We start from the raw sequence: 144,179 nt of genomic DNA, 5'->3' as shown, positions 1-144,179 counted from the left end.
ACTGTTAACCAGGAGTCATTGCCGCAGCTTCACTTGACCGACAGCTTACAGAGACTCGCTGACAGTGGTGCGCCCAATGATAACACTGGTCACAGGGAAGACACCATGTCATCTTTTCAGACGAGTCAAGGTTCTGCCTACTACAGCGCTATGGACGTATCCATGTCTCGTGCTCCTAGGGAACTTATGTTGACAAAATGCAGTCGTCACTCTCATAGAAGTCCAGCACTTGGCGTGATGGTGCGGTGTGCCAGTGGGTAGACACTACTATCAACTCTGGTTCTTATAATTCGTAATATTAAGAACAGTGGTTACATGCCAAAGTTGGTGACAATGCTCTGTTTTCTAGGTTCCCATGACGCTATCTTTCAACGATACACGAGGCAGGCTATTGCCCATGCAGTCCTGAAAAGCCTTGTTACAGAGAATGTTAGCCTGTTGTCCTGGTCAGCACGTTCTCCATAGTTATCACCCAATGAAATCATCTGGCCGTGAGGAATATTTCTCCTTGTCCGTCGGCTCGGAGTTCCTGCAGCGTCTGGTGAAATCCTATCACGGCAGCGGCCAGAGTCGACGAACTCTCAGAACCGTGCGTTGCGCGAGACACATCATGCGACGTACTTCTCCGCAGGCTTACACCCATAAGTTTGCTGGTGGACCTGGATAATTTCTATCCCTTGCTACACCTACGCTATAAAGCCAAATAAGGGTTGCCAGTCTCGCTTAGCACCCCGAGACACAATATTATTCCATGCCTTGAAGCCTTCCGACTGCCATCAAAAGCTCCCAAGTCCGATCACTGAGTTGGAGAACAAACACCACAATCACTGCACCGTCACCAATCAGTTTCCTCCATCTCTCCTGTAAACAACACAGGAACGCAATCTAAAGTTAAGGGGGGTAAGGTCATCCACAAGAACTCCACACTTATAATTTCCATTGGAGCAAATCTCAAGTTGTTTTCCTTTAGTAATCCTTGCTAAGTCGGCTGCTTCGTTCATTGCACAACGCCTCCAGCTAGCCAGTTGTTCTACACTCTGTTAGGTGGCCTCTTATTTAACATGCCGTGCATGCTCGCTAACATCAGCACCCTTCTTGAAAACCGGCAAGAGTTTAACACGTTTCCCGCGCGCGTGGAAAGGAGCGCACTACCAATCACATCTAGAAAACAACCTTACTGGTCCCTGGCTACGAACTTCCGAAACATGCCTCCAGACCAGCCCCAGAGAGATTCAACTCGTCTCCTGCAACCTACTAGGCCGCCAACAGACCAGAAGATCTTGCGAGGTTCCCACAGCTCACGACACTCTATTCACTATTGACATTTCGGCCAATTAGCCTCCAGAGCAGAAAGTAGACACTACAATTGGCAATTTCCTGTTCACGCTCGTAGTACTATTGTAAAGTGCTGCTGCTTGCTGACACTGTCGGTAGTTTACTTCCCAAAGGTCATCAGGAAACGCCAGCTATTCTGCTGGAAATACCCTCGCCCTGGCAGATCACCCAAACGGGTCAGGTCAGCACTCGACACCTGAATTAAGAAACTAGGGAATAGCCGTTGTCCCACAGACACTCAGGTATCCACTGTCAATCACAATAGCGATCGGCAGCGGCCCGAAAATCGTCCGTTAACACGTTGAATGGCGAAAGACTGGAACGACATAACTCACCTGCCACTACATGAACTCTGGAGTAGAGCTGGAACAGTACTATCTTAGTGAGACTCACTACTCAGTCAGGCTACTACAGCCATCGTTGCTGCCAGAAGTGGAAGACCTACCTACAAAATTTCTAGCTCTGTGTGCTTCTAAATCGCCTACAAATTCCTTCTATATTTTATACGCACAATAACTAAAATTTCATTATTTGCTATCGTTCCAGATATTGCAATTTATAATGACCGGCAGAGTAGTAATTTCTAAGAATTAGTCTTCGATCCATTGTTAATGTTAAGTGCAAATCATATATTTTACCCCGTCAATTGTATGTATAAACGGTTAAAGTCTTTGCAGATTTTAATATAGATTCTTGAAGAGGGCCAATGTATCAGGTGATTCAAAAAAAAATTTACAAACCGATATGGCACATCGGGCATACAACAAAGAACAGTAATGACAATGGAGCTGGGGGCTGCAATGGTCATCCGTGGCTACTACATTGCGTTGCAGTTATTTAGTCACAAACTACAAATGGACGCCAAGATTTGTCCAGATGCATCGAGACACGCCTGACATCGACGCTGGATTGAACGGCGCACACTCTCAGACACCTGGTGTATCCGAGGACACCCTCCAGCCACAACAATCGTACCCACCAGGTCCTCCGCAAATGTAACATGTGTGTCATACTCAAGATCCTTCAGATACCCCCACAGAAAAATATCGTTTGGGGGCAGATCGGGTGATAGTGACGGTTGTGCGACTTGCCCACCGCGACCAATCCAGAGGCCGGGAAAGGTTACCTCCAGATGTGCCCTCACTTTCTCCTGAAATGCGTGGGGCCTCTGTCGTGCTGAAATCGAATGCTATAACGAATAGGTACGGGAACATCATCACCATGCAACGTATCCGGTAGAACCTCACAAGAATAAGAGATACATGCAACCATCAAACCGGTTCGGGAGAATGTATTATCCCATTAAACAGTCTCCGTCGGTTTCAGCCCACACGTTAGGGGTACATTTGTGTTGTGAGGCAAGCGTATGTGTAGCACGTGGATTCACATCCGCTCATGTATGCACGTTGTGAGTTTTCATCACACCCTCGAGTGAGAACGCAGCCTCATCGGTGAAGAGGACACTCGGTGTGAAACTTTGTTCTCGTGAGCTTAGTGCCCTCTCGTGGCTGTTGCGTCCCCCGGTTCTATGTGGTTACTGATCATTATTGTATGCGCGATGTGTCACGTCAGTGAGCAAGTGTTCTTTTGAATCACCCTGTCTATGTGAAACCGGGGATGATTAATAACTTTTTCTGGGATTGTGCCGAGAAGACATAAAAAGAAGTGTATAGAGTAACTGTACCTTTTTGTAAATGTTGAACGCAGAATTTACTCCATTGAAAAAAAAAGTGGCGTGGATTCGAGGTAACGTAACATGCACTCCCGGAAGCATAAGGAAATATTTATATGGTAGAAGCTATACGACGTAAGTTAAATGTGAAAGAGTTTTCGTCACTAACATGAGAGAATTGTAGTCCGTATCGGCTCTACATTATAGAGACATGTGATAGTGATGGAACCTATGTTGATGGAGAGTGGGTAAAACACTTGCCTGACTCACCTCACTTATTAGTGCGATTGCGCGGGAATTAAGGTGCGGAACAGCTGCACTAGCAACAGGATCATTAATTTCCTCCACTTTTGTCGTCATTTGTTTCCTTTCGTTACGTTGCCTGGGTGATGCATTACCACTTTCACGTAACTGGTTGAAGAGGTTATTTTGCCGAGATGGTTCACGTCTATTGGGATATCTTGAACACACCGTACAAGAACGAGCTGCATTCTTCGTACACTCTCCATACACCATGAGCATATCGGCTCTTTCTGCATTGGTAAATTTCATCGTCCACTCCACTACGTACTGCTTGGACTGTCAAGTACTAACTGACAAGCAAGTCGCAGGGCAATGAAGGAACACACACTCACGCTGTATGTAAACATAACAACATCGTGTGTAGCAACTACGCAGGTTAAATGGCACAAAAAAGTGCCGGTGCAGAAACTTTTCAAAATACGATATCTCTTAAAAACAGTCATTGGGATCCTTCGACAAACACCACTGACATTCTAATTTACCTTACTTTTAGTTCTCGGGTCAGATTTTGCGAAAACGTAAGGGTTCGGTAATCCTGAAAACAAAGTTCTGACTTTTGTTCAATCTCTCACAATGATTTTCCACGTTTTGAAAAAGAATTTTTAGTTACACGTCCATTTAAACGCTTCAAGTGTAATCTGACACTGTCGTTTACTGAAAACAATAATTATACACATGTGCATTTATTCGTGTCAGGAGGAAACTATTATCCAGAAGATATTGACAATTGGTAAGGTATGTAAGACACCTATTGTGGAAGTAGGTCAGAAAAGCTTTCTGAAGTACAGAACTCAATAAAAAATGATTACTATTCATACAGCAACCGCGCCATGAATTATGACTTTTTTGAAACCCTGCCATTTATTTACAGTAATCTTGCACATAAAACCTATTACAAATAACATGCGCGTGCTTACGCAAGACCACCAACAATAAATCAGACCTTAAGGCAGATATCGATAGTTGACAATATGGCGGCAATCGTGGGGGAAACAAACCAGCGTGCTTGTGTTTCCATAACGCGTGTGTGTAACATTGTATACGTGACGTTCAAGAGAAGCGAAAGCATTTGTTACTAGCTGTTATTTATGCTATATGCTGTGAATGTCGTCAAAAGTGCTACGATAGTATTTATTTTCTATATTCTGTAGTAAGTTCGGCATAATTTAAAGTGTAAACTGTTCTTGCGATGGGTCGTAGCTGTTGTGTACCAGGATGCAAATCCAATAACAGCAAAACATACGATACCTCAACATTTAAGTTTCCCAAGGAAACAGCACTGAGGAACAAATTGATTAAACTAATTCATAGAGATAAGTTTGAAGTGAACGATAATGATGCTATTCCAACCATCTTTCCTAATCAACCTTCTTATCACACAGTGCCAGTTCCTAAACAAAGGAGGAATGCTGAAGATCGTGTTCAACAGCTACTGGAACGTGACGAATGTAGTTTTAGTAAGTGGTGCGAAAATGACAATATACTTGACTTTCAGCATTTTAAAAGCGAAGTGTGGAAAAGGAATGTTTGTACATTTACAATTTTAGTAAAGGATGACTACGTATCTTTCATTAAATTAAAGGATGATTCAGTCAGTGATGTGCCATTAGTTTCAGTGTGCTTCAAGATATCAAGTTCCTTGGAAGTAAAAGTGTTTCACAAAAATGTGTGTTTGTCTACAGAAACCTTAAAATGGATACTACAGTCTGGGGAGGAAGAGAACTTGAAATGTGACAAGTGGACGAAATTTGATAATCTGGTGAGTCACCTGAATGGTTTCACAGATAACTCTACTGGCACCATTGAAAAAATTATAATTTTAGTCAGTGTTCTCAAGCACTAAAAGCTGGTAGTGATTTTGACGCTGAAATAGCACCTAAAATAGAATTTGTTTTGGAGCAATTACAACTCGCAATAACAAAGCAAAGTAGATATTCTCCTGAGCTTTTGATATGGGCAGCAACCATTTGCTTTTCATTTCCTGGTACCTACCATCACTTGGGAAAAACAAATGTATTAACATTACCTCATCCTGTCTATTTAAGGCAGTTTCTATGCAAAATGGGTCCAAATAAACCTTGTATTGGTCCATCACAGGTAGCTTTTTTGAGGGAAAAAAATAAATTTCTTCAGGGAAGTGACAAGGTAATTTCAGTGATGCTAGATGAAGTTTATGGTAATTCCAAATTCTCTTATCAGGCAGGAAAGATACTTGGTGTTGTTGAGAATACTTCAGATACTACAACAGCAGGTACAATGCAGGTTTTCATGGCGTCATCTTTACATTCTGATTATAAAGAAGTGATAGCTCTCTTTCCTGTAAAAAATGTTAATTCTGATACTCTACTGAAAATTACAATTGTATTAAAGTTAATGCATGAGCTTCAGTATGATGTTATATGCCTGGTAACAGATAACCATAGCCCTAATAGAAAAATGTATCAGCTTATGTGTGGTGGCACTTTACAGCCGTGTATTACAAATCCAGTCGCTCCATCCTAATCTCTCTTTCTTCTGTTTGACAATGTGCACTTGCTTATGTGTATCATAAATAACTGGTTGAATGCAAAAAATGAATCCTTCATAATGCCAAATACTGAGGATACATTTGCTTTCATCAATACCTTTCTACACAGTGATGAAGGGAATGTTGCATGTGAATATACTGTCAATGAAGCAAAGTTTTCGGATTTGAGGAACCTGTTTCATTCTGAGAAAAATAAACTGTTGAAACTTGCCCCAAAGCTATTGAGAAAGGTAGTATATCCAACTTCTATTGAGAGACAGAATGTTACCCTTGCTCTCAGTGTTTTTGATTCTAAAAATGTGGCAGTACTAGAAATTTTGAAAAGTCAGGGGATTGAGATTTCTGATGGCACTATTCAGTTTTTGAAATTAATCGTTAAATGGTGGACAGTTTCTAATGTACAGCATCCCATGAAAGGCAAATACACATCAGATGATAATTCTAGCCCAATCACTGGACCTACTGACTCCAAACTTGTGTTTCTTTAAAATTTGAAAACATTTCTTGATATCTGGCATGCATTGCCTACTCATGGAAAATTAACCAATGAAACATACACTGCTTTCTCTCATACACTTCCAACAACAGTTCAGTTATGCAGATACATTTTTAACACTTACAACTGGTCCTATATTCTTACAGCAAAATTACAAACTGATGCTTTGGAAGCAAGATTTGGAGCTTATAGAAGGCTAAGTCGCTGCACATATAATGTTTCAGTTGAGCAAATCTTGGAATCTGAGAGGAAACTGAAAGTAATAAGTCTACTAAAGCTCAGATCTACTAAACATGGTGAATTTACATTAAATGATTTTGCAGCAAAAGTAAATTACAGCATAAAAAACCAAAAGTATGAAAATTTAGATAAATTAGAACCTGCTCTAGAGGAACTAGCAAACATTCCCATGATGGATGAAGACTTGAAAGTCTTGGTTTGTATTGCTAGTTACACCAGCAAAACAGTGCTTGAGAAGCTGCAAAAAGGTGGAAAATGTTCAGGCTGTGAAGAAATGTTGCAGACGCAGGATGAAATTTTGTTGCAGTGTGAAACCAAAGAACTCCTTTCCTATTTCAACCAACTGAATCGTGGGGGATTGAAGTGCCCTTCTTCTATAATGATTTCCTTGTGTTGTAATTTCAAGTTCTGATTAACAGCACATATGAACCAGAATTCCTAAAACTTGAAAATCAGAGAGATGAAGTACTTGCCTTAGGAACTGAATTGTGTGAAAATGCCGTTAGTAACCTCAGTGATGTGTGCAAATGTGGCATTCCTTTAAAGACAATAATCAAGAAAAGTATTAAAGTGCTTTCATATATTTTTATTAATAATTACACAAAACTGTTGAATGAAAAGTGTGTTTCAAAGGAAATTGCTCGAACACTAGTCAAACAAAAAAGAGGAACTCATGAAGACACTGTTGAATTAAAAGTGTGTTTCAAAGGAAATTGCTCGAACACTAGTCAAACAAAAAAGAGGAACTCATGAAGACATTGCAGCAAAAATAACAAAACGCAAAGTGGGCCAAGCTGAGCAGCAAATAAATCCAACAGGTACTCAAAATCAAACACTTCTAACATATTACATAATGACAGTGACTAGGTTTAACTGCATATTGTTTAATACAATTTTGTGCGTTAATTACACGCTTCATTTATTATTGCTATGTAGCTTCTATTGTGCACATTATTATTAGTGTCCAAATGTGCTATTCACATGTTTTGTAGTAGTTTTTTGGATTTGATTTGGGGTTGCATCTCATAATTTTACTTCGTCATAGTTCTTATTACGTAATGTGTGGCTTTAGTGACAACTTTTTATTTAAGTTTGAAGATAGAAAAATACATAACAATACATTTCTTACGCAATTTACAATCTACTTTCCATTTATGAAGTTTGTAAATTATTCGTATTAGGGTAGCGCTGAAATATTTGGCCTAAGATGGCCGCCATCTTGGTTTCTGTGTTGTGGTCTGATGTGTTGTAGCTGGTCTTGGCTTACGACAACAACTGATACGTGGTAGAATTAATCTGTCTGCTTTCCTCCACCTTGGAAGAGAACCTGCATTGTTAGGAGGTTTCCAAGAAATTTAGAAAGGAAATGAAAATTTTATGCCCATAAAAATGCTAATTTTCAATAATATGTGAACTAGATAACAGCATGAAAATCCAGGAAATTGCCCATAAGACTTCAGCAACAATTCAAAAGGAAACTAGAGGGGAAAATGGTGAGCAATGCAATTCCAGTTATATGTAAGACCAGTGAATGTGACGATCGAGGATAAGTCCAATTATTATTTTAAAAATATTTTCAATTGTTTTATTTATATTTTTTGACAGAGTCTTTGAGCTTTTTAAAAAGAGATTAGAATTTATGGCCTCGTCGACGTTACAGTCAAAGGAAATAGGACACTAGACCACAATAGGATGTGTGGAGCAGCGATTCTGAAGGACCATTCCGGCATTTCTTCCAACTACTTTAAGGAAAACGAAGGAAATCTAAATCATGATTGCTGGACGTCCCTGTTCCTCAAGAACATGCTTCTTGTGAGTTAGCTAATACAGTGCCTTGTTCGACTTCAGAGGAAAAGTAGGGGGGCCACTAGTTCTTTTAGTCACTGACGTAAGGGGATAGGGGCAAAGTTTAAGTTATCAATTGTTCCAGTTCCTCAGACTGATGTTTCTATTGTTATTTTCATAAACTTCCTTCTCAATGAAATGAAATCCTTGAGACCTTACACACCGGTAAAATCATTTTTATTTGGGTACAACAATACATATAAGTCAAAATAGTAGATGTTTCCTTTAAAATACAAAATGTCATTTACCGTTACTGTGGTTTAAATATTTCTTGGAAGGAATAAAAACAAATTACTTCGGTTTACCAATAATTTAACGCTAAAAAGGGAACACTGCTGGGCCGCTTCAGGCTATGTAAGGCGTCAGAGTTTGTGCTCGACAAGAACAGCGGGGAAGGAAAGAAACTTATGTACACTTTCGTTGGTACTTTCGACACTGTACCTTTCCAGAAACACTACGTTACACTTCACGTAAATACTCCTACACTAGTCTCACCACCTGTACAAACGATTTTGAAGTATTTTGTAAAGCTATCTACTGCAGCAGGAAGCAAACGGCACGAACTACCATAAGTTTTTCGTACAGTCTTTCGTGTGTTGTTACCACCTTAAAAAAAAGGGTTTTTGCCTGACAATTATTTACGACGCTGTGTAGCAATCTGGCGAAATTTGGAGAGCGAAGTTATAGCTGCGTATGAGAAAACGAGCAAGACAGCATGTACGGTGAGCCGAACGTGTCTTTCATCATTATCCTAAAATCATGCCTTCGGTATGGCCATAAAGACTCGCAGTAACTGTAATCGTTGTTTGGGAAAGCTAGCTTGAACCCTTTCATCATTCCAAATTGTGTGGCTGCACGGAAATCATCTGAAGGTCAGTATCACGAGGGAAGAGATGGCTGTTTGAGTTACTGCAGTGTAAGCATTTTAAATTAAATAAACGCGCAACGTAATTTTCATTTAGCCAGTATCAAGGCGATTGAATTATGTCCTTGAACGCTCTGAAAAGCTCCGGCAGTCTTGAAGTTTCACTTTTTCTCTTGCTATGAGGAACTGTATTGTTACAAAGGAACATTTGATCGCGATATTTCCGGTGATTTCTTCCTGGTTAGACACACAAGTATGAGTGAGATACTTATTGCTCTTGCTCTTGTAATCTTTCTGCTTTCAGTCTTGGTTCCCCATTTTCTGAGCAAAAATAACATATTTGAATGGGGTTAATTTTTCGTCAGTCGTAATGAAATATTGTTTTTACGGATGAGGAAAAATACATTAATTGCTTTGACATGTTTATCCCTTCATTTTTAAGCACATCTTCAGCGACGTACGTAATAATTATGATGATGTAGCTCCGTGCAGTATGTCAAAACGAATTGCCTAAATCTTACGTGACATGATAAGTTCAAAGCATAAAAAAAAATTTACTTATCTTTCAACATATTACTTGCTCCTGCATACATCTAGAGAAATGATTACGACGAAAAAATTCGAGAAAATACAGCTAACAAAGAAGTTTTCCGACAATTATTCTTCCCACGCACCATTCGCTAGTGGAACAGGGAAGGGGGGACCTGTTAGTTGTACCAGAAATACCCTCCGCCACGCACCGTCAGGTGGCTTGCGTAGTACTGGCGTGGATGTAGATTAAGAGATACTTAAGAAACATCTGTGAGACTGAATAGTTATATCGGTCATACAGAAAATGTACGAACTGTCAACCTCATCAATGGTTATCTTCTATAGCAACCGAAATTTGTAGTGTATTACAGACTGACGCAGTCACGAATTCATGACATTTGATGAAACTTATTCCCTCTACAGTATAATCTGTAATATTTCGTCCAATACTGAATAAAGATCATTCACGCCCTATCGTGTTAGTGTGGTGTCACCGCCAGACACCACACTTGCTAGGTGGTAGCTTTTAAATCGGCCGCGGTCCGCTAGTATACGTCGGACCTGCGTGTCGCCACTGTCAGTGATGGCAGACCGAGCGCCGCCACACGGCAGGTCTAGAGAGACGCACTCGCCCCAGTTGTACAGCCGACTTGCTAGCGAAGCTACATTGACAAATACGCTCTCATTTGCCGAGACGATAGTTAGCATAGCCTTCAGCTACGTCATTTGCTACGACATAGCAAGGCGCCATAGCATTTGATGATTATTATTGTGAAGCCTGTACAGTAACGAGAGATGTTCACCAATTGTGGATTAAAGTTAAGTATTCTACCAGTTACTCTTGTTTTGCTAGTCTTAATTCTCTGACCTGTTCCAGACCTCACGCCAGCCTGCGTGAGCTTAATCGCGTGCCTTTCGGCTTCCTCCAAACTCCGTGAATTGGCTCCTGCCAATTCACATCAGTTAGCTATTCATTTCTGTGTCAGTAAAGCCACTCTCTGGTTTCTCTTCGCTTATCGATGATGAATTTCGCATGCAGACTTGACCCCTAAGCTTCCTCTGCACACCCACCTTCTCTTCGGCCTTCGCCTAGACCGTTCGTTATCATTAGTATTTCCGTAAGTAATCTTCTTCCATCAGTTCGTTTAGGTATATGCTCAGACTAATAATACTTCACTTTGTTAAGAATCAGTATGACATCGCCTGCTTTTACTCATATCAATTTATTTGTTTTCCTGGCATTACTCTGAATACGCCTTTTTCTTTTTCATTGCTAGCAATTCTCAGTTTCTGTCTAATCTGAAGTAAAGGTTCAAATGGTTCAAATGGCTCTGAGCACTATGGGACTTAACATCAGTGGTCATCAGTCCCCTAGAACTTAGAACTACTTAAACCTAACTAACCTAAGGACATCACACACATCCATGCCCAAGGCAGGATTCGAACCTGCGACCGTAGCAGTCGCGCAGCTCCCGACTGAGCGCCTAGAACCGCGAGACCACCGCGGCCGGCTGAAGTAAAGGTCCACGTAGTTGGGATACAAACTAGAAAGATTTTGTTTTTTTTTTTCTTTTGTTGCATGTACGTTGTTGAGATCTATTGCGGCATGGGGTTATCATGTCACCGCATTTAGTATATTCCTAGCCGACAATCAGTCCATCTTTATAAGCCCGAAGCTCTGCCACATCTCTTGCGAAAATAATGATGATGCCATGAACATAACTGAAATAAAAGGAAAGTAATGAATGCAATTTATATGGCACGCAGTCTCTTCTTGACCACGGTAGTATCAAGTTCTCTTTCAGTTAATGATTTAAGATTTTTAATATGTTCGTATCATTTTAATCTCTGATGGTATATAAATCCGATTCATATGAATGCGAAAATAATGTATAATCTTTAAGTAATTCATTTAGCTTGATTAGTCTACGAAAAAGTAATTTTCAAACGTAGTTACTGTTATTTTGATCAGGTGACAACTTGTGCTGGAATAAATCTTTAAATTGTGAATGCCAAAGGTTCACCTATATACACTCCTGGAAATGGAAAAAAGAACACATTGAAACCGGTGTGTCAGACCCACCATACTTGCTCCGGACACTGCGAGAGGGCTGTACAAGCAATGATCACACGCACGGCACAGCGGACACACCAGGAACCGCGGTGTTGGCCGTCGAATGGCGCTAGCTGCGCAGCATTTGTGCACCGCCGCCGTCAGTGTCAGCCAGTTTGCCGTGGCATACGGAGCTCCATCGCAGTCTTTAACACTGGTAGCATGCCGCGACAGCGTGGACGTGAACCGTATGTGCAGTTGACGGACTTTGAGCGAGGGCGTATAGTGGGCATGCGGGAGGCCGGGTGGACGTACCGCCGAATTGCTCAACACGTGGGGCGTGAGGTCTCCACAGTACATCGATGTTGTCGCCAGTGGTCGGCGGAAGGTGCACGTGCCCGTCGACCTGGGACCGGACCGCAGCGACGCACGGATGCACGCCAAGACCGTAGGATCCTACGCAGTGCCGTAGGGGACCGCACCGCCACTTCCCAGCAAATTAGGGACACTGTTGCTCCTGGGGTATCGGCGAGGACCATTCGCAACCGTCTCCATGAAGCTGGGCTACGGTCCCGCACACCGTTAGGCCGTCTTCCGCTCACGCCCCAACATCGTGCAGCCCGCCTCCAGTGGTGTCGCGACAGGCGTGAATGGAGGGACGAAAGGAGACGTGTCGTCTTCAGCGATGAGAGTCGCTTCTGCCCTGGTGCCAATGATGGTCGTATGCGTGTTTGGCGCCGTGCAGGTGAGCGCCACAATCAGGACTGCATACGACCGAGGCACACAGGGCCCACACCCGGCATCATGGTGTGGGGAGCGATCTCCTACACTGTCCGTACACCACTGGTGATCGTCGAGGGGACACTGAATAGTGCACAGTACATCCAAACCGTCATCGAACCCATCGTTCTACCATTCCTAGACCGGCAAGGGAACTTGCTGTTCCAACAGGACAATGCACGTCCGCATGTATCCCGTGCCACCCAACGTGCTCTAGAAGGTGTAAGTCAACTACCCTGGCCAGCAAGATCTCCGGATCTGTCCCCCATTGAGTATGTTTGGGACTGGATGAAGCGTCGTCTCACGCGGTCTGCACGTCCAGCACGAACGCTGGTCCAACTGAGGCGCCAGGTGGAAATGGCATGGCAAGCCGTTCCACAGGACTACATCCAGCATCTCTACGATCGTCTCCATGGGAGAATAGCAGCCTGCATTGCTGCGAAAGGTGGATATACACTGTACTAGTGCCGACATTGTGCATGCTCTGTTGCCTGTGTCTATGTGCCTGTGGTTCTGTCAGTGTGATCATGTGATGTATCTGACCCCAGGAATGTGTCAATAAAGTTTCCCCTTCCTGGGACAATGAATTCACGGTGTTCTTATTTCAATTTCCAGGAGTGTACATCAGAAAAAGGTGTGATGGAGACGAGGCAGTGCAGGGTGAATTTTCAATCTAAACACGAGTAACAAGGACTCTTCTCAACAAAAATATATCACTATTGACTGTTAATCCTCATTGTTTATGAATATCCACTAACTTTCAAAATGGTTCAAATGGCTCTAAGCACTATGGGACTAAATCTGAGGTCATCAATCCACTAGACTTAGAGCTACTTAAACCTAAATAACCTAAAGACAGCACATACATCCATGCCCGAGGCAGGATTCGAACCTCCGACCATAGCAGCGGCGCGGTTCTGGACTGAAGCGCCTAGAACCGTTCAGTCACAGCGGACGGCCACTAACTTTCTGATTTGATACGTGGCACCATTCATAGCCATAAATACTTTATCGTCAGGAAACTGTAATGAATACAAACGTTGATGCTGTACTATCACCCTCAAACTCCTGCACTGACTTTTCCAGTAACCAAGACAGCTTCTAAGTACAACTTATACAGTGTTGGTGATACAGGGCGTCCTTGTCTTGATCCTTTACTTGTTTCAAAAGTTTCCGATATCTTACAACGAACCTTCACGACTGTTTCGCATTGGTGGTACATCTTTTCCACCCACTCTATCAATTCACCGTCTACTCCAACCTTTTCCAATGCTGTTCGTAATAACTTCCTTGGAACAAAATCTTAGCCCACTTCTAGATCAACAAATACTAAATGGAGATCTTAACTCACATGAAAAGAAATGTATTGGTCAGTTATATTTAGATATTTTACGTATGTGAAATGAAATAACACAAAACTAATTTTACACCTCACATCTTATTTACGTACATGTGCTTCAGTACCACAATACGGGGCTCCTAGATGAGAAAGAGAAACTTCGCAGCATATTTCTCTACGACACTTCATAACCGAATTTTAAGTTCGTATTTAAGGGTAATTTCGAATCTCTGTATCTCGGAAACGGATAAAGGTATGTAGATAATTTTCGAGGCTATTCAAGATCACGATCTTAGGAATACATCTCACAAATAACAGCCACTTTCTGTGCATAGCTGTCTCGGAATTTGCGGCTGGGTTTTCGTACCCAAGAAACAAGTTTTAATGGTGTTTCTCGGTAAGCGATAAAGATGTTTGAAAACAGGTAGATGGCTCCTCTATATAAATGTCTACAGAATATACCGTTAATATTGGAGAAATTTGCTGCTGTTATTTAATATTTAGATTCCGGCTCATATTGCATTTTATGTGTAGTAATAGGGTAACATTGAACCTCTGTATCTTGGAAACGGACAAAGATATCAAGTAAATTTTCACGGTTCTTTGACATCGGGATACTAGGAACATATCATAAAAATTTCAGCCATTTGCTGATCATAAGCAACTTATAATCCTCGGCAGGATTACAGTCCAACACTGGTGAATATATTGTTAAAAAAAAAGGACTTTTTGTGGGGTTTTCTGAGGAACCCCCCCTCCCTCCCGTCACCAGTCCATAAGGCCCATCAAGCCCACCGCAGGCACACCAGATGCAAAAAGAACATGAGATTTATACTTTGACCCTGTGCTGCTGAATAGTGACACTAAGACGATCCTACCTTTGGGTATACAAATGTTCCCTAATCCAAGGGCTATCAAAAACACTTGACCTTACCGTTTTGTCACCAATAGAACCCGAGGTACGAGTACCGGAAAATACTGTTTTCATGTGCGACGTTTTGGAACGTATTAGGTACGCATGATGTCACATGCATACGCTGCCGCTGCGTTTTCTGTCGGTATGTTAAGGCTACTGTAGGGTTTTTGATACAGGTTTCACAAATAGAGAGATACAGAGAATGTTTTTCAGGGAAGGTTTCTGCATATAATTTATTATCGCTACGCAAGACACGTTGTCCTGCCACATATAATTACTGCTACCCGCATGAAGCCAGGGTGTGTCTCTAGTAGCTGGTAATTTGGACAGCATTACTCGCCAGCGACTCCGACACTTTGACATAGAGTGAAGCAGCATGGAACATTCTGGTGTCTGTCATCCAAGCTCAGTCGACGCGATGCCCACTCTGGTTACAGCCACTGTTTCCGGCAACGATGGTCGCTGTATGTATTTATCTTCGTACTGAGTAGACCCATATCACTTACAAATGTAATGACACGTGGAGCTGTTGGTCCCCCCCATCGAACGGCTTCCCAGGTGGCGGATAGGGAAATGCTCACTGGATATGGTGGGTATCGGGAAAATAAAATACCCCGGGTGGACCTAAACTGGTGGCTGCTGCCTTCTGGCGTGATATTGGCTTATCAAGAGCAAACGGAAGAAAACCTTTAGAATGAATTACCTGGTCAACCATGTTGGGGATCGTGCATTGGGACACCTCCACATTCACATGAAAAAATTGAAATGCTAAAAAACCTAATAATATGCATCGAAGAAACTGGAATCTTGGACGATGAACTGGCGAAGAAGAAAGGAGAGTGATATTTGGATACTGGAATGTGCAAGGTATCGCCACAAAACTGAAAATATTACCAACAGAACTTGACAGACCCAAAACGAATGTTGTCGTACTCTCTGAGCCCAAGACGAAAGGCAAAGGAGAAGATGAACTTGGTAATTATGTACACATTTGGAGTGGTGTGTTCAAAGTGATAACAACCAAAGCAGAATTCTGCATTATCATAAAACAATCATGGAAAAAGAGAATTACAAATAGTAACTTTATTAATGAACGTATTATCCTGGTAGAAATGACTATTTGTCAGGGAGGTTGTAATTATTGGTGTATATGCACCCACGAATTATGCAAGAGACCAGGAGGAAGATACTTTCTGGACAATCCTTAGGGAGACCACAGAAAAAAATCGCTAGGAGGATGGGAATGACTATCATGGGGGACATGAACGGAAGAATAGGAATTAGAGAATCATGTCCGATAGCGGGAAAACCCGGAGACGTACAATATAATGACAATGGTGTACAATTTATTGAAATTTGTAAACAGTTTGATCTGAAAATAACCTACGTATTTTTTTTAACACCGGTAGTTTCAAGGCAGCAGATGTTAGATCTTGTGGAGGATCCTAGTGTGAATCAGACCATTAGATAGTAAAGATGGGGAGTTTTTGGCCATGGAAGAACGCAAATAATGATTCTAACGACATTAAAACGAATTGTGCTGAGAAAGCTCAAAATCTACACTCCGGTATCGACAGCCTACGGGATAAAAGTATACGAAGATTCTTTGCTGCCGGAATTGAAAGAACATTGGCAGAATCATTTCAAGGAAGAGCAGAGGAAATATATGAATACATAAAATCCAGTGTTATAAAAATAGCAACAGATGTGCTGTACAGAAGGGGAAACAACCACAGGCGTACAGCACAATGGTGGACGGAGGAAATAGTGGTGACAGTTAAAGAAAAGAGAAACGCATTCAACTAATATTTGAACGATAAATCGGAATTAACAAGAACAATCTACAAGGAAAAGAAGAATGAAGTGGCAAAAAATAAGGATAGTAAAGAATGAAGCAAGCGAAAGGACGTGTGCCAATGTCAATAGCAAACTAGGATTTGGGAGAGCGAAAGAAGCATGGTCAGTATTAAGAGGACTTCGACAAGGGACAAGAGCAACTGATAACAACAAAAGCATGTCAAGAAAATTTCCGAAAATTATTAAATTAGGATAGAGAAGAGTATCTGTAGGAAGGAACAGTGTAAGAAAAGGAACAGGAAGAGGAGGAGATCCGAATTTTAGAAAGCGAGGTGAGTAAGGTATTAAGGACAGGGAGACTGACAAATCATATGGACCAGACAGTATCAATCTGGAGTTCTTAAAATATGGTGGTGACAAAAATGTGAATCTAATAACACGGTTATTCAGTAAAATGTTACATGGAGATTCAGTACCCATGGAAATGAAGCTGGGCTATATCAATACCACATTTAAGAAAGGAAATCGCAGAAGCTTCTCGCACTATAGAGGAATTTGTGTTAACACATTAATTTGAATTTCTGTGAAAATAATTACAAATAAGCTGGTAATAAATTTTAAAACCGAGGAAGAACAATATGGTTTCACAGCTGATGGATCAAGCGAAGACCAAATTTTCACATTGCAACAGATCTTAGAAAAACGCAGGGAAAAATCAAAAAACCTAGTATTAATTTTCATAGGTTTAGAAAAAGCATATGATACAGTTCCGAGAAAACTACATTGCAGAGCATTACACATGCTGAACATAAAGGGCCCTCTAATTAAAATAATACAAGAAATATACAAAGATAAAACACGTCAAATGAAACCTGGTAGTATACTTCCACAGAAATTTAGAACAAGCAAGGTCTGTTACGTGGCTGTCCCATGTCATCAACATTATTTAAAATCTAAATAGACATAAGTCTTAAGACATCGTCTCGTAACTGCAATGCGATCTGGCTAGAAATTGAAGATGGAGTTTATTTACTCCATAAACTATTTGCTGATGATCGAGTAGTTATAGCACAAGACAGGGAGGATGCAAATTATATTCGTTGCCAGTTAGCAAAGGTATTACAGAAACTGGGAATTAAAGATTAATTATCAGGAAACACAATACTTCACCAATGATACGGATAACTTATACATAGAGGGAACGAAAATTAAGTAGGTCAATACTTTCTCTTATTTGGGATCCATTTTAGAGCTGAATGGAAAATCAGGGGGAGAAATTATTAAAAAATTAGCAGTGGAAGGAAGGTCATTGGGATGCTCCACTCAGTCTTATGGAGCAGAAATGTAATAAACCGAACCAAAAGAATTGTATGAAAATTGATTGTAGAGAGCATAGTAATGCATGGAGTGGAGACATGAGCTCCTATTCTAAAACAAAAGAAAAAAACTGTCAGCTGTAGAAAAAGACTTCTGGAGAAGATCAGCAAGAATTTATAGGAAAAAGAAAATTAGAAACGACGAAATAATAAAGAGAATGGAAGTAAGGGAAAGAATACATGATGTAATGGATAGAAGGAAGTTACAATGATACAGGCTTGTAAGAAGAATGGAGGAAACCGGAATACCGAAAATGATCCCGGCATGGGAACCGGAGGGATAAAAGAGAAAAGGTCACCCCATGACCACCTGACTCCAAAACGTATGATTAACAATGAGAAGACTTGGCGCAAAGGAAGAAGATATACAAGATCGAAACACCTGAAGGGATATCCTGAGGAGATAAATTAAGGGCTTTTGTAACAGATGTCATAATTTCGGGGCATTTGTTATGTTGGAGAAAAACCATTGTATAGAGGAAAATCTCAATAAATAAAAAATTCTGTTTATAATAACTAAAATTACGTTATTTGTTTACCACTCTGGAGTTGCATCCTGGAGTAGTGCAACATAAACAGAATAATGGAAAATGTACAACGGTGTTAGGCTGAAATCAAAGTTTTAAGTCCTTCGGAATTTCCATATCTAAGTCACATGTTGCTGCTTCGGCTGTTCGCGCTGCGCCATTCCAATGGCCGAATTACTTACTGCAATCGTCAGGGTAGGAACTCCTCCATCCACAATTGTCACAAACTGTTCTCGACAGCCGAAAATCTATGACCATATCACTAGATATTTTAAAGAAACGGACATTCGACTGTAAATCTGGAGGTGACATGACACCGTGACTGAGACCGAAAGACCTAATTTTGTCAAAGAAAAGTGATCTGAATTATCGGATTACTGTAAGACTATTTACAAAGAACTATTTCTTCCGAGTTCAGGAGGACTCTGACTTTGTTTGAGAGTTGATGTAAATTGAAAAGAGTGGAATCGTATTTTCTGTAGTGTGAACAGGTGATGATTACTGACGTTGCAGGTGTGTTGTAATTACAGGTCGTTACAGTCTGGCAAATAAAGTATGGCCATCTGTTTGTCACATAAATCAAAGCTCGTGAAGCAATATACAGTTCTCTAATGATGTTTCTTGTTTATTAAGTACACATGTTAGTGGGAGACAATCATTACGGTCCGCTAAACGATCTGGTGATGAAATGACGAAAACGATGAACGAAAACGTGTCCCTGACATTCAGGCACAAGGACTGGACCGCTCTCGAAAAACATGGGTTAAATTGGCTGTGTAATTTGCGGTCTGGTTAGTGAAGCTCGTTTTCTCCTAATTCAATCTGATATGACACGTGAGAAAGGAAGAAGGCAGACGCATGGCCTTCACCCCTTAACAGTTAACGGATGCGCGATGAGTTAGTGACGCACGCAGAACACAGACTGACGAGAGACAACGCTGACAACCGCACAGCTAAAGACCCTCATTTGACGACTTCCACTCGTAAGGGACTTTCACTGTCAATTCCAATAACAGTTTATTTATTTGTTTATTTATTTATTTACTTATTGACCCGTGGGATCAAATTAAGGAGAAGTCTCCATGGTCATGGAACGATTCAATACATGAAATTATAACACGATAGTAGAAACAGATAAAACGAAATATAAGAAACATATTCAGGCGACAAGTCGTAAGTTTAAATAAAGAAACTCAACAATGTAACACTGGAATTTGCTTCATTTTTTAGCTCTTCCAGGAGCTCCTCGACAGAATAGATGGAGTGAGCCGTGAGGAAACTCTTCAGTTTAGACTTAAAAGAGTTTGGGCTACTGCTATGATTTTTGAGTTCTTGTGGTAGCTTATTGAAACTGTATGCAGCAGAATACTTCACTCCTTTCTGCACGAGAGTCAAGGAAGTGCATGCCACATGCAGATTTGATATCTGCCTAATACTAACTGAGTGAAAGCTGCTAACTCTTGGGAATAAGCTAATATTGCTAACAACAAACGACATTAAAGAAAATATATACAGTGAGGGCAATGTCAGAATTCCCAGACAATTGAATAGGGGTCGACGAGAGGTCCTCAAACTTACACTACATATACCTCGAACAGCCCGTTTTGAGCCAAAAATACCCTTTTTGAATCAGAAGAATTAACCCAAAAGATAATACCACACGACATAAGCGTATGAAAATATGCGAAGTAGACTACTTTTCGTGTTGAACTGTCACTTATTTTAGATACTGTTCTAATGGTAAATAAAGCAGCATTTAGTTTCTGAACAATATCCTGAACATGGGCTTTCCACGACAGCTTACTATCCATCCGAACGCCTAGGAACCTGAACTGTTCCGTCTCGCTTATAATATGCCCATTCTGTCTGATCAAAATATCGGTTCTTGTTGAATTGTGAGTTAGAAACCGTAAAAACTGAGTCTTACTGTGATTTAGCAACAAACTATTTTCCACAAGCCTCGAACTTATTTCATGAACTACATTACTTGATACTGTTTCAATATTACACACAAGATCCCTCACTACCAAGGTGGTATCATCTGAAAACAGAAATATTTTTGAATCACCTGTGATACTAGAAGGCATATCATTTGTGTAAATAAGAAACAGCAGTTGCCCCAGCACCGACCCTTGGGGAACGCCCCACTTAACAGTGCCCCATTGGGACTGAACATCACTACCACTCTCAATATTGCGGAGAACTACCTTCTGCTTTCTGTTCTTAAAGTAAGAGGCGAACCAATTGTAAGCTACTCCTCTTACAACATTTTGTTCAGAACTGGGACTCGAACACGGAACCCTGAAGCTGTGATGATTGGGTGTGGGGCGTGATCAGAGAACTCATTCGGAAATAGCAATGCCCGCGATATGGAAGGTTCTAGGTATAGTTTTGATCTGTCAAGTAGCTTTCAAATAGTACACAAACTATTATACATTGAAAAATTCTTTCTGCAGACAATAATATCTCAAAAGAGGAACGGTGAACTGTGGATTGTATCTAAAGAGCAAAAATCATCTACGCCAATAAAAACCCTGATTTAGTGTCCTCCATATCAGTCCATAGGAGTAACTGGACGTCGTTAAGTGAAGGCTGTCGATCATTGCGTTGTTGGTGGTGATAGGTAATGCCTGAAATGTGGTATTCTCGGCTGACTTTTGACACTTTGAATTTCTTCACGATTTCCAAAATGAAATGTCCCATGTGTTTAGTTCCAGCTACCATTCCTCGTTCAGTGTCTGTTAATTCCCTTCGTACGGCCATAATCACGATGTAAATCTTTTCACATGAATCACTTGAGTAAAAATGACAGCTTCGCCGATGCACTGCCGTTTTATACCTTGTGTAAGTGATACTACCGCCATCTGTATATGTGCATATCGGCATCCCATGACCTTTGTCCCCTGAGTAAATAATATCGCGTTTCGTGCAAACTGTTAACGGCAGTATAGGAGTTCGTGAGCAGTTTATATTAGGGCCCATACTAAGAGTGTCACCTATATAGCAACTACAATACAAAACAAAAATACGTAATGTAAAGAAAATAAAAAACAAAAACAAAAGGCGAAAGAAGGAGGTTGCAAACTGTAAAACGTCTAAATCGCTGCATATTGTCGTACTCGGTGAGCAGTAAATGGAGGGCCATCATTATTTAAAGTGGAGTGATTAGGTTACTTTTTGTTCCTACTCATATAACACAGTGATCAGCGTGCTAGCTCGCGAGACGAGAAGGTGGGCCGCATCCGGAGAGGATCCGCGTGTTGGATTACGAGTCCATTCTCCTCAGTCACACCATAATATAAGAGATCCTTGCGATTTTGTTTTGAAGAGACTAATGAAGCAAATAATATAAATAATTCTGCACAATATTTACTGATTCTTCGACAACACTTTCTGATGTTTTAAAGAAAGTCAATCATCATTAAACCTCAAAGCTGAGGAGTTAAACTTGCTCTGACCATAATAAGGTATGAACATGGTGGAAGTCCTGCTACCTACAAATCTTGTCTGGAATAAAAATACAAAGAATTTTATTGATCCGTACTTTATTTCAAGCTGATGGAATGCATTATGAGCGCACTAGTAAAGATACATTTCTGGAATTTGACTGAGCTACTCCTCGGGCATGTCCGTAAGGAATAACAAGCCATTATTTTATTTTAATTTATTCATTAGTTACTGCAGAACACGTGACCAAAAACACACGACACAACTACATTTTTGTTTCATTAGCCACCATTTTAATATTTTTTTAAATTTAAAATAACTGCGCAATTAAGTGCTCGTGCCCACTATCCCATATATGAAGAAAATTGTTTGTTCTTTGATTTCAGGTAAGCTTTGCAGATTGCAGGACTTCCGTCATGGATACATTTCATTTTGGACACACAAACTTCAACGCTGTGGATTGGGCCTTAATGAACACCGAGTTTCTTTTTAAAAAATCAGAAAATGTTTTCCAAGACTCAAAGTAATGTGAAAAAACATTTAGGTTGATTGCTTCACTAGTTTTTTCCCCAAAAAATCGTGAAACCCGCTTATTTTACAGGCTGACTATGGATCCTTAAGAACCGTTGGCCTGGTACTCTGGGACGCCTGAATATGGTTTCTACTAAGTTTCCAGCACTCATTATGCTCCCTACCTCCTACGATACACAAACAATTGAAATACAAGAAATTATAGATCGTAGTACACGGTTTACAGATAGGTGGTGCACTTTAACGACTGGAAGAACATCTGCGGGGCGGAGAAAATAAAATGCCGCATCATGAAACGGCGGATAGCCACCATTTTAATATTTTTTTTAAATTTCAAAAAACTGCGCAATTAAGTGCTCGTGCCCACTATCCCATATATGAAGAAAATTGTTTGCTCTTTGATTTCAGGTAAGCTTTGCAGATTGCAGGGCTTCCGTCATGGATATATTTCATTTTGGACACACAAACTTCCACGCTGTGAATGGGGCCTTAATGAACACTGGTAATGAACATGGTATTAATACTGGTTAAGAGAAAAAAAGCCATTAACTTATATATGAAATGGAGGAGATGCTAGAAAACAGGCTATTCTACAACTGAATTTTTGAAACGTAGGACTTGAAATGAACGCTTGTGATGGGTTGATTCAGGAGTGCTATATTGATGAACTACGGATAAATATTTGTGGTTATCATTACTGAAACCAGAGGCGCGCTAACTGAAGAGTGGGCCCGTGTTCCTGGTGAGGGTGGGAGGTTTGGGGGGTGGGGAAAGGGGAGTGTGACGCCCAAGGCTGAGAGCACCATCGACCCATCGACACGTAGCCTATTTGTTAATCTGTATTCAAAGTTACTCTAGTACTAATTTTATTCTACATAAAAAAGGGCAGCAGGACACGTCAGTCATGTCCAAAGTGCTCAGTCAGGATTTCATCCATTTTGTGGGTCATAAAATTGAAAATGAAATTATTCAGTTATGGGGAAAAGAATCTTGAAAATATTATTGTTTTTTATTTGAAACAATACAAACATTTTTCTATTATTTTAGACCGCCTACTTGACTTCGGAGATGAACAGATTTCAATTTCAAATGTTAGATTGGTTTTCTTAATTTCTTCACAAATAAATATAAACCAAAGAATCATTTCATTGGGCTTTTTCCTACCACAGATACCACTGGTCGATAGTTAAGTATGTTTCTTTAAGTCTTACATCGAAATATCGCACTCATTTGCAAGTTAGGTCAGGCAAGGGCTGTGACAGTAGCGCGAATACGAGGGGGGAAAATACACATCAGCAAAAAATAATACTAGGCCATAACTGACGGGCGATTTACATCCGTAGTACTCCACGTTGTTTTAGTTCATTAATGACTGACGCCGCTAGACGTCCTCTCGATGTAACAGTTTTTTCCTGTGGTACAAGAAATGTACGTACACTAGGTGATGAAAAGTATCCGGACACCTGGCTGAAAATGACATACAAGTTCGTGGCGCCCTCCATCGGTAATGCTGGAATTCAATATGGTGTAGGCCCAACCTTAGCCTTTATGACTACTTCCACTCTCGCACGCATACGTTCAATCGGGTGCTGGAAGGTATCTTGGGGAATGGCAGCCCATTTTTCATGGGGTGCTGCACTGAGGAGAGGTATCGATGTCGGTCGGTGAGGCCTGGCACGAAGTCGGCGGTCCAAAACATCCCGAAGGTAATCTACAGGATTCAGGTCAGGACTCTATGCAGGCCAGTCCTTCACAGGAATTTTATTGTCGTATAACCACTCCGCCACAGGCCATACATTATGAATAAGTGTTCGATCGTGTTGAAAGATGCAATCGCCATCCTCGAATTGCTCTTCAACAGTTGGATGCAAGAAGGTGCTTAGAACATCTATGTACGCCTGTGCTGTGGTAGTGCCACGCAAAACAACAAGGGGTGCAAGCCCCCTCCATGAAAAACACGACTACACCGTAACACCACCGCCTCCGAATTTCACTGTTGGCACTACAAACGCTGGCAGATGAAGTTCACCATACATTCTCCTTACCCACACACCCACATCCGATCGCCACATTATGTGCCGTGATTCATCACTGTACACGACGTTTTTCCACTGTTCGTTCGTCCGTCATTCACGCTCCTTACACCAACCGAGACGTCGTTTGGCATTTACCGGCGTAATGTGTGGCTCATGAGCATGGTCGAGAGGACCATGAAATCCAAGTTTTCTCACCTCCCGCCTAACTGTCATAGTACTTGCAGTGGATCCTGATGCAGTTTGGAATTCCTGTGTGATGGTTTGGATAGATGTCAGACTATCACACATTATGAGCCTCTTCAACTGTCGGCGGTCCCTGTCAATCAACACACGAGGTCGGCCTGTACGCTTTTGTGCTGAATGTGCCCCTTCACGTTTTCACTTCAATATCACATCGAAAACGGTGTACCAAGGGATGTTTAGGAATGAAGAAATCTCGCGTAGAGACGTATGACAGAAGTGGCACCTGACCACGTTCGAAGTCCGTGAGTTCCGCGGAGCACCTCACACTGCTCTCTCACGATGTCTAATGACTACTGAGATCATTCATATGGAGTAACTTTCAGTAGGTGGCAGCACAACGCACCTAATATGAAAAACGTATGTTTTTGGGGGTGTCCGGATACTTTTGGTCATACAGTATATGTTTATTTTGTCGCGCCCAAGGAACGTGGGGGATACTTACCTTCGAAATTGTTTTGTCGTTTAGAGTCTACACCTCGACGGGAGAGCAGAGCTGAAGCGTCCGAGGTACTTGTATCACGTCTGCAAAAAAAAATGTGTTCAAATGTGTGTGAAATCTTATGGGACTTAACTGCTAAGCTCATCAGTCCCTAAGCTTTACACTACTTAACCTAAACTACCCTAAGGACAAACACGCACATCCATGCCCAAGGGAGGACTCGAACCTCCGCCGGGAACAGCCGCACAGTCCACGACTGCAGCTCCTGAGACAGCTCGGCTAATCACGCGCGGCTACGTCTGCAAAACTCTATACTGCATCATACAAACTGATGGGGATGGAGGCATTGAAACGAGAAAGAAAGTCAATCATTTAGCAGCAAAGTTGAAGTCTTTAGTATTAATGATCTCCATACTTAGGGTCTGTTTCGTAACACATACTGTCCGAAGCTTTACAAAAATTCAACGTTGTTCACATAGACACAGTCAAAATTGTATCTCAAGCTGTAGCCGATTTGTCGGAATTCGAACTCAATCTTTGTTCATCGAATGCTCAATACTGCAAAAGATGGGAGTGAAGGGTTTAATATGAGACAGAATTTTCCATACCGAACCGTCCCCGCCACAGGAGGACAAGATGTATGCTTAAGTTTAAGAGATCAGCTGATAATAGATCTTGAAACATATTTCCAAATAGATTTTAACTCCTCCTTGCTGGATATCACTATAACAAAAAGCGAAGAACGTTTCGAGCAGATAAATGAAAATCACAGAGCATTCTCTTGTCCACAAAATATATATATAGGAAAAAATCAAAGAAGAAACAAGCAAGCTCTGTTAAAATTTGTAATACAAATGGAAAAAAGGCTTAAATTCGGATGCTGATCGAAATGGTCTCTTTAACGAAATACAGCTTTTACCACTCTTCGTTGAAAACTGCAGAGCCCCGTTAGACATACCCAATTATTTATCTTCAAACAATTTTATTTCAGTATATTGCCTGTCACAGTAGCTCACTGAGAAACATCTTTTCTCTAAATTAAAAGTAATGTAAAGTAACCATAAGTCATCGTCGAGGGAATGTGAACTAATCAATTTATGTCTGATCAACTTTGAAGATACCATCTGCCTGGAACACTGGCCCCAATCCCCACTCCCACCCCCACCCCGACGTACAATGGACCTTCCAAAGGTCGGGTTGCTTGCTTACGTCAGCGATACATACAACCGTGAAACCACAATGGAGGGGTAGTGCACAGGCCACAGAAACCTTTGGTTCCTGAAGAGATGCAGCGATGTTTTCAATAGTTGCGGGTGCAACAGTCTGGATGACTAACTGATCTGGCCTCGTAACGTCAACCAACGTGACCTTGCCCTGTTGGCACTGCGAACGACTGAAAGCAAGCGGAAACCAAAAACGCTATATTTCTCGAGGACATGTAGCATTAACTCTAGGGCTTAACGATGGTGGCGTCCTCTTCGGTAAAATCTTCCATAAGTATCGACGTGAAATGGATAGTGTTTTGAAAATAGTCCATGAACATCAACAAAAGTAAAACAGGGATAATGGAATTTAGTCGAATTAAATCAGGCGACGCTGTGGGAATTGGGACACTGATAGTCGTAGATGACGTTCGTTATTTGGTCAGCAAAATTTCTAATAATGGCCGAAGTGTCGACAGGTGGTTGCATGAATAGCCTTTCTGAAGAAGACAATTCTGTTAACATCGAATGCAAATGTAAATGCTAGGAATATTTTCTGAAGATATTGGTCTGGTGTGTAGCCTTTTCATGAAAAAGAAACTTGGACGACAAACAGTTCAGACAACAAGAGAATAGAAGCTTTTGAAATCTGGTGCTATGGAAGTATACTGAAGATCAGATGGGTAGTTCGATAGAGATGATACATCCAGAGGCGCCATGAAATCGCCTGGCAAAGGGGACGTTTGTGGGGCAAAAATTTTAAAGAAATTCCAGGCCTGAATGTAGTAAGCAGATTCAAGTGGATGTAGGTTGCAGTGGTTATGAAAACGGGAGAAAGTGAGAAGTAGAACTGTAGACAGCCTACGGAGTTTAGGTACGTGAAATAAGTAAGTGACGGGCAACAAACTGTCATATATCGCATACTTGTGTAAGGGATGTGACATCTACATCTACATCTACACTGATACTCTGCAAATCACATTTAAGTGTCTGGTAGAGGGTTCATCGAACCACCTTCACAATTCTCTAGTATTCCAATGTAGTACAGCGCACGGAGAGAAAGCGCACCTATATCTTTCCGTCAGAGCACTGATATTCCTTATTTCGTCGTGGTGATCGTCTGTCCCTATGTGGGTCGGTGTCAATAAAATATTTTCGCATTCGGAGGAGAAAGTTGGTCATTGGAATTTCGTGAGAAGATTCCGTCGCAACGAAAAACGTCTTTCTTTTAATTATGTCCAGCCCAAATCCTGTACCATTTCTGTGACACTCTCTCCCATATTTCGTGATAATTCAAAAAGTGCTTCCCTTCTTTGAACTTTTTAGATGTACTTCGTCAATCCTATCTGGCAAGGATCCCACAACGCGCAGCAGTATTCTAAAAGAATGCGGACAGGCGTTGTGTAGCCGGTCTCCTCAGTAGATCTGTTACATTTTCTAAGTGTCCTGACAATAAAACGTAGTGTTTGGTTAGCCTTCCCCACAACATTTTCTATGTGTTACTTCCAATTTAACTGGTTCAAAATTGTAATACCTAAGTATTTAGTTGAATTTACAGCTTTTAGATTAGACTGAATTATCGTGTAACCGAAGTTTAACGAATTCCTTTTAGCACTCATGTGGATGACCTCACACTTTTCGTTATTTAGGGCCAACTACCAATTTTCGCCTCATTCAGATATCTATTCTAAGTAGTTTTGCAATTTGTTTTGATCTTCTGATGATTTTATTAGTCGATAAACGACAGCGTCATCTGCAAACAACCGAAGACGGCTGCTCAGATTGTCTCCCAAATCGTTTATATCGATAAGGAACAGCAAAGGGCCTATAACACTACCTTGGGGAATGCCAGATATCACTTCTGTTTTACTCGATGACTTTCCGTCAGTTACTACGAACTGTGACCTCTCAGATAGGAAATCACAAATCCAGTCACGTAACTGAGACGACATTCCATAAGCACGCAATTTCACTGCAAGCCGCTCGTGAGGTACAGTGTCAAAAGCCTTCCGGAAATGCAGACATACGGAATCGATCAGAAATCAGGAAACGTAATCAGAAAGGTTGTGATCTGGAAAAGCTGGAAAACTCGGTCCCTCCTATGGCTGTGCTGGTGTCTGCATGATGACAAATCGTAGTTATACAGGGAGGATCATAATTAATAGGGAAAACCGACACCGGTGAAACTGTTCCACAATATACGAAATAACGGTCTATTAAATGAAGGTCCGGAGACGAACCTTTTGCGGAATAACTGTGAAGTGTGATTACATGCAGCCATTGACTTCACTATGAAGATGTGTCTTACTGTACAGAAGATGAAATGTAAACTCTTCTATTAAGTCCCCATCTAAGTGGGCTCAAATTTCTCTCTTGGCCCATGTTGCAGAATGTGATACATGCATGATGGGCACATTTTCCTGCCGTTTTAAGACGACATCTTACGTTTCAACATCGAACAACATGTATAGGTGATGCAGAGCCTGTAACCCTCCCCCCCCCCACCCCCACCCCCCACCCTTAAGGTCACCTGCTCGTAATCCTCTGGATTTTTCTAGCTGGAGTCATTACAGAAAATGAAACTACAGTCTTCTCAAGACCTATGGGATTGTACAGGAGTGTTTAAAATTATCGGTAACTGGCTGTAGAGGAGAGTGTAGTATTGCATCCAAGTGAAGGGATGATATGTGAAAATAACTCGTTTAACAAGTACGGATGAACACTAAATTGCAACATTAACTTGCTGACGTAGTACTGTATATCTTGTTAAGGTGGGCCAAAGGAGAAAAAGACCAATTAGATGGAGACTCAATAGAAAAGTTTGCGGACCTGTCTTTACTGGAACTACTTTGCTTCTGTTATCGTATACTTTAATCTGTGAAAATTTTCGCTATTGATTATAATACTCCCTGAACAGTGGCTGAACAAAAATACACTCCTGGAAATTGAAATAAGAACACCGTGAATTCATTGTCCCAGGAAGGGGAAACTTTATTGACACATTCCTGGGGTCAGATACATCACATGATCACACTGACAGAACCACAGGCACATAGACACAGGCAACAGAGCATGCACAATGTCGGCACTAGTACAGTGTATATCCACCTTTCGCAGCAATGCAGGCTGCTATTCTCCCATGGAGACGATCGCAGAGATGCTGGATGTAGTCCTGTGGAACGGCTTGCCATGCCATTTCCACCTGGCGCCTCAGTTGGACCAGCGTTCGTGCTGGACGTGCAGACCGCGTGAGACGACGCTTCATCCAGTCCCAAACATGCTCAATGGGGGACAGATCCGGAGATCTTGCTGGCCAAGGTAGTTGACTTACACCTTCTAGAGCACGTTGGGTGGCACGGGATACATGCGGACGTGCATTGTCCTGTTGGAACAGCAAGTTCCCTTGCCGGTCTAGGAATGGTAGAACGATGGGTTCGATGACGGTTTCGATGTACCGTGCACTATTCAGTGTCCCCTCGACGATCACCAGTGGTGTACGGCCAGTGTAGGAGATCGCTCCCCACACCATGATGCCGGGTATTGGCCCTGTGTGCCTCGGTCGTATGCAGTCCTGATTGTGGCGCTCACCTGCACGGCGCCAAACACGCATACGACCATCATTGGCACCAAGGCAGAAGCGACTCTCATCGCTGAAGACGACACGTCTCCATTCGTCCCTCCATTCACGCCTGTCGCGACACCACTGGAGGTGGGCTGCACGATGTTGGGGCGTGAGCGGAAGACGGCCTAACGGTGTGCGGGACCGTAGCCCAGCTTCATGGAGACGGTTGCGAATGGTCCTCGCCGATACCCCAGGAGCAACAGTGTCCCTAATTTGCTGGGAAGTGGCGGTGCGGTCCCCTACGGCACTGCGTAGGATCCTACGGTCTTGGCGTGCATCCGTGCGTCGCTGCGGTCTGGTCCCAGGTCGACGGGCACGTGCACCTTCCGCCGACCACTGGCGACGACATCGATGTACTGTGGAGACCTCACGCCCCACGTGTTGAGCAATTCGGCGGTACGTCCACCCGGCCTCCCGCATGCCCACTATACGCCCTCGCTCAAAGTCCGTCAACTGCACATACGGTTCACGTCCACGCTGTCGCGGCATGCTACCAGTGTTAAAGACTGCGATGGAGCTCCGTATGCCACGGAAAACTGGCTGACACTGACGGCGGCGGCGCACAAATGCTGCGCAGCTAGCGCCATTCGACGGCCAACACCGCGGTTCCTGGTGTGTCCGCTGTACCGTGCGTGTGATCATTGCTTGTACAGCCCTCTCGCAGTGTCCGGAGCAAGTATGGTGGGTCTGACACACCGGTGACAATGTGTTCTTTTTTCCGTTTCCAGGAGTGTATGAAAATGCCAAAGTCACAACACGTTACCATGCCTAAGACCGTGTAATAAAACTATTGTCATTCAATACAGCTTCCAGTCGTCTAGGAATGGATAAATACAGGTATTGTGTGGTTTTATTCCTGCAATGTAGTGACAAGTTCGGGTAATGATGGACGCATGTGGATAGCTATTACGCATCCTTCTCTCCAAAGTAGACCACAAAGCTTCAATAATACCGTGATCTGGTGATCGTGGTGGCGAGTGGAGATGTGATAAATCATTTTCGTCCTCACAAAACGAGTCTTGGACAATGCGAATCGGTATGAACTGGGGCCTTATCGTCCTTGAGCACAGCATCACCAATAGGGAACAAACATTGTACCAGTCAACAAAACCGGCCACATAATCCTTCGCAACAGTGCGACCTTGCAGCGTACCCTTGGAGTCCATGGAATACCACGACATGGTTGCCCGAACATCAACGAAACCCCATAATTATTCACTGTTGGGAAAGAAACTCGGTCGGAAGTTGGAAACAGCGCGCGACAAGACTCATACAATCAAATAACTTTCTTCCATTGCTCTACAGTCCGTGTTTTCTAACTTAGGCGCCAAGTTTCCCCGTTACGGGCAGTTGCAACACTGATGAGTGGGTTTGGAATTCCAGTTCGCCCGGCAATTCCCTGCTTACGGAGCTCCTTTCAACTCCTTTTGTTGATGACAGGATTCACGAGTGTGACATTCAGTCCTACAATGACTTTAGCATCTGCTGTCCCCTTATTTTTTGTCACAATCGCCTTCAACAACTGTCCGTAACACACACCTTCGTCCGCGTTGTGGCATAGCGGATGATGTCTTTCAGCTTTCGCTGTATGTGGTGTAAATCTTCGATTTCGGCTACCTTGGTAAGGGAAGTGCCTTTATACGAACAACAACACTTTGGCCACTTTGCTCCGATATAATCCACTCGAAACTGCACAGAACAATGTGTTGACCACAACGAGATTTAAAACATATTAAGGACACTCCAGAGGTGCCGTTCGTGGTCAGTCACGACAGCAGGCTTATCTATTACCTGCATTTCTGTGTAAACAATCATTTTTAGCGATATTTTCCTATTTTAGTGTTCTTGTGCATATACAGGTCGTGCTTATTTTTGTGATCATGTGGAGAGTATTAAACTGCTGTGGCCCATCCAGTTCCACGATTGAGAAAAGTCACACTCCTAAGAATCCTAGCTGATCAAGAGACTACTTTCGTGGCAGAAGAAATTAACTTGTCGCAGAAAACAGTTTACTATAAATCTGACGAAAGGATGCACACAAGGCTCTGTTTGTGGTCCTGGTTTTTACGTCGTCGCCGTTGACCCACTGCTTGGAAAGCTAGGAGCTATGTGAGGAGCTATATGATGCAGTGCATTTGCAGGAAACCTTTACGCTGAGCGTGCGTAGGGTGATCATAAAGTTTGAATTAACACATAGAACAGAGTAAGTCCGTAATTAATTTTTTTTTACATTCCACGATGTTATTCAATCTGTATATTGAGCAAGTAGTAAAGGAAACAAAAGAAAAATTCGGAGTAGGTATTAAAATTCATGGAGAAGAAATAAAAACTTTGAGGTTCGCCGATGAGATCGTAATTCTGTCAGAGACAGCAAAGGACTTGCAAGAGCAGTTGAACGGAATGGATAGTGTCTTGAAAGGAAGATATGAGGTGAACATCAACAAAAGCAAAACGAGGATAATGGAATGTAGTCGAATTAAGTCGGGTGATGCTGAGGGAATTAGATTAGGTAATGAGACACTTAAAGTAGTAAAGGAGTTTTGCTATTTGGGGAGCAAAATAACTGATGATGGTCGAAGTAGAGAGTATATAAAATGTAGACTGGTAATGGCAAGGAAAGCGTTTCTGAAGAAGAGAAATTTGTTAACATCGAGTATAGATTTAAGCGTCAGGAAGTCGTTTCTGAAAGTATTTGTATGGAGTGTAGCCATGTATGGAAGTGAAACATGGACGATAAATATTTTAGACAAGAAGAGAATAGAAGCTTTCGAAATGTGGTGTTACAGAAGACTGCTAAAGATTAAATGGGTAGATCACATAACTAATGAGGAGGTATTGAATAGAATTGGGGAGGAGAGGAGTTTGTGGCACAACTTGACAAGAAGAAGGGACCGGTTGGTAGGACTTGTATTGAGGCATCAAGGGATCACATATTTGGCATTGGAGGGCAACGTGGAGGGTAAAAATCGTAGAGGCAGGCCAAGAGATGAATACACTAAGCAGATTCAGAAGGATGTAGGTTGCAATAGGTACTGGGAGATGAAGCTTGCACAGGATAGGGTAGTGTGGAGAGCTGCATCAAACCATTCTCAGGACAGAAGACCACACTAACAACAACATTTAAATGCCTATAATCCCGGTACACACCGAAAACCCGCGCTTCAGTATCGCAGCACTCCTTTATATGAGCCAAAACGACATGAAATCTCCATTTCATCAATGAACTGCTACGGTACTTTCCCACGGGAATTCCAGTGCGTGCCAGGACATGAGACATGTACCTGTGAAAAAATTTTAAAAAAATCAGTTACGTTACTATATGACTAGCCTCGTACTGCGGGAGATTCAACAAGAAACTAGAAAGCAACTGCAATTAAGTGTGATGTACACTGCAATAAACCGCAGAGAAAAGTGTGTAGTTCACCGCCCGCAACACATCGTACATTTAAATGAGATGTCAATTAGAGCTGTAGGAATCTGTTCCGGCACCCCTAGAACGCATTTCTTTGGTATCGAAGCTAGGAACGCCAACCCGAATTCCCTGTTGGTCTAAGGGTCCGATAGCAGCTGTACTGGACGTGTGGGAAGAGTGTCTTCGGAAGCTAGACTCGCGCACTGCCTGCGCCGCGCTCGCACAACGGGAACTGTTGTAAGGTCAGTGGGTGAAGAAGGCGCCCCCGCAACCGCGAGGAAACGGAACAAGCGGGATGAAAGCGAGAGCGCAGAGCGTGGTTGCTCTCACGTCACCAGCAGCAGCGGGACAGACCGAGAGGCGTAGAGAAGAACGCAGGTAGAGGGGAGGCCGGCAACGGGACGCAGCTGCGTTGCGTCACGGCGTCGCGTGCTCCACCCTCCCACCCCACCATCGCGCACTCCCCCGCCCATCTCTGCAGCCGCCGCATCCTCGCCGCTTCGCGACTCCACTGCCACTGGGCGCCGATCTTCCTCAGTCCGTCTATCCTCCTCGCCTCGCCTTCCTCCTCCTCCTCCTCCTTCATCGTTACTCCTCCCCAACCCCCACCCCCGGACTGGTGTTGGGCGTGAAGGAAAAGGGGCGAGCGCGCATGTGGGCCCTCGAGAGCAGCGGAAGGATTTTCGGCTGCCGCAGGGACCACCCCGGCAGAGTATATAAGACACCGCGGAGACGCCGGCGAGTCACCAGTTGTGTGTGAAATTGTGTTGGGAGAGGTAGACGGGCAGCTCAACGTAACGTGGCGATGAATCTGCTCAAGGTGTGTTTTTATGTATGCTGTCTGGTGGTGGATCTTGTGATGCGCAGTGTAACGATTGATTATCCGACCCAAATATTAGACGTATTTCTGGAGCAGTTCACTGTTTGGTGCATGACTGCGTTTTCCATTTGGTGTTATCTCTATTGGACATCCTCGCGTAAAAATTTTTGAGAAGTTACCGAGCACACTCAACCCTGAAACGTTTGAGGTGTAATGCATGGACTTCATATAACTGAATTTCTTCCGCTAGTAAACTTACAACAACATTTCATTTTCTCTGGTGATTCTTTTGGTAATTATCAAGCTTATAACGGATTTAACACTTGTGTTACATTCTTAATGGATTAGGATTGCATTTCATTATATCAGCATGTTTCTTAAAAAAATTTAATTGCCTTGATCGCAGTAATACATTAATTTACAATTTGTTGATTACTATTCTGGGTTGCTACATCATCATCTTCAGATCAGTGTTACTGAGATTCAGTATCTATATACTTGCAGGCTACAAAGCCATCATCAGTAATGTTCTGTAACTTACATGTTAATAGAAACTGACTCTCTGGTAAGACTCTGAAAGTGGTTGTCTAGCAACAGAAACTAGTAAACAAAAATTTCCAAATTAATATAATTAAGACAATTAAAATTTTTGAAGAAATATATCAAATGCATTATCTCCATCACCTGACGATGTCAAGTCTTACAAAGATTTCCACGTGTTAAATAAAAGAGGTTCCTTGGCAATTAAGTAAGGTACCAAATCGGCTTTGGCGTCTGATGCATCGTCACAACGAATGTGTGATGATTAACAGCAAAAGTAGGTTCACTGTTCATTTCCCGGGTTCTAAAGTAAACTATATTACAACTAAGAATACAGGAGGGAAGATAAGATTCTTAAGTCGTCTAATAATCGAATAACTTTTTAGTTTCAAAATGTATTCCGTTCTTTTCAAATGTGAGACACTTGGCAGAACATATCATTTAAACACTTAAGCGTACATTGATTCTTAATTATAGCAATAAAAGATGCAAGACAGGATCTTGTCAAAAATGCTATATCGCACATTTTAGTTTCAGGCCAGACTACTACTGCTCATTGCTCGTTAACTCAACCGCTAAGACTACTAACCAATACTATTAAAACCATTAATATTGATTGGTACTGTCTTTATTATGGGTGTCCTTGAATATCCATAATTTATAAACATTCATGAAGAATCCTACATTGCAGCATAGATGTGTGTAACATAATTTATGACTCCAGTTACGGATTACATATTGTGTCAACAATCAATAGCCCGAATGTGACTCCGGACACTGGAAGTTCCATGTACAAAGTACTATGAACTTACTTGTTTCTGTAAAGTATACTCAGAATAAGTTATGACGTTATAACTTCAGTAATGACGTTAGGACTTTTACGTTCCAACCAATAGCTGTCGCTTTTGTGAGAAAAAGCTGATGATGCTGATAATGACAGTATCAACAATGAACTTATTTCTGCAAACTGAACTCCTATGCTTCAGAAGTCTTCCAAACAATTAGATATTGTATTATAATGAGTGAAAGATGTTCCAGTCTGAGGAATTAACCGTTTCCATATATGAATGAAGAAACGGAGCAAAAAGTATTTTGGTGTCATTTTTGCCAAAAGAAGCTACATGAGTAAATTTAAGGCCACTTTTTAATACATGTTAGCGAGACAGAAGCGGGCGAACTGGTATAGTACATTCAGATGACATCTTTCTCTTCTTCTCTTATGTACAAAGTTGGAATGAAAGGTAATTTAACTGTGACTGTTTTTTTCAGCACGAAAAGAGACTACTCCATTTAGGGTAGGGTAATTAAGACGAAGCATGCATAGAGATAAACCACAGAAAACATTCTTCAAGTGTCTTGAATGAATCACAGTAAAGAAGGAAAGACGCATGTTAGTAATTTCTTTGGTTACTGTTCGGCTCAAATCCATAGAAGGTACTGCGGGTTCCCGACTATGACAAAAATTAGCTATAATGAGCCAGCTGCTTAAAAATTAATTCATTCTCAGGGACATATCCAGTACCGAACAAATTTTGGCAGCATCGCATTCAAGTCAACACCTCGGCGTTTTGAAAGAGTATTAGAATAGATGAAAAATGAGGAAACCAATAAACATTTACTGAGATATACCTGCCAATTAAAAATTTCTGATATATATTTTGATGACATATTGTCTACAAAACTGCGAGAACGTTTCGTATACGCTCAGCAAACTTCAGAGAGACGCTACAAGAGAGGCATTGCGCACCACGGAGAGGTTTACTATCAAAGTTCCGAGAGGGAGCCTATCAAGAACAGTTGGGCAACGTATTATTTCGTCTCAAAAAGCTCTCGTAAAATAAGCACAACGAAATTGTTACATAAATTAGAAGTTATATGGAGACTTATCAATAGTCATTCACCCACGCACCATAACGAATGAAGCAGAAAATGGAGAGAAGTGATAGGGGTCAAGAAAGTACCCTCCAACTTACGCCCTAAGCTCGTGATATATAGATTAAGAGTATATACGTGAAGCTCTACGGTCGTTATTCGAATAAGATCTGACGCCGAACCGAACGAGGTGATGTAGTGGTAAGACTGAGTGAGAGTTCGAGTACACCGAGAGTGAAATCTCCGACCGACTATCCAGATTTAGGTTTATCTTGGGTTTTCTAAATCAGAAAATGCCAGGATGGTTCCTTTGAAGGACACCAATGATTTACTTCCTCAATCCAATCTTAATGAACTCCTCGCGGGTAGGACATTTAAGTCTAGTATTGAGCCTTTCTGTCACCTCTCTATGTAACAAAACCGGCTGATGCGATTGATATCCTAATGACGTGGATTTCGAAGTAATAATTTTGAAATTTACATGGTTATCATTTCTTTTCAATGTGCGCAGTCCTTAGCTCTTTTCTCGGTTAGCGTTCACGATCCGATTACCTTATATCGATCAACTGAATATATTTAGTGCTAAAATCAGTTCCAGAAGCAACTGACTACTTTTCAGACAAGAGGTCAGAATAAAGATTCATCGAATTAATTAGAGAGGAAGCACAAACTAAATTATACAACTGTGGGGCAACGAACTGAGTGTTGCCTTTTCGTGACAACCATCCCGTTATTCGTTTAAGCCAACCAGGGGACCACGGCCAGCATGTTATCTGACGTCTTCTCCTCCAGAACACGGATCGAATGTCATAATGACAGTGTCACCGTTCTTGGATACCTTATAGCGGATCTTTCACAAGCAAGAGAAGAACAGTTACATAAACAAGCAATTGGGCGCATAATTCCAACGGACTGTCTTCACACATCACATTTCGCGCACGTACCTGTTGTGCGGTTGAAGGCTTCGCGCCGCTTTCTGCTGATGTAGTCTCATTAGTCAAAATGAAAACGAACGCCTCAGGTGGAGGTCATCAGCCGCGTACTTGTTTTCTCTCACTATTAATATGAAGGCTCAAGGCTCTTCCTGGCTCCTAATCATAGTCTGCCAATGTGCAGTACGTCATCCTGCTTCTTGCAGCGTCACCATTTTGTATGACGTAGGAATCTATCCAAGGGGGCGAGCAGTTATCACAGTGGGCAATTCTGACACTCGGTGCTCTAGGCCAGTTGTAATACCTCTTAGGAAAGGGCACCACAGATCCTTGAGCAACCTCTGCCTCGAGTGGTGATATTTTTATTTACAGAAAAGAATCCAATAAAAAATTATAAAATTACGAATTTTTTGCTAGACTTTACACTGATAATTCTATTCATCAGACAGCAGCTTTGACATTTATTTCTTATGATGACATACTTGCAAAATGGAGTTCAGACGACATGTCTATTGTGCACCACTGAATGACGACCATGAAACGAGAAAGAGTGGAAACAATGAATATTTATGATTTGGAAAACTAGCATCAAAATGAGGGTAAAGCTGTTACACCGTCTAAGACTTTCTGTATTTGTCAGACCAGTACAGGAAAGGAGTACATAGTGGGAACATTACGGAATACAACAAAATAATAATAAACAGCACAGATTAATGACAATGTTCGGTAAAGTATGAACACAGAGATGAAGAATTTTCTACTGAATTAGTGAAACTGAAAGTCGACGATAAAACAGTCTAAAAAGTGTTCACTGAAAAGAATATCTATGTCGATAGGAGTTACATTTAGTTATCTATTTAAAAATACAAATCAGCTGAAAGAAGTATAAAAGTAGAATTTTAGTATCAATTCATCTCTTCTGCAAAAACCTTTCCTTATCGCAAATACTGGAATGACTAACTGAGTAGGGAAGGAAGGAAACCTCAGAAATGGTCAGCAACCCAGCCTGAGTGCGAGGAAAAGACGGGGATTTGACGTCAGCTCTACATGACATACTGTCCCCTTTCACTCGGAACATTTCTGTATGCACTATTCAGAGAGCTCGCTTTAACACAAACGCACCAGTTAAGCTGGTTATGTGCGCATTAATGTTAACAGAAGAAGCAATAAAAATCTAGTTGGATCTGCACAATGTTCTTCTTCAAATCCTTAAACTCGTACTACTTCCTAACAGCGCTGAAACAGCTGGCTTGAATCTCGATATCAGAATGAATTCGTAGTTCAGAATATGAAAATTCAGTTCGCGAAGCATTTACACTCATTAGATTGATAGTGAGGTCTCCATTAACGACAGAAATTTCATTATCGGAATATCCAATGCGTAACCATAAATGAAAAACCATACACAAGAGAGACCGTTAAGTAAATGCATATAATCATTCCTCTGGTGTATTAAAATGAGCTGCAGGTTCTAAACACAGTAACGAATGCACAAGTATTGTTTTCTGCGATTCCTTTGGCAACCCTTAGGATATTCTGTGGCAGTTTCTGTATTAACTATGCATTATGGCGTTGATATATCGATAGTTTACGACAAAAAACTAGATAATTAGAAATTCTGTATTAACATCAGAAATACAGACGTTAGCTTCGCTCTTTTGCATGTCAATAATAAGATGAGTCGTAACGCTATATGCTCTCCCCCACCCCGCCCCCTTCTGAGTTTTGAGTCCTCCCTCGGGCACGGATGTGTGTGTTGTCCTTAGCGTAAGTTAGTTAGATTAAGTAGTGTGTAACTCTAAGGGCCGATGACCTCAGCAGTTTGATCCCATAGTCCTTAACACAAATTTCCAATTTCCGTAAGGTTATAGAACGTCCTAAGCTAGTAAAGTATACAAATAAACTCTGGTACATCTTTAACTCCCAAGACCGATAAAGTGGAAGGACATGGATTTTTCTCTTTTTCTCTTTAGGTAAGAGAGTCTATCATGGTCTCCTTTATGGAACTACAAGTGCAGACGGCTCACCTGTTCTTAATTTGGTTTCCTGCCGTTCTCGAATCACTTCAAGCGAAATCCAGGATGGATTCTTTTCAGTAATGGACTACTCCCACTGCGGCCCTTGTCCGACTAATATTAGGGTCTGCCTAATGATCTCAGTACAATCATAGCGTTAATTCACTTTTGCAGTGAAACTGAAACCTAGTGGAGACAGTTAAGGGTTATCTATCAGGCTACAGGGATGTGCCATACTGTTCGAAGTATCTCCTCCTTCCCCCCACCCCCCCCACCCCCCCACCACTCGTCTCGCATTCTAAGTTAACACCTCAGACATAATACTACACTCGATTCTTACCAGTCACTCGTCTTCAAATAACTGTACATCAAGTGGTCTCTTGGACAACAACATCAACGATGGTGATGATTGTGATAAGGTTCTATGCTACTATAGATCTCAAACAATTTACATTGACGACTTTATTTCTCAAATGTGTCATCAGCCGGTTTAGCGAACACCCTAGGTTACTTACAATCGTTAAATGCTCAACTGTAATGGTCAGGCTAGTACCCAGTGTACTTCGTCCACCACTATCGTTTCCCCACTTGTAGCTCCATTCACGAGAGTGGGGCGCAGAAAAAACCTATTGCTCTAAAATCTCTAAGTCTACAGTTCGGGACATTTCACAAGGTATACGAGTATGTGGGAGGAGGTAATGCGTTTCATGACTGTTATTTGAACGTACGAACGATGAATTTCAACAGAAAACCTATACGCGATGCACAACGCATTCCTTGTAACATCTGCCACTGCAGTTGGATGAATACTCTCATACTTACAAAATGAAACCGTGACAAAATGTGCAGTGCCTCTTTCGATCATCTGCATTTCCTCTATAAATTCTATATGGAAAATATCCCAGACTATAGTTAATCATCGGCTGAAAGTGAATTTTGTAAGAAACATATTAAGTGAATGAATTACATTTCATTAACATTCTTCATTTGAATCTGTCTATGGCATCCACATTTACTATAGTTAGTTATAGTCGTTTCACTATAAATCTCTTCACACATTAACTATTTATTGACTGCAACTTTTCACACTCACTGATTGCCAGTCGTGTAATTAATCATTAGTACATCCTTCCAAGAATTTATGCGTAGTAAGTTAGTGTTCATACTGTAAGTTGACTGCTAATCTCTGCACCCAGCGTCAGTCCTTATCAAGGTGACAAGCATTTGTGAATAATTTTCTGTAGCTGCTATTTCCTTACGTATGACATCATCCGCGAGTCGCTTCGTGGATCTTCCGACTTGATCAGCCAAATCTTTTACATTTGCAGTGAACAATAATGGTCCTTTAGAGGATACCGAGGTATCTCACATCTGTCGATTGCACCACGTTTAGTTCTATTTACTAAGACATCCTGAGTCCGTCATAGGGCCAGTCCAGTACTGCGTAAGTTTTATTTTGTTCACTAGACGGCTGTATCACATGCTTTGGGAAGGTAAGGAGCGCAGAATCAGCATGGGCGCCGCCATCTGAGGTCTTCATGTTGTCTTGGGAGCACATAGTGAAATGTAGTCGAAATAAGTCGGGTGATGCTGAAGGAATTAGTTTAGGAAACGAGACACTTAAAGCAGTAAATGAGTTTTGCTATTTGGGGAGCAAAATAACTGATGATGGTCGAAGTAGAGAGGATATAAAATGTAGACTGGCAATGGCAAGGAAAGCGTTTCTGAAGAAGAGAAATTTGTTAACATCGAGTATAGATTTAAGTGTCAGGAAGTCATTTCTGAAATTATTTGTATGGAGTGTAGCCATGTATGCAAGTGAAACATGGACGATAAATAGTTAGGACAAGAAGGGAATAGAAGCTTTCGAAATGTGGTACTACAGAAGAATGCTGAAGATTAGATGGGTAGATCACATAACTAATGAGGAGGTACTGAATAGGATTGGGGAGAAGAGGAGTTTGTGGCACAACTTGACTAGAAGAAGGGAGCGGTCGGTAGGACATATTCTGAGGCATCAAGGGATCACAAAGTTAGCATTGGAGGGCAGCGTGGAGGTTAAAAACCGTAGAGGAAGACCAAGAGATGAATACACTAAGCAGATTCAGAAGGATGTAGGTAGCAGGAAGTACTGGGAGATGAAGAACCTTGCACAGGATAGAGTAGCATGGAGAGCTTCATCAAACCAGTCTCAGGACTGAAGACAACAACAACAACATCTCTCAAGACGTGATTTAAATATGAAATGTAATACTTAAGTTCAACGGACTAAATAACTTCGGAAGTTTTTTACAGAGGACGTGATAGGAGTGACGAATTGTAATTAGAAATGGACTTAGCTAAGCGATGCTTATTTTCCTTCGCCGAGACAAGAGACAGGGGAGGAATACTGTTATGTATAATATGGGGCTGCAACGAGATCCCTCTTACTTATTCTTTTTGACGATATGTTGGTCGTTTGACGGTGAAGTGCGATCTCCACTGACAGTAGAAGAGATCTTGTCTTTCCCCAGCTGCAAAGTCATTACGCAAGACAATTTCGCCCCTGAGGCAGAAATTGAAGCGGCCTCAGTCGGGATGTAGGGCGCTTTCGCCCGTGAGGAACAGTTATCCCGGTCTCGGCCTGGCACAGGTTTCCGCCTCAATAGCACTCAGTCATGCCCTTTCATTTTCCATTTCTCTCACAGTACCGACTGCAACCTGGTGTCGACATTCGAAGAGCTTTTGCTCTTAGAGTTCACAACGAGCCACACTTGAACTACTATATTTGCCTTTCAGTTGAAAATATGTTTACCTTTAATTTGTCTAACATCTTAATGGGGAAGGTCGACGTCTGGAAGCAAGAAATTAATGCAAGAAGAGTAGTCCAAACCAGGGATTTTTCGGCACAGTATGTATTGGACCATATATGCAATTTTCAATACATACGTAGCCTTAATTTTTACTACAGCAAATGTACGAGATGCCTTCTGCATTACGTCACGAAATAGGCAATGCAACTATTATATTAGAAGGAGTCTGTAAGTAGTACATCGGCCTTTAGTCTCCACCAACACTAAGCAATGTGGAATCCATCCATTCGTCCTGAGTAATACATAAATCTTTTATGGCATTTTATGGCACTTTCTAGCTCATTGCTTACTTGCATACGTACTTTCCTGTTTAGTATCAGCGCGCCATCAACATTTTATCATTGGCGTGTTCGCAAACTGGTCCCATTGCGGCAAGCATCCCGAGCGTGTATACAAAAGCAGATAAAGAATATGCTTCGTAAATATTATAGCACGTTTTACCTTTGAACGATTGTTCACGAGAAATGTCCACCTGATTGTGATCCACTTGGAACTATCTCGCAGTGGGGAAAAGTATCCGTCAAAGAGTTGTCAGAGAGGATGGAAGTTGCAGTATCCCATCTCCAGCAGAGTAAAAAAAAAAAATCGTTCAAATGGCTCTGAGCACTATGGGACTTAACTACTGAGGTCATCAGTCCCCTAGAACTTAGAACTACTTAAACCTAACTAACCTAAAGACATCACACACATCCATGCCCGAGGCAGGATTCGAACCTGCGACCGTAGCGGTCGCGCGGTTCCAGACTGTAGCGCCTAGAAGCGCTTGGCCACCTCGGCCGGCCCAACAGAGTAACAGCCGAAACTCACAGAACTGACGCATCTCGTACTGCAGTTGATAGAGTTTTGAAATTTATAGGAACACTCTCACATATAGGTGTAGCGTATTATAGCAAATACAGTCTTGTCCCTCATCACAAGAAAAGTTTTTCAGATAGGAACCAAAACCTTAATCCTCAGTGGCTTTGATGGCAAGTAAGACAGATAATTCCTATCCAAAATTTACGCAAATAGGGAAGAAGTGCAGAAGTTGTTTTATCAAAATCATATGCACTAGGCCGTCAAGGAACTAAGTATTGCATTATAATATGCGATACCTCACAGACTGAGCTACTCACTGCTGCGCCAAACAACGTGTCGTGAAACTATCGCAGATACGTAATTTTTTCTGATGTCGAAGTTTAAATACATTTTAATCGTGCGAAATACATTTTTCTAAGGAACGTTGCATCTAAGAAAAGGATAAAAGATTGAAGACACTGATTATGTCGACGCTAACATACAAATAATGACACATGGATGAGGAGCTCCGAGAAGAGTCCAGCAGGAGATTCGATATGTCTTCGTTTTAGGAAGCGTTCCGAAAATTGTCAGCGTCCCGAAAATTGTCTCAATTCACCTCGGAAAACCAGTACAATAGGAATAAAGATGGGCGAAGAATATTTTGTAACAACACACCTCACTATAACAACAGCAGTGACGGACCATAACAAGTAACCGAAATTCTTATTAGCGGCTGCTAGTGATTCCTGCAAGAAAGGTTTATAGTCTCGTGTAACGATAGATTCACCCAAAATTACTATACGGAAGTCTTGTGCCTTGGCATTTGGTGAACAGGTGAAGGCGCAGTGAGAACGTGCCTAAAACCAGGTAAAGGATTTTGAACTGTAATGAAGCTACGCACTAACGAAATCAAACACCATTTACATTGACGAAAACGCTACAATTAGTTTGCGTATCGTAAGTAATATGACATCATCGTCTTCTTCCTTCAAAAACGCAGTTTTCAGAATCATCCTAAAATGATATTTCATGCACGCTATATTCGGGGGACATTTACTTTCACAGTAACCCACCATTTCACTGAATTTTGGAAATTTTTATCTCATTCCCTTTTTCCGAACAGTTGCGAAAAAACGTCCAACCATAGAATACAAACAAGCAATCCATTTCAGTGTATCTCAGAAAACAAAAGAAGCGAAGTAACATTTCTGTAGGCTTTAAGGGAGAAGCATTTTACAGACAATTTCAATATGTTTCTGCATTTGAATGAGTGTCGATACATCGCAAGAAATCCTCAACAACTGCAGAAACTTGAAGTTCTGCACACATTTCTGTGTTTCTGTATACGATACAGCAAGTAGCTGCACTGAGTGCTTCACATTTCAGCAGCTCAAGACGCTCTATCTGAACTATATGAGGCAAATAAAATTGCATTTTTTTTAGTTTTAATCGTGTAAAATTACAGCCAAAGATATATTTACCGATGTAAAATATTCATTCTCGATAAAAATGGTGAAGTCGACAAGTATTATTCATTTGTGTGAATATCTGTGACACTGATTACATAATGACCAATATTACAGATTAGCACGAAAATTGTAATGAGCAGGAAACATATAACGTGCCCAGTAATGCACTATTAAATTTCATTTAAATGTTAGACGGTACATTGTACCGTAATGCTGATGAACAATTATTTATGTAGTGATATTTACGTAATGTATAAATTAATGCTTCCAAACATTTTAAACGAAGCTTTATTTAGATGACGACTTGTTTTAGGCTACGAGGAACTTTAGTGCTGAATTTTTACATTCCGTCCTAATCAGGCACTTATACTGCACTGTTAAAGTTTTGCATCATTAGGCGTCACAGTATCATTAGTCAGTTAATCAGCGGCGTAAAACAGAAAACTTTTCGCTAATACCAGAAATTCCCGAATATTTCCTGCCAAGCTGTAGTGCGACACGATTCAAAATACATAACTTTCAAAACAGTGAGATGGAGAGCACTAGTTTTTTTATATCTGAAACACACGCCTTGTCGTATCCTCAACAACTTGTCACACAACATCTCGTCAATTCAAATCGCAGAAATGTAGCAGCATCCATAGTATTTCAACAACTTCACTAGTTTTCAAAATATGACGACACTTTTTTACACCATTAAATATAGCTAGTGATCTGTGTGTGGGTGACGACTGCTGTGAAGAGAGGTTTTAAAGACCAAAGGAATCAAAACCAGAAAAGGAGTATAAAGATGTGTGTCACAGGAAGTCAAGCGCAGCAGTAGTCGAGACGCATCCTCGTGAAGCGTTGCGTGCTGCCGAGAAGTAAAAGACACAAAGGACGGCTTCGACAGAGGCTGTGGAGCGCAGTCCTAGTTCCGCTGTGAGAATAACAAGGTCGCAGCGACACACACACAGCAGCTGCAGCGGCCACCGTGCTAGAACGGACCGCACACTCCCGCCGGAAGCCGGCCGGGTACTAACTAATCTAAAAGCCGAGCTAACTGGAGCAGCGGCCGCGACACCAGCGCCAGAGGTGGGCGTGGCTACGGGCGGCGGGTTCAGCAGCCTTCTGCCTGCTCTCGTTTCGCGCCAGGAGCAGATCAAGGCCGCCAGCCAGCTGGCGAGCACGAGAGTGTACACAGCGTTGTTAGTTCATTCTCCTCCGCTGCGAAGGCCAACGACCCCTGGAGAATCAATCCACTTAGGAGAAACCAACGATGCTGTAGCGAACTCTTCGCACTGTTGATGTCGACTCCATCAGGAATCTCGTTCACTACCTGGTTTGTGTGTTAGAGTTGATAGGAAAAGGGATGAAGGAGAGAGGTAAACATATTAAAGGACACTGATCCGGAAACGACCAGCTCAAATGTTGCAAGCGAAAATCGTTCTGATATGACTGACAGTGGAACACACGTGCAAGGACTGTTGTAGGTAGCTTTCAGAGGTGGTAGTATGGACCAATAAAAGGTAACATGACCGGTAAACATGGGTTCTAAAACACGTACCTTAAAAGCTAGGAGCACTTGATCAGTAGAAGATATCTCTTTCACAGTACCAAAGATGAACAAGTGCTCATAGCTTTTCACGTGTGCATTTTAGAGGTTATATTCACTAGACTTTTTTTCTTGTTTCGGTCAACACTGCCGCTTCTGAAAGTTGCCTACCCTTCAACCATAGCAACAACGGTACCGATACATGTAGAATCACCCTGTATATCTACAGTAAAAGGAAACATAGGTTATTTGTACATTTTAAAAGTACAGATACAGTAAAAAGAATTGCGAAGTAACGTCTTTTATAGATTCATCTTGTTGATACTCATGACATTCATTTAAGAATATTACTGGTGTCTTACCCTCAACATTATTTATTTTAGATGGAATTCATACTCATAACGAAACTGATTAAAACTTCCCAAACATATGTTACCAACGTCCGCGTTTTCCTTCCTATCACACCAAATATGGACACGAGGGATGTCCTGTCTTAGAAAGTCGGCGCTATCTCTACTAAATTAGGTTGAAATTTCTGTATGCCCTCCAGAGTTATGCTTTTCCTTTCTTTCCTCCCACCCTCATCATTAGGTATTTTAGGAGTATCTTGACACCACAGTATACAGGGCGAGTCAAAAGTCCTTGAACACCTTCATAAGATGCGAGATTAAAAGGATGATTAAAATGTGATGATGGGAACATAGGTTTCATGTGGGGTCGCAACTTTTGGAGTGAATGTCATTCATGGCCGCCATCTTGAAATCCGCCATTTTGGATTCAAGTCATTTTTTTTAATGGGAAGGGGGCTGTATGACACACCAAATAACACTCGCCTGAGCTCTGAATTTGGTGGTGCAATTTGTTTTTGTCTATTTTGTACAGTTTAGAGGTTATTAATGTTCAAAGTTGGAAAATTACCTTCATACCGACTGCTACAACACATGTTCCACGTGTTGTCCATCCCGTGTAATGTACAACTGTAGTCGCCGCAACCACTCTGACTGCACACGGAAGAGAGTGTCTCCTGCAATTTGGTCACAGGCGTGTTGTATACGTTCCTCCAGGTGTCTCAAATCACAGATGCTCTCAGCATACACTATCTGCTCAAGATGTCCCCATAGACAAAAATCAAGGGGCGTTAAGTTAGGGGATCTGGGCGGCCACTCCACGGGACCACGGCGACCAATCCACTTCCCTCCCACATGTTCGTCCAACCATTCACGGACACCAAGAGACGCAAGAGTCGGTATCAAGGTAACTTTGAATATTAATAATTTCTTAACTGTACAAGATAAACAAAAACAAATTACACCACTCATTTCCAGAGCTCAGGCGAGTGTTATTTGATGTGTCATACACCCCACTTCCCATTTTTTTTTAAATTACTTGAATCCAAAATGGCGGATTTCAAGATGGAGGCCATGATTGACATTCAGTCCAATAGTTGTGGCCCCACGTGAAACCTATGTTCCCATCATCACATTTAAATTCTCCTATAATCTTCCAACTTTTGAAGGTGTCCAAGGACTTTTGACTCGCCCTGTATTTTCATTTAGTAAATCATACGTGAAGCAAATTTGGTAAAAATTACGCAGAGCGTTCCAAAGCTATGCTTAATGTTCCACCCCTTCCTAGGGTCAACATCACTCCAGAGATCCAGAGGATTAAATGACATTGGGACTATCATCCCAACAACCTCGAGTTATAGTGGAGATTAGTACAGTTCAACTATTTTTCCATGCCATGCTTTCACGCTTTCAACCGACTACTGAGAATGTAGCAGTATCTTATCAGCTCAGCTCCGGCATTCTGGCCTTAGACGGGGCAATGGAGACAGACCGACGGTCATGTCAACCTCAGCCAATGACGTCATTAGGATGTGGTATGGAAGGCCGTGCAGTCCGCAAACCGCTCTTCCAGCGTTACACACTGTACAGACCTTGGAGGCGATACTACTCGGTCAAGTAGATCCTCAGTTGGCATCTCGAGGTTCAGTTGCCCCTGTTCTGGTCCTCCCACAAGGAAAATCCTTAGCAGTAGTGCAATTAATCCTGGGTCCTCCGTATGGCAGTCAGCCACTCTGGGCACTCTGCTACTGAGATAGAAGTGTGTTATCCTAGCAATATAGTCAGATAACAGGTCATATCTAAGTCACATGCTGGAATGTTTTGTTGTAGTCAATTCCGTTAATATTTTTCAATAAGCATTCCCTTCTTGCAGCACCAAACTATTGAAAGCACCTTATTGTAACTTTTGAACACATTATGGGAGTGACAATGATCAACGTGTTACAAATATTCACTATTAAAAACAGTCTTGATCACAAATTATTAAGTATGGTGACCGGTTCTGGTCTGGTACTGATTCTCTAGCAGAAGGAATTTCTTACTCATTGGTCTGAAGATGACCACAGCAGTGGTCGAAACCGGTCACCATACTAAATAGTTTGTGATCAAGACTGTTTTTAATAGTAAACCTTATTGTAAGACTGTAAAATATGAACAAGCAAACACACTTTAAAGGACGTTAGCATTATGGGTTTGCTTTGAGAGCGGTTGAGCTGTGGAAAGGTGACAATGTCATCATGTAAGTCATAGGTAAACCAACGCCACCGATAACATACAGAATCGGAGCAGCCGTGCATATGTTAGTAATGTAGGTTGATAAGGAATGGTCTCTATGGGTCATGACTCGGTAAGCGACATGATGGTCAGTTTCGCTAGTAGCGGTTAGAACATTGAGGATGTGGGTACTGAACAAAGGTTTAGTGGCGAAATCCTGAAAAATTGTCAATTACCAAGAAAATAATTAGCTGCTTCAATAATATTTGCATATAGTTTCTACCAACAGCCTTACTTCTTACGTAACAGCACAAGAGGAAAACAGCACTGTCCCCTCAAACATGCATTTCTTCTTGTGTGCATTCTAGTAAACAACATAATTACGTTAACTCACCGTGGATTGGATTGTTTGGGGTAAGAGACCAAACAGCGAGGTCATCGGTCTCGTCGGATTAGGGAAGGACGGGGAAGGAAGTAGGCCGTGCTCTTTCAAAGGAATCATCCCGGCATTTGCCTAGAGCGATTTAGGGAAATCACGGAAAACCTAAATCAGGATGTCCGGACGCGGGATTGAATCGTCGTCCTCCCGAATGAGACTCCAGTGTGCTAACCACTGCGCCACCTCACTCGGTAAACTCACTGTGGATTATCAAACATAGGAACTAGTTGAGTTAATGTAAGCACGCTTTGCTTATGCGATTTCTGGTTTATTCTAATTTCATGCACTCCCTTTTGCATCACTACTCTGTTCTTCGCAGTTAGTAAATGCGGTGTGGGGTGAATTGCAGGAAACATTTTCTAAATTTCTGCCTCCGACAGCTGCCTAGAGATCAAAGAAAGAACGTGAAACGTTAGAAAAAACAGGTTTACACCCCTGTGAAGAATAGATTTAGTCTGAGAAGTGTGCACACGTCTTATCAAATGAATGATGAAGGTTTTAGTTGCTAGGAACGAAGCGTTATCAAATGAAATCAATGGTCTGGTAAGCAGAACGAAGTAGAAGCGATTTAGGACGGTGTGTTGTATCTCAGCTACGTTAATCAGCGCTAATACCCCTCACGTGTTGGAGCCGGTAGTGGTGGGACGCGAAGAGACCCTCAGGGACACTTATTTCTCGTACATTGCGCAACTGGTTTGAGGGCGGACGTCTGTTTGTGGCTTGCTATGCCTTGCACGCAGCTGGACACCGCCCACCATCCCAGAAACGCTTTAAATTGCAAATATACCACTCTGGCAATGGTATTTTCAGTTGAAGTGGCATTTAGCATCCATTCAGAAACACACAAGGTGATTCAGGGTAAAGAGCGTTTGAATGGATTATCTGCAAATATGTTTACAGAATTACACCTGTGATATTCCCCTTTAAAGTCAACAGAAAACTTTATTTCCAATGCTATACCACGCTCACTATTGCTACCGGTAGAATAAGAAAATAACCCTCCACTGGAGATTTGCAATGAACCATAGTTACAAGGAGATTTTATTGATTTGTAAGACAGCAGGCCTAAACGGGTAGGAATGTTGTAAAGTAGTTCTAGGTGAGGCGTTGATCTACAAGAATGAGCGTTTACATTGAGCAGCTAACACACTGAACATGAGAGACTCACGCAAAAGACTAGAACAACGAATTATTTTCAGATGTAGAGGGTCAGAGTTCCAAATAACAGTACACTGGATTACGTTGTCATTAAAGGAGCCCCCACATGATTTACTCTATATTCATGTCTGTTACTTAGTTAGTACTAGACTCGGATGACTTACCTCGTCTTATCAATAAGGCAGCTGGTTCTGACATCATTGGAAGAAAAACAGCGCTTTTCCAGCATCGAGCTGACGTTACTGGAACAGCGACAAATGCAAGACAATGGTGAAGTTTAACTATTTCAATGAATGGACTGCATCCAGATTGTCAGAGAAAGCAACTATCTACCGATTGGCACGAATCACAGACAGCAAAAAATGCGTATCTCACAATGTAAAACTGGAACACATCGCAACATAGTATGCTATGGGGAGCATGTCGCTAAAGACAAAAGGGTTTATAGAAATATAGGAAATATGGATGAAAAAAGAAAATACGTTCGTGCCACACGAGTGATGGAAACAGAAACGAATATAGAGAAACTGGATAAGGTCCATGGCTTTCAGGTATGACCGTTAATGAAATAGGTACTCCCTGTTCTAAAGAAACAAAGGAGCAGCTCCGAAAAAAAATTCGATAATAATAATCAAGCGTTAGTAGTTGAAACAACAGAGGTACTATCCGAAAGAAGACGACGTTAAAAATTAATCCATTTTTTCTGGGTTGTACATTATTTTACCTGAGGCGGCCTACAACTCAAAGTAGTTTATAACGTGATGAAAGTCACTTAACCAATGGTACCTCATTTCACAGCCCGATGCATTCTACAACCCTGAAGAATTTTATGGAAACTTGCTCCGACCACGAAACCTACGAAATTGCATCAAGAAGGATCTTGCTGAAATAATGAGTGTGTCGTTCCCGAAGACAGAAAGTAATGCCGCACCGAATCCGTGCCTTTTAGCCTAGATCTTATTGTGCCTCATTGGAAGGCTCACTAATTCGTATGCTCGTAAATTGTTGCGGTGACAGTGGTGTCGACAACGTCGTGTATACAGTTTCAGTGTCCAATTAACACGAAACAGCCGGCCCGAGTGGCCGTGCGGTTCTACGCGCTACAGTCTGGAGCCGAGCGACCGCTACGGTCGGAGGTTCGAATCCTGCGTCGGTCATGGATGTGTGTGATATCCTTAGGTTAGTTAGGTTTAATTATTTCTAAGTTCTAGGCGACTGATGACCTCTGAAGTTAAGTGGCATAGTGCTCAGAGCCATTTTTTGACAAGAAACTGGACAGGTTGAAGAAATGGCTCTGAGTACTATGGGACTTAACATCTGAGGTAATCAGTCCCGTAGAACTTTGAACTACTTAAACTTAACCAACCCAAGGACGTCACACACATCCATGCCGAAGTCAAGGTTCGAATCTGCGACCGTAGCAGTAGTGCGGTTCCGGACTGAAGCGCCTAGAACGGCACGGCCACCGCGGCCGGCTAACGTTGAAGAACATCACAAAAAAGTCAGAAACAAAACTAAGAGCAAGCGACTTACATCATGATTCTGGGAAACAACTAATACACGGCACAAACTCTATTCCATTTTAATCCTATCTAAGCAGTACGACAGATTCTAAAGAGCGATTTAGCAGATGTTGCGTAGTACCGGGAACGCGATGGCACATTCTGCACTGGAACTGAGAGATTGACGAATGTTGTTATTTCGTAGTTGCAACATTGTGTAAAATCGGTTATAACATAATAGGACAAACCCAATCCGAGAAATTTCCTATTCAACATTACAAAACTATAACCTGTGGTACAGACTATAGACAGTACATGAGCAGCTTGTTCGCATTCGTAATAATGCATCAAGCTGTGAGACTGGCGCAGACACGATTCTAAAAGGAAACGGTGAGACCGTAATGCTGGCAACGGTTAGCCCCAAGCCCGCAGGCAGAAGGCTGCGGATGCCGTAATGAGCGGGAGGATGGCAGCCAGCGGCCAGGCGGCTTATCGGATCAGACGGATAATTTTCTGCAGTGTGCATCTCCTCGGGAGTCCGCAGTGTGTGCAGACGGTAAACAGCGACAGACGACATGCGGGAGAGAGGGGGGAGGAGGGTGGAGGGCGGAGGAGCGGAGGCTGCAGCCTTGCATTCCAGCATCGCCTATCTCTCTCTCGTCCTCTCAGCGTGCAGGCCTTCTTGACGAATGTGTTCCCTGGAGAACCCTGCCACACTGCGGGCCGCGTGACTCCATGAACGCGTCACCGCCTGAAAATATAGCGTCTGCACGGAAGAGATTTAAGGACTTCCGCACAAGATGACAGTAAGGAAGGAGTGTTCCATTCACTCAACCTGTAGTACTGCGTTCGTATTAAAGTCATCTTTCCTTTCATTTATCGAAAATATTTAAAAAAGCTTCAAGTACCTATAATTTGCTATATCACCGTAATAATCGTACCCAATTTATACCAGTACCTTAGGTGATTATATACAATGAAAGTTTACCACGCCTACAGTTATTGACTTGACACTACCTCATCACATATGGCCACCGGCCGAGACAGCTCAGTGCTAGAGATACCAAACGCCCATTTTGGTTTCAAATCCCCTTCTAATAATAATGATTTACATTTTGTGTGATTTGTGTGAATGAATGAGCGAATAGGCTGTAAAGCAACAAGTCATTTCGTTCGCCATGCGTGCACTTATATAGCTGAAAATCATGGTGACAGCAGTTGCAGGAACTGCGCCATCCATTGATTTACCACTAACTACCAAACTTCGGCAATACCATTTAATTTACTTGCCTCCGAGAGCATTTTTTACTCCTGCCATGAGACAGACCCTTGTTATACTTCTACTAGTAATTTCTCTTATAATGCAGTTTTTCACAAAGGATTTTTCCACTACTTTCTGCGACTTTTATAGACTCTTGCATTCGTCGATAATACACCACAATTTTTTTGGAAATTGTGGTAAGTTGCTAATGTACCAAACTGCTGATGTCATTGGTCCCTAGGCTTACACATTACTTAATCTAATTGAAACTAACTTAAATGCTGTGGACAACATTCCAGGTTTGAATCCTGGCAGGGTCACCATATGAAACGTCCCCTTATAAAAATTATAAATGACTCTGCTTAAACTCACACACAATATTTTTAGCGCAACGCAATCTGACTTTCAAAAATCCCTACAAAATAATGGCCCTGACTAACAATAACCTATACCTTTCAAGAATCACTTACCTCACAAAAATCTTCGTTTTGATTTTGTTAGATAACAAACAATGTATTTACCTTAATAGTGTTCAAAAGTCATTATATATATATATATATATATATATATATATATATATATATATATATATATATATATCAGTTCATGAATCCAGTCTTAGAAATGTACTCTCTCTGATGGACACACGTCCAGATCATCCACTCTCAAAACTCCACCATCTCTCTGAGCACATCCACCACTGCTGGCAGCTCACCTCCAACTGCGGAACGCTACACACTGTTCACATGCAACTGCCCAACACTAGAATAGCAAATTCCAACAATGCAAACCAGCCTCAGACTGCACACAGCACAGTCAGTGATTTTCATATAGAGCGCTACATGGCGTTACCAACATATAAACCTAAACATCCTACTTACAACACCTATGCCTCAGTGATGACTCGAACCTCCGACGGGGGGAGTTGGGCGAAATGTGACAAGCCGCCTTAGACCGCCTGGCTACCTCGCGCGGCGATAATACACCGTCCTGCCTATTACTGTGACTTCAACGTGCAATACTCACGCACGTACGGCATGTGGCAGCACTAACAGTGGAGAATATATAGAAGGTGTATAGTTGGATGCGGACGACAGTGCAGTCATTGTCGTAAATCAGAAACGGAGAGATTTATCTGACGTCCAAAAGGGCATCGTCATTGATCTTCCGGCCAAGGATGGAAGCAGTTGCGAAACTGCGGCAGTGGTTAAAGTATACCGCGCCTGGCAAAATGGCGCTATCCAAAACCAGCACCGAGGCTACTGCGATGCACCACGGACCATATACAGAGTGAGTCACTAAGTATTGCCACCTAGAAGAACTTCGAAAGTATGATAGGAGCTGAAAAGTTTGTGGGACAAACGTTGCATAGGACAACGGGGACCATAACATGTCGTTGGATCCTTGTTGATAGGTGGGGTCGCTTCAGAGATATGAAGGTTAACTTTGTTTTCTTAAACTGGATGCTATAGTTCGGTACTTATTTTCTGATAGCGGCTATCGAGATGAATCCAATGATGTGTAACAGCAGGGTCTTTGAAGCTCAACTAAGGTCAAAAAGGTGGCATGAACGTCGAATCATACCATTGATATCCTTTCATCTTAAATTTTAATTCCGCTTTCGAACCTTTCTTTTACTTGCGAAATTGCTTCTTTGATATACTGATTGAACATTAGGGATGAAGGACGACATCCCTGTCTTATACCCTTTCTCATCCAAGCACTTCGTTCTTCGTCTCCCACCCCTGTCGTACACTCTTGGGCTTTCTACTTTTTTATATTACCCGTCTTTTCCTATAGCTTACCCCTGTTTTCCTCAGAATTTCGAAAATCTTGCACCACTTGACATCGTCGAACGCCTTTTCCAGATCGACAAATCCTAAATGCGCGTCCTGATTTTTCTTTAGTCTTGCTTCCTTAATCAAGGTTACTTAATTCTTAATAAGATTGAAGAGCCAGAGCATTATGACCACCTGACTAATAGCTGTTACGTCCACCTTTGTCACGGATAACAGCGGCGACGCGTCGTGGCATGGGAGCAGTGAGGCGTTGGTAGGTCGCTGGAGGGATTCGGCACCACACTTGCACACGCAAGTCACCTACGTCCCTTAAATTCCGTGGAGGCGGGCCATGAGCTCTGACGCCACGTTCAATCATATTCCAGACGTGTTCGATTGGGTTCAGATCTAGCGAATAAGGGGGCAGCAAATCACTTGGAACTTGCCACTGTGTTCCTCGAACTACTCCATCACACTCCTGGGTTTGTGACATGGTGTTGAAAAATGCAACTGCGTCGGGAAACATGATCGTCAGGAAGAGGCGTACGTGGTCTGCAACCATTGTACGATACTCATTGGCCGTCATGGTCTTGCACGAGTTCCACCAGAGCCATGGATGCCCACGTGAATGGATGCCAAATGGAGCCGCCGTCGTCTTGTCCCTGTCCGGCAGTACCGGTGTCAAGGACGTGTCCCCTGGAAAACGACGGGTTCGCATCCTACCTCAAGCAATGTGAAGAAGATATCGGGATTCATCAGACCATGCAACGCTCTGCCACTGCACCAACGTCCAATACGAACCCATATCAGTCGTAGTCGTCGACGTCTTTTGTCAACATTGGTACACGTATGGGTCGTCGGCGGCAGAGGCCCATCGTTAAGAGTGTTCGGTGCACTGTATGTACAGATACACTTGTACTCTGTCTAGCATTGAAGTCTAATGTTAGTTCCGCCGCAGTTCGTAGCCTGTCCTGTTTTACCAGCCTGCCCAGTCTAGGAGGTCCGACTTTAATGAGGGGTCGCCGCCCAACCCCACTACGTCTGGACGTGGTTTCACGTTGGTTTCGCCACGTGTTGAAGACTCTCGTCACAGCACTCTTGGAATACTCGACAAGTCGTGCAGTTTCCGAAATGCTCATTCCGAACCACCGGGCCATCATAATCTGCCCTCGGTCAGACTCAGATAGATCGCGCACCTTACCCATTCTACAAGCGGACAACACGTTCACTGATAGTATATGCACCGAGCGTGTGTCTAGCCGTCATTCCTCGCCATGTGACGCTGCTATAGCCTGGACGGGTTTATATCAATAGTAGGTCGGTGGTCATAACGTTCTGGTGGATCAGTGTATGCGGCCCAAGGTGCCACCCAAAGTTGTCAGTACTGGCACTGGAGAACATGAGTTTCGCAAGCACTGCGCTATACGGACCGCCGTCTGTTCCAGAGCGTGTGGGTGGCAGTCGCGGTGGCTGCAGTGGCGGTGGCAGAGCCGGCGCTGCCGGGCCAGTTCCAGTACTTGCCGCCTGACCGCGGCTACAACTACCCGACGCCCAAGGTGCCGTTCACGACGCCGACGACGCCAGGTTACCGGCCGCCGCAGACGCCGCCCTCGTACGGCACGCCGCCGACGCCCACGAGGCCCACCTACCCTCAGCCGCCCGTCACCTACCCGGTCGGCCCACCGGTCACTACGCCGCCTTATGGAAGGCCCACCCCGCCGCCAACCTATGGCCCACCACCGGTACGTACACGAATATAAAGTGCTTCCTGCACCGAGCGTAGATCCAGCTACACAGTGCCGATCCATCACGGGAGCTACACTAGGTGATCAAAAGTATCCGGACACCTGGCTGAAAATGACTTACAAGTTCTCGGGCCCCCCCCATCGGTAATGCTGGATTTCAATATGGTGTTGTCCCACCTTAGCCTTGATGACAGCTTCCACTCTCGCTGACATACGGTCAGTCAGGTGCTGGAAGATTTCTTGGGGAATGGCAGCCCATTCTTCACGGTGTGGTGCACTTAGGAGAGTCATCTATGTCGGTCGGTGAGGCCTGGCACGAAGTCTGCGTTCCAAAACATCTCAAAGGTGTTCTATAGGATTCAGGCCACAGCTCTGTGCAGGCCAGTCCATTACAGGGATGTTATTGTCGTGCAACCACTCCGCCACAGGCCGTGCTTTATGAACAGCTGTTCGATCGTGTTGAAAGATACAATCGCCATCCCCGAATTGCTCTTCAACAGTGCGCAGCAAGAATGTGCTTAAAACATCAACGTACGCATATGCTGTGATGGTGCCACGCAAAACAACAAGGGGTGAAAGCCCCCTCCATCAAAAACACGTACACACCATAACACCACCGCCTCCGAATTTTACTGTAGGCAGATGACGTTCACCGGGCATTCGCCGTACCCACACTATGTACCAGATTATGTAAGGTTATTCGTCGGTCCATACAACGTTTCTCCACTATTTAGTCGTCCAATGTTTACGCTCCTTACACCAAGCGAGGCGTCGTTTGGCATTTACTAGCGTGATGTGTGGCTTATGAGCAGCCGCTCGACCATGAAATACAAGTTTTCTCACCTTCCGCTTAAGTGTCATAGTACTTACAGTGGATCCTGAGGCAGTTTGGAATTCGTGTATGATGATCTGCATAGATGTCTGCCCATTACACATTACGAACCTCTTCAACTGTCGGCGGTCTCTGTCAGTCAACAGACGAAGTCGACCTGTACGCTTTTATGCTGAACGTGTCCCTTCACGTTTCCACTTCAATATCACATCGGTAACAGTGGACGTAGGGATGATAAAGAGGTGTGGAAATCTCGTGTACAGAAATAGACAAAAGTGACACCCAATCACCTGACCACGATCGAAGTCCGTGAGTTCCGCGGAGCGCCCCATTCTGCTCTCTCAAGATGTCTAATGACTACTGAGGTAGCTGATATGGAGTGCCTGGCAGTAGGTGGTAACACAATACACCGAATAAGAGAAACGTATGTTTTGTGGGTGCAGGATACTTTTGACCACATAGTGTAGATTAGTACCCTATCTAACCCGCTGCCAATAATTGCTGGTTCTTGCTACGGACACAACCACACAGGAAAAAATTGGTCAAGTCAATGGGCCATCATGAATAGCCATGAAACACAATTTCTAGTGTTGAAATTCGACAAAAAATACAGGTCACAAAAGGGTGAAACATTGCTGTAAACGAGGATTATTAATTTAATTGTCCCTTGTTTGAGTCGCAACTGTTTAAACTGTGCTAGAATCTGCAAAACAAGGACAGCGTGGCAATCCCATGATATATTAAAAAACGCAGTAAAATATTTCGCTGCTCTGTGTTAGTACGCAATCGATCTGTGTGAGCACACTGAGTAGCTGGATCAATGTTTCTTTGATTACATAGTTGAAGGAGGTTGGTGGATTAATATTTTTTTAATTAAATCATAGGAGGAGGTAGGTGGATGAATGTCTTTTACATAAATCTTGGGAAGACGTATGTGGAATAACGCTTTTTTTAATTCAATCATTGGTAGAAGGTAGGTGGAACATAGGACGTGCGACTCTATTACGCATAAGCATTGGTCCGCCTGCCTTCTGCCATGATTTAATTAAAAAAAAACATTGGTCCACTTACTCAATGTGCTCGAGCAGATCGATTGCGTATTCGTTTCAAATGGCTCTGAGCACTATGGGACTCAACATCTTAGGTCATAAGTCCCCTAGAACTTAGAACTACTTAAACCTAACTAACCTAAGGACATCACACACACCCATGCCCGAGGCAGGATTCGAACCTGCGACCGTAGCAGTCCCGCGGTTCCGGACTGCAGCGCCAGAACCGCTAGACCACCGCGGCCGGCGCGTATTCGTTTCACCACCACATTAGATACATTTTCGTGCCTCTGCAATTAACCCATGAGACATGCACGAACGTCAGTCCACTATATAGCACTCGCTGCCATAATTATCACAGATGCACCGAAAAATACCAAACAAGACAATGGTTAAAATTTCGGCACTAGAAATACATTCCCACTCTTGTCGCCTGTCATTGGTTATGTAAAAGAATCATCCCAATTACTACGCGAAACCGACGCGTTGCTTACCTATGACCAGTCGATAAGCACCTCCGTGACTGCCGCTTGCCCTGATCTAGACCTTAGCCCTCCTAGAGGGCTGCAAAATTGTGGGGACGTTGACTGCTACGTTTACCCGCTATTCGAAATAGGATGCCAGCAAAACCACCCTCAAAGACGAGGTCATTTTAGTGAGAAGTGAACTGACAGGTAGGTGTTTATGTGAGCAACATATGATATCATATTCAGAGCAAACGAAACACACAGGTCAAAGCAAGCGGTGTCCAAACAGTTGCATCAATATACAGTGCACCATCTTCTGGCGGCAACGCAGTTGTTTATTCTCACACGGAAACCACAATGAAGCTGCCGAACGTGCCGAATGACATTCTGCCATATATTCTACAGGGTGACTCGAAAGAATTAGAAATTTAGGAATGGAGTTTAATGGATGAGCACATTTACTTTGCACATATTTATTTATGTCAGTTTATAGCACAGAGTATGCCATTACTGATTGTCACAAGCATTTTTATTTCTTGACTACCATGCTACAGATGAGCTTCCCCCTAGCGCACATATTCCTGCAACCTGGCAAAAACGTTATACATGGCCTGATCGAACATTTCAATAGGAATCCTGGAGACTTCCTCTCGTACTCTTGCTTTAAGTTCTTCGTTGGTAGCAGTAAGGAAAACCTCGGTATTGAGCTGACCCCACAAGAAAAAGTCACACGCTGTCAGTTCAGGCGGTCTTGGGGTCCATGCAATGTCACGATCTTTTGCACTGACCAGGCTATCAAATAATCGTCGCTCAGCTCCCATCGATAACTCTGCTGTATATGTCGCTGCTCTGTAATGCTGAAACCAGCAGTTGGCAGTAAAACGGGCAGTTCACTGTCCGTGGCGGCAGCGTACTGAACGCACGTTACAGTGGTTGTGCACCCACCATTATTTTCAAAAAGGTAGTAGTCTATAACACCACTGGATGACATGGCGCGTGGAACACCACCATGCAGCTCGATATTGATATGAAGCCGAAATTCTCAAGGTGCGGCCTCTACACTTCAATGGCAGGCCGGAGTGGCCGTGCGGATCTGGGCGCTGCAGTCTGGAGCCGAGCGACCGCTACGGTCGCAGGTTCGAATCCTGCCTCGGGCATGGATGTGTGTGATGTCCTTAGGTTAGTTAGGTTTAATTAGTTCTAAGTTCTAGGCGCCTGATGACCTCAGAAGTTAAGTCGCATAGTGCTCAGAACCATTTGAACCATTTTTTTTTTCTACACTTCAATTCCTGTAATGGGCTTTTGCCGCAAAGACCCGCTGCGCACCGTTCCACTGTTCCGTGCTATTTACTAAATGGCTAGACAGTGAGAGCAGCATTCTATATGTGAATCGGCACCATTTACCTCACAGTGTTCCCACAAGTTCCAAAATTTCCCATTCTTTCCAGTCATGTTGTACCAAGTACCTTGCGCCTTTTATTATAATTCGGGAATGATTCTCGTGGGACCTGGATAACAAATAAGTTCCCATACCCGTTCAACTGGCGAGAGAGCTGAAGATCTTGCTGGCCAGTGCAATTGTTTTACTCCAAAAAGAGCACTCTGAGTCGCAGCTTCCGTATGTGGACGTGCATTTTCCTGCTGAAAAAGCACATCCCTCTGCTGTCTAAGAAATTGGTAACCTGTGCAATGTAGTGAGCACTGGTTGCTTTATCCTGCAGAAACACCAAATGTGACAGCGAGCTCCAAAAAAAAATAGTTCAAATGGCTCTGAGCACTATGGGACTTTACATCTGAGAATATCAGTCCCCTAGAACCTAGAACTACTTAAACCTAACTAACCTAAGGAAATCACACACATCCATGCCCTAGGCAGGATTTTAACCCGCGACCGTAGCAGTCGTTCGGTTCCGGACTGAAGCGCCTAGAACCGCTCGGCCACCACGGCAGGCGTGAACTGCAAGTGAAAAAGCTCCATACCATGAAGCCTGGGATGCGTCCTGTGTGTCGTGGCGAACGTATTCTGCAGTAGGCGGCTCACTACGTCTACGCTACACACACGTATGTGCATCACTCCATTACAGACACACCATACTTTCATCACTGAACACAACAGAGAGCCATTCTACCATCGAGTCAGCTCTCTAATGGCACCAGAGTAGAAACAGCCGGCTTACTGTGGTGTCAGTGGTAACCTGGCTAGATGCACACGCGGTGTTAATACTGCTGCAGACAGACTGTTGTCAGTGGTCACTGGCGACAGAGCATAGGCAGAACGTGGCCAGATATCGTCCCTGGATGATATTCGGTCGTCGATCGTTTCCCACACAATGCTTTGATCTTGACATGCGTCTCTACTAAGTGGAGGTCCAGAACCCGATCTATAGGTGTGGGAAGGTTCCACAGACTACTGTAACACACCACTGACGCCGGCCGGAGTGGCCGAGCGGTTCTAGGCACTACATTCTGGAACCGCGCGACCGCTACGGTCGCAGGTTCGAATACTGCCTTGGGCATGGGTGTGTGTGATGTCCTTAGGTTAGTTAGGTTGACGTAGTTCTAAGTTCTAGGGGACTGATAACCTCAGAAATTAAGTCCTATAGTGCTCAGAGCCATTTGAAACATTTTGAACACCACTGACACACTGTGACCAATATGTGGAGCAAAGCGTCGGCATATCCGTCTAGCGTCCTGCAGGCCCACAATGCGACCCCATTCACATGGCTGAAGTTGTTCAACTTGAGTAGATACTCGTCGATGTGGTATGGTTTTCCACTAGAGTGAATGCTGCAAACATTGTTCACCTCTGAACTCAGCTCAGGTATTGCCAGCTCAGTGAAAACGGAGTGGTGCACAGACAGGCCCTGAGCGCCGTCTGATATCCGATGACCGTGACAAAAAGATCATTAACAGCACAACCCTCCAGTATGCCCATATTATACCCATAATGCCCCTGAACACAGTCCTTGGAGTGTTGCATATTTTTATTTTCCAGCTGTGTAGTCCCAGGTATATTCTACAGGATTAGGATCGGATGACTTACCGGGCCACGATGATGCTAGAGGGTGCCTGAGAGTTTGCCAACCAGGAACATATGAATACAGTCCTGCGAGCACAGACGTTGTCGTCTTGGAAAACAGCAGCGTCCACAGCACGAGTCGGTCCGTCGTGGAACGGTAACATATTCCCAAAACAACAGAGAAATACACCCGTACTTCATCTTAGTTACTGACCTATCTATGTGTTACATGAAATTTATTCGCAGTTGTGAATCTGGAGAACCATCAGCTGTATAATGGAAAGCTGACAATGAAAATCTGTGCCGAAATGGGACTCGAACCCGATTTCCTACATATTGAGAGCGGTTGCCTTACCATTAGGCTACTCAAGCGCGACACACAGCCAGACCCAAACTTCCATATGTCTTCAACCACTGTAAGTAGGCTGTTTAGGTTTTCTTATTGGTAACGCCACGTAGCGCTCTGTATGAAAATCACTGGCTGTGTTGTGTGCGGTCTGTGGCTGGTTTGCATTGTTGTCTGCCATTGTAGTGTTGGGCAGCTGGATGTTAACAGCGCGTAGCGTTGCATTCTTCAAAACTTCGACTGACTCTGCTGTGGGTTTGCTCTAAGGGGACGTTTCACCACTTGTCTACAATTTGCACTGGTACATTCATTATTTATATTCCTGCGCTGGGGAGGCATTTTGATTGAAATTAGATTGCCCAGTGTCGTCGGATATATACGAATTGCATTTCCTCGGTTGTTCAGAAGTACAATGCACGTTTGGGTCTGGGCATCGAGCCTCCGGATAACCTAACTGTAAGGCGACCACTTGCGACAAGCGGGAAATCCAGGTTCGACTCCACATTCGGCATAAATTTCTATTGTCGTCATTCCAGTCTACAGCTGATGGTTGTCCATATTGGCAACAGCAAATACATTTCATGTATTTCGTAACGGTGGTAGGTGTCGCCGTGCCTGTTCCTTAGGACATGCTTGCATGTCCGAAGAAATACTCGTATTACACCGTACTTGTGAACAATACAGGCACTGAAATATCGTGATTCTGTGTTGTATGGCCTAATAACGACGTGCCGCCGTGAATAATGGGCTTTTGGGAGGCACCCGACTCCAAATCTCCGTTTCACAATGTTCGTGTGTTAACTGAATGAGATAGTCACGCATTCACTAACTGCAGCTGTTCCTGTCGCGTTTGAAAATGACTAGCATCAACAGGGCGTGATGCTCTCGTCCAGATCATGTCGATTGGACATCTTTACGACCCCTATTCTTACGCCGTGTTACCGTGTAACATAGCTGCAAGTGATAAACCATTCCTTATAGACACGCCCGACAATCGGCGGTGGTACAGCGTCAGATCGGGTAGCTTCATTCACGATCTGATAAAGCTGCTAGCCCAGTCTTAAGCCGTGTCTCAATAGCTCAACCGGTAACGGTAATGCCCCCGATAGACAAGGCAAGGTTCTGGGTTCGAATCCTTATTTATAGGCAGTTATGATACGTGACGAGTTTCAAAACGCCACAAAATCCGCTGTAGAGCGGAAGATTTATTCAACAATAGACACTGACGAGCCACACAAGTTCCTTACATTCAAAGCACTTGGAGCAGAGTTTCATCCACACGGAAAGTAGCGAGCGCACACAACAAACAGTTTTACACGTAATACAACTACACGAAATATAAGCTGCAACTCCGGGTCAGGTCAGGTATGGAGCCGGAAGCGATGCGAAGTGAGCCATCAAAGCAACGGCTGGAGTGAAAGCTTCATTCTAACACGGCACTCACCTGTTACTGTTCTGCACAGTTGGGCACAGCTTCTGGAGATAACATTACATGCTTTCCCTAGCTTTAAAACCAGGAACTGTCTCATGTTTCGTTGATGATTATCGCTACGGACCTGACATGTGAATTTCTCCCAGCTTTCTCTTGGTTCCGACTACGTGTACCAAATTCAAATTTCACGTTCCTTTACGTTCGCTTTCATTTCCTCGTATGAAATTCTTGACTTCTGATTGACGAAACATGGATCTCGGAATGTATATGATCTGATGGAATCTTGTATGGTTTTGTTAGTTGCCTATGAAATTTTCATTCTGGAACTCAGAAAAAACGTGTTGAGTACAAGCAGAGTCGTTGTACCAATCCAAGTTTCTATAATGACAAAAAAAAAAAAAAATTGCAACACCAAGAAGGAGTTGTTCATTATAAATGAAAGTTGCTACATGTGTATATTCCCGGCGGGGTCAGGGATTTTCTCTGCCTCGTGATGACTGGGTGTTGTGTGATGTCCTTAGGTTAGTTGGGTTTAAGTAGTTCTAAGTTCTAGGGGACTGATGACCATAGATGTTAAGTCCCATAGTGCTCAGAGCCATTTTTTTGCTACGTGTGTTTCTACATCTGAAAGGCGATGTCTATTCGAATTACGCGTTAGTTGTATAAGAGTGGCGCAAATAGCAACCCTATGAGGATGCATATCAGGTTTGCTGTAAATACACGCTGTAACAGTCGTGGGAGTTAATCACCTTTGAGACTGGGAATGGTGAATTGATTGTAGTCAAGAATGCCTTTACGGCGACAGAACAAGCCATTATCAACACCTCATCGAGTTAGAACGAAGTAGTGTTATACGGCTACGAGAAAGTGGATGTTTCTTCTGTGATACTGCAGGAAGACCTGGCAGGAATGTAGCACTGTACATGGTGGCGGCACTGGTGGTCACCAGAATGTACGGTCGGAAGAACGCCGGGCTCCAGACGACCAGGTGGCTCTGGCGCATGGTACTGCACATACAGTACGAATTTGAGTAGCAGCTCGCACCACAGTGACACAAAGGACAGTTACAAATCTATTACTTCAAGGACAGATCCGGGACAGTTGCCCTGTAGCGTGCATTCCACTGACCCCAGACCACCACCATTTGACACTTCAGTGGTGGCAAGTGAGAGCTCACTGGAGGGCAGGGTGGTGGTCAGTTGTGTTTCCTGATGAAATCTCATTCTGCCAGTGATGATCGTGTGTCGACTAGAAAGAAGGCAAATGAAGACCCGCAACCAACCTGTCTTCCTATTAGGCACACTGGACCTTTACCTGCAGTTATTGTCTTGGGTGCGATTTCGTATGACAGCAAGAGCCCTCTCGCGGCTATTGCACGTACCCTGAATGCAAATTTCTACGTCAATTTAATGATTCTTGAGGTTGCTCCACGCACCCTGGCTGTAAATCTGCACGTCATAGGGGTGATTCGATCGTTGTGTCTACATGTTTCCTACATGTGTCTACATGTTCGATTACCATATCTGTCTCCAGTCGAGCACATATGGGACATCATCGAACGACAACTCTAGAGTCGTCCCAACCAGCATTAACCGTCCATGTACTGACCGACCAAGTGCAACAGGCACAGAACTCCGTGCCACAAAGTGACTTCCGGCACCTGTACAGCTCAAGGCATGCACTTAATCACTTAAGTATGTTATCTAGACAAATGTATTCCCGTAATACACATACTCTACTTTTAACTGTTTTTTTTATTGTTGCGATTTTTCCGTCAGTGTTTTTAGCTTCTGAGAAATAGAAAATCTCCTTGGAAAGAAGATAAAACCGAGTCGAGGGGAATTTCACTGTTCCCTGTTGTGTAAATAATTCTTACAAAAAAGCTCTGTTATCTCGACTGGGAAACAAGTGGACTTATTAACAGGAGAGTATGAAACAGGATTTTACAAAGGGTGATCATGTACAGAAAAGAAATGGAAACTAAGGAGCGTTCTACAAATAAGAAGAGGTACAAATACTGTGGTAACTTACGTTGAGTTCAAGAAGCCTTATGATTCGTTGACTTCAAAAAATCTTATGATTCGACAGATATGCACAATTTAGAGGAATACAAAGCTGACAGGAAAATAAGCAAAACTATCCAAGAGACTTTAATAACCAGCAAAATTAAATTCACGGGCGGAACATCCGAAGTATTTAAAATCCACACAGGTGTTCACCTATGAGATGTTCTCTTCCATCCTCCCATTAAATACATTTCTGCAAGAAACTGTGTTGACCTGGGAAAGGAAGCAAAGGGAATGCAACACTTGGGTAAAAAAGAGCAGAGAATGAATCTGAAGTGTCTGCCTTACAAAGGCTATCTCGCTGTCCTAACAAAAAATAAGGGAGATTCTTTACAAAATCTCACAGAAAACTAGTCTACAAACCTCCTACGACAAAACTCAGTACTTGGAGAGGGAGCCTGCACATAATTTTCCCTTGTAACTCTGGACGAGTTTACGCAACGATCAGGATTTAGCACAACAGCCAATCAACAGAGAATCTCAAAACTGTAAAAACCATTTAAGTTTACCTGGAGTAAACTGCAATTAAGAGATCTACCTCTGCCAATGCAGAATTAAGACATTACAACTCCAGAAGTTCTCTACGCTGCAGAAACTACGGCGATTCACTGCCAACAAAAATAACATACGGCGATTCACTGTCAACAAAAATAACAGATACAAAAGCAGGAAAAGAAAATTCTCGGGAAAACATTTCGTGAAGAAATATGAATAAGGAGGCTGTGGAGAGAGATCTACAAACGGACAGAAACAATAACAGATATCTTCAGAAAAAGAAGGATGAAATGTTATGGTCACATCCAAAGAATGAACAAGCACTTGCTCACAAGGGACACATTCGACGTAGCAAAAACAACACAAAATGGAAGAAAATATTAAAGAAGTGGTAATTACACAAGATAACATCAGCAATCGGCAACAGTTCAAAAATTCACAAAATACATACATTTAAACAAAAACACACGGAAAAGAGAAAATGAAAGAAATGGCGTAAGAACACGAAAGAAAACACAGAGTGTATATGAACATAATTTGGAAGACCGAAGGAACAAGGAAAACATAACTACTTAAGTTCAAACGCTCTGTTTAAAGCGAATGTTCGTAAATAGTATATACAGGGTGTATCATAATTAATATCGTAAGCGCATACAGTTGAAAGAACGCGAGGCAAGAACCAAAAACGTCTCAGTAAATATGAGCTACAAAATGTATATCTTAGAGGTTTGAGCCCCTTTTGATCTTTGATACTGTGTAAAACTCTCTTCTACTGCAAACGTTTTGCTTTCCACATTTTGAGAGGTGTTAATATGGAAGATAAGACGACCAAAGGTCCAGTAAACATGGGCTCTAAAATGCATTAGTAAGAGCTTTGGGGTTGTAGAAGAGATGACTTTCAGAATAGCGAAGATAAACAGGTGCTCATAGTTCTTAGGAATGTACCTTAGAGCCCATGTTTACTGGACTTCGTTCTTATTTTGGTCCATACTACCATCTATCTAAATACGGGAAGCAAATAACATGCAGTAGAGGGGATTTTGTTCACAGTCTCGAAGATGAAGAAGTGCTCATAGCTCTTACCGTACTCATTTTAGATCCCAAGTTTACTGGGACTTTTTTGCTTCCAATATCGTGTAGTTTTAGGTGTATGCGTTGACGCCGTCAGTTATGATACGCTCAGTATATTCGAGGATGCTCTGTATTTAAACGTTTCTGCAACAAGGCTGGATACTTGCAAAAAAATGGACAGTCTGTTCCGCTGGGAGAACAAAAAAAAAAAAAACGCTACCGTTGTATATTCCGTGTGGTTTGTTCGAGACGTGGTGGATCGTCTTGTAAAAATTCCCCTGCGGTCAGTAAAGTTTGCTTAATCATTCGACAAAGTTCCACTGTTCTACGTCAGCACAATTTGAACTATCAGTTTGCGGACATCGATAGACAGCGGGATTCCCCCCCCCCCCTCCCCGCAATATTTCAATCACGAGCCGTACTCTGAAGGCAGCGCTCTCTATTGCAGCTTTTAATGGCCTTGACACACGACGAGACCGGCGTGACTGGTAGGTAACATTTATGCAACGACTACGACGCTAGGCGTGAGGCGGGTGTCGGAAGACAGGGACGGCTGATCCCCTCCAGATTACTTTACGATGTGCCTGGTAGCTGGGAGCGGGATGTACTGCTACGGCCGCTTGTCTGGCGCCGCCGCCAGCAGTGCTTCGCCTGGGAGGGACGCGCCCCCAGGCAACGCAGCAGATTCGCGGATAGGACGGCGCGTTCCGATGGGAACGGAACGCCTCGTGGGCGCTTGCCACAGCCGCAGAACAGCGTTGTGTCGACACTGGGGTAGCGTGGTAGAGGTAGGGAGGGAAGGAGAGGAGGGGAGGGGGGGGGGCGAGGCCTCCGCCAGTACTGGCCACAGGCCACATTAGTCTCACGACGTTTACTTTTCACCTTCCACACATTTCGACGCTTTAGCCGTGCTTTCGAACGTTGAGCGTGCCGATTTTCTGACGTCATATCGTGGAAAATGCACGTTGGGGCTCTTTCCGAACGTGCAGAGCAATATCTAGCACGAGAGATATTCTTAACGTACGTTTTTACGTTAACCAATGAGATGTATGAACGCCGCCTACGTCACATGCCATCTCTCTCCAGTACAGAGATGCTGGAGGTCATATTGGCTTTCAGTTGAAGCCTGTATGTATGTATGCGTTTTGTAAGCATCAGTCAGTTGAGAATGTCTTTAAAACCCAAGTATATGATTTATAGTAAAAAAATGACGGGAAACATCATACTGATGGTGGAACAATTATTGCAGCTTGAGTGTAATGCAAGGATGCCGTTTCGAGGCGACGGCACTCTGAGCGTCCACAAAAAAATGCAACGGTCTTTCCCCAATATTTGATATTAGCCGGTACGGTAGCTCACCGTGCTCAGTCGGAGGGTTACCTGCCCTCTATAATAATAACAATAAAATTTAAAAAAATTGAGTGCATGGATCGACGATGAACAGTTGTCATGGGACGTCAGCCCCGAACAAATGCAACGAACAACAAAGAACAAAGTGATATCAGAAGAAAGTAGTTTCGTAAAATTGTGAGACACCAGGTGTTGAGTTACTAGTCCGCGTCTCAGTACTACCAAAATTTTTTTGCAGGGTGGTCCATTGATAGTGACCATGCCAAATATCTCACGAAATAAGCATCAAACGAAAAAACTACAAAGAACGAAACTCGTCTTGCTTGAAGGGGGAAACCAGATGGCGCTATGGCTGGCCCGCTAGATGGCGCTGCCATAGGTCAAACGGATATCAACTGCGATTTTTTAAATAGGAACCCACATTTTTATTACATATTCGTGTAGAACGTAAAGAAATATGAATGTTTTAGTTGGACCACTTTTTTCGCTTTGTGATAGATGGCGCTGTAATACAAACGTATAAATACGTGGTTTCACGTGACATTGCGCCAGTGCGGACGGTATTTGCTTCGTGATACGCTACCCGTGTTAAAATTGACCGTTTACAAATTGTGGAAAAGGTCGATATTGTTTTGACGTATAGCTATTGTGACCAAAATTCCCAACGGGCGTGTGCTATGTATGCTGCTCGGTATCCCGGACATCATCAAGTGTCCGGACGGTTCGCCGGATAGTTACGTCAACCGCGACCTGCAACAAATGATGATGCCCAAGTAGGTGTTTTAGCTGCTGTCGCGGCTAATCCGCACATCAGTAGCAGACAAACTGCGCGAGAATCGGGAATCTCAAAAACGTCGGTGTTGAGAATGTTACATCAACATAGATTGCACCCGTACCATATTTCTGTGCACCAGGAATTGCACGGCGACGACTTTGAAAGTCGTGTACAGTTCTGCCACTGGCCAGAAGAGAAATTACGGGACGATGACAGAGTTTTTGCACGCGTTCTATTTAGCGACGAAGCGTCATTCACCAACAGCGATAAAGTAAACCGGTATAATATGCACTATTGGGCAACGGAAAATCCACAATGGCTGCGACAAGTGGAAATCAGCGACCTTGGCGGGATAATGTATGATGCGGCATTATGGGAGGAAGAATAATTGTCCCCCATTTTATCGACGGCAATCTAAATGGTACAATGTATGCTGATTTCCTACGTAATGTTTTACCGATGTTACTACAAGATGTTTCACTGCATGACAGAATGGCGATGTACTTCCAACATGATGGATGTCCGCCACATAGCTCGCGTGCGGTTGAAGAGGTACTGAATAGCATATTTCATGACAGGTGGATTGGTCGTCGAAGCACCATACCTTGCCCGCACGGTCACCGGATCTGACGTTCCCGGATTTCTTTCTGTGGGGAAAGTTGAAGGATATTTGCTATCGTGATCCACGACGGTTGAAATCCGCGTCCGGCCATCGTAATTTAAGTTTTCCTTTATTTCCCTAAATCGCTTCAGGCAAATGCTGGGATGGTTCCTTTCAAAGGGCACAACCGACTTCCTCACCCATCCTTTCCTAATCCGATGGGACCGTTGACCTCGTGTTTGGTTCCCTCCCCCATATCAACGAACCAACCACAATGAGGAATAGATTAATGAAAGCAGTAATATGGACTAAAACATCAGCTGTTAAAACGGACGAAGTGAAATCGATGTTAATACATAAATATAATCAAAATAGCATGAGCAAAGGTAGCAAGTGAGCAAAGAATGATAGGAAGTAAAATTTTGAGCAAATGAAAAAGTTCATATGTCGATTATAATCAGGTGACAAAGGAACAGATATAAATATTGTATTTAACTCACGTAATTGAAGAAACATGATGATCAAAGTAGTTTCGTCAAAGATTTAAATAAAAATAAAGAACTTAAAGCACCCAATAAGATTCGAACCCACAGCCTTCAGCAAGAGAACGTTTTCTTTTTACCACTACACTGTACCATCAGCCGGTGCAGGACTATTATTTTAAGGCACTAGCATATCACACGAAATTCCGATTGTTTCAAAACGGGGAACCAGTACTGGGGCCTTTCCCTTGCTAGTCAACAATCATAAATGCAACAAAACAGGGAAAAAATCGTTCATATAACAACAAAATAACTAAAAACGAAAAGCAACAATAACTACTCACAACAGCTCCTCCAAGTGTCCTCTAATCTGAATGCATGCACTGCAACGCAGCGTCATGGAGTCCGCATGTCTTCCGAAATGAAAGGTTTCCCTCACTTCGTCAAAGGCTAAAATTATTCTCAGAAGAACTATTCTGCTGTGTCTACTGGGGCCGACACCACAGGTAAAAATATAAAGGAGTAAGATCTGGCGAACGAGCCGACCAGTAAACTGGGCCACCTCTGTGCATACAATGCATCTAAATACTTCCGAACCGCAACAGCGTAAAGTGCAGTGGTACCACATTACCCGACGAAAAGTCTTATAAATACAACGGAAGGACGTTTACATGGAACATTAAATACGTCCGTCCAATTAAACGGAAAGTGGGAAGAGACCAGAAAAAACAGTTGCCTACGATATCCACCCAATTGTTTACGCCAAACTTCCACTAATCTGACCTCAAATATGTGCGACGCGTATTTTCGCTATTACGAATGTGACTGTTTCGAGAGCTGACTGACCCTTCTCTGGTGGATGACGTCTCCACTGTCCACAACGCCCTTATGATGAAATTAGGAATTTCGATGCATTGATTTAAGTATCATAGGGAATACTGATTCCATAGCCCTCTTCCACCAAAACTTGCATTTTCCGTAAATGATACAGAAATAGGTTTTCGGCGAGTAGGACGTCCAGTACTACAGTGTGCGAAACCTGTAGCGACAAACAAACGGAAAAATTTTACCATTTTTAGTATTCAGCCATTATTTAAGAACTCGGATTAACTTTACTTACTTCCTCTAATTATGAACAGTCCTAGAGCTGGTAGTAGGATTTGCATTTACCATATCAAGATCGTGTCCTTCTAACTGAATGGTCGACACGTAGCGTTGTCGTTCTATGCAAATTTGCTCACAACTAAACTTCCCGTCTCCGTTAACTGTCTGTCAACCACTACAAACGTATTCGGACATTGAATAACGTGACTTGGAAACCTTGCATTGTAAACTGTGTGGGCGTCCAGTGCATTTTGACCTGCAACATTGTATGGTAAATGTAAATCAGCGTATTCGTCGAAAGAATACCGATGACGCGCCATGGTACCATGACGTTCATTGCTGTGAAAGTGCGTGCCACGTCAACCTCCGTCGTTGTCACTTCGCTCCTCTTTCCGTGTACATTCGTAGCTAAACGAACACTTCCGTCAAGTATCGACTGCCGCAACACGATTTCCAAGATAATCAAATGACTGGCAGACAAAAGTCTGCTACACAAGCTGATGCCAGTAACGCCATCTGTTCTCATAGGGTAGATGGTAGTGCACAAGACTCGTGACCCATTGGCTTGGGTTTATGCCCGCAACCGTCAACTGTTTAATTTTGGAATTGGTCTCTTGCTGTATCTGAGAGCACCAAACATCGGCACAGGCAGGCTGTTAGAATTTGCGCCCTCGGAGACATGATTGGCTAACTTTAAAGCTTGGAAACGACACAACGTACAGCATTTTTTTCTTATCAGTTCTTTCTCGGCATATCTTCCCCTGCAACACCCTTACAAGCTTTTTCGGACTATTTCTGACCACCTTGTACAGGTTGTAAGCGACATCTTCGTAAACAAGTGACACACCAATAGACTGCTTGTCTGGGACAACTTCATTAGTTCAAATAGTTCAAATGGCTCTGAGTACTATGGGACTTAACATCTATGGTCATCAGTCCCCTAGAACTTAGAACTACTTAAACCTAACTAACCTAAGGACATCACACAACACCCAGTCATCACGAGGCGGAGAACAACTTCATTAGTACTTTGTATAGCTTTCTCTGCTTACAACATAGCGCTACAACTGTGTACATAGACGATCACACAGGATTTTATCAAGGATGTCTGTTTGCTGTCGCCAATAGTCCAGAGATGATGGTCATAATGTAAACTGGGTCATGCATCAAACCTCATGAACTATACAAAAAAAAACTCCAAATTTGTGTGAAATCTTATGGGACTTAATTTCTAATGTCATCAGTCCCTAAGCTTACACACTACTTAACCTAAATTATCCTAAGGACAAACACGCTCACCCTTGCCCGAGGGAGGACTCGAACCTCCGCCGAGACCAGCCACACAGTCTACGACTGCAGCCCCCAGACCGCTCGGCTAGTCCCGCGCAGCTGAACCATACACATTCAGGTACGATGTTCGAGAGAGCAGACGAAGGTCTTGAACCGGGGTTGGGAAACGATCTGTACTGAAATAGTACTGCTTCCTGTGGCATCGCATATCTATATCATCCCACGGGTGCCACAACTACGGAATAGCAAGTTTCATTAAGATGCTGATAACGGTCACGCAGAACCTGCAGACCCAATGGTGCCTGTCCATTGACCACACAGGACTTGGCAGACCCAATGGTGCACGTCCACTGGCCAACCCTCCAGCAGCTCTGTACCTCGAGCGCCCTCTGCTGCCACAATACGGGTTGGTTGGTTCAAATGGCTCTGAGCACTATGGGACTCAACTGCTGAGGTCATTAGTCCCCTAGAACTTAGAACCAGTTAAACCTAACTAACCTAAGGACATCACAAACATCCATGCCCGAGGCAGGATTCGAACCTGCGACCGTAGCGGTCTTGCGGTTCCAGACTGCAGCGCCTTTAACCGCACGGCCACTTTGGCCGGCCACAATACGGGAGAGTTAGTGGTAGCCACTAGGCGGACACGCGCTCGGAGCCACTTCGCAAGGAGATCTACATCTACATCTACATCTACATACATTCTCCGCAATCCACCATACGGTGCGTGGCGGAGGCTACCTCGTACCACAACTAGTATTTTCTCTCCCTGTTCCACTCCCAAACAGAACGTGGCAAAAATGACTGCCTTTATGCCTCCGTACGAGCCCTAATCTCTCTTATCTTTGTGGTCTTTCCACGAAATAAAAAGTTGGCGGCAGTAAAATTGTACTGCAGTCAGCCTCAAATGCTGGTTCTCTAAATTTCCTCAGTAGCGATGCACGAAAAGAACGCCTCCTTTCCTCTAGAGACTCCACCCGAGTTCCTTAAGCATTTCCCGAACACTCGCGTGATCATTAAACCTACCAGTAACAAATCTGGCAGCCCGCCTCTGAATTGCTTCTATGTCCTCCCTCAATCCGACCTGATATGGATCCCAAACGCTCGAGCAGTACTCAAGAATAGGTCGTATTAGTGTTTTATAAGTGGTCTCCTTTACAGATGAACCACATCTTCCCAAAATTCTACCAATGAACCGAAGACGACTATCCACCTTCCCCACAACTGCCATTACATGCATGCCCACTTCATATCGCTCTGCAATGTTACGCCCAAATATTTAATCGTGCTAACGCAGAAGCTATGTCTGTGCTTTACTACAAAGCCTATTCCTTATGGAAATTGTGGTAGCAAGACTTTCTTGCTGCTGTATTTGTAATCAGTCTTCGTTTGGCGGAGGAAATTAGTAAATCTTGCGTTTTCTGTGTTAACCCGCTCGCCAATCATTTTTGCTTCTGTCCAGCTGTCCTACAATGGCAGTTGCCGCACAGCCCCGTAGTTGATAAAATCAGATACATATTTCTTTTCTAAACAGATAGCGACGACATCGTCGAGGGTTTGGAACTGTACCAGACAAACAAAAATTCATAACACTTATAAAATAACTGATTTGAAGATGTTCCCGCCACAGGATCTTGGCCAGATGCTCCTCAAGAATGCGGAGAAAGTAAAAATTAAAAGAAAATATTATTATGAGTCCACAGTGTACGTTTTGTTGCGGCTCGCAGAGTGTTGAGGTAATGTAGTTGTCCGCGTAGCGGCTGGAGTAGGCTAGGACGCGAGCGCCCTGCCTCTGGGTCAGGGCCGCCACCGCGCGGAACACGACACAGCGACGCGCAACAATGGCGGGATGCGCCAGAGGGGCGGCAGTGGCAGCAGCTCTCCTTGTAGGCTCCCGCCGGCGTTGCCGCCCAGTGGCCTTGGGGACCGCTGCATTCCTCGTCTGCCGGTCCGTGTCCGTGTCGTATGCGAAGTGAGTTACGCTACCGCGGCTTACCTAGCTCCACGGACGCTCATACATCTGTGTGCGGGCATGCCGCGTAATTTCCTAACCTGTCCCCAAGCATTTACTCGGCTACTTTCTTCAGTAAAGTGCCACCAGAAATATGACTGAACCGAGGACGAGTGCGACAGATCACAGTATTTCTTGACTTGCGTATTTCCTCAACAAAAAGAAAATCAGGAATCTCTCAGCATCCGACCATTTGACTACAACCATAATTAAGATCGTTAGCAGGAGACATTTGAAATCTACTGCTGAATAAGAGCTCTTCCGGACATTTCTGCACATTAAGCCTAGTTTACACGACGACACTAGCTTGCAGGCAAATGCAGTACCGGCCACTGCGTATGCGCGCAGCGCGTTTGCGCAACTCGTTGGTGAAACTGAACACTCTCGGCGTGTTCCAGATTCGGCGTCACTAGCTGAATGAGTTTTGAGGTTACCGGTGTTCATAGAGTGTACACAAACTGAAATATGAAGTGAGGAACGGAGAACAATGGTCGCTTTTGGATATCTATGAGGGCGAGTCAAATGAAAACCTTAAATTTGTAATAACGAATCGAAATTTCGAGCCTTTATCCTGTAAGTTGATAAGCGTGCTGCAAACAGCCTGCAGAATTGCCTGTAGGTGGCAGCATAGTGCAGATGCACACATACCTTCGCAGTATCAGTATAAAGATGGCCGCCCCACTTGCGACTTGCACCAGTGAAGAGTAGCGTTCTGTTATTCGGTTTTTGCTTAGTGCAGGTGTGAAACCTATTGAAATTCATCGAAGAATGAAGGTTCAGTACGGTGATGCATGTTTGTCACAGCAGAATATGAATGGAGTAGGAAGTTTGCGAATGGGCGAATGGTGTGATTTCAGTGGAAGATGCTCCTCGTCCAGATCAGGCACAACGAGTTGTGACTCCACAGAACATTGCAGCAGTTGAAGCCATAGTGAAGGAAAACCGCCGAGTGACACAGAATGACATTGCAGCATGTTTACAGATTAGTCATGGGTCAGCACACCACATTGTGCATGATGTGCTCCAGTTTCACAGAGTGTCTGCAAGATGGATGCCACAGCAGCTGACTCCTGAAATGAGAGAGCGACGTTTGATTCTTGTGAAGAACTCCTTCGGCGCTTTGAACGAGAAGGTGATAGCTTCCTTGCAAGAATCTCTACTGGGGACGAAACCTGGGTTCACTTCCATCAACCGGAAACGAAGAGAGCGAGCAAGGCATGGCGCCATTTCTCATCACAAAAACCAAAGAAGTCTCGAACAGAACCATCAGCAGGGAAGGTTATGCTGACTCTCTTTTGGGACGAAAAAGGAGCCATTTTTTAGCATTACATGCCTAGAGGGGCCACTGTCACCAGTGCATCATACACAGATCTAAAAAAATCATATGCGGCCTGCAATCAAATCGTGGATTGCTGTCAGCAGGTGTCCTTTTGCAATATGGCACAGCAAGGCCCCATACTACCCGTACAACAGTTGCAACAATCACAGACCTGCATTTTGAGGGTCTTCCTCATCCACCATACCCACCAGACCTTGCCTCAAGTGACTTCCATATATTTGGACCACTCAAAGACGTAATGGGTGGAAAGAAGTTCCGTTCCAATGAAGAGGTACACCAGGCGGTGCAGGAGTGGTAGCGCGGACTATCAAACGAATTTTTTTCTAAAGGACTTTATGCAGTTTGTAAGCGCTGGAGGACTTGCATTGAGGTGGGGGTGATTATGTTGAAAAGTGATACAGATTTTTACCACTTCTGCACAACAAATAATATTTAAAAAATATTTAAGGTTTTCATTTGACTCACCCTCGTATGATTTGCAAAGGTGTTTGTGAGATTGATTAAAAAACATATTGCTGCCCGCTGTGGCCTAGCGGTTCTATGCGTTTCAGTCCGGAACCGCGCGGCCGCTACGGTGGCAGATTCGAATTCTGCCTCGGGCATGGATGTGTCTGATGTCCTTGGGTTAGTTAGGTTTAAGTAGTTCTACGTTCTAGGGGACGGATGACCTCTGATTTTAAGTCTCATAGTGCTCAGAGCCATTTTTGAAGAAACAATTGCTGCTCCTGAGACCATCATGTGCGATCTCAGCTGCAGGGCACAATTTATTGAATTAGGAGCACATATACAACTGAATTAAGAAAAATACAAGCAAGTGTAATTCTGGCTGTGGAAATGCTCTCGTCTACAAGACTAAAATCCGATCGTTCGAGTTCTCTTTGTTAAGGCATATTGTTGACACAAATCAAGATGCTGCATTCTTAATTCAATATTAATCTATTTAAAACGTCGCAGCAGTGCTCCCCATTCACATGTATCTGAATTTTGGAATATTATCACTGTACAGATCTATTTTCAAGAGAGTAGTTTGCAAACCATTCTCTTATGAATGAGGTCTGCTTCGAATAGTTATAGCTGTAAATGTTACTGTTAATGTAACAATTATTGGTGTTAATTAAAGAACGTCATCAACAACTAAAACCGCATCTTCTAGCATGCCGAGTGTTCTCGATTGTAATGCACGCAACGTGATATGTAACTTCAGTTCTGGCGACAGTGCTTCAGACATTACAGTATCTTTACCCCTTTTCGCTTAATTAACTCTATTTAGAAGAAACGTGAAAATTTCTGGTGACGTTCTACGATACTTAAAAGAACTTCTTGAGTCTTCCATTATAAATTATTTCAGCAAGGATGCTGAGCAATCGAGCTGACGTCTTTTCTTCACCCAGTAACGAATCGAAACACTTTACTTATTTCTTTCATATGCAGCGATTCCACGCAACAAGCTTTAACTCCATCACAATTCGTATGATGCGCAGCTGCCAAAATTTTCATTTTAGACACGACTCAGAAACCCACAAAACGACGAAACTGAAGTGTATACTAGTGTCACCGTGTCTTTACAGTCTTCAGGTATATGCATCTACACTGACGGAAAAAAATCGCAACACCGAAAATGAACTCTCGGGAATACATCTTGCTAACATATTTTAGTGATTACCATTGCAAGATCAATATAAGCTCGAGATAAGCTATTGCTAGTGTGGTACATAAACAACCGGTATAACCACCAGAATGTTGAATGCAAGCAAGCAAACGTGCATGCATTGTGTTGTATACTTTCCGGATATCAGTTTGTGGGATGGAGATCCACGCCTGCTGCACTTGATTTGATGGTTAATGCAGTTTGTGGATGACGCTGGAGTTGGGGTCCGATGGTGTCCGGTATCTGCTCAGTTGGAGACAGATATGGCGATCGAGCAAGCCAAGGCCTCATGTTTCAGCAGCGTTATGTCGGCGACTGTTAACCTAGTGGTAAACACCCCCTTCCATGCTGATCATGAATGGCAGCACAACAGGTCGAATCAGCAGACTTACGCAAAAAATGGCTCTCAAGGTGCGTGGGATAACCACGAGAGTGCTCCTGCTGTCATAAAAAACGGTACACAAGACCATAACTCCAGTTGTAGGTGCAGTGTGTCTAATATGCAGACAAGTTGGTTGCACGCCCTCAACTGGATTGATTCTAACTAACACATGGCCATCACTGGCACCGAAGCAGAACTAGCTTTCTTCAGAAAACACAACAGATCTCCATCCTGTCCTTGATCAGCTGCTTGACACCACTGAAGTCGTAAATGGTGGTGGTTTGGAGTCAATCGAATGCAAGCTACAGGTCGTCTGGCTCGGAGCTGTCCTTGGAGTAATTGACTTGTAAGAGTTCGTTGTGTCACTGAGGTGCCAACGACTGCTCAAACTGCTGCTGCAGATGCTGTACGATGTGCCACAGTCATACTCCGAACACGATGATCTTTCCACTTGGTAGTGTTGCTGTCCGGAGCCCAAAAGGAAGGAAGGAAGGAAGACTGGGTTTAACATCCTGTCGACATCGAAGTCATTACTGACGAGCATAAGTTCGGATTACGTCAAGGATGCGAAAGGAAATGTCCATGCCCTTTGAAAGGAACCATTCCGTCATTTACCTGGAGCGCTTTAGGGAAACCACGGAAAACCTAAATCCTCACAGTGGCGCCACTAGTGTCACTCTTATGCAACTGGCGCGAAACCTGAATAGACATCATCTTTCAGATGTAGAAACACACCTACCAGCTTTTGCTTATGTCGCACACTCCTTCTCGCTGATGTAATTCTTTCCCCTTAATTGTATGTTTTACTACATGTATTTAAAAGTCATCGATCCATCTTCCATGAGGTCATAACTATTTACGGCTCTGAATTCGGCTTGGACCATCTACCACGCATTCGCCTGACTACATGTTCCGACTGTCTCAATTTCTGCCAAAAGTGGTCGCCGGATTTTACAAGGACTTAACCAGCCTTCTTAAGGTTCCTAATGGCAAATGTGAAGCAGCCAGTATAGTTGACACAGAACATGCGTAGTTAAGCAAACTTAAAAAAAATTGCTATAACAATTGGGCCAAACACTTAAGCAACACAAACGGCAAGTAGAATATAGCTGCAAACTCCTTACACCAATCAGAAGCAGTTGCATTATTTTGCATAAGTTCCCTAACTTGAAGCTGGAGAATAAACATCTTTCATAGAAACGTCGTTAGTCTTGTACTCTATTAGCTTAGTCAAGTACTTGCAGTTTCAAGGACATGTTGTTTTCAATAGGAGACAAACATTTGCATGACTTGACGACCTCTACATTCTTTCTCTATTTTCTTTCTGGCGAATGTGCAATTTTCTCAGAGGTGGTGGTAATCTCTGGTAAATTACTGTCACAGTGACGTGGATTTTGTCTGTAGTGCCCTCTTCGACAAGGGAAGACGGTTCCGAGAAAGATCGCTTTCACTTCATGATTAGCATCGGTCCCGACAGGAATGCTATGCTGTGCCATTGTCCTCCATCAAGGAACAAAGCCGTCTGCAACCCGAGTCAGGAGATGTTTGAAAAGATTCAATATATTCTCACAGATAATATGTTAACAGTATGTTTGATACAAATAATGCTTATTTCTATTACAGAAATAAGTTTGTTTCAGGTCGTTCATACGTTATCATAGACACTTTGCCAAGGAAGACAAATCGTATCCCACTTTCCCTCCGCCTCAGCCTGCCCATCCCTGCCCCCCCCTTTTCTGGGATCACTCGAATCCTTGTCGAAGCCCTTACGTCCCATGACATTTTATACAAAGAAGTAAATGCTTTGGCAACAGTTATGTACTACAGTGCTCTTCTGTTTAGAACCCTCTAGTGGTGAAAGAGCAGTTGATGAGTTTCTAATTTCCAGTATTCTTTTTCTGTTTAAATTAACCACTTTTTCATATTGATATTTTCTTTATTTGATGGGACAGTCATGTTACCCAAAGGTGGGAGGAAGCGAAAACCTGTTACTGACCACTAACAAAGTTTAACATCAACGAACGTACACGAGTGAGCAGATGGTTTGTGAAAACGTGGAAACTTACCGTTCTTAAAAGTTGAAATCTACAGCTTAAGACATACAGAACACAGTTCTATGGGCTTTGATCTACTTCTTAAGAAGAGGTATAAACAATGGACTTCTTAAAAATTTATATTTAAGAGTTAAGAATTGTATTTTGCAAAGTATTTTTCTATGCTGCAGCTTTCAAATCAAATATCATTTTATACTCTCCACAGGGACATTCGGAACAATGATTAGGAAACATTTGGTACTAGTAATACGTAAATATCTGATTATGACGTGAGACTGCTAGGCAATGTTGCACACTGATCGAGTAACATGTTTCAGTATAAGATATTTTCTCTTTTCTGTTCTGCACATAAGGAAAGTAAGTGTTCCGTGTTTATGGAGCACCGTCTGGCAAATGTCTTCGTAAATACCTTAACTTTGTTATATGAACATTCCCTTTTTGTTTCATTGTAAGGATAGATTTACTGCATTCCTCTAAGAAGTACATAACGGTGGTGCTGACGTCTTCAAGGAAGACATAAAGTTGTAAGACAAGGAGTGTACACATTGTTTCTCTGATGTTTGACCTTATCCATATATAACTCGCATACTTCCCTGATGATTAACAAAGTATGAGATCGTTAACTTCTAATGTTATGATAGCGAGCTACGTATCTTTACCATCTAAATATTCATCTGCTGCTGTTCTCTACGAACGGGTACAAATTATATCACTACCACATAAAGGTACAGCGCGTTAGATTATTTCTTTGTTATAGAACAACTAAAATCACTCTCACTCCGTGTACAAGCTATCACCCTTGAAAATTAATATTACTCCAAGCAATCAGTTTATCTTTGACACTGAAAACTTAAACCTATAATCCTAAAGGTATGTTTCCACGACAGTTAAGTACGAGGTGAGCAAAGGAATAGACAATTTTTTTTCCCAATGAGACTCCGTTTTAAAATGAGTTAGAATAGACCAGAGGGGTATTACTAAAGGCAGAGTATAGTCGAATCGACAACTGACACGTTTCACGGTGAATCAGTGTTGTCAAACTGACTGCATTTATCATCAGCTTGCAACGTTGTTACCATAAAACAATGGCAGTCAATGTTTAATTGTTGTGCTTCTATTATCTGTTAAATGCATAAAATACTTTAAGAGGAGATATTGATCCTGTTCGACAGCCGCTACAATACCCACACTGAAAATATGAGAATTTCATTTCTCAAGACATTTGAAATACGGTTAACTTTAATGACTTAAATTAATCAGCATGTTATGCTTGTATTGTCACCGCACTAAATATACAGCGATAGTTCATGTAAAAAATTGCCATGTATACTAGGTGAGAAATAAGAAAGAAATCGACCACGTAATTTTAGGCATTCGCCTAAGTGATTAAGAAAAAAGTAGCAACGTAAACCTGAGCCTCAGTTTTAAACCCACTGCTTGAAGTGGCACGTCCAGTGCCTTAAAAACTGCGATACTGCGCTCAGATCACGCGTCTCAGTCATGGTAGCACAGTTCCACAGCTACAAATCACGAACCTCGCGACAATGCCGCAGAAAGCAGCTGAGCGAATACAGCCGGTGAAGCGTCATGAACAAGTGAAAAATAATATGTCTCCTAGCGAACGATCTCTTAGGCCCACATTCGGAATGTAATATATATCTGTAGTTGTATTCACTATTGTTTCCGGATAATTACATTTTATAATTATAAATAATGAATTTAAGTGCAGTGAACTGCAAAGAAAGTGACTGCGTAAGGTTATGCTTTTAAAAGTGGGATTTAATACTCATATATAGGAGTATTACGTGCACTGGTGCGAGGATCTAACGAATTTCAATCAACTTCACTTATATAAATAAAATTTATCTATTTCAGCTTGTGAGGGAACTGACAATAGTTTCCCTTTAAAAATTACTTAATTATTCTTAAGTCTTTAAACTAAATTAAGATCTTTCAGTTATAATAATACGCTTATTCTATTAATGATCATCTTACGGCTGGTTTTTTGAGTGTTAGCTGTTAATTCTTGAGACAAGCACCACATTATCAGATGACTGTGTGAGACATTACCTGTAGCTGTCGTTTGCATGACCGAACCCTGGCAAGGACTGGGCAAGGCATTTGCCAGCAGCAAATCCACCTGACCACTTACATTCGTACCCAAAGTCTTCAGAAATTTTCTTATAGAAGCTGAAATGAAATGACCGTATGGCAAGTCTTTCTGTTTCATGCCACTTCGGAGACTTGCTTGTCTTTGTGATAAACACGACGTGCAGTCATTACGACAAAACAAACACCCAGTCCCCGAGCGAATATAATCTCAGACCCAGCCAGAATCGAACCCGGAATCCTGCAGTCTACAGGCAGTGACGCTAATCATTATATCAGCAGCTGTGGAGAGACGTGGAAATGTCTCACATCATGTATATCTCGAATTATGTTTAATTTATCACTATACCCATTGTAAACCCACTGTCCTGTTGTGTCGTACTGCTTATGTCCCATATTAAAAGTAAAGTCCCGCCCAGTGTACATTGTTGGCAATGATCTGCAGTCCAAAATATGGAGAGATTCCTCCTGCGTCTACATGGCACTCATGTTCCTATTGCAACTACAAGATACTCGTAAGTTAGACTGGGGTGTCGTTGCTTTCTTTCTGTCAACATGCATGTCCACGTATCGACACACTGTTGTTATTTGTATTCTTATAGTACTGCAACAGTGTCTGAAGCGTTCATTTTCTCTAGAAGGGTGCGGCAATGCTCCAATTTCTATCTCTAGCCGACCTTCTCGCGGACGTAACACGCCTGATTACGCATTTTGCCTGGATTCAACCGCTTTCCTTCATCAGCACCTTCCAATGACTATGTCTCTTCGCTACAACCTCTCCCCCATCCCCTCCCGTTTCTTGCTGTCCATTTCTTGATAACTGTGGCACTTTGTACTTCGAACAGAGTTTCGTTTGCTTCCTTTCTTGGAATACTCCTGATTTTCTTTCCCAGAAATTTTCCTCCAATATATGAGTTGAAAATCTATTGGGACTCAATAAATGTCAAAACGGTTTGTTTCCTGTATATAAAGGTACACGATTTGAGGGGTGATAGTATTAGTGATTCTGAAAAAATAAACTTCATCTGAACGTATGCCCTATTTCGAATGGTTTCCGAGATAGGATACATTTAATATCACTTTTGTACGTTTCTCGTGAATAACTCGAAAAACCGCACCCTCCAGCGAAAACGTGACGCAGGACAAAATGAAACTGCATTAAATTTCCTACAAAAAAGGTCCTGTTCATTTGTTTCTCTAAAACTAGTGGTCTGTGCGAAGAGAGCTCGAGAATGTTGAAAAACTCGCTCTCGGAAACCAATCGGAATATGGCATACGTCCATACGTTCACAATCACCCTTCAAAGCGTGTACCTTTCCTCCTGACTCACCTGTATATACACACATCAAAAAAAAGTTTTGCGTCACCCCGGTTTCCAGAACTCCTGAAGATAGACGTTAACTTAGGATATGGTAATACAGACACAATCCCTTTGACTCTTCAGAGATGTCACTAAACCCACCCAAAGATGTAAACAACCATACACGAACAGCGTCTATTAGACAGAGTGCGATTATTGGCTTTGGGGTTACCTGAAGTCGCAAGTGTATCGTGATCGACCGACTTCTCTAGGGATGCTGAAAGACAACATCCGACGCCAATGCCTCACCATAACTCCGGACATGCTTTACAGTGCTGTTCACAACATTATTACTCGACTACAGCTATCGTTGAGGAATGATGGTGGAAATATTGAACATTTGCTGTGAAGAACATCATCTTTGCTTTGTCTTACTTTGTTATGCTAATTATTGCTATTCTGATCAGATGAAGAACATTTGTATTTTTTTGTTCTAATAAAACCCCATGTCATTCCAAGCATGTGTGTCAATTTGGACCTCTCTATCTACATTATTCGTGATTTATCCGACAGCCGATCAGTTAGAGTTATTCCACCAGGAAGGAGATACACGGCTCGTGCTGTCTATAGTTCAACCATGCCTAGACGGTCAAGACCGCGGTTCGATCGCGTCCGCATTGTGCCAGGAACGGCTCTCAACAAGGGAAGTGTCCAGGTGTCTCGGAGTGAAACAAAGCGATGTTGTTCGGACATGGAGGAGATACAGAGAGACAGGAACTGTCGATGACATACTTCGCTCAGGCCGCCCAAGGGCTACTAATGCACTGGATGACCGCTACCTACGGATTAAGGCTTAGAGGAACCCTGAAAGCAAAGCCACCATGTTGAATAATGCTTTTCGTGGAGCCACAGGACGTCGTGTTACGACTCAAGCTGTCTGCAATAGGCTGCATGATGGGCAACTTCACTCCTGACGTGCATGACGAGGTCCATCTTTGCTACCACTACACCATGCAGTGCGGTACAGATCGGCGCAACAGCATGTAGAAAGTACCACTCAGGATTGGTTGGCTTCATGTTCTCTTCACCGATGAATGTCGCATATGCCTTCAACCAGAAAATCACCACAGACGTGTTTGGAGGCAACCAGGCTGGTTGAATGCTTTCGTCACACCGTCTAGCGAGTGCAGCAAGGTGGAGGTTCCCTGCTGTTTTGGGGTGGCATTACGTGGGGCCGACGTACGCCACTAGTGGTCATGGAAGGCGCGGTAAAGGCTGTACGACATGTGAATGCCATTCTCCGACCGATAGTGCAACCATATCGGCAGCATACTGGCGAGGCATTCGTCTTCATGGATGACAATTAGCGCCCCCATTGTGCACATCTTGTGAATGACTTCCTTCGGAATAACAACATCGCCCGACTAGAGTGCCCAACATGTTCTCCACACATGAACCCTATCGAACATGCCTGGGATAGATTGTAAAGGGTTGTTTATGGACGACATGACCCACAAACAACTTTGAGGGATCTACGCCGAATCGCCTTTGAGGAGTCGCACAATCTGGACCAACAGTGCCTTGATGCACTTGTGGATAGTATGCCACGAGGAATGCAGGCTTGCATCAATGCAAGAGGACGTGCTACAGGGTATTAGAGGTATCGGCGTGTACAGCAATCTGGACCACCACCTCTGAAGGTCTCGCTGTATGTTGGTACAACATGCAATGTGTGGTTTCCATGAGTAATAACAAGGGCGGAAATCATGTTTATATTGATTTCTAATGCAATTTTCTGTACTGGTTTCGGAATTATCAGAACCGAGTTGATGCAAAACTTTTTTTGATGTGTGTGTATTGGTTTTCCTTTCTGTCCAGTAGGTTCTCGTTAGCCTTCCCCAAAATCATATTTCCACCTTTTCTGGGCGCTTTCTGCCTGTTTTCATCAGTAGCTTCCACAGTCATCTTTGATAGGTCACGACAGCCTGCGTGTTTTTCTGGTACAAATTTTCAGCTTGCCCAACTGTTTTAATCAAAGCACATTCGCAGCCAGTGTCTGCGATTCCTTTGTGTCTTAATTCACAGTTGCTGTTGCACGAAAATGTACCTAGTGATCAAAAAGTCAGTATAAATTTGAAAACTTAATAAACCACGGAAAAATGTAGATAGATAAAAATTGACACACATTCCTCGAATAACATGGGGTTTTATTAGGATGGCGCTCCACCCCATATTGCTAGACGCGTGAAAGATCTCTTGCGCGCGTCGTTTGGTGATGATCGTGTGCTCAGCCGCCACTTTCGTCATGCTTGGCCTCCCAGATCCCCAGACCTCAGTCCGTGCGATTATTGACTTTGGGGTTACCTGCAGTCGCAAGTGTATCGTGATCGACCGACTTCTCTAGGGAGGCTGAAAGACAACATCCGACGCCAATGCCTCACCATAACTCAGGACATGCTTTACAGTGCTGTTCACAACATTACTACTCGACTACAGCTATCGTTGAGGAATGATGGTGGAAATATTGAACATTTGCTGTGAAGAACATCATCTTTGCTTTGTCTTACTTTATTATGCTAATTATTGCTATTCTGATCAGATGAAGCGCCATCTGTCGGGCATTTTTTGAACATTTGTATTTTTTTGGTTCTAATAAAACCCCATGTCATTCCAAGCATGTGTGTCAATTTGGACATCTCTATCTACATTATTCCGTGATTTATTCAGTTTTCAAATTTATACTGACTTTTTGATCATCCGGTATATACAGGGTGTTTCAGAAAGGTACGGACAAACTTTCAGGTAACATTCCTCACACACAAAGAAAGAAAATATGTTATGAGGACATGTCTCCGGAAACGCTTACTTTCCATGTTAGAGCTCATTTTATTACTTTTCTTCAAATCACATTAATCATGGAATGGAAACACACAGCAACAGAACGTACCAGCGTGACTTCAAACACTTTGTTACAGGAAATGTTCAAAATGTCCTCCGTTAGCGAGGATACATGCACCCACCCTCCGTCGCATGGAATCCCTGATGCGCTGATGCAGCCCTGGAGAATGGCGTATTGTATCACAGCCGTCCACAATACGAGCACGAAGAGTCTCTACATTTGTTACCGGGGTTTCGTAGACAAGAGCTTTCAAATGCCGCCATAAATGAAAGTCAAGAGAGTTGAGGTCAGGAGAGCGTGGAGTCCATGGAATTGGTCCGCCTCTACCAATCCATTGGTCAACGAATCTGTTGTTGAGAAGCGTACGAACACTTCGACTGAAATGTGCAGGAGCCCCATCGTGCATGACCCACATGTTGTGTCGTACTTGTAAAGGCACAGGTTCTAGCAGCACAGGTAGAGTATCCCGTATGAAATCATGATAACGTGCTACATTGAGCGCAGGTGGAAGATCATGGGGCCCAATCAAGACATCACCAACAATGCCTACTGTAGAGCAATGAGTCACATGTCAACACAAGCACCGAAGTCAACATTAGCTTCCTTCAATTGGGACAACTGGCGGTGAATCGAGGAAGTACAGTACATACTGACGAATCTAAAATGAGCTCTAACATGGACTCAAATGGCTCTGAGCACTATGGGACTTAACATCTATGGTCATCAGTCCCCTAGAACTTAGAACTACTTAAACCTAACTAACCTAAGGACAGCACACAACAGCCAGCCATCACGAGGCAGAGAAAATCCCTGACCCCGCCGGGAATCGAACCCGGGAACCCGGGCGTGGGAAGCGAGAACGCTACCGCACGACCACGAGATGCGGGCATCTAACATGGAAATTAAGCGTTTCCGGACACATGTCCACATAACATGTTTTCTTTATTTGTGTGTGAGGAATGTTTCCTGAAAGTTTGGTCATACCTTTTTGTAACACCCTGTAGATTTTTATCGGTTTTTCTTTCTCTGGAGCAGGTCGTCGTTAGCTTTCTCCAAAGGAGCTGTTGCGTCTCTACTGGGCGCTTTCTGCCTGTTTTCAACAGTAACTTCCACAGCGATCGTTGACAGGTGACAACAGCCTGCGTATTTGACTTTAAGCCGTTTGTTAGTAAACAGTCTGAGAGGTAAACGAGTGGCTCGGGAAACAGACGTGTAGCCTTGAGAGCGGTGTCCTGTGGGACGGAATTCCTGCATATCGAGGCAACGCCCGACGCTGCGGCGCTGACTCCAAGCGCCGGAATGCAGTGGGCGTAGCCACAGGTCGGCATTTGCGGCCGCCGCGCCGTGGGGCGAGCTGTGAGCGCGCCGGGGTGTTCCCAGCCAGCGGCTGCCGGCGCTCGATTCGCCACGAGCCGCGAGTCGGCACTCGGTCTGCGAAAGGTCGGCGCCGGCGGGTCAAGGTAGTCTGAGATCACCTGCCGCTCCCCGGCGCACTCGTGGCCCGGTATTAATACTAATGCTAGCCGGCCGCTCCGCCGCCTCGGAGAGAGCACCCGTCTAACACTCTGGTATTTCTCCAGCGTCCGCCAACGTGTCTCATCTCAGTACGGAGTTTACTGATTCAGAGTCAAGGACAGATCACTCCAAACTGTTGCTGTTAACTTCTTCTGTGGAAAAAAGTCCATAAAACACCACGCCACCGCAAAGAAAGTTAACAACATGTCCTGTAGAATGCAAAGTCGTACTTAAATTCCTCGTCTTTACGACTCTTTGTTAATTAATATCCACCTTACTAAGAAATTACAAATGGCGTCTATGGAGCCTATTACCTATTCGTGTTATAGTCACAAGGTCAGTTACAACACTACTGGCCATTAAAATTGCTACACCATGAATATGACGTGCTACAGACGCGAAATTTTACCGACAGTAAGAAGATGCTGTGATATGCAAATGATTAGCTTTTCAGAGCGTTCACACAAGGTTGGCGCCGGTGGCGACACCTACAACGTGAGGACATGAGGAAAGTTTCCAACCGATTTCTCATACACAAACAGCAGTTGACCGGCGTTACATGGTGAAACGTTGTTGTGGTGTCTCGTCTAAGGAGGACAGATGCGTACCTTCATGTTACCGACTTTGATAAAGGTCGGATTGTAGCCTATCGCGATTGCGGTTTATCGTATCGCGACATTGCTGCTCGCGTTGGTCGAGATCCAATGACTGTTAGCAGAATATGGAAGTGGTGGGTTCAGGAGGGTAATACGGAACGCCGTGCTGGATCCCAACCGCCTCGTATCACTAGCAGTCGAGATGACAGGCATCTATCTGTATGGCTGTAACGGATCGTGCAGCCACGTCTCGATCTCTAAGTCAACAGATGGGGACGTTTGCAAGACGACAACCATCTGCACGTACAGTTCGACAACGTTTGCAGCAGCATGGACTGTCAGCCCGGAGACCATGGCTGGGGTTACTCTTGACGCTTCATCACAGACAGGAGAGCCTGCGATGGTGTAAACGACGAGCCTGGGTGCACGAATGGCAAAACGTCATTTTTTCGGATGAATACAGGTTCTGTTTACAGCATCATGATGGTCACATCCGTGTTTGGCGACATCGCGTTGAACGCACATTGGAAGCGTGCATTCGTCATCGCCATACTGGCGTATTACCGGCGTGATGGTATGGGGTGCCATTTGTTACACATCTCGGTGACCTATTGTTCGCATTGACGCACATTGAAGACTAGATGTTAACATTTCAGATGTGTTGCGACCCGTGGCTCTACCCTTCATTCGATCCCTGGGAAACCCTACATTTCAGCAGGATAATGCACGACCGCATGTTGCAGGTCCTGTACGGGCCTTTCTGGATACAGAAAATGTTCGACTGCTGCCCTGGTCAGCACATCCTCCAGATGTCTCACTAATTTAAAACGTCTGGTCAATGGAGGCCGAGCAACTGGGTCGTCACAATACTCCAGTCACTACTCTTGATGAACTGTGGTATCGTGTTGAAGCTGCATGGGCAGCTGTACCTGTACACGCCATCCAAGCTCTGTTTGACTCTTTGCAGAGGCGTGGTTGTTCTGGGTACTGATTTCTCAGGGTCTATGCACCCAAATTGCGTGGAAATGTAATCACATGTCAGTTCTAGTTTAAGATATTTGTCCAATGAATACCCGTTTATCATCTGCATTTCTTCTTGGTGTAGCAATTTTAATGGCCAGTAGTGTACAATACACTGAGTGCAAAAGTCACAGAATACCTCCCAATACCGTCGGACTCCCTTTTTTCCCGGCATAGAGCAGCATGTATACTGACATCTACTCAACAAGTCGTTGGTGGTCCCCTTCACAAATACTGACCCATCCTGCCTCTGTGGACGTCCACATCTGAGAGCCTGTTGCCGTGGCAGGATATTTTACACGAACTTATCTCTCCATTATCTGTCCGCAGTTCGTGGTCGTGCGGTAGCGTTCTCGCTTCCCGCGCCCGGGTTCCCGGGTTCGATTCCCGTCGGGATCAGGGATTTACTCTGCCTCGTGATGACTGGGTGTTGTGTGCTGTCCTTAGGTTAGTTAGGTTTAAGTAGTTCTTAGTTCTAGGGGACTGATGACCATAGATGTTAAGTCCCATGGTGCTCAGAGCCATTTTTTTCTCCATTATCTCGCGTAAATGTGCGATGGGATTCATGTCGGGCTATCCGGGTGCCCAAATATTCGCTCGCATTGTGCAGAGTGTTCTTCAGACCAATCATGAAGAACTATGGTCTGGTCTCATAGCACATCGTCATTCATAAAATCTCCACCGTTGTTTAGTAACATGAATCCCATGCATGCCTGCTAAAATGGTTCAAATGGCTCTGAGCACTATGGGACTTAACATCCGAGGTCATCAGTCCCCTAGAACTTAGAACTACTTAAACCTAACTAACCTAAGGACAACACACACATCCTTGCCCGAGGCAGGATTCGAACCTGCGACCGCAGCGGTCCCGCAGTTCCAGACTGAAGCGCCTAGAACCGCTCGGCCACTCCGGACGGCGCATTGCTGCAAATGGTCTGCAAGTAGCCGGATATAACCATATCCAGTCAACGATCGGTTTAGTTGGACCAGAGGACCCAATCCATTCCATGTAAACACAGCTGATGTCATTATGAATACACCACCAGCTATCTCAGTATCTGGTGTCCAAGGCTCCGAGGGCTCTGCGCCTTACTCGAAGCCTACCATCAGCTCTGACGAACTAAAATCGAGACTCATCTGACCAGGCCACGGTTTTCCAGTCTTCTAGGGTCCAACCGGTAAGGTCACGAGCCTTGGAGAGGCGCTGCAGGCGATGTCGTGCTGTTAGCAGTGGCACTCGAGTCGATCGTCTGCTACCTTAGCCCAATAACGCCAAATTTCGTCGCACTGTCCTAACGGATACGTTCGTTGTCCGTCTCACATTGATTCCTGCGGTTATTTTACACAGTGTTCCTTGTCGGTTAGCTCTGTGAACTCTACGGAAACGCCGCTGATCTCGGTTGTTAAGTGAAGGCCGTCTTCTACTGCTTTGTCCATGGTGAGAGGTAATGCTTGAAATATGGTATTCTAGGACACTCTTGACACTACGGATCTCCGCATACTGAATTCCCTGACGATATCCGAAATGGAATGTCCTATGCGTCTAGCTCCAACTATTAGTCCGCGTTCAAAATCTTTTAATTCCCGTCGGGCGGCCATAATCACGTCGGACACCTTTTTACACGAATCATGGGGGTACAAATGACAGCTCTGTCAATGCACTGTCCTTTTATACCACATGTTTGCTGTAGTGCCGCCATCTGTGTATGAGTATATCGCTATCCCACGACATTCGTTACTTCAGTATACATACATACATACTTAGATATTCATAAACGGTGAACCACGCAGCAACACCCTATATGAACGGCATGTAATCGTATTATGAACATTAGCATATCTTCAGCTTTGCATAAAAGTAATGGTATTGTTATACTTAATTGTTGTGTTATCTTAAAAGAATACCCTGCAATAGAAAGTGTCAAGACTCTCATGTCGATCACGCTCAAGTGTTTGCGCTCAGTGTTTGACAAATTATACGAAACCAGATTAATACAGAAATGTGCATGCAACAATGTTGTTGTAATGTTGGTGTTTTAACTTGAAGTCAACGGACAAATGTGAGTTATTTGCATATGAAGTACGTTAGTAGTTCTTCTGGTGGCCAACCACTGTAATTCAAGAAACAATATCGACAAAAAACTAAATTGCTTCAGGTGCCTATCGACAGAAAAAGTAGGCGTGACACAAGCCCTAAGTAATCAAACGTAATTTTCTGCGAAATATAGTAGGTAAAGGGCAAGTAATTTGGTCTGTTGGTAACCCTTGTGTATTTTCTGTTAATCGAGAAAGAAACTAACAATGAATTTTTCAGTGAAACGACGTTCGAAACCTCATAGAATTTGGTCTGTTGGTAACACCTGTGTATTTTCTGTTAACCGAGAAACAGACTAAAAATGTATTTTTCAATGAAACAACGTCGGAAACCTCCTAGAAAGAGAAGTTCAGTGACACCACACTTCTTAAGTTTTACAGCGACGTGATTCGACTTTAATCGTCAAAACTACTGCCGCTTATGATATCTCTCAGCGTTTAGTTTGACTACTTGTTTGGTATTCCCACGACAGTCACGGTAAACTGAAAGAATGTTCAGTTTTTCTTCATTATCGCCTGTTGAGCTTCTGTTCACCGCTTTCGGCATCGGACAGCACTGTCCCGTGATTAAGCAGAATATAGTTCTCGTGGGAAAATATCACATGAAACCACTTTCCAAGACGTCCAGAATATCGATAAGCAGTATGAAAACGATATAGTCGCGTCATTGTCTCGGCAGATGAAATGTGTAGGGTGGGTCACTAACTGTTGCCGCTTAGAATAACTGCGAAAGTATGATAGGAGCTGAAAATATTGTGGGACAAATGTTGCATGGGACAACGGGACCACAATATAACGTTGGTTTTTTGTTGCTATGTAGAGTCGCGGCAGAGATATTAAGGTCAACTTTTTTTTTAAATGGGATGCTATAATTTGGTACTTATTTTCTGATAGTTGCTATCGAGACGAATCCAATGATGTGTAACAGTAGGGTCTTTGAAGTTCAAAAGGTGGCATGATAGTCGATTTACAGAAGGTGCTCGAAGTGATGACCATTGGTGCTGTACTGCAATATTTTTTATCACGCATTGAGTGGTATTCCTTATCACTTCGGCACTTATCGAAGCACATGCTCTGACAATTCTCTCTCGCACATCTGCAGGTATAGTTCTATCTCGTATATAGTGCAAATAGTAAATATTCGCCGAATACGGCGTATCCATCTAACGTGACACTGACCTGTAAACACCATTCGACGGCTTGTATAGAATACAATGGACCTCTTCTACTGCGAGCTCTTTGATTTCCATTTTTTGGGAGGAGGTAGTATGGACCAAAATAAGAAAAAAAATTGTCTAGTAAACATGGGCTCTAAACTGCATATCTTAAGAGCTACGAGCACTTGTTCGTAGAAGAGTTGTATAGTGTAGTAAATATGAACAAATGCTCGAAGATCTTAAGGAATGCATTATAGAGCCCATATTTACTGGCCTTTTTTTATTTCGTTTCAGTCCCTACTACTACCTCCCAAAATAAGGAAACAGACGAACCTGTTCAAATGGTTCAAATGGCTCTGAGCACTATGGGACTTAACATCTCAGGTCATCAGTCCCCTAGAACTTAGAACTACTTAAACCTAACTAACCTAAGAACATCACACACATCCATGCCCGAGGCAGGATTCGAACCTGCGACCGTAGCGGTAGCGCGGTTCCAGACTGAAGCGCCTAGAACCGCTCGGCCACCAGCGGCCGGTGATGAACCTGTAATAGAAAAGGTCCACTGTCAGAGGTACAATTCTTGACTCTGTCTTTTTTTTTTTTTTTTCAGACGAGCGTCTCTTACCTCAGACCGATACATTTACCGTTTTCCATTATACGTAACAGTTTGTAACATATTCACTGAATCATCCTTTGTAACTATCACTAACAGAAAAATCACTAGCCTCTTTCCGTTCTATCTTTGGATGAAAATCTGGTTTCGATATCTACAACTGTTAAGGAAGATACCAGTGTTCATTTTACGTGGTTCTCTTTACCTGACGAGGTTATCGGGACATTATGTAAAAGTATTGTGGGAGACAGAGTAATATCTATTCCTTGAAATATAAAGGCAGATACAAATGATGGTCGACAGACTTTTATTCAACATCCTAGGTTGAAGTTCCAGCGTTCGCGCATGTTCACGTGGAGTGAGGGCCTCTGACACCATAGGTGGTGTCCTAAACAACAACTATGCTGCTATTCTATTTAAGAAAAGTGAATGTGTGGTGATCAGAATTTACTTTCACTCATCCTTCCCATAGCATCTCAGCACTACGCTGCAAAAAAATACTCATTGCAGGTATCCACTGACATACTCATATACCAACCAGCCGAAGAGCGAGACTGGATAGGTAACGGCGCATTTAAGATCTGCCAAGCTTAGTTACAGTAACAACATTGAAAGCCCACACTTGAAAGTTGTTCTCTTGCTGGTGCTAGAATCACCTCTAAGTCCCAATGTCTCCGAAAAACAACAAGGCACATCGTTGCCCTCCGTGACTCCAGCAAATTTGCTGTGATGAATTTGTCTCCACAGTTGGGGGTTACTTCCGTTCGCTTCAAAGGTGGCACACGTAGATAACCAGCTGACGTCCTTGTTGCGGAACAGATTTTCACCATCAGTATTTGCGGGCAAGAAGAAGTGAGGTTGTGGCGTAAAATTCATGGTCACCATGTTTTACACCACTGTCCAGGGCTTAACTCCAATCGTTTGCCCTGTCGAATGAGGGCCTGTAATGGCTAGGTGAACCCCTTAGTGTTATTCGGGAGGAATAGGTCGTGTAGAGAAACTAGACTTATTGCTCTCCCTTTTATTTTCCCTCATATGAGGAACCACAGAGCGATAAAGTTCAAAAAAGAGCAGAGCGTTTTGTATTATCGACAAATAGGGGAGAGATTGTCACAGACATGATACAGGATTTGGGGTTGACTTCATTAAAACAAAGGAGTTTCTCGTTTCGGCGGAATATTCTCACGAAATTTCAATCACCAACTTCGCCCTTCGAATGCGAGAACACTTTGTTGACGCTATCCTACATAAGGAGTAACGGTCATCATCTGCCAGTAGTGCTTGGATACTCAGTAGGTAGCACTTCCCCACGAAAGGCAAAGGTCTCAATTTCGAGTGTTGGTACCTGCACACAGTTTTAATCTGCCAGGGTGTTTCAGTTTCCATCAGCTTTACAACCAAAGTCAGAATTATGTGGTAGACGATGGTGACTACTTTGAAGGCCAGTAAAGGTAGTTTGTTTGCAACTCTTGTTTCCTTTATTTCTTGCGACCATACCCTGAAAAGATGCAAGACACCGGAGACCAAAGGTGTCACATACCAAAATACTCAGATAATATCCCTGTACAACCTCTGATATTTTGAGGTGGTATTCGGGATCGTAGTAGATCAGTTCATGAGACCATTGACGAAGCTAACTTTGTACCTGTATTATATACCGAAAATCAGAAGAAACCATGAGAATTTTCGTCATTTCAGTAATTAATAAATTCTGTTCCCACACTTTGAGTAGACTGTAGCGGAACAGGTCCTGTTACTCGTCATGTTCTGCTTCTTGAGGGCATGTTGACATGCTCCATACACCTGATACACCGGAAGTCGTATGTAGTTGCCGGCAAAAAGGATAATAAGCGTACAGTTACGTGGGAATCCGTGGTCTGAAGCGTGGGAAGTTATTGCTGTCGTTCTGACGGACGCGCGACCTGATCTCCCGATCTTAGAACGTACAGCGACTTCTTCAGCAGGCCGATAATGTCAAGGCTGTCTTCGAAGGATGCAAGACGCATGTATGCCAGATTACTTCTCTTGCTTTCCAATAAAAACAAACCGTCAAGAGACTTGATTATATCTGTCTTACAGTTAAACCAACAGCGACGGTAGTTAGCATAGTTTTCACCTTGGGATGAAATTATTTTCAAAACTTTTTTTCATTCCCGTTACCTTAACCGTCTCATACTTCGTTGAAAGATGTTACGATATTGTTTATTTGAAAAATTAGAACGAGTATATTGGATAATAAACCAGCTGTAGCAGAATCGGAGGCTAAACGGGAAATAAGATTAGGATTTAAGACTTAGTCGATAACGAGGTCACCAGACAGACCCTTAACTCGTACTGAAGAACGATTCGGCCGTAAAATATGGTGACCTCTTCAGTGGAGTCACTTCGCCTGATTTAGTGAAACCAAACAGTAGGAGTCAAGTCTCACACTTACTTACGGAACTGAACAGACGGGCAGAGCTTCAAGCAAACAACCGTAAAGTACACATCTTCTGATACTGAATCATTCAGTTTTACAAGTCTACAAATGTGTACATTCATAAAGTGACTCCGTTCTTGTAACAATTATTTTAGTACACTTTGCGGGAGACAAGTAAACACTGCGAAATGCAAATTCCAAGCCACTTATCACGAAATTTACTTTTTTTTTTACGAAATCTGCTTCAATGTGTTAGCCAAGATAATCTGTCTTTTTATTTCTCTCAGTTGTATACATTCTCAGTATATATCCTCGTTCACAAAACCCTTCTTAAGGTATTTTTCCCGTGTGTGTTTCGTGTCGTATACGATATCTTAAGAGACTAAGATTATTAGTTACATTCTTATGAGTGCAAATGGCATACACAGCAAAGCTAATTTAAAATCCTCAGACCCAGCGAGATGTCGCAGTGGTAAGAACATGGATTCGCATTCGGGAGGATGACTGTTCGAAGTCCAATCCGGCCATTTCGATACAGGATTTCCGCGGTTTCCTTAAATCACTTGACGCAAATGGCTGGACGTTTCCTTTGAAAAGCAAATAGTCGATTTCCTACCTCAATCCGTGATCGTGTTCTGTTCTTAATGACGGGGAGTTGAATTAAAATCTTCCTTTTTTAAAACCTTTCACTACTACTGAGGTATGACGTTGGGGTTACTCAGTGACCTATGGTTTACGAAGTATCACCTTTATTTTTGTCTTGACATGCTACAGACACCGGAATACGACATGGGCGTACAGCGCGTGTATTTTTTAACGATGCACTGCAGGCGGTTTAAGGACTGTACTCTCTCCTCAGGATTGGTCGTGAGCATACATAAACCTGGATAATCCGGAACCAGACCGAGAGACCGCCAAGCTAGAGCCCGAGAGCGGCAATTGCTTCTATGCCACGGTTACGCGTTCATGGAGATATGCTGAACGCTATACTTACGACTGGAAATAGATTCTGCACGGCGCATACCTACCTTGACATTTAACGGGGTTTCATAGAGAACTATATCTGGAGGTTGTAATGCGAGGTGCACCGCCGTAACACTTTTACATGGTCGTCTTCTTGAAAGTACACTGGTATTACAGATAGCAGAAAATTAGAGGTTGCTTCCACGCCTGTGTATCTACGATGCATAGTTCACACAAGCTATTCAGTATCCTAGTTAAACCAATCATCGCTACTTAATATGGTTTAACAGTTTACTAACGACCTAACGAGATAGGTTAGCAACATAAAATGAGCTTTTCCGACATTACAAGGGGGAGATGAGTGCTACAAGGCTGTTCCTTCAATCGCTCCTTAAAATATTACATTGAACCACATACCGTAGATTAAAGATTTTACACACATAACCAATAATCGACTCTTATGGGCGAAGGGGATAGAAGGGAAGATCTGAGCATGACTTGCATTACAATATTATGGACGTAGAAGATATCTTGTGAGATGAGTGTCCGCTGGGAGGTAGAAATTAATTGGTTGGCGAGGTCATCGGTCCCGTCGGATTAGGGAACGATGGAGAAAGAAGTCGGCCGTATCCTTTCAAAGGAACCATTCTGGAATTTGTCCCAAGCGATTTAGGGAAATCATGGGAAAACTAAATCATGACGGCCGAATGCGGGATTCAACCACGATTCCAGGGGCTAACCACTGCGCCACCTCACTCGGTGAGCTATAAATGAACATCAAACATCTTTAATGTGTAGAAAGATTAATTTTCTTAACTGTTTTCTTTATTCAGAAGCAGCCCTCTTGACAACGGGTCAATGGTACAAGAAGTAGCTTAAGCGCGCCTTCAGACTTCCACTATCTGCGGTTTTTCTTACTATCATCTTTGGTCATACCATATCTAGAAGATGAATCAGGAGGAAAGGTGCATGCTTTGAAGGGGGTTACTATTGATGATTTTGAACAGAAAAATTCAAATGGACATATGTACTTTTGTGAACCGTATCCGATATACAATTGTTTGAAAATCACGGGCGTCAATCGCATGTGCTTCACCAGCACTCACATGCGAATGCAATCAAAGCCACATTCGGCTACATAGTGTTGCCTTTACTGACCATTTCAATGAGCATTTCACTTGTGCATTGTGGGGCGGCGAGTCCTACAAGTGAACACGTTGTTTACCTCACGTCTCAGTGCTACACTGGTTGCACCGGTGTACTACAGTGCGGTTACGTGTACAGACAAAACAGTTCAGTCGGTGTAGTGAAAATGCCACATGTCTTCACAAATGTGCTGTGCGATGACACGAGGTCTCTGTCGACGGGATCTGCAATGGTAATTCCAGAGCCGTTGTAAAAGACCGTACGTAAGAGCTCAGATGAGTAACTCACCAGCTGTCTACAACAACTGCAAAATGCACTGCAATTGACTGTGGACTTTTTGAACGTTTTTTGTGAGGAAATTTGCGCAATTACACAAAACATTAGATCACAATTGTTCATTTACGCTCACTTGCATTTACCCTGTTCACCAATGTTTTCATTAGTTTCCTCGGAAGTTGTTAAGAACGGGACATGCGTTCTTTTGACCTTTTCCTGTTCAGAATCACTAATACCATCACCCGTCAAAGCATGAAAGTCCCCTCCTGACTCATCCTGTATATATAAACAGTTCGATCTGACTCGGTCGAACCCGTACCTTGTGCTTCTCATGGTAAATGGAGATATTACGAGTATAAGACATTAGTCAAATTTTAGATGCAGAGGACTTTTCCTCACTCACCAGTTTTATTGCGCATGCCAATGCATTTTTTCGCTACAACCTGGCAGGCCCGACAACGATTCGCTGTTGATGTCGACTGTAGCTCATTTGAGCTCGCTGTATTTCATCAGTCATCATAGACTCCAAAGTACTGAAAAGTGAAATGATGACTTCAAATTCTACAAGTGGATTTTTCAGACGCGTACTTCGGAAATAAAATAAGACAGAAGAAAAAGTGATTGACGCAACAAAGAGGATTATTTTTTATTTTAGAGAGAATATATAGGTTTTACTGCAAATGATTCAGGCATTTATTATTGGACGATAACAAGATAAGGGCTGAAGGATGGACTGGATTTGCCTAGTTCACTTTGCTTGTTGTCATATAGTCTTCTTTCACGCGGTTCCTAGCTTTTACTATTTCTCAGTAAATACTAATCAATCGTAAGCACAAACTTCAAGCAGGCCGGAGTAGCTTTTAAGCCAGAACCTTCTGAGCAGTAATCTTTTAACACTGTTGCCACGCTCAATTGTCAATTAAATGGTGTAAATTACTCCACATGGCATCACTGCTCAATGTATGTCACTGTGTAGGAGACACATAGCTAGGCAACAATCTCTTTATTAGCGCCTACTCTTCATCCTTCCACATTTTGTTACCTTGTGTGACTCAAAGGTTGCTCGGAAGATGCACAGGGCTGCTTCTTAGACGGTAATCTGCTGAACACTGCGAAAAACTCCCACTTCCCAGCAAGCATACAAACGTCTCAAGCAGACATCCTTTATTAAAGGCACACACAACAACTTAAGTACACACATCATTTTGTCACTACTATTTTAGCGAGTGCGATGGCGCTGCGGTAGCTTCCTGCTCGTCTACTCGTTCCCCCTTACTGAAGCGTGCAGTGGCGTGAGGCAATTCATGACTTAGTACAGAAGCCCAGTGCACGATCTTGCGTTAAAAGTAGCACTGGCAAGGCGAAATGATCGATTGTCGATTTCAGACAGCCTTTAATGAAGCTCTGTTTTGTGAGACCGTGAAGGGTGCAAGACGAAAATGTATTCCTTTACAGGAATGTTGACGTCTTGAATACCGGTAAGTTCCATGTTATAGTCCACGCTTCAGATGGAAAGCAAAGTGGTTGTGTTCTTGTTTATACCAGTTCCATCATGAGAATATATATATATATGCTTAGCAGCTATGAGCACTTCTTCGTCTTCGATACTGTGAAACAAATTTCATCTAGTTGAGATGTGCTTATATAGACTAAAGCGAGAAACAAATGTCTAGTAAACATGGGCTCTAATGATTCAAATGGCTCTGAGCACTATGGGACTTAACATCTGAGGTCATCAGTCCCCTAGAACTTAGAACTACTTAAACCTAACTAAACTAAGGACATCACACACATTCATGCCCGAGGCAGGATTCGAACCTGCGACCGTAGCGGTCGCTCGGTTCCGGACTGAAGCGCCTTGAACCGCTCGGCCATCGAGGCCGGAAAACATGGGCTCTAACATGCTTACCATAAGAGGTTTGACCACGTGTTAAGTAGAAGAGATGTGTTTCACAGTGGTGAAGAAGAACAATAGTTCTAAGGTATGATTTTAGAGCCCACGTTGACTAGACGTTTTTGCTTCGTTCCTGTCATATTGCTAAATACTGACCATTCTGCCTGGAACACTGTATACTGGTTGGTTATAATTAAAATACTGCTGCGCACGAAAGTCCGTTGTCGACTTCAATTATCGTATGGCAGCGAAACTTAATAGATACTATAGAGCGTTAATGCGGAACCGATTTACGCTGGAAACAAATGGTTCCAATTTTGGCACCACGTGAAAATCCGTCGCTGTCAGTGCAAGAAAGACGTGTAGAAATGTTTCCATATGTGAAAAATTTGGAACGGGGTGTGGGCAGAACACATGGAGAAATTGAGAAAGACATAATGCTGATTCCATTGTTAACATCCGCTTACACAGGTTGGCTCAAATGGCTCTGAGCACTATGGGACTTAACATCTCAGGTCATCAGTCCCCTAGAACTTAGAACTACTTAAACCTAACTAACCTAAGGACATCACACACATCCATGCCCGAGGCAGGATTCGAACCTGCGACCGTAGCAGTCGCGCGGTTCCGGACTGAAGTGCCTAGAACCGCTCGGCCATCGCGGCTGGCGCTTACACAGTTTGTTCAACATGAGCAACGGAGACGTCCACGAGATGCTGCACAGCGCCAGATTTCCACCTGGTCGCCAAAATTTTAAGTATTCTTTTTTTCGGCGTGAAACGGTTCCACATTAGCGCATTAGCATGTCTACCAAGTTGCGGTGCCATAACTACAGCACACAGTGGACCTCCCTGAGTAGCTGCATTGTAATTATATCCACTGGATTGTAATATTTATAAATATAGTTACAGCGGCCAGTCTTTATGTTGGTAGACAACCATCGTCATGCCCAGTGGTCCTTATGTAGGGGCAATGTCGCTCTCGTCGCTACTCTCGTGGAGTCCACTTGAACCAGAAAAGACCCCGGTTAAATGGGCAGTGTGGCGGAGGTTGGTGAGTCGGCTCTCAGAACGTACAGAGACGGCGAGTCATAGAACCCCTTGGTTACTTTAAAGTGAGTGTGCTGAGCTCACTCCTTATCTCTAGATACCGTGCACTGGATTAATCGCGTATTAATATAACTACGTTTTAATTGTTGCCTGGATGGGAAAGTTCCATCCGTTTCAAAGGAAACTGACATACATCTGACCCAATTTAAAATTTAGGATAGGTTTTTGATTTCCTTAGACCCTTTCGACATATATATATATATACATATATTCCATACGTGAATTCAAATTATTTAAATGATTTTTTTAGGCGATAGGGACTGTAAAGAAAGTTTCTATTATAGCGGAGCCTACAGACAATACTTGCAAATTCGGACATTGAGCGTCACATGTAAACTAATGTAAATCATGTAAATCATACAGCAGGAAGGCAATATTTTTCAGCTGGGCAATATCATTGAATTCTGGAGGTCATGGGGTGAAAAGGAACGAAGGGAAGGGCTATTCCAACATAACCCGCCTCGACCTTAGCAGGCTTTCTTCTGAGTTACAGTACCTGTTCTATACAAACCCCCACCCTCGAATCTTTAAAGAATCGTGTTCCCATTACATTAAAAGCTTCAAACGTCTGGTTATTTTGCAAATGAGTTAATGTGTTAAATACTGGCCATTTTAAGAAAAGCTACACTCCTGGAAATGGAAAAAAGAACACATTGACACCGGTGTGTCAGACCCACCATACTTGCTCCGGACACTGCGAGAGGGCTGTACAAGCAATGATCACACGCACGGCACAGCGGACACACCAGGAACCGCGGTGTTGGCCGTCGAATGGCGCTAGCTGTGCAGCATTTGTGCACCGCCGCCGTCAGTGTCAGCAAGTTTGCCGTGGCATACGGAGCTCCATCGCAGTCTTTAACACTGGTACCATGCCGCGACAGCGTGGACGTGAACCATATGTGCAGTTGACGGACTTTGAGCGAGGGCGTATAGTGGGCATGCGGGAGGCCGGGTGGACGTACCGCCGAATTGCTCAACACGTGGGGCGTGAGGTCTCCATAGTATATCGATGTTGTCGCCAGTGGTCGGCGGAAGGTGCACGTGCCCGTCGACGTGGGACCGGACCGCAGCGACGCACGGATGCACGCCAAGACCGTAGGATCCTACGCAGTGCCGTAGGGGACCGCACCGCCACTTCCCAGCAAATTAGGGACACTGTTGCTCCTGGGGTATCGGCGAGGACCATTCGCAACCGTCTCCATGAAGCTGGGCTACGGTCCCGCACACCGTTAGGCCGTCTTCCGCTCACGCCCCAACATCGTGCAGCCCGCCTCCAGTGGTGTCGCGACAGGCGTGAATGGAGGGACGAATGGAGACGTGTCGTCTTCAGCGATGAGAGTCGCTTCTGCCTTGGTGCCAATGATGGTCGTATGCGTGTTTGGCGCCGTGCAGGTGAGCGCCACAATCAGGACTGCATACGACCGAGGCACACAGGGCCAACACCCGGCATCATGGTGTGGGGAGCGATCTCCTACAATGGCCGTACACCACTGGTGATCGTCGAGGGGACACTGAATAGTGCACGGTACATCCAAACCGTCATCGAACCCATCGTTCTACCATTCCTAGACCGGCAAGGGAACTTGCTGTTCCAACAGGACAATGCACGTCCGCATGTATCCCGTGCCACCCAACGTGCTCTAGAAGGTGTAAGTCAACTACCCTGGCCAGCAAGATCTCCGGATCTGTCCCCCATTGAGCATGTTTGGGACTGGATGAAGCGTCGTCTCACGCGGTCTGCACGTCCAGCACGAACGCTGGTCCAACTGAGGCGCCAGGTGGAAATGGCATGGCAAGCCGTTCCACAGGACTACATCCAGCATCTCTACGATCGTCTCCATGGGAGAATAGCAGCCTGCATTGCTGCGAAAGGTGGATATACACTGTACTAGTGCCGACATTGTGCATGCTCTGTTGCCTGTGTCTATGTGCCTGTGGTTCTGTCAGTGTGATCATGTGATGTATCTGACCCCAGGAATGTGTCAATAAAGTTTCCCCTTCCTGGGACAATGAATTCACGGTGTTCTTATTTCAATTTCCAGGAGTGTAGTTTTGCACACATTTCAATGTCTGTCTTACAATGATAAAATTTCGCTTGTACATTCAATCTTGTATGTGTATATTGTCTGCAAAATGTTTTGCCAGTAGAGTTAGTAGCGAGGAAGTAATAAATTAACACTTCATACCAGGTGCAGAAGTTTTACGGCACGAACAGCGAAACTGTACTAAGCGCTTAACTTTTTCATTTCATCATTTTAGTGAGAGAGGGTTCGTCGCCGAGAAGAAGCTTCGAAAAGGCTCCAAATTATGTTACAGTTTGTTCCAAGTGGCTACGTGTTGACATTCTCAAAAACTCAATGAATGTAATCTGCACGCTGTGGGTTACACTGTAATAACTTTAATACTAACTTTAATATTTGACTTATTGTGTTAAACCTTCAACGTAAGGTTGCACTTCTGAATGAATAATTTATGATCGCATTTTGCATTTTGAATTTTTAAATTGGGCCAATATTATAAACTAACTTAGCGCCCACTGATTTGTTCATACAGACCGTACGGTCTGCACAGTCTTTTCTTTGTCGAATTTTTAAGTTGTACACAAACTGCAACACCTTCTAAACTTTTCAAGCCAATCAGAGCCGTACAAGCATGGTCTTTTTCGAGTGTACTTCTGACCAAAAAGTTATTCTGATAGCTGGCGTTCAAGGTATTTGTTAATCATGCCTTAAACGTTCTTGTGGTGATATTTCCATGCAAACTTTCATTCCATAACACATATTTCTTTATGTGTAATCGAGAAGTGAATCCCCGGCTTTCCTATATAGCTTTTTTTTAATATAACGAAATGTTTTCTTAAAATTATTCACGCTCTGTTTCACCCTCTTGGGTGTCTAATTTAGAAAACACTGAAACAAGTATTCTTTTTCATTTCTAACAGAGAATCCAAATAAAATTTTTTCATAGATTTGGATTTGAAAATACTTTCATAATGAAATAATTTCATACAACTTTTCATCCCCTGTTCCTCCTACTTAAGAGTGAAATTTCGACCACAATGTTCAAATGTATGTGAATTCCTAAGGGACTAAACTGCTGAGGTCATCGGTCCTTAGACTTACACACTACTTAAACTAACTTAAGCTGAAAAAGAACACACACGCCCATGCCCGAGGCAGGACTCGAACCTCCGGCGGGAGAGGCCGTGCAACCTGTTACATGGCGCCTCAAACCGCGTGGCCACTTCACGCGGCGAAATTTGGAACATTCCCTTGGTAAATGATGCGTACAGTATAAGATCAACACTGTCTCCAAATTTCAAGTTTCTATCCTCAGCAGTTTTTCGTGGGTGATGATGGCTGTAATTCACCCCATTGGGGATTGAACTTAGAAAAACAATGTAATACGTATTTTCTTTCATTTCCAACCCGGAAACAAAATACCATTTTTCAAAGATTCTGCTTTAAAAATGATTTGAAAATGAAAAACTTTCATAAAACATTTCACTCCCTATTTCAATCCCTTAGGGGTTCGATTTTCAAAAACAGTGAAACGCACTCCGTCTTGAGTCCACAAGTGGCCCATCGTGCCCATCCGACCGCCGTATCATCCTCAGCTGAGGATGCGAATAGGTGGGGCGTGTGGTCAGCACATCGCTCTCCCGGTCGTTATGACGGTTTTCTTTGACCGGGGCCGCTACTATTCGGTCGAGTAGCTCCTCAACTGGCATCACGAGGCTGAGTGCACCCAGGAAAATGGCAACAGCGCATGACGGCCCGGATGGGCACCCATCCAATTGCCGGCCTTAACTGCGGTGATCTGACGTGAACCGGTGTATCGACTACGGCAAGGCCGTTGCCAAAAACAATGAAATGCGCACCTTTTAATTCTAACAAGGGAACCTCCCCATCGCACCCCCCTCACATTTAGTTATACGTTGGCACAGTGGATAGGCCTTGAAAAACTGAACACAGATCAGTCGAGAAAACAGGAAGAAGTTGTGTGGAACTACGAAAAAAACAAGCAAAATATACAAACTGCGTAGTCCATGCACAAGATAGGCAACAACAAGGATGATGTTAGCTCAGGAGCGCCCTGGTCCCGTGGTTAGCGTTAGCACCTGCGGAATGAGAGGTCCTTGGTTCAAGCTGTCCCTCGAGTAAAAAGTATAATTTTTATTTTCAGACAATTATTATCTGTCCGTCCGATGCGAGGTAACTGACATCCACAAGAAAGCCTAAATCGGGCAAGGTAGAAGAATCTTTTTACCCACTCGCCAAGTGTACAACTTAGGTGGTCGACAACATAGTCCTGTCATGTGACGCACATGGCTGTCACCAGCGTCGTATAGAATGTATCAGACCTGTTTTCCTGTGGAGGAATCGGTTGACCTATTACCTTGCGATCAAATGTTTTCGGTTCTCATTGGAGAGGCACGTCCTTTCGTCTACTAATCACACGGTTTTGCGGTGCGGTCGCAAACCACAGACACTAAACTTATAACAGTGAACAGAGACGTCAAAGAACGAACGGACGGATCATAACTTTGCGAAAATGAAGAAATCACACTTTTCACTAGAGGGAAGACTTGACCAAGGACCTCTCGTTCCGCAGCGCCTCACGCTAACCACGGGACCATTGCGCTCCTCAGTCCTCATTGACAATGATGTTGCCTATCTTGCGCATGGACTACTAAGTTTGTATATTTTGCTTATTTTTTTCATAGTTCCACACAACTTCTTCCTGTTTTCTCGATTGATCTGTGTTCAGTTTTTCAAGGCCTATCCACTGTGCAAACTTATAACTAAATCTGAGGGGGGTGCGATGAGGAGGTTCCCTTGTAAGAGAGAAGCCAAATACAAATTTTCATACATTTAGTTTCGAAAATGCTTGCATAATGAAATATTTCCATCAAAACTTTCATCGCCTACTTCACCTCTTAGTAGTTAATTTTCCAAAGACAGTGGAACACATAATGTTTTTATTTTCAACCTGGAAGGCAGATTGAAACTGCGATAAACTTCGCTTTAAAATGCTTTGATAATGAAGTATTTTCAAAAAACTTTTCACCCCTATTTCACCACCCTTAGGGATGGAATTTCTAAAAATCCTTTGGTTGGTTCAAATGGCTCTGAGCACTATGGGACTTAACTGCTATGGTCATCAGTCCTCTAGAACTACTTAAACCTAACTAACCTAAGGACATCACACACATCGATGCCCGAGGCAGGATTCGAACCTGCGACCGTAGCGGTCACGCGGTTTCAGACTGTAGCGCCTAGAACCGCTCGGTCACCCCGGCCGGTTAAAAGTCTCATCTTAAACGACGCCTACAGTATAGGATCAACACCCACTGCAAATTTCAAGCTTCCATCCGTACTGGTTTGGGCTGGGTGATGATGACTCAGCGGCTCAGTCAGTCAGTCGGGACATTGCCTTTCATACACAGAGACTGAAAATGAAACTTTTGTTGCCACTAGTAGCAATCAGACAGGCAACCTGCAACTGGGTTTGGGTGACAGTGCCCCACAGTAATATCATCAGTCGACTGACATGTGTTTCTGCCGGTGTTGCAGGGTGACCACCACCACGACCACGTCCACGTGCCCGGCATGCCCTTCGACTTCGAGTACGCTGTGAAGGACGACGCCCACGGCGCCGACTACGCGCACCGCGCCAACAGCAACGGCGACGTGGTGCAGGGCGAGTACCGCAACCTGCTGCCCGACGGCCGAGTGCAGGTGGTGCGCTACACCGCGGACTGGGCCACCGGCTTCCACGCAGAGGTCTCGTACCAGGGAGAGGCGAGCTACCCAGCGCCCGCGCCTCCCGGCGCCTACGGGCCGCCCCAGCAGCAGCAGCAGCCGCCGCAGCAGACCGGATACTGACCGCCGCCCGCACGCACGACGACTCAGCCACCGCCGGGGGCGCGCCCGTCTCTCAAACTCCGCCCCCACTGCGCTCTATCTGTAGCCCCACCCCCCCCCCCCCAAAACATCCACCCTGCCAGGCGGGGTTAATCCCTCTGAATGTTACAACCTGCCTCATTCAACCGTCGACTCAGCAATTCCACACACTACGAAACGGGCAAAACACCTACGCCCACGAATCTGTTAGTATTGCAATAGAACGGCAGTGGGAAAATGTCCAGTTACCTACGGCATTTATACTGCCGTCGGGGACTATTATTTGCGTCCACCCGGTGGTGGCGAAAGCTAATATTTATGTGTACGAGAGAGAGTGAGAGAGAGAATGAGAGAGCTCCGTCCGCAGACGGTCGCGCCGCCGGCCCGAGCAAAAAGACGATGGCAGGCAGCCTTGCCAGCACATTTGGTGCGCTTCGCTCGTTAGCGCGTAACCGAGTGCGCCAAAGTGTTGCGTCAGATAATCTGTGCGAGTGTGTTAATGTCACGTACTGCTCTTTTCATAATGTACAAAAAATAAACATACTACTCAACTAAACCTAGTTTCTTTTCTATTGTGTGTTTCAAAGAACCTACTGCCGCATTTTCCATCACTTGTGCCACCTTGAAACCTCCCTCTAGAAAAAATAATGAATGATTGTGCTGATAAACCCCTTACGTTATTTGAATTTCAAACAATTGAGCAGAACTGCACCTACTCAGACATTTCGCTCTTTACCTATTCTGATCAACACTAAACTGACACACAATATTTTTAGCGCAACGCAATCTGACTTTTAATCATCCCTACAAAAGAATGGCTTTGACTAACAAAAATCTATACCTTTCATGAATCACTTACCTCACAAAGATCTTCGTTACTCGAACTACTGCAATACAGCAGCGCCAATACTGCCAGCTAAATAAAAGATTCTAACTACTGAATTCACTAACTACTGATAGGCACAGTTAGCAAATGAAAGATTTTGATAGAGAACAAACAATGTATTTACTTTAATAGTGTTCAAAAGTCATAATATGTTCATGACATTCAGTCTTACAAATTTACTGTCTCTGATGGACACACGTCCAGATCATCCGCTCTCAAAACTGCGCCATCTCTCTCCCCACATCCACCACTGCTGGTGGCTCACCTCCCACTGCGCAACGCTACGCGCTGTTCACATCCAACTGCCCAACACTACAATAGCGAATATTACAACAATGCCAACCAGCCACAGACTGCACACAGCACAGCCAGTGATTTTCATACAGAGCGCTACGTGGCGTCTCCAATATAAAAACCTAAACAGCCTACTTACAACCTGAAGTAAATTTTCCACAGAATAGTGTACGCATTTTGATCAGAGGTACTGAGTGAATGCTTTTATAAGAGAAGTTCTTGGTCTTTTTACAAATTTATTTGCTGTTTGTGTGTCAGATATTTATTACATCCCTTAGGCCCCTTTTTTGTTCATTTCTCTGTTACTAGCGCTGCTTGTCAATTGCAAAGGAACAACTGCTGCTTGCTAAGGAACAACTGCCAATAACTACGCAATAACCGACAGCTGTTAAGGACCACCTGACAAAAAAAAAATATTAAAAGAAAATGTTGAGGATGGAAAGTTGTAAGTAGGCTGTTTAGGTTCTTATATTGGTAACGCCGCCGCCACGTAGCGCTCTCTGTATGAAAATCACTGGCTGGGCTGTGTGCAGTCCGTGGCTAGTTTGCATTGTTGTCTGCCATTGTAGTGTTGGGCAGCTGGATGTGAACAGCGCGTAGCGTTGCGCAGTTGGAGGTGAGCCGCCAGCAGTGGTGGATGTGGGGAGAGAAATGGCGGAGTTTTGAAATTTCTAATACTGGATGTCATGAACTGCTATGTATATTATGATTTTTCAACACTATTAAGGTAAATACATTGTTTGTTCTCTATTAAAATCTTTCATTTGCTAACTATGCCTATCAGTAGTTAGTGCCTTCCGTAGTTTGAATCTTTTATTTAGCTGGCAGTAGTGACGCTCGCTGTATTGCAGTAGTTCGAGTAACGAAGATTTTTGGTGAGGTAAGTGATTTGTGAAAGGTATAGGTTAATGTTAGTCAGGGCCATTCTTTTGTAGGGATTTTTGAAAGTCAGATGGCGTTGCGCTAAAAATATTGTGTGTCAGATTAAGCACAGTCATGTATAAATGTTCTAAGGGGACGTTTCAAAGTGTTAGCTGCAGCGAATCTTGTGCACGAACGCTCTGTATGTATTCGACAGTTCTTGCAGTAAAGTGCCTGTCGAAGCCTGTTTTGGAACAAATAAGCTCGACGTTATGTATGGTACGGCAACACGTCTGCAGACGTCATTTGAGCCCTTACGATCGCGCACGAACAGATGGACGGTTCGAAGCCGCTGTGTCAATCACTACTGCGCTTATAGTTAATGGGTGTGACCAGAAGTGTCACCACGCGATTAACGAAGGCCCCTGAAGGTGGGAATGTTACGTGGAAGCATGCCGGTGGTCGTCGATGGACCACCACACCGCAATGGGGTCGATACGTAAATCTAGTGAAGAAAAGGAACAGACATTTCACTTCTAGAGAGATCGCTGTAGACTTTAAAAACCACTACCGGTACACTTGACTTTGCCAAGAACATTTCGCGGCGACTAAATCAGGTTGGTTTGTATGCTGAGAAGCCTGTTAAATGCACCCCACTTCAAAAAAGCCATCATCGAGAAGGAGTTTGTTGGTACAGGGGGCAAAAGTGGTCCAGAGTAAGACTCTCTGACGAATCCTTCTTCTTTCTTGCTTGTGAGTCTAACCACCAATTGTGAAATGTGGTAGGGAGCTGGTGTTGAGTGGAAAGGTACTGAGCCATAATGAATTTATTAATGTTTCTAAAAACACTAATGAATTTATTTTCTAAGAAGCAAAAATTCAAGAATAACATTAACAGATTGTCCCAAGAACAAATTTCAATAAAACAACTGCAAACGCGTCAAAAAGGCAACAGTATAAAATCACTTCCTCTTAGTAAAGAACATAAAACGAACTAAAAATACATTTACGTTACAAACAACAAAACATTTGATCAAATGAATATATCAAAAATATCAACCATCGGCTATTGCCAGTAATTTTCAAACCCCATTGTTTTTGAGGTAGCCAAAATTACTGACAAATGTGGTTCAAATTTATGATGAAAGAGGCGGTGGCAGAGGTAACTCCAGTAGCAATAATTTCTCCTTCTCTACTAACATAGAACGGCGGTTGCCGCTACCACAGTATCAGAAACCTTCATTAAAAATTTCAGTCATGGTACACAGGTATCTTTAACTAGACCACAGCTAACAAGGCATACAATCACCTATCCTGTAACATAGAGACGACTCGTTAATTATTTAGTAAAAATTAAACGTACTACAAATGCAGAAAAGTACGAACGTTATGCAGGAAACTCTGACTTGACTACTGAGCCATAAAATTTCTCTTCAGTTTTTTTTTTGGTAGATGCAAATAATTTAGTAAACAGCTCGAGCTGTTACCAACAGGTAACTATAGACACGACTCAGAAATAAGGTAGCTACATTAAAAAAATTTACTGAATATAAAGTACAATTCGTAAATCAGAAGAATTAGATATGCATTCTATACCATCAGATTTTAAAATCAATTTGGAATAATGACAGCCACAAGCCCACACGCACTGACAGAACTGAACTCAAGTAGTACCAGCAAAGCCTTCATCAACAACACATATATATAAGAACGGGCAACCAGCATACGGAGTCAAAATAAGCCACCACACTACACCAAGTGACGTGCACACTAATCGGATGCTCATCCTGATTTCTCGTAACATCTAGCGCCCATTGACAAACGCTTGGTTAGAGAGCGCCGAGAGAAGGATGTAACCAAGATTACTCGTAGTACGAAACTCGCGGAAATCATCCAGCAGACGCCACCGCGCCCAGTACTTGCAAAGGTCAGACCGGACTCCAATCCGGCACCACAATGGACACAAACTGCTTGCAACTTCAATAGCAGAGGACACGCCGAATACTGTGCGTCCTGCGACCAACACTCGGAACCGCCAAAACCCGGAATGAGCAAAGGCACAACTCTCGCGAATGGGCCACGGTAGACGCTTGGCCACAACAACAAGCCGCCTCATTTGCACTCGCCGCCGTCCGTGTCACACACTCCTTTTCTCCAGGTCGCCGCAGCCCGTAACTACCTTCTTCTCCGACCTGTCCTCTACCGGGGACAGTAACGCTCCATGCGCTCTTGCGGCCAGAGGGACTCCAAATCCGCGGGAATTACGCGACAGTAAATGCGGGCTCACAGCACAAGTTGGTGTCGAGTGAAAGGATAACACGTTACACACCACAGAATGTTCATGAACGTCATCGATATTGCCTAGGCCGGCCGGTGTGGCCGAGCGGTTCTAGGCGCTTCAGTCTGGAACAGCGCGACCGCTACGGTCGCAGGTTCGAATCCTGCCTCGGGCGTGGATATGTGTGATGTCCTTAGGTTAGTTAGGTTTAAGTAGTTCTTAGTTTTAGAGGACTGATGACCTCAGATGTTAAGTCCCTTAGTGCTCAGAGCAATTTGAACCATTTTTTTTACATTGCCTAGGTGGTATGGTGCGGGCAGGTACTAAGCACAACAGCTGAACACCGCTGCATATCTTTGCGCGAGGTACCGTTACTGGACATCGGTACTACAAAGAGATTATTCTGGATCATGTCCGTCTACTTAGGTCCGGTTAGTCCCGACTTTCCTCTATGGACAACAATGCCCGCCCGCACAGTACAGCTGAAAGTGAAGATACTGAACGTATGGATGACCCCCGTACTCCCCGGACCCAATCACTATAGAGCGTTCCTGGAGTGCTCTTAGCCGATGTGTTTTTCAACGAGCACCCCCCGCCCCCCTCCCCGAACCTTGCATAAACTGAAAACCGGCTCGAGAGAGAACTGGGGCAATATCCGTCAGGGATTCCTCAACAACTGATAGCAAGCATGAATAACAGGTGAAAAAGGTGCCGTATCCATTACTGAGAGTCCGATATCGACCTTTTTGTTGGGAGTATGACCTGTGGCAAACATGACTGTTATTTATGTCTGTTTTACGCTTTCCAATGGGGTGAAATCTCTTCCATTTTTCGTTATAAATACACCCTTCTACCTCTGTTACGTATGTATGTATGTATTGTTTTTCATGTCGTCCATCATTGCCTGTGGTTATTCCTGTCCAATAATGTCTCTGTTCTTTAACAGTTTTCAAGCAGTGTATAATCCACTCTCAGGAGGTTAACAGCGGCCATTTACTAGTCCTTCTACAGCCACTGATTCCCATACTTAAAAATACTCTGGCTTGAGTATAAACCTTTATCTTAATTTGAGGTAATGGTGATGCATTTGTCGTGAAACTGAAGGATATTGGCGGGAGGTGTAGAGACAAGAAGTAGGTGGTGGGAGGCAGGTAGGATTATAGCTGCGGTGGTAAAGGGTGGAATAGAACCTTCATTTTAAAAAGGAACGGTAAAGTAGATTACAGTTGAGATTAATGACATCAGCTCGTGACAGTTACGTTACTGATAAATTACAGAGATGTGCAGTTATGACATATCACTTTGTAACAGCCATGCATTCTTAATTACCACTCTAGACTCATAGCTGTAACGGGAAAGGTCAGTATCAGAAAGGTAAACAGTTACGACTGGTTTGGAGAAAGGATATAGAGCTGAGATCCCTTAGTTCTTCATCTACAAGCTGTTCACTGATATCGTCTTTTGAATTCCAAATATTCTTGCAGTACCTTACATATCAAGTATCTAAAACACTGTTGATACTAAGGTGCAGACATATGCTAGGTCAGCTTACTGCTCTTTAAGGGGGATGAAAGCGATTCAGCCTCTCGACATCTGACTCTTTAATGGCCAGCCGCTGGAATTCTTGTCTCCCTTCCTTATATTACAAGCACACTCTTATTTACACGATTCAGTTGTATGATATATGAGCTACATATACAAAAAAGCAAAATCAGGGTACCACATCTAATTACCCGTCCTGTGTAGTTGTTCAAGGTTCCCATCATTAGACAGCGCCAGCTAATGAGAAAAGGAATACTTTTAAGGTCCCAAATATGGACTACCAGTGGCCCATACTGGCTTTGCACTGGTAAGTATCTACGGCAGGACGACTTGTCTGACGTAGCGATAATAAATATTATACAAAAGCTCTCCTTGTGAAGAAGTCTACCTATTAGGAAAAAACGAATCAGAATCCTTACATTATTTCCTGAGATTAGTCTTCGCATACAGACACAAAAAGAAGCAGGTGACCATGAATTATGATACACTATGTGATCAAAAGTATCCGGACACCTGGCCGAAAATTACTTACAAGTTCGTGCTGCCCTCCATCGGCAATGCTGGGATTCAGTATGGTGTTGGTTCACCGTTGGCGTTGATGACAGCTTCCACTCTCGCAGACATATGTTCAGACAGGTGCTGGAAGGTTTCTTGGGGAATGGCAGCCCTTCCTTCACGAAGTGCTGCACTGAGGAGAGGTATCGATGTCTGTCGGTGAGGCCTGGCACGAAGTCCCAAAGGTGTTCTATAGGATTCAGGTCAGGACTCTGGGCAGACCAGTCCATTACAGTGATGTTATTGTCGTGTAACCACTCCGCCACAGGCCGTGCACTATGAACAGGTGCTCGATCGTGTTGAAAGATGCAGTCGCCATCCCAGAATTGCTTCACTATGAACAGGTGCTCGATCGTGTTGAAAGATGCAGTCGCCATCCCAGAATTGCTTTTCAACAGTGGGAAGCAAGAAGGTGCTTAAAATATCAATGTAAGCCTGTGCTGTGATAGTGCCACACAAAATAACAAGGGGTGCAAGTACCCTCCATGAGAAACACGACCACGCCGTAACACCTCCGCCTCTGAATTTTACTCTTGGCGCTACACACGCTGGCAGATGACGTTCACCGAGCATTTGCCATATGCACACCCTGCCATCGGGTTGCCACATTGGGTACTCCATACAACTTTTTCTCCATTGTTCAATCGTCCCATGTTTACGCTCCTTACACCAAGCGATGCGTCGTTAGCAATTTACCGGAGTGATGTGTGGCTTATGAGCAGGTGCTCCACCATGATATCCAAGTTTTTTCACCTCGCGCCTAATTGTCATAGTACTTACATTGGATCGTAGTGCAGTTTGGAATTCCAGTGTGATGATCTGAGTATATGTCTGCCTATTACACATTACGACCCTCTTCAACTGTCGGCGGTCTCTGTCAGTCAACAGACGAGATCTGCCTATATGCTTTTGTGCTCTACGTGTCCCTTGACTTTTCTACTTCACCATCACATCGGAAACAGTGGACCTAGGGATGTTTAGGAGTGTGGAAATCTCGCTTACAGACGTATGACACAAAAATGGTTCAAATGACTCTAAGCAGTATGGGACTTAACATCTGAGGTCATCAGTCCCCTAGACTTAGAATTACTTAAACCTAACTAACCTAAGGACATCACACACATCCATGCCCGAGGCAGGATTCTAACCTGCGACCGTAGCAGCAGCGCGGTTCCTGACTGAAGCGCCTAGAACCGCTCGGCCAAACCGGCCGGCTCGTATGACACAAGTGACACCCAATGACCTGACCCCGTTCGAAATCCGTGAGTTCCGCGGAGCACCCAATTCACGATGCCTAATGACTACTGAGGTGACTTCTACCTGACGTTTCTCTTGTTACAGCTACGCTGTTGACAGTATCCTGATAGAAAAATTACTTCGGCGTCATACTTGTCTGCTGAACTTGCCTTGAAACAGATTCTCACTAATAATTAATAAACTGTGCTACAGAATGAGAGTTGTTCTTCTCAAATCACGTCATTTCCTCCTATTGCGACACAGACGTTCAGAATTTGGCACGAAAATGCATACAGCCTCCCTTCGTAATGGTTCGAAAGAGTGGCGCCCTGTGACGGGCTCGGCGACGCTTAAAACAGACAGCTATCAACACAAGCGAGCATAAGGCCAGAGCTCAGAAGTTAATGTGAGGTATAAAATGGATTCATGGTGTCACTTTGGCCCCAAATTGCATCACAATTTTGGTTAACGGCATCGTGGACAGATCACTCGGTGGGAAGGTCATCACACTCCCTCTTACCCACATTTCATCCCTTCCCTTGATGTCTCTGCAGTGGAGGTCAGAACCGTGGCGCCCAGCGTTCAAATCACGGGTTTCTTAAGGGTAGCCGAGAAAAACGTATCACACACACCGCCGCACATAATCGACACGAAAAGGCCTCAAGAGGTGTCATAAAGTACCTCCATGAAAAGACGCCTTCTATGGAAGCGTTCTTTTCACACATTTAACGGTTGAAAAGGAAAATCTTCAGTGCGCTGTCTTTGGCCCAAATGACACCCCGGGGTGCTTCAACCCTTGTCAAAGGACATTGCTCGTCTTCAGTCCCACTGGACGTGATATCGCCTCTTTGGAATGTAGCATGACTGAAGTTATACCAAAAAATTTGAAAGTTATCTGAAGCAGGAAAGGATCTTTAAGTGGAGTAGGACGTCAAACGGACCGACTTTGAGCAGGAGAGGCACCTCAGGACATTTTAATTTCCACTATCTATAGTTATACAAATAAATTCATAAAACTATGACAGCATGACCAGGAAGGATTTAGGATTCACACTCATAGCAGTGAAGTTCAAAAACATAACAAAATAATTTTTTTACGTGTGAAATTTCAACATTTTTTTCACTTACTATTGGCTGCATTTGTTGCTATAAGTACACTTTGCTTCATAAGTAAAAGAGATTCTTCAATGAATTTTGCACGGAATAGAAACCGTATTTACAGGTGTATGAAACTCTATAATTTATTTGATTTATGAAAGAATGAATGAGCTGTTACATTTTAAACTTCATGTTTAGAAAAACTCAAATTGAATTGTTAATTATCTGAATTTTTATCACAGTTTTTAATAGATTTGTAAAAGTATAGACAGTGGAAACTATGAAGCGCTGTGGTGCCAAGTCGGCCCGTTTGTCGTCCTACCCCCTCTTAAGCTCCTCCATCACTCCTTATTTGCATCCTCGTGCAGCGTGTGCACAGGCGGCGGCAGGTGGGGGAAGCAGGGTGCAACATTGATAAGAAGTGCATAAAATGGAAAAAGTTCCTTCTAAGATTCTCCTGTTCGGCAGTACCCTCACTACTACCTGTACACCTTTGCTGAGCACGTTAAATATGTCCTTGTGCAAAGATACCCATTAATCACTTTCTAGGTGCAAGCGAGACAAGAAACCGTTTTGACACCTCTCAGACTTCACATGCAGTCAGCAAGCGCAGGTGCAACAGCATAGCACTTCGCAGCTGTTTTGTTTTGATAACAAGCATATCATTCCACACTCAGTTTTGTACTATGTGATGTGTTTTTTTCATATATTATAGTCATTGTTTGCAGTATGCTATAAAGATTCTGCGAATAACAATGCTTGCCTTAACCTCTTGCTCATATCAGCACAGAGGAAGTGGAAAGTCTCTTTCGTTTTACAGAATTGGGGTACAGAAATAGCTGTCTCCCACTGCGGTTAGCCAAGCCATCTGCAGACGGCAAATTACAGTGAATCATAGCAAAAAATGTTAAGCATGTCACAGAGTGTGGTAAGAAGCATGCTACAATGACATCAGGAGAAAGACCTTATCACACAACTTCCACGTCAAGGCCGTCGCCGTTGCTCCACATTGCAGCAAGATAATGCTACTGAATGCAGGCAGGTTGCGATCAACTAGGGACAGCATGGGTTTTAACCATTCGTCGTGCTGGAGCTACTGGTCAAGTGCTGTTAATGTAGACAGTTTGGCAGAGTTTTGGGACTGCAAATACATCCTTGAAAGTCAATGAAGGTGCTCAACTTGACACGCTTACATTAGGTGGCAAAGTTGCAGTTTTCCAGACGGCACATGCAATGTGGTACAGCGCATTGCCACTATATGCTCTTCACAGATGAATCACGTTTCTACAACGAGGGCCATGATGGCAGGATCCGTGTTTGGTGTCACAAAGTGTAGGAGAGGAATAGTCCGGACGTCATTTTCCCACAAACCCTATTCCTCAGTCATGATTTGGTGAGGCATCAGGCTAAACAGACAAACGCCCAGTGCCAAGAGGATTAGATAGCGGAGCCGTACATCATTACAGGAGTTTTAGTGGTTTAATTGTGCTTCACACTGATGCTGGACAGCGTTCAGCCTCATATCACCCCGTCGTCCCAAGTAGTCTCGAGGTCGTGGGCTTTCTGCTATGGCCTGCCAACAGCTCTGAATCAAACCAAAGTGAACATGTGTGCTATTTCGTGAGTCTAAGGCAAGGAAGCAAAAATCTCAAGCCAGAAACAGTTGAGGCTCCGGTCGGTGTGGCCGTGCGGTTCTAGGCGCTTCAGTCTGGAACCGCGTGACTGCTACGGTCGCAGGTTCGAATCCTGCCTCGGGCATGGATGTGTGTGATGTCCTTAGGTTAGTTAGGGTTAAGTAGTTCTAAGTTCTAGAGGACTGATGACCACAGATGTTAAGTCCCATAGTGCACCGCTTTCAAACAAAAACTGGTAAAGGGATGTAAGCCGAAAAGCAGCAGTAGGGGAGCGCACCACCTAGAAGATTACAAAACATTCATCGTTTTTGAACTTAACTGCCAGCAACAATTCTCCGAGGCGAGGAATGACCTTGTGACAGTAAGACACGACACAGTGCTGGGTCCTCTGCAGCGCCAGCCGGAGTGGCAGTGCGGTTCTAGGCACTACAGTCTGGAACTGCGTGACCGCTACGGTCGCAGGTTCGAATCCTGCCTCGGGAATGGATGTGTGTGATGTCCTTAGGTTAGTTAGGTTTAAGTAGTTCCAAGTTCTAGGGGACTGATGACCACAGCAGTTGTCCCATAGTGCTCAGACCCATTTGAACCATTTTTTTCCTCTGCAGCGAAGGATAGACGAGCCTTTCATACTTGCCCTCACAGATCAATGACACGGTAGCGCCTGTATCCAGTTGGAATATCATGGACAGACTGAAAAGCTTCAGGTGCAACGTAAGCTTTCGCAGTGGCAGGTGAGCCACTTGCTCCGCCATCATGAAGGAGTAGACCGACGAGCTGACCGGTGAGCGGGGCCACATGTTGACACATTGCTGCGAGGGGCCCTGCTTGCCGCAGGCCCAACAGTCGCTGCGTGGTGCAGGCAGTTGCTTCTGGAATGCCAGATGCCGCAGTCAAGTTATGGCTAGAGTTTCTTCGACTCGTGTGAAGCACGTCGCTACGCCGAGAATCGAGGGGATCACTGACTTACCAGAAAAACATTACAAAAGAGGTCACGCGACGCTAAAGGCGGAGGACACTGATCGGCGTATTTAAGACTCTCATGGATCACTGACGATCAGGACGCCCGAGAAGTCAGGTAAGAACTACAGACAGAACAAAAAGGATGTGTCGGAATATCAGTTACCTGCTGCTCGCGAAGCCGACGAATTATTTTTGCACTTGAATTTCATTTGTGAAAGCATGCTGACATTCAGAAGGAACTCCAAAACATTTGGCACTTTTAAGCATTTCCCCCCGGACTATGATCGAACTTGGCCCAAAACTTTTTCTGTGACCCCCTGCAGGGGGCAAGCCACACCATCATACCCAGAATCAGTGCTTCTGCACATGATACTTTATAATCCTGAAACGTGAAATTACATTTACGTGCGAGACCCTGCAAGTAGGAGCTCATGTTGCGTAAAATTATCCATGTTATTTATGAAACTGACTAAATTGCAGCCTGGCTGCCAAACGGTGCGTCTCATGGCTTTAGTACTCGGCCAACAGATCAGGAGATAATTGAAAGTCAAAGCACTAGGGTCCAAGGGTGATTGCAATATCTGCACCATTTTGTATTAACTACTATTAGAAGAGAAGAGCAACGCACTTTGCTGCCTGCCATAAATGGTATAATGAAAACGGCTCAGTTCAGAACGTCGGAGGCGGACTTTTCAGCTCTCTGAAGAGTCATCGAAGGCAGCAAACGAAGATGGCAATGTAGCCGTAACTACCGAACGAAGTTATTGCTCCTGGGAGAGGACCTGCAGGAGAGCAACATGCTGTTCACGCTGTTCCTGCCGTCGTTACAGGTATGACTCCTGTTCCAGTGGTAAATGTTGCGGACAAAGTTCCAGAAACTTTCGATCCATAACACTGGCACTGGGTACAAAAGTTTCACCGGAAGCATTATTTAGGTAAGACTTCTTCGCCACGTTTCTGCCTGCTTCAGGTGCGAACCGGTAATTTCTAAATAGAGCAAAAATCGCCGTGAGCAGAGCACTGAAGGGAGCCAATAACAAAAACAAGGTAGTTCAGGCAAAGTGCAAGGTTAAAATCCAGTAAGCAGAATGGCCTGATCTATAGTAGCTCTTGCGAGGGGCGTTCTGTAAGTAATGCAAACACTTTTTTTCTCGGCCAATTTGGCTTGAAAAAATGTGGAATTTGTTGTAGGACATCGTGGAGTATTCCGGCTTCAGCTACTATAGATCATGAAGTTTTGATAGAAGGCAGCGCTATACTTAGACTTCAAAATGGTGCCTGTAACGGAGATGCCTTCCAAGCAGACAGCGTTTATTGAGTTTCTTTTAGCGGGAAACCAGAGCATCTCAGCTGTTCAGAGGGGCTTGCAGAATGACTATGGAGATCTGACAGTGAACAAAAGCACGGTAAGTCGTTGGGCGAGGCGCCTGTCATCGTTATAACAACGTAGCGCAAATCTGTCCGATCTCCCGCGTATTAGTCGCACGCAGACAACTATGACTCTTGCAGTGTTGGGACGTACTGACGCTTTAATTCGAGGTGAATAGCTACGATGCCACGGCTTAGGTACCAGTTAAGTTGGCACTACGACATCGACACCGATGACAGCACCCTCAAGCCGGCGCTGGAGAGCTCTACGAGCATCGCCATAGATTCTCCCCACTTGATCAGGTGCAGCCAGGCAGGACACTTCGCTTCAGCATTGCACCTACGTACATAATTATGTAATCGTTTATCACCTTGTTTTTGCACCAGTAAACTACTTTCTTGCAGTACCGACTTGTGTTACCTTTTCCCGTTCCTACCCACGCGCCGCCTTCCAGACGGGATACAAAAGTGAATGATAAATCACAACCAAAAAGCTCGCAGCAAAGCTCGACGTCTCTGTTGATCGTGCTGACACTCTCATCCAACAGTTGGGATGCTCAAAGGCGTGTGCCCCATGGGTTCCTCACCGCCTAGCAGAAGACAATAAAGAGGAACAAAGGACCGTCTTTGTGGAATTCCATACCTGTTACGAGGCTGATCGTGACAGTTTTTTGTCGGACATCGTCACAGGTGATTAAAAATGGGTCTATCACTTCGAACCGGAAACAAAAATTAATCCATGGAGTGGCGCCACACACTTCTTCTCCGAAGAAAAAGTTCGAAGCCACACCTTCAGCCGTTAAAGTCATGTCTAATGTCTTCTGGGACTTTGAAGGGCTTATTCCATTCGATGTCTTCCGTCGTGCAACGATCAACTCTGGAGTGTAAGGTGTCGTTGAAGTAATGACTTCAGCGTGTTCGTCACCACAAAAATGCAAACTTATCCATGAAAAGGCAAGGCCTCATAGAAGTCTGTGCACCCGAGAGGAGCTTACAAAACGTCACTGGACTGTTCTTCCTCAACCATCCTACAGCCCGGATATTGTAGCTACCGATTTCTTACTGATTGGCCCAATGAAGGATGCTGTCCTCGGGGAACAGTACATGGATGAAGGGGAGGCTATTGATGTAGCAAGACGTTCGCTACGACGTCGACCAGTAGCGTGGTACCATGTGGGCATACAGCCCTTCTGAGTAAGGTACGTAAGGCCGTCGCATCGAGTGGACGTTATGTAGAAAAATAGGATTCTGTAGCCAACACGTCCGCCGCTCGTGGTCGTGCGGTTCCCACGCCCGGGTTCCCGGGTTCGATTCCCGGCGGGGTCACGGATTTTCTCTGCCTCGTGATGACTGGGTGTTGTGTGCTGTCCTTAGGTTAGTTAGGTTTAAGTAGTTCTGAGTTCTAGGGGACTGATGACCATAGATGTTACGTCCCATAGTGCTCAGAGCCATTTTTTTTTAGCCAACAGATTGGGGATAATATGGTGTATCGGAATTCTGAATAAAACAGACTTGTTTTCAGTATAAAAGTGCGTTGCATTACTTATTGATCGCCTCTCTCACCTAGATTCAATCGCAGCTGTCTGGCTGGCCCCATTTCTGCAAACGACTCTGTCCTCGTGTACTCCCCTAGTAACCATCGTCAAGCACGAGTTGTAGTTCCTCTGAGCTGCGAATGATACTCGCCGTCGGCAGGGATATTACTATTTGACAAGAGTTAATTTAAATAATTTTCTAATCCGGAGAGAAAAGCCTGTCATTATCTCGTTGAATCGCAATGAATTGAAGAATTAGTAACGACGCATTTGCATAATATCTATGAGTTTGGAGACTCATTACATCCATATATCTATGCAACATGTCCGTGCATAGTTCAAAAGTTTGTTAGCACATTTCGTCTTCAATCCACACAGACCAGAGGTGCAGTGAACAGAAGTTTTTTATATTTTATGGACTTAACGCAGATGAGGGAAAATCACCTGGAAAAGCTGCTTCTCAGGATGCATTAACTTAGGATCATGAAATGTTTTGTAATAGCTCTCACCATCAAGATTCTCTGAGATAGTAAAATTGTGCAAAGCGAAACGGATTATTCCATGTTGTCTTTCAAATAATATTTTTATTACAGTCTCGAAAGAAAGTTTTAACCTGTGTAACTTCGATTATTCCAGTCCTGAAAACGCCAGTGTTAACGTATATAACTTGAATTACTCCACTCATGTATATGTAATCAATGTTTGCTAACTTACTTTAAAAATGTGAACTCTTGTCAGCGCAAGAAGAAAATATCATAAAAATTAAGTCGTGGTGACGACCTATATTCATACGTCAGTATATTCTCTCTTAACACTGCAAGGGGTTTGAGAGTAAAGCACTATAATACGATCACTAGCGAATAAACTGGTGGCATATTTAGGCACGTACAACACCATCTGTTTAATAAGTGATACGGATAATGAAAAAACTAAATGGGGCCAATTTATAATGTTATCGATAGCAGCGGCATCCTGGCAGCACTGATGTACTCCCTTGTCACTAAAATAAGACAGGTGTCTGCGTTGAGTAACTGTGTATATAGTTGTCTTAATTTTGAGACGCTCGTGCATCAGTCTTCTAATCTGTTACGTACCTGCCAATCCATGAGAAACAGTTTTCTATTTTAAGATACATTCAATAACCTGTACGTCGAGGTATATTGTTATTCTGCTTTTTTTTCTTTTATATTACACTTCATACTGTATTTTACAACTTTGTATACAGTCACTCTACATAAACGCTTTTCAGGTCTGAAGATTGCAACATTGATTACAGAAACCAGTTATCGAGAATAAAGGTAATTATTAGTGATCATGGCAAAGAAGCTTACCTCCTCTAATACAACAGAAAGTAATTCGCATATACGACAATGTGACATTGAAGCCGGTTCAATCAGCCGAAGTTTGCCCTTCACGCACTAGTAGAAAAGTAGGCTATCTAATTATATGCTATTCGATGGGACATGCTACTGATTATATCCTATCATCCACGAGCAGCAGTATGAATAAGTTTTGTTTTAACTTCTAAAATTCATGTCCTCCTAAAGTTTATATATAAAAAAATCTTTCTTGGGTGGTTTTAGTATGTTGATTCCATATGTGCAGGGAAGGACCTTAGGCCATTTTTTTCTGCAAACGATTGTCTCGAAGACCATTCACTCAAAATATTTCTCAGAGGGCTCATGCACCTTTTTGCTATATTATGTTTGTAAAAGCGTCCGATTGTTCTGGTAACTCCACGATCTGAAGTACCTATATTAATATGTAAATTATTTGCAAGGTTGTGAGCCTGAGTAATCTGTATTCCAGATATTAAGAGTAGCAATTTTTAATGCGCTAGATACTTTCGGTCGCAGTGTCCATCCGTCAGCAGTTGACCGCGTTCTACGAAACAGGAATTGATCGGTTTGTCTTTCAGAGGGGTTAATGTTTTAATGCGAGTGGTGAACACTTTTGAATGGAGCCGTGTCATGGTCAAATTGTGGCTGGGGTTCGGTTTTCATTTAACTGCTCCCCATATTTATCTTGTCCACGCGATCCTAATCACTCGTTTAGACAAATCCTCAAGACATATTTCTGCAACCCCACAGTTGGCGTAGAACGCTCAGTCCTTCGTGTAAGAACAATTGATATCATTGCTTCCCTTTCATGGATGTTTGCCTGGCATGTCACCCGTCGGACAACGCCCGGGATGTGGTTGATCAGCAATGATCGTCATCTTCTCAAGCAACGATCTGCAGTATCACATAGCTCTGTTCATTTAACGGAGCTATCCAAGTGTTTTCGTTCATTTGTGTGTAGCATTGGTTCAGATCTAATTGTTACGAGCAGCGACAGGTGCTGAGGCATTTACATACTTCATTACGATTGGAAACTGAAGATTAATGAACAGAACATTGTTCCATTCGTCCGCCATACTTCCCGCCTTCGGCCTCACGCATACAGTCATACCAAAAATATACGAGACCCACATTTAAACTGTGATTGACTATTTCAAGCAAGTTGTAAAAGCCCTTAGTTACTGTTGTCATTCGCTTTACTTATTTTGTAGAAACAGTATGTTAATTTTAAGAATAAAATTTTCACTCTGCAGTGCAATGTGAGCTGATATGAAACTTCCTGGTAGATTAAAAATGTGTGCTGGACCAAGACTCGAACCCGGGACCTTTGCCTTCGCGGGCAAGTGGTCTATGTTAAGTTACGTCCATGTTTTACAAATCGAGGTAAGAATGGCCAGCTTTACCGAAATTTTGCGTTGCTCCCTCAGTGAAAACAATATCAGTATATACAAGAATTATACGTTATTACAATCTCTTAAACCTTATTCTGAAGTAAAGATATAGGAGAAAGGAGCACTTACCGGCCCTGATTGATCCATATTCCAAAATTTATACACTCGACAACTGCAGCTCATGGGGACTTGACATTATACTAATCATTCATGTATTGTCATCTATCTAATCTGTGGTACTACGTTCGTTTTAGACTTCAGTGACATAGTGACCTGATACGTTTTGAACTTCTCGCGAACAGCCACTACTTAATACGATGACCCTCTATGTCTACTACTAACTAATCTCCCTTCTGACTAAACATCTTCTACAGCCTTCGTAGGTAAATGGTTTAATGTTCCTGCGTTACGTACGGGGTCACTGCGCGAATTATCAGCACTACCCCGGAGTTATCCTTGGTGGCAAGACAGGAGCGATGACCAGCACGCCTTGCCAATATAAGTAAGGAACTAACTGAAGGAGAGAAGGCTCCGTATGCTACCGGCAGGTAGAACTGCGTACTAACCGCATGTCCGTCAGCAGTGGTGAATCGTTGACACATCGGCCATTCGCATCCCTGCCGCCTCTTGAGGCTGACTTAGAAGTTAGTTTTTGGGCTACATTCCAGGATATCCCCTCGCCACCCCATTATTACCTCCTTCCCATCTCCCTAATAGTTAAACAGCGGTTATGCTCGGTGCAGAAATAGCCACCCTGAATACCATGAATAAATTTTCATTATCTGAGTTTGGCTGACAAGGGGAACAGAGCGTATTATAAAATCATTACACTGCGTGTCAATCTCACAGATTAAAATGCTAATGTATTATCCCTATCATGTCATCATGTAACTAACTGATGCCAGTGATTCGCCCAATGGATGCGCTTTTTGGAACTGGAAAAAATGGAAATGAGCGTTTGGCCGGGAGGTCCCTTACGGAGCAGGTCCGGCCGCCTTTGTGCAGGTCTTGTTACATTTGACGCCACATTGGGCGACCTGCTCGCCGGATGGGGATTAAATGATGATGAAAACAATACAACACCCAGTCCCTGAGCACAGAAAATCTCCGACGCAGCCGGAAATCGAATCCGGGCCCGTAGGACGGCAATTCGTCAATCTCACCACTCAGCTATAGTTCGTTGTGGTTGGTCTGTGGGGACGTCACAAGACATCCGTTCAACTTGATCGTTGATTCCTTGACTCAGTTTTTTTTTATTGCAGAGAGTACGCAGCCCTCCGTCCAAACACGCTGAGCTACCGTGCCGACCGTCGGGGCGGAATTTTTGGAACCGATACGCTGTGAACTGATGTCGAAAGTTATTGTCTACTTTCTCCTGTCTCCATGATATGCGACGAATTCACAATAATACATTGTAAATCTCTCATCAGTTTAAGACAACCTAAAGGGCCAACGGTGATCGATAAGCAACTTTTACTCTCCAGTTTCTGGACTATTCAGGGCCACTATAAATAAATCATTCGTTTTAAAAGTTCTAAATTCTCCTATATTTTACCTGTGAAAATATGATTTATGCATGAATAGAACCGTAATCTCACCAAGTCTGCATTTTGCACCCTAGAAATGTTCCATGAGTGCCCCTTTCGTCACACAACACAGGTCCAATGGGTAGTAGCGTTGGTTTCACACGTTATGTAGCAACATCCTCTCAATGGATCATCGCTGCAGCGTTGATGCTTTTTTTTTAGCTGTTCCAGTGCTCTTGGTAGTGGAGGTACGTAAACACGGGTCTCTGAGCACTATGGGACTTACTACTGAGGTCATCAGTCCCCTAGAACTTAGAACGACTTAAACCTAACTAACCTAAGGACATCACACACATCCATGCCCGAGCCAGCATTCGAACCTGCGACCGTAGCGGTCACGCGGTTCCAAACTGACGCGCTTAGAACCGCACGGCCACACCGGCCGGCTACGTAAACACGGTCTTTAACGTATTCCCAAACGAAAAAGTCACAAGGCTCTGGGTTAGGCTGCCCGATGGGCGGAGGGAACAGAGCCGCAACACCCTCACCACTACGTCCAATCTAGAGATGTGGAAGTTCGCCTTTTAGGTAGCGACGAACATCGATGCTCCAATGAGTGGGAGCTCCATCTTGTTGGAAGATGAATTTCTCGGAATCATCTGTCAGCTGTAGAAATAATTTGTGACACTGCACAGAAATCATTAACTTTATGCAAATTTTGTTCAACCGCGCAATTTCACGAGGATTTTCAGTGCCCTACACTCCCACACTGTGGCGATTAATCTTTGAAGATAAACAAAGGATGCTTCGTTGATGAAAATCAGCTTGGATGCGAAATCTTAGTGCATCAAGCGCTTCCTGCAAACCTGAACGCGTCGGCCACAGTCTTTCAGTCTGAGTTGTTGCACGAGCTGCAGAGGCTGCAGTTTGAAATGTAACCGACGTCGCAAAATCTTCAACATTGTTTGTTACGATATTACAAGTTCGTGGCTTGTGGAGACTGTTGATGTTTTTGGACTGCATACGAAGCATTTCCACATCCTCTGCACGGCTGCATCTAGCACGGTTGGCCAGTGGTTTTATGTTCACAGAAGTAACCAGTGTCCCTAACCTGTCGGTACCAAAACACAAAGCTATGTTTTCATAGTGTTTTTCTTTAATTCCTTCTGAATACACGCTGCACTGTTGTAACAGATAAACATCCGTCATATTCCAACACACAAAAACTCTTTTCTTGCTTTGTCACCATTTTGTGAAGGCACTGCCCTCAGTACGACAACTGCTGGGAAATTTGATAAATCAGTGACTTTACGGTTCTGTTCATGAATCAGTCGTATTTGAACATAGAATATTTTTGAAAATATGGAACTCTGAAAACGAATGTATCATTTATAGTGGCCATGTACGTTTGTCGAATGTGACGATCTAAAGGCCTTAGTCCGACCAAAATGTTGTAGAAGCTTAAGGGAGGTGGAATATCTTCTTGGTTTATAGTTATTCCAGGAATTGCTTTCACAGATTACGACTACAAAACTGCCACCGAGGGAGGTGGAGCTGTGGTGAGAACACTGGTATCGCATTCTGGAGGATGACGATTTAAAACCTGTTAGGAATCCTGATTTTCATTTTCCAACGCTTCTCTAAATCGTTTAAGGCATATACGGAGAAGGCTCCTTCGAAAAGAACAGTATCGATTTCCTTTCCCATCTTTCCTCCTAATTCGAGCTTGTTCACCATCTCTAAAGGCTTAGTCGTCGACCCACTGACTAGAAATAATGAAACGTTGCATTTTCAGTGTGATTGATTAATGCGAGGTTATCTTGCAGTAGCTCCATAGAAGTATTGGTATTCGGCAATTGCTATACAACATATAAAGTGAGTGACCAAAAATAGCGGGATGGATTGTCCTATTTATAGTGGTGAAGAGGGTAACGCCCAAAATTACGGCTAGATACTGCGTATTGAGCAGCTGTTGACAGATATCTCAGAAGTCTCTTACTGTCAGGCATAGTCTCGATTTAACCGTATTTGGACGTGCGATTATAGTGAGCGAAAGATGCGTTGGTCATAGCAAGACAGAGTTTATTAAGTAATTCTGGTTACCTTAGTCAACAGTGTCTACGGTGGATCTTCAATACGGCAATGAATTGTTTCCACGCTCTTAAACCGCCACTCAGAACGACCACGAACGTTTGATGAACGAATTTCACCTCATGTCTATAGAACCATACGGAGCGTTGGACGCGCTACTATGGGTGAGATCAGCATCTCTCCAAAACGATTCAGATACCTCGTAGTGACCATGATTCGATTTTTAACAGCAGATTTGAATGGTCGAAGAGGATCAATTAGCTATTAACACCACATCCAGTGCCATCTCATTTTATAGTTAGTCAGTGTATGCCCACAAATACAAATATTTCGCGTTCCTCAAAAAATGGTGGAAAGTATGAATGTAGCATTAGGACGAAAATCAGCCTCTAGAGGCTAAAACAATGGCAACTGGTAAACTTTAGTACTCAAAGGAATCAAACATATGTGGGCATAATCAACACCTTGCTCTAACTTAAAAAACGTCATGTATGTAATGTGAAGTTTAAGACAGAAGAATAGAGCTCTACTCTCCTTAAGACCATCATGAAGTGGCACACATATGAAATTTAAAATATTCCGACACGGTCATAATGAGAACAGAACCTTTTCACTGTAAATATATACACTGAAGGGCCAAAGACACTGGTACACTTGTCTCATATCATGTTGAGCCCCTGCCAGCACGCAGAAGTGCCACAACATGACGTGGATTGGAATCGACGTCTGAAGTAGTGCTGGAGGGAACTGACCCCATGAGCTCCGCAGGGCTGTCCATAAATCCGTTACAGTACGAAGGGGTGGAGATCTCTTCCGAACAGCACGTTGCGAGGCTTCCCAGATATGCTCAATAACATTCATATCTGAGGAGTTTGATGGGCAGCGGAAGCGTTTAAGCTCAAAAGAGTGTTCCTAGAGCCACTCTGCAGCAATTTTGGAAGTATGGGGTGTTTTTCCTGCAGGAATTGCGCAATGGACAGGGGTGGATGCATGTAATCAGGTGGGATGCTTACGTACGTGTCACCTGTCAGAGTCGTATCTAGACGTGCCAGGGGTCCCATATCACTCCAACTACACAATCCCCATACCATCACAGAGCCTCCCTCATCCTGAACAGTCCCCTGCTGACATGCAGGGCCCATGGATTCATGAGGTTTTCTCCATACCCGTACACGTCTATCTGCTCAACACAATTTGAAACGAAACTCGTCCAACCAGGCAACACGTTCCCAGTGATCAGCAGTCCAATGTCGTTTCTGACGAGCCCAGGTGAGGCATGAAGCTTTGTGTCGTACATGGAGGGTACACGAGCGGGCGTTCAGCTCCGAAAGCCCAAATCGATGATGTTTCGTTGAATGGCTCGCACGTTAACACTTATTGATGGCCCCGCATTGAAATCTGAAGCAATTTGCCGAAGGGTTGCACTTCTGTCACGCTGAACGATTCTCTTCAGTCGTTGTTGGTCCCGTTCTTGCTGGATCTTCTTCCGGCCGCAGCGATGTCGGAGATTTGATGTTTTACCGGTTTCCTGATATCATGGTACGCTCGTGAATGGTCGTACGAGAAGATCCCCACTTCATCGTTACCTCTGAGATGCTGTGTCCCATAGCTCGTGCGCCGACTGTAACACCACGTTGACTCTAATATTGATAACCTGCCATTGTAGCTGCAGTAACCGATCTAACAACTGCGCCAGACACTTGCTGTCTTATATAGGCTTTGACGACTGCAGTGCCATATTCTGCCTGTTTACATATATCTGTATTTGATTACTCATGCCTATACCAGTCTCTTAGCCGCTTCAGTGTAGAATCATTTGGACGAATGCGAAGCTCCGTACATCGTGAAATGATGTAAATTAATCGTTGCGTAAAAATATCGGTTTACTGCACTATATTATAGTTCCATCCCTCCTTAGTACGAAGGTCACCCAGAAAGTAATGCATCACATTTTTTTTCTCAGCCAACAGCAGTGGTACGAATCGAAACGTATGGTGTGCATTATTTGAAATTCCGGAGTCCACGCGAGAGTTTCCATTTCCCCGACAGATAGCGTAGCTGCAGCAACGTTTCAAAATGGCGTCTGTAATTGACGTACAAGCCGCGTGTCATTATTGAATTTCTCAGTGCGGAGAAAGAAACTATTGAGAACATTCACAAACGTTTGTGTGCACATTAGGGAGCATCTGAAGTCGACGGAAGGTCGGGTAATCGCTGGACAAAGAGGATTACAGAACGCAGTTCGGCAGAGCTCCATGATATGCAGCGTTCGGGAAAGCCATCCAAGGTTGCCACAACTGACATGATGCAGCTGGCTGTTGTGCTCATTCGTGATGCCAGGAGGCAGCACCATTAATCTTGAAGCATATGTGAACACATCAACCAAACTCAAGAAGCGCTCTCAACGACTTCAGCGCTGTAACAACCCTGGTGATTAGTTGATTCAACATGATCATGCTCGGCGTCACACAAGTTAGAGGACATCGGAACACATTACTAAACAGGGTTGTACAGTGTTACCCCATCCACCCTACAGATCTAACCTACCTCCCTCAAATTTCTACTCGTTTGTGATATTGAAGGATGCCACTCGTGGAAGACAATTTGATGTGATGAAGACGTTATTCGCGCTCTGAAGAAATGGCTTTGTGACCAGAGAAAGGAGTGGTACCGACAGGGCGTCGTACTCGCCCTTGTGTCTCGCTGGAAGAAGGCCACAGAACGTGAAGGGCAGTATTGGGAAAAATAAGGAGTGTAGAAGAAACATGTCTTTCTTGTGGGGACAATTAATTGTGTTCAGTAAATAGATGTGAAGAAAAACAATATGGTACATTAATTTCTGGGAGATCAAATAAATATGAAGAAAAACAATATGGTACATTAATTTCTGGGTGATCGTATTATTGTGAAACCTTGTACCTATGTCGGCTAATGATTTTCACTGGCTTCTAATTGAAACTGACGAGGAAATTTAAGAGGAGATCTCTAATTATCGACCAGCAATATAAAAGTCTGGTCCATATCAGACGAAGATACTTACGTTAGTAATCGCTTGGCAATGCAGTAGCTGCACAGAAAGTTCCTGATCTGTGCGCTGACATATGCGAAGCCCCCGAAGATATAATGAAATTTCGTATCACGCGAGATAACGTCAGATAGACTGCTTCACATCGCCAACTATATAGCTGATTCCTGGGGAGATTGCATAACAACAATAGTACAGTTTTTATCTATTCGACTCCTCAAATAGCAGTGATACTTACAGCTACTCTAAACGTAGGCCAGGAAAATGATCAGGTCTTTCGTGTAATTTCAGTTTCACATTAGTGATTATAATAGACACATACATGTACGTACTTTCATTTCTTTTTGTTCGAAAATTTGTGCTGCTGATCTTTCAGCTGTATGGCGTATGGCGTCAGTATTGTTCTATAAGCAGCATTGTATTCGCTTCTGACCACTCCAGTACCATGAAGCTCATGCCTGTAATAAACGTAATAGCCAAATGAAGAACAGTTAACGAATGCCTTCTGTGCAGTGATCACCAAAGCGGAGGGTATGGTAATTTCTTTTAACGGTTCCCTGAAAATCCGACATCAAGCTAAAAACCAGCGAGCACTCTCGATGCGAACCGAATACGACCAAAAGCTATCCGCTGGCTCTTACCTACCGTTCAAATGAGAGATAATGCTCTTTCGCTTTTGTTAGTTTCCGTGTAAACGAGGCTTGAAGGAAATTCCGGGATAGTGTGTTCAGAGAGAACGTCGACGATTTTCAACCCCATCTGTCTCCAGTCCGATCTTGTGCTCCGACTGCAGTGACCTCGTAGTCGATGGGACGCTGCGGCCCGAACTTCCTTCCACGCTTTCTAAATGCCTCGGATGGAGACGCAGACGGGCGCTGAGCTGTGAGGTGAGTCGGGCTGGCGGATGGAGGGCGTTTCATAAGGCGGCTGGGTCGGCCGGATAGGGCAGCGCCAGGGCGCGACCCGCGTTCCTCGCAGGCCACAGCCACCAGGCCACAGACACCGAGGCTTTTCGCAACCCGGCTTCGCACGCGCACCACTGCGGTCAGGCGGCGTGACCGCCGTCTCGGGTGCCGCGGGCAAATAAAGCCGGCGGCGGCGCCGTGTAACACAGATTGATTCGTAGAAACTTTCGTTTTACATCTATTTAGGTCCATCAACTACATTGGATGAAACTACACTAACACAATTTTATTTATTTTACGTAATATAGTCTATTAAGGTCCATCAACGACATTGGATCAAATTGCACCAACACAGTTTCATATATCTGGTGTTCAAAAAGTCAGTATAAATTTGAAAACTGAATAAATCACGGAATAATGTAGATAGAGAGGTAAAAATTGACACACATGCTTGGAATGACACGGGGTTTTATTAGAACAAAAAAAATACGAAGTTCACAAAATGTCTGAAAGATGGCGCTGGACAGCAAAACGTCAGTGACTGCGCATGACAATCGTGTATAAAAGAAGCTGTAATCAGAGAGAGAATCTCCTATGTCACCATCCATAACACGGATTCCTACACTTTTTTCCCTCTGCCGGTATGCCCCAAGGCTCCGTCCTCTCCCCCCTTCTGTACCTTTTGTATACGGCAGACATGCCGCCGCCGTCACCCCCCGTCCACCTTCTCCAGTTTGCCGATGACACCGCCTTCCTTGCCCTCGCCCCCACCCTGCAGCGTTCCCAACACCTTCTCCAATCCCATCTTGACCGGTTCATTGCTTGGTGCAACCAGTGGTTGCTCAAGGTCAATCCCTCCAAAACCCAGGCGGTCATTGTAGGCAAAACCATCACTTCCTTCCTCCTCCTTGATTTCTATCTCACCATCTATGGCCGTCCTATCACCCTCACCCTCACCCTTAAGTACCTTGGCGTCACCCTCGACCGTCGCCTCTCCTGGACCCCCCATCTCCGGACAATCCAAGCCAAGGCACGATCCCGACTCCGTCTCCTCAAGCTCCTTTCCGGCCGTACGTGGGGTCTGGACCCCTCCACCATACTCCACACCAATAAATCCCTCATCCGCCCTATCCTCTGTTACGCCCATCCTGCCTGGATCTCCGCCCCCCTACCTTTTACAAATCCCTTCACATCCTTGAACGCCATGCTCTCCGCATCGCCTATCGCATCCGTCTCCCCTCCCCCACGCGGATCCTGTACGACCTCATTCCGTTCCCCCACCTCCTCCTTTTCCTTGAACGGATACGGATCCTGTACACCTCCCGAAAACTCGATCCTCCTCACCCGCTTGTTTCCCCCATCCTCTCCCAACCCCGGCCGCTGCCGCGCCTGTATTCCCAGGTCCTACCCGGTCTCCATCTCTCCACCCTCCTTACTCTCTCCCAAGGTGGCTTCCGCCAGCTCCCTCTCCCTGATGATGCCCTCCTCCCCTCCATCTACCCCTCCTACCAACTTTGATCCTCCCTCCCTCTTCCTGTGTTTGTTGCTTTGGGCACCCTCCCTCCCTTCTCTCCCCCTTCCCTCCCTCCTCCATTTCTCCCCACTCCTCCCCCGTGCTTCCCCTCCCCTGTCCCTCTACTCCTCCTCCCATCTCCTCAGCTATTGGCATGTTTGTTCTCCCCTCTCGCCTCCTCACCCTTCTTCTCCTCTCGGCAGGTCCCCGGACTCGCACACGCTACGTGGACATTCGCGCGCCGGAGATCATCGCCATCAGTGTCTCGTGTGTGCCGTCGTGTTTAGTGTTCAGTGTTCACCGTCGCACTCCATCGTTCACCTGTACCATCGACATATTCAGTGTTTGTGCGTCGTGTCAACAGTTTATCGTCGAGTGTGAACGGCTCGGTGTTTTTCTTTATGTGTCTACTGTTTTATTACCCACCGTTATGTAACTTATGTGTATTCTTTCTATTGTTTCTTTGTCTATTCTATGGCTGAAGAGCAGCGTAACATGCTGCTGACAGCCTGCCTGTTCGTACGGGTTTAAAAATAACAATAATGAAAAAAAAAGAAAGAGAATCAGATGCGCCAGCAGTCGCAGCATGTTGACTTTACCTGAAAAGGCGCTTTTAGTGAAGCTGTATCATCAGAATGGGGAATGTGCTAATTCAGCGTTACGATCCTATCGCCATAGGAAGGGTATTCGAACGGGTAACAGTCCGATGACAAATGCAGCTGTGGCGAGGATGATTTCGAAGTTCGAAGCCACGGGTTTTTAGACGATAGACCCCGTAGTGGCCGACCGAGCAGAGGGCGTAATGCTGCTGAGACAGATCAGGAAGAAATGGAGACTGTAGCGGATTCGTCTATGCACGGGGAAGTCAGCGCTCGTGCAGTCGCACGTCGCACCGGCATTCCATACACTACTGTTTGGTTGGCACTGAGGCGTACCCTCCGATGCTATCCATACAAAATCCATCGGCATAATGAACTGTTACCCGGCGATTTAGTGATGCGGAGGGCATTTGCGGTGTGGGCGTTTCAAAAGATGGCGGAAGATGACGATTGGTTGAGTAACGTGTTGTGGACCGACGAAGATCATTTCACGCTCCGAGGGTCTGGCGACGCCCACAACTGCAGAATTTGGGCTACCGAAAATCCTAGAACTGTCGTGGAAACTCCGTTGCACGACGAAAAAGTCACGGCATGGGTTGGATTTACCACGACTACCGTTATCGGGCCTTTTTTCTTCGAGGAAATGCGTGTTTCTGGTTTTGCAACTGCTACCGTGACAGGTGAGAGGTACGCCGATATGTTACAGAATCGCATCATCCCCAACCTGGCTGATAAACACCTGCTGTAACGTAGGATGTTTATGCAGGATGGTGCTCCACCCCATATTGCTAGACGCGTGAAAGATCTCCTGCGCGCGTCGTTTGGTGATGATCGTGTGCTCAGCCGCCACTTTCGTCATGCTTGGCCTCCCAGGTCCACAGACATCTGTCCGTGCGATTATTAGCTTTGGGGTTACCTAAAGTAGCAAGTTTATCGTGATCGACTGAAATCTCTAGGGATGCTGAAAGACAACATCCGACGCCAATGCCTCACCATACTTCCGGACATGCTTTACAGTTATGTTCACAACATTATTCCTCAACTACAGCTATTGTTGAGGAATGATGGTGGACATATTGAGAACTTCCTGTAAAGAACATCATCTTTGATTTGTCTTACTTTGTTATGCTAATTATTGCTATTCTGATCAGATGAAGTACCTTCTGTCGGACATTTTTTTAACTTTTGTATTTTTTTGGTTCTAATAAAAACCCATGTCATTCCAAGCATGTGTTTCATAAACCAAAGTGTTTTTTGAGATACGTTGATGACATTTTTATGGTTTGGCCACATGGAACTGATGCTTTGAATCGTTTCTTAGATCATTTTAATTGTCTACATCCAAGTATTAAATTTACTGTGGAAATTGAAATAGATGGTAAACTTCCATTTCTTGATGTTTTAGTGCAAAGAAAGGACGACGGGACTTTTGGACATAGTGGGTATGGAAACCCACTCATACTGACCGCTATCTTCATGCGACCAGTTGTCATCCGCCACACCAACGTAGTGGAGTTTTGCGGACTCTCGTCAAAAGAGCTTATGCCATTTCGGACGACGAACATTTGAAAGAAGAACTTGATCATTTGAAGATTGTTTTTAAACAGAATGGATATACGGAACAACAAATATGCCATGCTCTTCAGTTTGGTCCGTCACGTGAGCCAATAGAGGATACTTTTGAATCTGTTGCTTATTTACCCTTTGCGGAAGTATATCATCCAAAATTTCAAGAATTTTAAGAAAACATAATATTAAAAGTGTTTTTACGCCGGTGGCCAAGACTGGAGCCCATCTTGGCTCAGTTAAAGATAATTTGGGCTTGAGGAGGCCCGGGGTTTATGGAGTTCCGTATCACTGTGGAAAGAAGTACGAGGGCTGTTCAGAAAGTAAGCTCCGATTGATCGCGAAATGGGAACCACAGTGAAAATTAGAAATGTTTTATTTTTAACAGTTAGCTACACCATCCAGCTACTTCTCTACGTAGTTGCCGTTCTGACTAAGACATTTGTCGTAGCGTTGTACCAACTTTCCAATACCCTCATCATAAAAGACAGCCGCCAGTGCTTTCCGCCAATTCTCTACGCTGGCCTACAGCTCGTTTTCTGTGCCAAAATGTTGTATTCATAGCCAGCGGTTCATGTGAGCAGAAATGAAACGCAGGGGGAGTCAATTACGGGCTGTATTGTGGGTAGTCAAACATTTCCAATTGAAAACGATGCAGGAGCATCTTCATTGCCCCTTCAGAATGCGGCTGAGAATATTGCCTTGTAGAAGAAACTGCACGACAGTTATGTAATGTTGGCTGTATAGCTTCAGGCGAAATTTCTCACCAGGTCCTCGTACTTGGCGGGAGACACTATTCTCTAGCCAACTTTACGCGATCACTGTGAGCTCAGAAATGAGAGGAGTGACGTGATGCTATCTAGGGTCATACTAGAGACACCGCCCAACACATCTGTGCAAAGCTTTATAGGATTATCATAGTCGTTTCCATTTCGCGATCAATCAGAGCTTACCTTCTGAACAGCCCTCGTATATTGGTCAAACTATTCGAACTATGCAGGACCTTGCGTGGAACATCATCGGTACATTCGGTTGTTCCAGCCTGAGAAGTCGGCAGTGGCGGAACATTGCCTTAACGAAGGACACAGGATGATGTATGACAAGACACAGTTGATGTCTCCTGCTTCTCGCTTTTGGGAATGTGTTCTTAAAGAATCGAATGAAATTAGATTATCCATTAATATTATTAACAGGGATAAAGGTTTTCCTCTAAGTAAGATATGGAATCCGATTTTGTCCGACATTAAACAACAACGGTCTTCTTTTCGATCATTGGATTCCTCCAACCAGTGCTGCTGAGATTTATCGTTTCTGCCGTCCTCTCCCACGGGCGCGCTGCGTGTCTACTTGCCGCCTGGAGTCGCTGCCCATCATCTCAAGCACGCGCGGTGCTCTGTCCGTGGTGTATAAAGGTTTCCGTCGTTGTGGCTGGAATTCAGTTCCGGCGAGGCAGTGCACTAGCATTAACTCACCTGAGGATGGCGGCCAGCTGGTCCACCGAAATATTGTGTCAGCATGATCCGGCTGCAAACCCGTGAAGAATATCAGAAGTTACTACGCCGGGAAAGTCTACGAAATCACATATAATTTACTGATTTTCGCAAGAAAATGTAATAAAGTCAGTACGGAAAGTAATGTGATAAATTGTACATCAAAATCAGCAAGAATTACTCCTATTGTCCTACAGTTTTCATCCTACTTAGAGTTTACATTTTTTAGTTAGAACTAAACAAACATTACGAAGGTTGTTAATATTTTTCCAGGCGTTCACTGGCAAGTTACCTAACCGTATGACGGAGAGTTCACATTTCTCGACTGTTTCATTCTCGATTAGCAGATAGGAAAAATGAACACCTAAATATTTCCGTGTGAGCTGTGATTTATTTTACTGCGATGTTCATTTCTCCCTATGTATGTGGGAATCAACAAAATATTATCGCATTCGGAGAAGGAAGTTGGTGATTGAAATTCGTGAAAACCTCTCGCCGCATCGAAAGATGCCTTTTCTTTCCTGACTGATAACCCGCTCGCATATCATACCCTTCTCTCTATTTACCAAATGTACAAAACGAACTGCCCATCTTCGAACTTTTTCGAAGTTCTCCGTTAACCCTATATAGTAGGCGTGTTTCGCGCCAGTCGCATAGAAGTGGCGCTAGTAGCGTTACAAGGAAAATAAAAACAAGATTTTCTGCAAATATATGTTGTACGGTCGTGAGAGTTAGTTATCTTTGAGACTGGACGTGGTGAGTTGACGTTAGTCAGAAATGCCTTTAAGGAAACAAAAACGCCATTATGAAAATGACTGAACGAGACCTTGTAATGGAGCTACGAGAAACTGGATGTTCCTTCTGTGATACTGCAGAAAGACTTGGCAGGAGTGTAACACTGTACATGATGGCTGACAGTGGTGGTCACGAGAATGCACGGTCGCAAGAACACCGGGCTCCAGATGACCAAGTGGCTCTATCCCGAGAAAGGACCGTTGTATTAGACTTATGGCTCTGGCACATCGCACTGCATTTGTAGCAATTTGAGCAGCAGTTGGCACCACAGTGACACAACGAACGGTTACGAATGTGTTCCTTCAAGGACAGCTCCTAGTCAGATACTCTGTAGCGCGCATCCTACTCGCCCCAAACCACCACCATCTGCGACTTCAGTGGTGGTAAACGCGGGTTCATTGGAGGGCAGGATGGAGGTCTGTTGTGCTTTCTGATGAAAGCTCGTTCTGCCTCGGTGCCAGTGATAGCCGTGTGTTGCTTGGAAGGAGGCCAGGCGAGCACCTGCATCCAATCTGTCTGCCATCTGGACACCTTGTACTTACTCTTGGAGTGACTATCAGGGGTACGATTTCGTATGGCAGCAGGAGCACTCTTGAGGTTGGTCCAAGCAGCCTGACGGCCAATCTGGACGTCATTCTGGTGATTCGACCTGGTGTGCTGCCATTCGTAAACAGCATTCAAGGGGGTGTTTCCCAACAGGATAACGCTCACCCAAATACCGCTGTTGTAACTCAACGTGCTCTACAGAAAGTCAACATGTTGCCTTGGCCTCCTCGATCACCAGATTTGTCTTCAATCCAGCACACATGGGACGTCATCGGAGGACAACTCCAGCGTCATCCACAAACAGTATTGACCGCCCTTGTATTGACCGACCGAGTGCAAAAGGCATGGAACTCTATCACAGAAACTGATACCCGGCATCTATACAACACAAGGCATGCACGTCTGCATGCTTGCTTTCAACGTTCTGGCGGTTACACCCGTTATTAATGTACCAGCATTTCAAACCTGCAGTCGCTTATCTCCACTTACATTAACTTGTGATCTTGCAGTGTTAATCACTTAAATATGTTACGTAGACAAATATATACCCGAAATTTCATTACTCTGCATTAATTAGTTTTTGGTATTGCGATTTTTTTTCAGGCAATGTATATAATGTTACCCCCCAGGCTAATGCTGATAAATGTCATTACCAGGCACGGGGAATTTGGCCTTTAATAATGCGGACCACTTTCATTTTCTTATGAAAAATTGAAAAAGTCATATAAGTAACTATCGCTATTACTACTACTATCACTACTACTACTACTGCTTAACGGCGGTCCTGTTCTGTAACTGGATTGGGGGAGGGGGGTATACAGCCAAACTGAGGTTGCATGACAGACACCATTACATCATTCCACGCTACTTCAACACTGGGGACAGTTCACCAATCGTAGTGGTTAGCGACAGGTGGTGAGTCATTTTCTCAGCAACTATTATATTTTACACTGTACTACTGTTCTACAACAAATTGAAAGTACTCTTCAGCCCATGATAGCTGTTAACTTAAACAATTCAACACTTTTCCACAACATGCTGGTCAATAAAACTTCAACACTTGGAGGATAGTAAGTAACGAAAACATACTTCGTTAAAATTCATGGTGAAACCTTCACCTGTCATTTATTTTGCATAATTCGCTACGAGTTTCAGTCAATGAGCATTATCAAGCTTATCTGGCATAAACGTCAGGAAAATTATACCATAATTTAAACGAAGGTAATTTGCTCCTATAGGCCAACCATAATATGTAAAACATTTCTTACACTAATGACTACGTGCGGCAGTTTTCGTCAAAAAGCAAGTCCACATCGACAGATAGCTGTTGATGTGAACTCGCTTCTTGACTAAAACGAACGTACTGTACATAGTTACTACTGTGAGAATTTCTTTTCCGTACTTTGGTGGGCTTAAAAGAGCAAATTACTTTTGTTGACATTATGATACAACTTTCCTGCCGTTTACACCAGCTAAGTGTGATAATGCTCACTGACCGAATCTAGTAGCGAATTGTGCAAAATAAATGACAGCTGAAGGTTTCACTACGAATTTTAACAATCGTTTGTCAGCTGCAAACATACGTAAGAAATTATGCTTACTGGGCCTATACAGTGCAGTAGAACGAATAAATCATCACATTTGTAGATTAGGATATACATTTAGAACACAACGCTGCCACCTCTGACTTCTACAACGTTTCTATTCCGGTTGGGCATCGAGTTAAACTAGTAAATGAAGTGCGTGACGTCGAAAGCTCAGAACCGCATGAAAATGTAAGTATAACATAGATAACTCCTCCTTACAACAGTAGTACGAGTCACTCACACGCAAAACTGTGCACGTTAACACCGTCAGTGGCTCTAGAATGAAATTTTCACTCTACAGCGGAGTGTGCACTGATAAGAAACTTCCTGGAAGATTAAAACTGTGTGCCGGACCGAGACTCGAACTCGGGACCTTTGTCTTTCGCGGCAAGTGCTCTACCGTCTGTGGCATTCGTCAAAGAATGACACTGGTATGCTAATGTGACAACTTGTCTTTTGGCAAGCATTTTGTAACACAGGCTTGCACTTCTTCGCATGAAGTAGACTGTATAGCACAGAGTAAAGCCTGGTGAGGGAATGGCGTTGATTTAGCTTTACTTGTGAGTTTTCACATTGTAGTCTTAAAAAATAATCATCGCCTAAAGAAGAACAAGTGAAGACTTTGGCAATATACTGTTGCCTACGTTGTATTTTCGGTCCTATTATATAGTTATTTTCTTCCTTAGCAGAAAAATGTTCAAATGTGTGTGAAATCTTATGGGACTTAACTGCCACGATCATCAGTCCCTAAGCTTACACACTACTTAACCTAAATTATCCTAAGGGTAAACACACACGCCCATGCCCGAGGGAGGACCCGAACTTCCGCGGGGACCTCTTCCTTAGCACTACAAAGGTCCTCTCTTTGAACTGGAACAGACGTTTGATACGAGACTGCCTGAAGGCTGTGGTGATGTTGAATATGAAAAGCTTCAGTCAGATGTGTACATTGTTCCGCTCCAATTTGCTGTAACTACTCCATTGAAATTCGACGCCTGCACTTTCAAGCTGTGCAACACTATCAGGTCAGTAAAAAAATTAAGTTGTTCAGACAGCATAATTCTTTCAAGCATAGTGTGGTACAGAAGTAACTGACGACACTGAAATATGTCTTTATTTGGTACTATTATATCGATATTTACTTTCTTCCCGTTACCAAACTTCCTCTCTTAAACCTTGAACAGGTGATCATTCAAACGACTCTCATCGTAAGACACGCAGTTTTGTATGCGAATGCCTGAAACCACTGTTTCTGGGATGAGTTATTTATAAGCACATTTGATGGCATTCTGAGCGTTCTAAGCGACGCACTTACCTCCTAAGCTTTGATGAGATGTCTGTAAATCACTGCTTGGTGACTGAGCTATATGTCAGATTTCACCAATTTTAATCGTTGGCGAGAGAAAACCCATGACTGTTTCTTTTCCGTAGGTGAAAAAACTGTAAACAGTACTCGGCAGGACCACAATTGAAAATCCTCTATAGCGAGCGTACATTCTCCGTCCTTTTCTCAAAATGCTGTCGTTCCTTTTAATTTGCATGCAGGCAGATCTTTCGAAGGGAGGAAACTTACAAACAGGTCACACCCTGCAAAGGAAGATGAAATCGTGTGCCTAACGCCTGTGACGTGCCTATAGTTAACAGCCACACGAAATTAACAGTTAGTATTACAGGATCTTCAGCAATGAAATGCAATGTACATTGACTGAGCTTATGAATCTCCAAGCAATAGAAAAAGCCTCAGTACAGACTTCTTACTGACACTGACGTATATCGCAACTCAAAGTTTGTTTATTCCAGAAAGTCACAGGGTATTATCTGAAAAGCTAAAATAGGCCATGCAAATCAGATTTCCTTGAATAGTAACAAATTATGTATTAATTATTTATTTCTGATACTTAATACACATACACACACACCCACACCCACACACACACACACACACACACACACACACACACAGAGAGAGAGAGAGAGAGAGAGAACTACGGCTACAACGACTTCTACTATTACAAACCTACATTAAACCGTGAAACAATTATCCGACGGCTATCTGCTACAAACAGTATAGACTTAGTTCTCTGTTTGTTCATTTATTTAGTACATTTAACTTGTGGATGGTTGTCTCCGCTACTGGATCCGCCCTCATACTACCCCAGTCAACAGCCACAGACTGCTGGATTCCTTGGGCGTCGGGTAGCACATCAGCAGCATCTCCACGATTGCAGGTACTTCCGTCAGTGCCAGATTAGCCACGTACCAGGAGTTAACATATGCTACGGGTCCCGCGCATATTGGGAGGGGGGAGTGAGGGGGCTGAGCGTGAAAACTCTTGTCAAGTTAGAAGGGTTTTCTACTTTGTTCTTTTTTTTGACAGTCAATCCAAGTATAGCATTTACTTGTTGCAAGTAGACTAGTGAAAAAAGTGAATTATATCCCCATTTAATTCAGTTCGCAGCATTCTGTCAACTGATTAATAATGTTTCTGGCGTCACGATAAAGAACAGGGTAGTCTGTGTGTCGGAGCTAACCTCGATGGCCAGCAATAGCTTCTTAGTGACATTTGGTTTATGCAACAAACTTCTAGCATGCAACTAATGCCACACAGCACAACAACTAGAAATGTAAAAGAACGGGAGTGTTGACGTTGGCAACAGCGATTCAGAAAGGGCAGTCGACACAAGTCCCGAGAGGTACAGACATCTAACATTCGGTACTTGGAGGCCAATCGTCAACTTCTTTCACAAATTAGTAGATAATTAAGTGGGTGCCATCGATTTTATATAGTGGTTCCGAAGTTGCTGACTGAAAAGAGGGAACCACTGAAAAGGTAAGGTCCTTGTTTGTTCATATGCACCTCGAACTATAAACAATAACAAAGTATGTTGGTTCTCGATTTGTAACTATATAGGAATCAGCTATTAGTGTTTGATATCATCATAAAACAATGTCGTTTTTATTTGGATGATTTCGAATACAGTAGACGTTTATTTAGCGCTCAGAATTTGTTCACCCTTTGTACAGGTATACACTTGAGAGTTTTTAATGCTATAATGGAACGTCATCGTCTTGAAGTCAGATTTTAACGAGGAAAACAGAACACTGGCGAAATAACCTTGCAATGGATTATGCGTCAAAATTTGAGCAATAATTTTGACAGTGCTCAGCTCTGACCATCTGTGTACATTATAAGCACTAGCAAGTTTAGCACGTTGCAGTACCCTACCCGACTAGATCCTCTTAATGGTAAAGCGTGAAGCACGAATACAGCTAATTGGTTAAACAATTATTTTACTAACAGGTTAATAATTTTCAATTTACAAACCTGTAGCGTTGAAGAATGGTGTAGCTCTTGAATCTGTACTTCACCTTAATATTACCAGCTTTACAATTCTAAAGAAGTGTTCCGTTAACGGTACCTCTAACAATTTTTAAAAGGATGGTGATCTGGAGTGACGTCCACCCAGCTACTCGAGGCATTGGCAGCGAAAATCATTCAGTATTGCACATAGCTTTACTGCAGATGAGCCGGTACTCTTTGAATGATAAAGCGCAGTGGATTCCACTGAATTGTGAATTTACACATATACTAAAATTGTAACTTGAAGATTTCTGAACGTAGGAGATATTTAAGAAAACTGAATATGAGGGTGCTTTTTATAACAGCTGTCGATGTGAAAAAATTTATTGCACCACGCAATAACTAACGCACGGAATGGGAAGCGATTTTCAGTTGTATTTTTGCAGGTCTAACTTAAAATGTGATACAGCTTTCATTTTGACACACCAGGTAGAATCAAAGTTATAGCAGTTTTACCATAAAAGCATTTGCTGCTACACACCATAGGAAATTGTTGCTTGCTCCAATCAAATGTGCCGGCAGGACGGCCAAGCTTTGTAAGCCGCCGCCCGCGCGGGTGTCTTTTATGCGCGGA

At 43.6% G+C, this 144,179-nt stretch overlaps 1 protein-coding gene across 1 annotated transcript; it reads left to right on the top strand.

Moving 5' to 3' along the window:
- The first annotated feature begins 34,050 nt into the window (after positions 1-34,050).
- On the top strand, positions 34,051-108,180 carry LOC126190961 (cuticle protein 19-like). Its single transcript, XM_049931624.1, has 3 exons — positions 34,051-34,354; positions 56,493-56,789; positions 107,295-108,180. Exons 1-3 carry the CDS (start codon positions 34,340-34,342, stop codon positions 107,604-107,606), a joined length of 624 nt encoding a protein of 207 aa, XP_049787581.1. The 5' UTR covers positions 34,051-34,339; the 3' UTR covers positions 107,607-108,180.
- Positions 108,181-144,179: the final 35,999 nt, after the last annotated feature.

Source organism: Schistocerca cancellata, chromosome 6, assembly GCF_023864275.1.
Source record: "Schistocerca cancellata isolate TAMUIC-IGC-003103 chromosome 6, iqSchCanc2.1, whole genome shotgun sequence".
Classification (NCBI taxonomy): Eukaryota; Metazoa; Arthropoda; class Insecta; order Orthoptera; family Acrididae; genus Schistocerca; species Schistocerca cancellata.
Note: the sequence above shows the minus strand (reverse complement) of the source record. Positions and strands in the feature narration are given on the sequence as shown.

Excerpts from the sequence above, each read along its gene's own strand:
- LOC126190961 (XM_049931624.1), top strand. Across the intron at positions 56,790-107,294 it reads CAACCTATGGCCCACCACCG|GGTGACCACCACCACGACCA; the intron begins GTACGTACACGA and ends CCGGTGTTGCAG.